Source organism: Monodon monoceros, unplaced genomic scaffold (assembly GCF_005190385.1).
Source record: "Monodon monoceros isolate NGI ecotype Baffin Bay Population unplaced genomic scaffold, NGI_Narwhal_1 Super_Scaffold_7, whole genome shotgun sequence".
Classification (NCBI taxonomy): domain Eukaryota; kingdom Metazoa; phylum Chordata; class Mammalia; order Artiodactyla; family Monodontidae; genus Monodon; species Monodon monoceros.
This window is the reverse complement of record NW_021703784.1, coordinates 329242-445610: the sequence shown is the minus strand read 5'-3', so window position 1 is coordinate 445610 and position 116369 is coordinate 329242. Positions and strand designations below refer to the sequence as shown.

Below are 116369 nucleotides of genomic sequence, written 5' to 3'. Positions count from 1 at the left end.
TAAGTGACTACCAATTAAAGCCCTGCGCTAAAAATACTCAAAGGCTGTACTCATACTTTTATTCATTTGAAAAAGCTTTAAAAGTCTGCAATTTATAAATAAGAATAGAAAAAATATTACAATCAAGATTTTGACATCAGATACGGCAAACTATGTACTTAGTATAAGGAACTGAAACCAGCTACCAGAAGCTTGACTATAGAAGAGAAAGCTCAGGACTGTGTTCTTTAAGGACCAGAACAGCACTTATGAGAAGGGACTGGATATCTTCAAAGTTTTTTTAAATTCACAAATCTCTCGGTTTATTGCACACAATTAGCACATGACACAGGTTGGCAGAAGTCGGGAAAAGAGGGTCACAAACCACGGTGGGGAGAAGCCAGGGAAGGAGGCCTTTCTGCAAGAGCAGGACCTCCAGTCCAGCAAGGGTCCCTGGAGAAGCAGAGTGGGAAGCCGCCCTCTGGCAGCCTCCTTCCATCTGGAGTAAAGTTACAGTATTAAATGCTTAAGGCATTTCTCTAGTATTTTACACTTTTTAACCAGGTATTTCATAAGGAGAAACTGAAAAGGTTGACCAACCACACAGGTGAAAAGCTGGGCGGCGCTGGACTCACAGGCAAGCCCTTTGCTCACAGTGGAAGCGTCTGGGGCCGGGGGCACAGTGTTCAGTTGGCTGTTTTCAGGGGGGCCTTGCGGCGTGACCTCCTGGGGGCTGTGCTGTCCTTTCCTCTGGCGGGAGATGTCACGTTCCACTGTGGGGGCTGCGGGGGCCTGGGGGGAATAGGCGTGTCACCTGGGGTGGGACAGCCCCCCGCCTCCCAACGGGAACACCTCTGGGCAGGGGCCGGGGAACTTACGGCATGTCGGGCAGCGACAGACAAAGAACGTTGTCCCCCTGGCCCGGGGCCTCCGACACCCCCAGACTTCCTGGGGTGCTGGCACGGCTCGTGGACCTGGCCGGGGGGGAGTGGCCTCTGACGGGAAAGGGTGTCCGGGGTGAGCTGATGTAGCTGAGTCCCGCTCCAAACGTGACATTCTGGATGGTCCCTGGGTGGAGGGGAGAGTCAGTGGAGGGTTAGCGAAGGCCTTCAGGGAGAGAAACTGAGCAAGGTCAGATGCGGGTCTTGCTACGGGTCCACCCAGGCCCACACGGTGCCCAAGCCCGGCCTCCATCATCAGGCCACCCTGCAGGACCAGACCGCTGGCCTGACCGCCCTCCAAGCACCGGTGTGCACAGCCTTGGCTTCTCGACGGCCACTTGTCGTGCCTGAGGCCCCACCCGCAGCTCAGACCCCCCTGCAGAGCCCCCTGCTCTGTCACTGCTCCAGAGTCCCCTGAAGATGCTGCCCTGCTCCCTCCCTCCCTCCCTCTGGTCACTGCAGCCCTGCTGCTACCCCGGATGTCCCCTCGCCTGCCACCTCCCCTCCCACCTTGGTCAGACTTGGGCTCTGTGTCCCACCAGTTGTGTGAGCTACTCTGGGAACCTCGAGTTTCTTAATCTCTAAAGGGGAAACACATGCACCCCCCTGAGAAGAACTGCCAGGTTTGAATGAGATCACTTGTGTTAAGTCCTTAACACAGTACTCAGTACAAGGTAAGTGCTGAAAACACTGAACCACGACTGTCGTTTACTACCTGGGTCCCCCCGTCCCCAGAGGCAAATCTGCCCAGATCCGCGTGTGCACCCCGGTGGCTCCGTGCTCAGGGGGCCCGGCCCCCACTGCCCCTGAGACACCCCCACCCCGTACCCGGTAGGCACGCTGTCACCGCACGCACCAGGACGGCCAGGCTCTGGGCATCCCCTGCGCCGTGGCTGGCTAGCGTCAGTGCATCCGTGGTGCCGTGGGCCCAGGAGCCTCTCGCGCCCCCTTAACAGGCAGCAGCAGGGTATGTTTCCACCGCTGCTGTCCAGACCCTGGGCCCCCAGGGGCTCTGAACCCCCTCCCCGCACATCCTGGCGCGTCCAGGCAGCAGCACCTTCGCCACTGACTTACAGCCTAAGAGGGACTTGCTACCCGCCACCTCCCCCCATTTTCAGTTAAAATCTGGCTCTGGAAATCCCTCATTTCCACTCAGCAGAAATGCCATGTCCACACCGAGTGCAGCCGAGACCACTTCCCCATGGTCACCCCACCTGAGAAGTGGTGACAGAACCGGTACATAAACCAGAGAAGGCAGAACGTGGGCTTCTTAAGTTATCTGGTAATTCTCAGAGGAGGGAGTGCTAAGAGGAAACCTTCCAGCATTTCTTTCTGGTTCAGTGTGAGGAGAGAGCCCCAGGAATTTTACATTCAAGAGACTCGAGAAGTAGTCTCACTTCTAGTGCAAATCCGAGTGGCAGCAGCCGGGCCTCCTGTGAGGGGCACGTGCGGCCAGGACAGAGCAGGGACTGGGGGACAAGCAGAGGACGGGAAATGCACTCCCTCCCACAGCATCTGGCACCAAACCGCCAGGACAGGAGCACAGAGCATACACCGCACTCTTCTGCTTGAAAAAGGGTGACTTTTTACATATATAACATTAGACCCCAATTACCCCTGCTCTTCACGACAAAAGCTGTCACGATTCAGGCATCATCTGGGGAGGGGTGGGGTAGGAGTTCTGTTCATCCATTAATCTCCCTTCACAGGACGACAAATGAAAATCATCTCTAACCCATTAAGTATTCTAAGAGCTCACAGGTAACAGAACCACCAGGCAAGGCACAAGAACACAGCAGGTGCCCAGTAAGTGCCCGCTGACGGAGCACGACTGCACGATGGCCCAATGCCCTGAGGCCTCGACACCACGGGGAACGGCGTGTTCCGCTCCTCCTGTAATAACGCCTAGGACCAGTGCCGAGAAAGCAGTGGGGCCGGAGAGAAGCACACAAGTCCTTGCCCAGTTTGGCCACCACCTGACCTCTCGTCCCGCCGGCTCGCAGCCCTCGCCGTCCAGGCCCGGACAGCACCCCCAGACGTGGTGGAGAGCAAACAGTTAAAAACCAAAGCCAGATGGACGGTGAAGGACTTGCAAGTGTGGTGCCAGGGGCACCTCATCCACTCTGAGGGTCAAACGGGGCTTCTTCTGGAAGTGAAGGGGTGATGGCTGGGGGAGGGGCCCCAGGACGCGGACACCAGGAGAGCGGGGCTCCTGCACCCTTGGGAGGACTGCCCACCCTGGGGTGCAGAGCCAGGGGCAGGTGGCGGGAGATGGGCAGAGGCCCATGGGCCACGCCAGGCGGGGCCTTGTGAACATACTACAGACTCTGGACAGGCAGAGTTTCTTCATACTGCAGTAATTTTCTCAATGGTTTTTATGGGTTTTGAGATAATAGGCTATATATAAAACAAGTGATAGGAATAAACACACTTCTAACTCACCTCTATTTTTAAATAGAAGGAAAGCACGGGACGTTAGAAAAACCTCCCAGTGGGAGAGAGAGGACACAGGCTCTCCTCACGGCCGGCAGGGGAGGCCTCAGCCCACTCAGGCAGCCCGCAGTGCCGCAAGCGCTGACGCCTGGCCCCTGAAGCGGGTGGCCTGAGGTGTTGGCCACCTGAGGTGTTGGCCACCTGAGGAGTCACCAGGTGTAAAAGCACCTGGAAGAGCTCGGCGGTCAGCTGTGCCCAGTCTGACCTGATGCCCCGCGACGTGGCTGAAGCAGCTCTGCTGCGACCCCCGCACACGCGGTACCTGCCGCAGAGTCAGGAGAACGGCTCGTCCCCGCGAACCACTTACGGTCAGGGGTGCTGATCGCCCGTTTAGTTATGAGGTCAAGAGCTCCGCTGGACTCCTGCTCCAAGCCCTGCGAGGACACTGGGATGAAATGGGAGAGCGTTACCTCTCCGAAAACCCAAACAGCCCCAGAGACAAAACATTCCAATGAGAAAAAACACTTGCAAACTACACAACACACTTATTGTCCCAAATAAAGTATTCTTTTAAAGAGGTAATTCAGAAAGGTACGAATAAATGACAAACACGAGAAACAATGGCCTTTTCTCACTGGGATTCAAACAAGTGGAAATGAAAATGAAAATTTTGGGTCTATAAAGCTCAGCAGAGGGCTTCCCTGGTGGCGCAGTGGTTGAGAGTCCGCCTGCCGATGCAGGGGACACGGGTTCGTGCCCCAGTCCGGGAAGATCCCACATGCTGCAGAGCAGCTGGGCCCGTGCGCCATGGCCGCTGAGCCTGCGTGTCCGGAGCCTGGGCTCCGCAACGGGAGAGGCCACAACAGTGAGAGGCCCGCGTACCGCGGAAAAAAAAAAAAAAAAAAAAAAAAGCTCAGCAGAGAAAGTGGAAAATTATGAAACAGCGTTTCTCTGTAGGACCTGGGCTCTCATGGGCCACGGCAGGGATGTCACTGAGGGAAACTGGAGACGACAGTTTGACCATCAAAAGGTTAAAGACATTCAGGGGGGTTAATCCTAAAGATCACACACATACAAGACTGTATGTTCCAGGATGTTCTTTGTGATGTGATTTGTTTCAAAACGTTGAGAAAACCTACATTTCCAGGAACGGGCAGGTGAACAACACGTCATGGCTGCCAAGGCACTGCAGAAGGGTGACGGGAAGCCCTCCCCGTGTTGCTGTGGTCGTGGGATTGTGTGCAGGACAGTTACAAAGCCACGCAACCTCCACCACAACTGCATACACAAAACCACACACACACCTCACCGCTACGGCTGGGTCTCCACATCACCCCATTCTCCAGATCCTCCATCATAAACAGGATTGTTTTACTCCCTGTGACCCCAAGTCCCCAAAGTCCCTTGTTTAAAGACAACAAACAGAAATGCTTTGATGGGGAAGGAGAAGGGGGCCCAGGTCTCCGAGAGCCCTGGAGCCGCCCGGTGGACTCACCGCGCTCAGTGGGCTCGCCTGGGCCCTCGGGACACATGGTGAAGGGTGGCAGCCCCACGCTCCGGCCGCTCGACTCCACGGCCTTCTTGACGGAATTCAGGATGGCGATGGTGCTCGGCGACATGGGCCTGTTGTCGCAAAGACACCAGTGAAGCACAGAGGCGAGACGCGCCCTCATCCTCCCTCAGACCCAATCTGCGCCAACATGCGAACAATGCTCAGGGTGACCTGGGAGGTGCCTTTGGGGACGTGGTGACTCGGCCCTGCACACCTGGCTTTGGGCACCAGCCTCTTCAGTGGCCCAGTGTCCAGGGACAGAGGTGCAGGCGTGTGGGCAGCATGGGGCCTGGATGCGGACGCCTGGCTGGCGGTGGTGCCCACGGTGCCATTTTCTCGGCCGGCAGGAGCTGGCATTTCCAAACTTGGAAAAACCTGTTGCAGAAGAGAAATTAAGACTATGTATCTTCCAACACTTAACGTCAAGAAATGTTTACACCCTCTGAGCAGTTCCGTCTCAGACCCACGCCACCGGCAGCTGCCTGGCATGGCACTCACAGGGCTTTCAGGGATTCTGGGAGAGAAGCTCACCCCGAGGGGGCTGCGGGGGAGACCAGGTTCTCTGCCATCAAAGAGCAAGGACCCTCAGCAGGGTCCTCGCTCTCCGGGAACTTGCACACTCCCCACACCGGGACTCAGGACTTTCCAGATGGGCGGGGGCGACCGGAGAGAAGGCCCTTGGCGATGCTGTCCACGGGACACGGGAACACTGAGACACCCTCAGGCCTCCAGCCACCCCAGGGCCTTGCTCAGATGACCGCGCTCACAAGTGCATGCTGGGACATGCTGGGGAGGCGGGTGGCAGGGAGCAGATGGAGAGGGGCCGCCCACTCACCTGCCCGGCCTCCGCCCCCTGGGCGCTCGCGGCCGCCCTGTCTGTATTGGCCTGCCTCGCCAGCTCCTGTTCCTGGGCCAGCTGCTCCTGGTACCGTTTCATGTCGTACTCGAGCTCTGAGGCCAGCTGCTTGTCAACCGCGAAGAAATCCTTGATTTCATCTCGATAATCCTGCATCACCTCCTAAAACAGACCCAAGGCATCCATGAGCATTCTCTTGAATAAGTGAATGAGCTCTCCCACATGACATCATCAATAACAGGAGCATGCCGAGACCAGGCGGTTCCCATTACATCGACCGACGAGTGAACCTAACGGTATCTCCCCAGGAGTGCCGGCTGCACTGTACTGACCACACGAGCAGGGGCCTGAGCCCCTGGACGCTTCCCACATATCTGCCAGGTAACCCGGAATCCCACATTCTTAGCCTAAAGCAGCCCGTCACAGGGCACAGAACTGCCCTGACAGCTGGATGGGGGTGGAGGTGTATCTGGGCAGCCTGGCTCGGCTCTGGGTCACCACCAGTTCAAAGGGTCTTGTGGTGCCACGAGGCAGCCCCTCAGGAATCCCAGCCAGAGGTTGGGGAGCGGGCAACACACAGTGTCCTGGCTGGAGCTGGCCACTGGGGGCTGTCCACACTGGCTTTCTAAGGGGATGTAGCTGCGGCTCGGAGCCATCTGTACATCCTGACAGAGGCTATGAGCACATCAGGGCGAGGATGCTCTCAGGTCTTAAGGACGGATGCCAGGACCCAGCCTCTCTGCCTTAAGGAAGAAACCATTTTCCCTAACATGTTGGAGGGAGAAAAGATCTACTGTGGCCCCACATTAGGGGATGAGACCCGCCCAGTCCTCCAGCCGCCCCAAGGCTCCCAGGTGGAGGAGAGGACTGCGGGAGCTGCTCCGATGGGGTCCACACGAAGCCGTGCCACCCTCCTCGGTTAAAGCCGTGTGGCCGTGCTCAGCGTGTGCTCAGAAATGGGGACTTACTTTCCTCACGTGTTTAAGGAGTCTACCTAGGACCTAAGCTCTTTTTATTCCTCTCTGAGGTTTAGCAGGGCAAAAAAAACATGAGTGACCTGAAGTCCTCATTTTCTCCACAGTCAGCCTGTCTTTCCCACCTTCACTTCTGTAGGATAAAGAGATATTTGAAAAATCATTATTCAATCTAATTTTTTCAGCGCCCTTTTTGGAAAAAAATGCTTAGCATTTTTTGAGGAAGAAAATAGCCTAGTGTAAAGAAAAAGGAAAAAAATGCTGCATTTCTTTCTAATTGAAAGATTCTGCAGAGCGGCCTGAGGCCTCATTTATGTCCGCTCTGCATGTATGCGTGCCCCACTGCGTAGACCAGGGTCAGGACGCCCCGAAGCCACTGCTCTGGGCAGCATCTCCCGACTGGGAACCCAGAGACAGCATTGGAGGTAAGAGTCCTGAATTAAACGATGAGCATTTCCACTTTATCCCACGCAAGTGAACTAAGACGAGGGCTCTGCTTGTAGCCACAGCTGAGAAGCTTCAAAACTGAATGTAATTGTCAGCAAGGACACAAGACTCAACTGCCCGAAAAAGGCAGGACCAGCTTCTGAGGAACCTGCGGAGTCAATCTGTCTTCCCCCCAAGTCAGAGGCCGGCCTGGGGCACAGCTCCGAGCCCGGATGCACCCACGGTAAGGACTGCAAGACACCCTGAGTAACCAACAGGGGCGTGGCACCAACCACAAACCCCAAGGCCGACTTTACCCTGAGATAGTGCATGAGTTCCCGCAGAGCTGGGATCTTATTCTTCTCTAGTACAGACTTCAGGGAGATGATAATTGGAATAATATTTTCTATGAAATTCCTCTTCTGAACCTGTGGTAACACAAACAAAGACTGTTTGAGATGCACAAAGTTCTGAAAGACAAAGACTTTCCCTCAGCCTAGTTCTGCCTGTGTGGCCGATCTCATACACGACCTAAGTTTACTTTTTATTTTTGATATGATTCTGGGGATTGGAGAGGAACGCCACCTCGGCCGGGGAGACTGTAAAACCATTACCTCAAAACGCTCAGAGGGCTTTGTAAAGCAGGATGCAGACAAGTACTATTCTTATTTCTAAACAAGAAAAAGAAACTAGAATTACAGTTAACCCTTGAACAACCCCAGTCTGTAAGTTATAGAGATTTTCAACTACGTGGGAAGAGCGGGGTGTCGGTGCCCCAGCCCCTACACTGCTCAAGGGACAACTGAATGAAGAACTTGACACAAGCTCCAAACCTCCCCACAACCCACCACAGACCCCTGGCTCCTCACCGGGCCCCTCCTTTCAACATCCTCCCTGGGACTGGGGACATCGCGTGCCTGCAGGTGGGAGCAATGCGGGAGGGGCCGGGCCTGGAGACGGTTTGCGTGTCCCCCTCTGTAACTCTGCACACGTTTAGAACGTGCTGGGTATTTTACACAGTGCCTTCGCAGTCTTCACCAAGAACAATCACTAACCACAAAGGTCTGCACTAAATCTCTTAGAATTAAAAATAACTCATTACAGTAGCCCACATATGCAAGACTGTCATTCTGAATCTGAAAATTATTCTTTTCCTCATTTAAAGTCACTAGTATATGTTCCTTACTTGTAATCCACTCATTTCTAAAAAGTCTTATCAGAGTTCTTGAAACAGGAGGGCAAAGACTAAAGGAATAAATAATTTAATAAAGATGAGTCTGAGCAGAGGCTAAGTATAGGGACAGCCTTAAAAAACGGCTTAAATGCATTCACTCCACAAATATCATCCAACACCTTCTCTCTACCAGACACAAGGCTAACCTCCAGGGCTACAGAAATGAGGCCAAGAACTCTTGCCTTCAAGTTACTTCTAGGCCAGGCTGTGCATTACAATGTGTGGCCAGGTGACGAGTGGCAGGTGTTAAGGGACTTTGGAAGAGGGATGCCTAAGAGGGAAGGAGCAGGGCGGGATGTGTATCAGGGAAAACCTTGGGGACGTGTAGAGATTGGGTGGCAGCAGGGGAGGACGGGGTGGGACAGGGCACCTTGGGCAGAAACAGCAGCACACAAAGGCACAGGGCAGGAGAGCACATCTCCACAGAGGCCAAGAGTCAGCAGACTGGAGGGATGGGAGGAGGCGTGGAGGGAAGGGCGTGCTGTGCACACAGGGGTTCTGTGTGCCTTGAAGAAGAATTGGGATTTTATCCAGAAAGTGACAGGAAGCCACCAACCGACTTATTAAAGATATCATTGATGAGGTGTAACTTACATACCACAACATTTGCCCGTGTTATGTGAACAGATGAACGAGTTTTGGCACAAGTATATGCTAAGTAACCAACACTGCATCTAGATAATCACCCACGATCCATGGCCCCAAAAGTGCCCTGCTCCCCCTCTCTGCCTCAGTCTATTTTAAGCAGGAGAATAAAAAGATCAAATCTGCACTTAAGAAAGATTACCCTGGCAGCAAGGCGGTGCACAGCCCAGAGCAAAAAGAAACGAGATGGAAATGGTACAGGTTAAATAAATGCGGAGCTAGTGGGAACATGAGACAGACAGATTTGTGGGATGAATGGACAAGACCTGGGGACACACTGGATGTGACCAAAGTCCACTCCTTTGGGCTCAGAAGGCTTCAGGGCTCAGGTGGCGATGCAGGCTCGGTACCAGAGCCTGGGCCTGGTGAGCACCACAGCTGTTGTTCGAATCCCAATCCTCACACGCACCGGCCAAGCAGCGCTCTGTGCCTAGCCTGCCAGACTCAGGCTCCCTTTAGGGTAACCTGGCAGATAAAGGTGCCCTTCTCCACAACAGAGCCCCCGGGAACCACGATAAGAGAGACACGTAGGAGGGAGAGATGACCAATTCTGCCTGAGATGCCCGCAGCACAGCCAGGCCACAGGCTCGCAGGTCCAGGCTTGCGGGAGCCGCTGGAGCCACAGGCACAGGTGGAGAACAGCACCCCCCAGGTGAGCATTGAGGCCAATGGGAAGAATGAGGCGGGGCCTTGGCAGACACCCGGAACTCGGGACGGGGGTCGCACAGGCCCCTTCAGGAAGTAGCACACTCACCTGGGAGATGAGCTTCTTCTGCGCCTCCTGCATGACCACATTGGCCAGGGCCAGGTCCTCCTCCTCCACGAGCTGGTCCTTGTCCAGTTTAGCCCTCATCGCCAGCAGCTTGATCTCCTTTGAGCTGAGCACCTCAAACGCGTCCGAAAGCAGCTCGCTGGCTTCCATGTCCAGGGGCAGGACGCCGTCGGCAAAGCACGCTGGAGGAAGCAGAGATGGGCTTCTGAGAGATGCTGCCGGGGGCGGGGCAAGGGGGGATGCACAGCCGGTGGTCCGTCGGCCTGCACGGCACACCTGACGGCCAAGGACATAAGGGGCCCTGGTTGCAGGGGAGCTGGGTCCTTCACACATGTCTCATCCCCCACGCCGGCCGGTCCTACCCAGGATGCTCAGGCAGATTTTGGAAGTGATGTTGAACCGCTGCTCGTCTGTGAAGTGCTCCAGAAGGAACTTGTAGATTTTCATCCGCTTCTCCTTGTTTGTCTTCCCCTTCAGTGAGAACAGCCGCTTCTCTCTAGGGCAGAACAGGACCCTCTGAGCACTGCCCGTGGGCGAGGCCGAGAGGAATTCACTTCCAACGGCAGCTGGAGCCACCCGCACGCCCAGGAGGTGATGCTGCCCGTCTCCCCACACTCCGCCCCGGCGGCGCTGACCTCTCCGACTGGGGGAACCGGTTGTACTTCTCGTGCTTCTCGTAGCTGCTGAAGTGGAAGATGCACTCGATGAAGTGCTGGAAAAACATGGCAGGGTTCCTCTTCAGCAGGAGGTGGGCCAGGCAGAACTTCCCAGTGCTGCGGAGAAGGGGACAGGGGACCGTGTGCTACCGGAAGACAGCCTCTAAGTCACACCAAGACCCTGCAACAGAGGGGACCGTGGAGAGGGTGGGCGACAGCTGCACTCCTGTCACTCGGCTCCTTGGCCCATCCTGCCCTGTGAACCCCGGTCTCACCACCAGCTCTCCCTGCAAAGCTCACAGGCCACTGTCACTCAGCTACACCTCACATGTGGGACTCCCCCCCACCCCACCGCCAAAACCGCTCCTTCAGGCGGACCCACTGGCCACAACCACCACGAGTGAACCTCACCCTCCCACCCCAATTGAACTCTGAACCTTCTCGAGCACCGGGATTAAGCACAAGAGGTTAGTTCGGGTCAGCAGGACAAGGACCTGCCACAGGCGGCAGCCGCTCGACCCAGGCTGAAGAGGGACACATAGGGCCCAGCGCCCACGACCCCAAAGCAGGCACACGCGGACAGGCGAGCGAACGCCCAGGCCTGGCCTCCGCTCGGGGGTCAACCCGAGGCAGTGGAGGCTGGCTCTGATCCGGTCACACCGGCCAGACCCATCTGTTCAAGCTCAGTGGAACTTCCACCCGACAGGAGCCCCGCCGCTCCTGGGGGGAGGAGCAGCAACAAGCACAGTCTGAGCACTTTGCTCTTGGCCCTGGGATGCGCAGGACCCCAGGAGAGCCCCTTCCCCCGATGCTCTCCTTCAAGCTAAGGATAAACTCAGTCTGTTCACAGCACACACACCCACTACAAGTCAGAGGAGGCAGGTCAGAGATCTCGACAGTGATGTGACCTGCTGCCAACAGCAACCCTCCGACTGTTCACCCTGATGCCCTGCAACCACAGAACAGCGAAAACTCTACCTACCAAAGGGAGTTCCCTGGGGAGGAGGCCTGAGCGCTGTTAAGCGCCCTCAGTCCACTCCACACAAACCTGCTCAGCCTCTGAAAGCAGGCTGGAGGCGGAGGCCACAGGGTCAGAGGAGGGGCTTTCCTGACAGGGTCACTCTGCTAAACCAGCAGTGACCACGAATGGAGAAAACCACTAAACAAGCAAAAACATCCCCAAGAAACAACCTGACTTCACCCCTGAGGTATCCGATGACAGTTAACCCTTCAAGGGTTTTCGCAGCTGCCAGACTTGGAAGTCATTCCTATGAATACGTACAACCAGACAGAATCCAGCGATGCTTCTGCGAGAAGACGGGCTGCTTTAGGCTTCCATTTGATGTCAAATGCTCATCTACTCACTTTAGTTCAAGAACATGTACAGGTGGTGACTGATGGGCAAGCACCCTGGTGAATAACCAGCTTAAACAACTGTACAAATAAATTCCACAGTTTAGGGACTTCCCTGGTGGCACAGTGGTTAAGAATCCACCTGCCAATGCAGGGGACACGGGTTCAAGCCCTGGTGTGGGCTTGAAGCCCTGGGCAGGCTGCTGGTGAGAAACCACATCCTCCACCAGGCTCACATGAAGCTCAGCCTTTCTTCTGGACGCTCCTGCCACGCGCCTGTTTTGCCCACTCGGTAAGTACTTCCTGGTTTTTTCCATTCCAAACCCCAACATCGCTGCTATGGTCTGAATCCCAGTTTGTATCCCCCCGAATTCCTATGTTGGAAACCGAGCCCCCGAGGGGGTGGTATTAGGAGAAGGGCCTTTGGGAGGTGACTGGGTCATGAGGGCAGAGCTCTCACTGATGGGGTGAGCGTCTTATAGACGCAGCCCGAGTCCCTCCTTCTCTTCTGCCACGTGAAGACGCGGTGCCGTGAGGACAGGGTGAGAGGTCTGCTCTCTGGAAGCGCCTCACCTCACGCTCGCCACCTCCAAATGCAGAGGGGCAGTTCCTGCTGCTGATCCGCTGCCCAGTCTGTGGGACTTGTTCTAACAGCCCAGAAGGCCTGGGACAACCTCTCAGAGCCCTTTCAGTATCCACACAGCCTCCTGGTCCCCCGGCTTCATCGACTCAGGGACCGCCCCCCACCAGGACTGTGTGTCACAACATCGCAGCCCCCACTTCTGAGGTCGGACAACCCACCCTCACCTGCCAACCCATGAAGCTTTCTGACTCCCTCATCCCCTCACGTGTCCTGCAGGGAGCCCTCTGGATCCTCAATTCCTTCTTTTTCTCCCAAACCAAGCCATCTCTGCCTTACTTCCTTCTCTATCTCCATGGCCCGTCACTGTAGTCACCGTCTTGCCCTAAACCCCTCCGGCCCCTGCCTTCTTGCATGCCCAGAGCATCTGCCCAGCTCCCCTGAAACAGCCCACCAGCCACCTGGCCATCACCCAGACTGCTGTGCTACACGGGCACCACCTAGTGGACAGACGAGGAAACAGGTCATACAATTTTGTAGCCCTCATATTGGGGGTTTACAGGACCAATTAAAAATGTTGTGCAAGAAAACCATAATTCGAAAAGATACATGCACCCCAATGTTCACTGCAGCACTAGTCACAATAGCCAAGACATGGAAGCAACCTAAATGTCCATGGACAGAGCAATGGACGAAGATGTGGTATGGATATACAATGGAATATTACTCAGCCATGGAAAAGAATGAAATAACGCTATTTGCAGCAACATGGATGGACCTAGAGATTGTCATACTGACTGAAGTAAGCCAGACAGAGAAAGACAAATATCATGATATCACTTACAGGTGGAACCAAAAAAAAATGGTACAAATGAATTTATTTACAAAACCAAAAGAGTCACAAATGTAGAAAACAAACTTATGGTTACCAATGGGGAAAACGAGGGGAGGGGTAAACTGGGAGATTGGGCTTGACATACACATACTACTATATATAAAATAGATAACTATTAAGGATCTGTATAGCACAGGAACTCTACTCAATACTCTCTAATGACCTATAGGGGAAAAGAATCTAAAAAAGAGTGGATATACGTATATGTATAACTGATTTGCTTTGCTGTACAGCAGAAACTAACACAACATTGTACATCAACTATACTCCAATAAAAATTAATTTTAAAAAACGTCATGCAATTTTGTTCATGCCAGAATTGCCAGGAAATCCACCACCTGGACCAAAAATAAATTCACAGGGCTCTGCCACTATAGTCTCTTGGGAAGAGCTGTCTTAGCAGATACATATGGAAAAATTAAGGTGTTTAAAGTAAGCAGATAGGCCTGACCTTTGGCCTAAAAATAGAGGACAGATTTAGTTTTTCAAACCTTTTCAAATCATGCTCCACATTTTTACCATGGTTCAAACAAATCCAGATCGCAGGGATAAAATGGAAAGATTTAAGGGGGAGGGAGAAAATGTTACCAGAAGTACTGGTTTTCTCACTACAGTGGAGATGTCTGCCTGTCCTAGTTTCCTTCTGACTCATGCTCTCATCACCTGTGGAACAGGCCCTGCATGTGGTCTACGGAGCGAACAAGGCTGTAACATACACGTGGAGGAGCTGACGCAAGGGGAAGACACCGACGTGCAGGTTAAACACCCACCCTCCCCTCCCGGGTGTGTCCTCCCAAAGCCCCCCAGCACTGGTGCTCCTGCCTGCTCCTGGGCCGCACATGGCACACGGGCTGCAGGGCTGGCCTGGGGCAGAGCGGGAAGGTGAGAGGGCACGGCATAGCTGCCCCATCTCTTTCCCAATTATACACAGAAAAAGAAAGCATAGCAGCCTTAGCTTTTTCCTCTCTGACTCTAGACGTGCTAATTAGAATGTTAACCTTCTACCAGTTTACTATGTAAAATGTTTCTCCTTGGAAAAACATACCCAAAGGAAACCGAACAGAAATCCTTCCATGGGACTAGAATAAACCACTGGTGACCATATTTAGAACCAGAGGGACCCATTACTATATGCTATTTATAGTTAATGAATCTGTAAAGACCTCTTCCCAACTGTGATAGCTTCTGCCATGCATTCAACATTCTATTTTCCAACTGCAGACTTGCTTTAAAAAGAATTACTCATGTAATATAATCAAGGTTAGCAAATTCTGTGAGATCATTTCTAAACCCCTTGAAAATAAATCTTTAATTATAGAAGGGGAAGAATTAACAGTGGCAAGGCAGTCCCCCTGCCTTCCAATTCTTGGGAAACACCCATTTCCAAGGAGCCTTGTAAACTATATGATTTCACACTGCAATTCTGTGTTAATCCCTAGAATTTCTTCCTTACAGTTTCTGCACTTAGAAGAAAGTCTGAACTCTTACTGTACTGGCCTAGAAGTCAACAGTTACTGGCTTCTGCTCTGACAGCTGACCACAACAGAGGCTCACACTGCTCTTCACTCCTCCGTTTGGAAGAACAAAGTGTCAGCAAATGTGGTCAGTGCTGGGATTATTCGATGGTCAATCTGGACAAGGGCTTCTTTGTTTTTTGTTTTTAAACTTATGTGAAAACTAAAGCTTTGTTACACAGCTTAGCATTTTAAAAATCGGCTAATTTTCTGGCAACTGCCAAAGGCTCACTAAACCCTAAATAACACAACTCTAAACCAATTTTAAAGAAAAAGAGATCTTTTCCAGAAACTAGGCCAATCACTCGGCTGGCTGGCGTGAGGAAAAAGACTCACCTGGCGATGTCTGGGTGCGGGTCCACCAGCGTGCTGACGAACCGGAAGAACAGGGAGCCCTTCCACTTCACGAAGTCCTCCTGCTCGAGAGAACAAAGGCTCACGCTTACAGGGGCCTCAGCACACAGCCCTCTGTCCCTGGGGCCGTGGGCGCACACATGGGAGAGTGTGGGCAGGAGAGCCCGACCGTGACTCAGCGCCCCTGCAGGCGGGGAGGCGGCTGCACCCCGCACGAGACAGTGAGGGCATGGACGCATCAGAACAGACACACAACTCACTTAAAGGTCAAATAGCATTTTCCCCTCACATCAGGCTACACACGCGCTCTCGAGCTCTGTCCACGCAGACGTGTCTCTGCAGGCTCTGGGAGCATGTCTGCAAGGTCACCCGGACAAGCACAAGGGTCCTCATTGTACAAATGATGAACGTCCGTCTGGGAACACCGACCGTTCACAGAATCGGAACCAGACCTACTCGTCTATACGTGCTTTTCTCTATGTGCTGTTTACTTGTGAAAACAAACTTCACCCTGCACAACGGGATCTCTGAACAAACACTCAGAAGGAATATTAGGAAGTATCAATCTGTTTAAACGTCTGTCCAGAACGTCAGAAGAGTGGTATGTGAAACTGCACGTGAGCAAGTACCTGTGCCTCTACTACGGTGCAGCCCGACTCCTACACTGCTCAGACCCCCGAACAGGAGCAGCCGGCCCGGCGAGCCCTCATGCGCACCTGCAGGAGGTTAGTGAGCAAGAAGAGTGTCTGCTTGCGGATGAAGGGGTCCGAGTCCTTCAGACACACAGAGATGTTGGGGATGTACTTGTCCACCATGACCGTGTACCGGACGCAGAGGTCGCACAGGACGATGACGACGTTGTTGCGGACGGCCACATCCCCACACACCTCCAGCTCCCGCACCAGGGCCGGGATGCTCTTCTTTGCAAGATCCTCGTGCTGCAAGCACAGCTTCCCTGCCACCGAGAAAGAAAGACACCCTGACTCTATTCTCATTCTCTGCCTCACGTTTTCTCCAGCTGTATCCTGCTATGGATTTTATTTAATCAAAGTGAAAACATCACATCAACAATCACAAACAAAAAATCTAAGGCAGACAGACCCATACTAAATATTAAGAAGCGCCATATACCCCCGGGTTTCACAAGGCAGACACTCTGAGATGTTCCTTCACTTCCTTTTAAAGTCAACATCTGAATTTTGGAGTTATCAACTTACCTGGAAAATGACGAATAAAATGTAACTGCTGATACTTTTTACTTTTGATTATACACATAATTGATAGAAGCTGAAAAGTTTAATAATGAACTTGAAATCTGAGCTAGGTGAATAGATAATCGTGTCATTTATTTCACTTCTTGTTCATAGTTAGAAGAAGGAAGGCTGTTGTTGAGTTTTGTGTTTTTTTTTCTGGCCCGGGGAACATTTTGCTCTTATTTACACTTCTGAGATTTCTGAAAAACAACCATTATTACCAAAAATTCGTAACTCGCGTTGAGTATACACAATCACAAAGAAAATTCTAATTTTTTTTGCGAATACTGACAGAAGTCGGTCTTCTTAAGATAAACAACAGTGTGAGGTCATGGAAAGTATCAAATAAACTGTCTCTTTGTGTGTCAGTGTGTTAGTTTCTGCTTTATAACAATGTGAATCAGCTATACGTATACATATATCCCCACATCCCCTCCCTCTTGCGTTTCCCTCCCACCCTCCCTATCCCAACTCTCTAGGTCACCGCAAAGCACCAAGCTGATCTCCCTGTGCTATGTGGCTGCTTCCCACTAGCTAGCTATTTTACATTTGGTAGTGTATATACGTCCATGCCACTCTCTCACTTCATCCCAGCTTCCCCTTCCCCCTCCCCGTGTCCTCAAGTTCATTCTCTATGCCTGTGTCTTCATCCCTGTCCTGCTCCTAGATTCTTCAGAACCATTTTTTTTTTTTTTTTTTAGATTCCATATATATGTGTTAGCATACGCTATTTGTTTTTCTCTTTCTGACTTTGACGGACGCTAGGTCCATCCACCTTACTACAAATAACTCAGTTTCGTTTCTGTTTATGGCTGAGTAATATTCCATTGTATATATGGGCCACATCTTCTTTATCCATTCATCTGTCGATGGACACTTAAGTTGCTTCCATATCCTGGCTATTGTAAATAGAGCTGCAATGAACATTGGGGTGCATGTGTCTTTTTTTTTTTTCTTTTGCAGTACACAGGCCTCTCACTGTTATGGCCTCTCCGGTTGCAGAGCACAGGCTCCGGACATGCAGGCCCAGCGGCCATGGCTCACGGGCCCAGCTGCTCCGCAGCATGTGGGATCTTCCCAGACCGGGGCACGAACCCGTGTCCCCTGCATCGGCAGGCGGACTCTCAACCACTGCACCACCAGGGAAGCCCGTATGTGTCTTTTTGAATTATGGTTTTCTCAGGGCATATGCCCAGTAGTGGGATTGCTGTGTTGTATGGTAGTTCTATTTTTAGATTTTTAAAGAACCTCCATACTGTTCTCCATAGTGGCTGTATCAATTTACATTCCCACCAACAGTGCAAGAGGGTTCCCTTTTCTCCACACCCTCTTCAGCATTTATTGTTTGTAGATTTTTTGATGATGGCCGTTCTGACTGGTGTGAGATGATATCTCATTGTAGTTTTGATTTGCATTTCTCTCATGATTAGTGGTGTTGAGCATCCTTTCATGTGTTTGTTGGCTGTCTGTATGTCTTCTTTGGAGAAATGTCTACTTAGGTCTTCTGCCCATTTTTGGATTTTGTTTGTTTGATATTGAGCTGCATGAGCTGCTTGTAAAGTTTGGAGATTAATCCTTTGTCGGTTGCTTCATTTGCAAATATTTTCTCCCATTCTGAGGGTTGTCTTTTCAGCTTGTTTATGGTTTCCTTTGCTGTGCAAAAGCTCTGAAGTTTCATTAGGTCCCATTTGTTTATTTTTGTTTTTATTTCCATTCCTCTAGAAGGTGGGTCAAAAAGAATCTTACTGATTTATGTCATAGAGTGTTCTGCCTATGCTTTCCTCTAAGATAAACCATCTCTTTATGATGTGAACTGCAAACTTATTTCTTCATTCCCAGAACTCAGTGCAGTGCCTGGCATACAGCTCTTGAAGAACAGACTTCATGGTGCTACATTATGAGTATTAAAAAATCACAGGTTTGATGGTAATAAATTAAACAGGGAGTGTCCTGCACAGCTGGGTGCTCCTACAGTTACCTCCCGAGCTTACAAGCTTATAAATCACAAAGCACACGTGGAGAGGCTGCCCCGTGTCTCCTTACTCACCCAAGGTGATGACGGCATGTGCTCTGATCACAGAGGGCATGACAGAGCCCTGGAACTGGGAGATGGGCTGGGAGGATGCGGCCTCACTGCCGCCTGGGTCCGACATGGTCACTACAGGAGGGAAGAGAAGGGAGGAGAGGTCTTGCTGCACTGCTACAAGGCAAACCCAGCCCCGAGGCAGCAGGCGCGGAAGGCACGCCAAGGGCCTTACAATGCTCCGCGCTGGCAGAAGCAGCCAGGATGGACTGCATCAGCAGGAAGGCTCTCTTGTCCACTCTGGCTGGGCAAAGCTGGGCTACGTCTCCTAAGGTAAAAATGTACTTCACCTGCAAAGAGAATTGGTTTTGCAGTAAGAATAAGTCAAAAGAAAAATGAACTCTAGCTAGGTTAAGGCCACATCAGTGGAGTACTTTTTCTGTCCCCCAAATTAAATGGCTGGGTTTTTTCCCTGCAACAACACACAGCCATTGTAAAAATCCAGTCACTGCTTCAACTAGGGTGACTGTATAGGTTTATCATCTGTATCTAGATACTCCTGCAAGTCAAAGGGGTGCTATGACAACAGAGTGTACCTCGGTGCTTCCGGGTAAGTGGGGACACGGAACAGCTGACTTACAATCCTGCCACCCACAGACACCATCCTTGTTTTTCTGTATGACTTTCTTTTCAAAGTATTTTTATAGTCACAGGGCTTCCTGTTTGCTTTTCTCACACTTGCCAGTCACACTAGGTTGAAGTTTGTGATTCTGAATTTCAGTATCAGGCATCCTTTCATGTCAGTATATACGATCAATATGTTTAATGACTACATAAGTATGTTAAAAACTCTGAATGTCATCAAGGTTGACCGCACTATTACTACACATTTATGTTGACATAATCCCTTCCTGTTTGCATCAGCTCTGATGGACACCTTTGCGTCCTGGGACAGTGTTCTGCCTCCTCAGAGGGGAAGTGCGGGGTGAGAGGGCATATAGCCTGTTGCACGCTTTAAACTCACTTCCAGACTGTCCTCCTGCTTAGCTTACTAGTAAGACTCCTACCAAAACTTGTGAGAATTTGCTTCCTCAAGCCATCACTACTGTGTCTTTATTAAGGACCTTCAGCTGAACAGTTAAGTAATACTTATTCTTTTAATTGTAAAAATACAAGGGTGATGCTAAATAAACAGTACAATGTTGAATAAAGGCTTTTTAAGAGTAAAAAAGCTAATAAGGATGTGTGTGTTTAAAAAGAACTGAACACACTGTATCTCAGTGGATTAGTGGCACATTTGAATTATATTTAAAGAAGAGTGAAATAAACAATATATATAGGGCAAACTTCTCCATATATTTTGACCAAAGGGTTAATTTTGGTGACATATTTAAGAGGAAAAAAAAAAATCTTATAGTGGGGAAAACTCACTGGTCATAATAAGCGTTTTTCTTAGATTGGGTAGGGAATCCCAGACAAATTAGTGGAGCAAGACCCTCCAGAGAAACCCTGGGTCGGGACCACTCTAAACACTGCAACCTCTGACCCAAAACATCTGGGATCTCGGTGATCAGGATATTTTTATTACTGAACTGGGTCCGTATTAATGCCTTGGCACAAAGGGTCTCCTCCTCCAACAAATCTAAACACGGCCATCAATCCCCAGGTCCAAGTGCGAGGGGCCAAAGCAGGAATTGAACACAGAAGGGAAGTGCTCTACTAATTTTCAAACAGACAAGGAAAATGACCAGTTTTGGCGAGATGATGGCCTAGTCTGAAGGGCATCAAAAAGCAGCTCATATTTGTCCTTATGGGACAGTGTCAGATGCTGGAATCAGAATCACCACGTTTTGCTGACAGTCAGCTACTTGAACCAGAAAGCGGGCCCCGCGTTCACTGGCTCAAAGGCACCTCTTCACGGCACCATTTCTAAAGCAGGGTGCATGCCACACACTCTCACTGCTCCCAGGGCAGCAGCTTCTCCAGCTCTCAAATATTCCATTTGTTTTAGACATGACCTGGGAGCTGCTCTATAGTCTGATATTCAAACAGCTTGCCAGACACATTAGACAATTAAAAAAAAAAATCAAACCAACAAGCCAAAAGAACAAAGAGAATGCTCACTTTACTCTTTTCTCACCTTATTACTTCTGAGCTCACAACACACACTGTGTTTTCCCTGTTGGATCAGGAATCTCACACGACCCAACTGGGAGAAGGATTTACCATCGTTTTCCCCCAGATGATAAGTATGGGAGAGAAAAATGAATAGGTCACCGATAAAAAATTCTAAAAAAAAAGAGTAAGCCCCAGGCTAGGAAAATCCTTTTCTTGCTAAGAGTACTGAAAACGCACCTCACACAGCCGTCTACAGGCCCAGGCGACACAAGCAGGAGAGGAGGACGCTAAGAGCAGCAGCTACTCACCGCCAGGTCTTCGTTCATCCTCCCGGTCCCGTCCTCCTTCAGAACTATGTCGGAGAGGCAGCGCACACAGGCAGAGAGCACGTCCCCGCACGCCTGCACCAGGAGTCCCTGCAGCAAGTCAAAGGCCATCTCTGAAGGGCACTGCGCATCCATCAGACTGCCCGCGACACACAACTTGCTCACAAGAAACTCTACGGCCTTCAAATGCATAAACCGCAAGCCATGGAAACCCCAGCCATCATGCTTTTGCATCTTTGCTCTTTTAGCAATCTGGCAATGCAAACTGGCTAAGTAGAATTCACGAAGAACACTTATGTATGTTCTTTGTAATATGCTATATTTACTACAAACATATATATTTATGTATTATCTTTCTTTCTATTGTTACATTTGCCCTATAAGAGGGAAAGACATTTAGGAAGATCTACTGCCCTAATTTATAAGAGATCTGTAATAGCAGTGCTCCTCCAATAGAGAAAAACATTGCAATTCTTCTGGCATATATAGATGGTGAATTAACTACTGTAATAAAGAGTATATTTTAAAAACACATAGAATAAAAAAGAACAGTTTTTACCCTCCTGAAATGTATTTATTAGAGAGAAGTTTTCAGAGTCTCTTATTAGTTAAAGTGACCTCAAGGGGGTCCCACCTCCAGCCCACACATCTCACCACGCTTATGGGCCAAGTGAGGAGCTCGGTCACACCCTATATAACCCGGAAGCCACTTTTCCCAGGAGGCCGTCCCTACACACCCAGGCTGAGCTGAGTGGCTCCGCCCCAGGACCGCCACGTTACCAGACACTCGGTTCTGTTTCAGGAATTATTCTAAGGCGTTGGGATTACAGGTTAATGTGTAGGTCTCCCACACTATGCGGCAGGTGCCTTAGGAAAGGGCAGTGTGAACCACACCCCAGGGAGTGCCCAGCAGCAATACCACAAGACGGTACTCTAAGTTTGCCAAACTGGGGGCAAACCATCATCACGATCCAGACATTTGTAGTCTGACTCGGCCTAAAATGTGTCAAAGCTATTGTCTTTATTAACGTTTTACAAAATGACTGCACTTAAGATGTTAAGAGACTGCACAACCTGGAGCTTCTGAAATGCACGTGCTCTGTCTCAGCCTGGCTGAGTCCTTTGGGCCCAGCACCCGGCTGCTAGTGAGAGGAAGACCTCAGAGTCTGGGCGAGCCACCAGCCAGCCAGCCCTGGGCTCTCTCCATGCAGGGGCTCCTGTCACACTTCCAGTGTGACTCCCACTAACCAGAGAGACGTGTCCAGAGGCAAGTCTGTCCAGTCTAGGCAGACCTCAGTACAGTTTTTCTTCAGTTGGACAAAATCTGTCTCCTTGCAATTTCCACCCACTGGTCGAAATCAGTGCTCTGTGACGCCAAATAATTCCAGTTCTCTGTCCTTTGGGTCCTTCATTCATGTGTATTAAGCCAGGCAGCCGGCCTCCCCACACTTCCTTCTCCAGCTAAACACGCCAGGCCCTCAGTGCTCCCGGCCAGCCTGCTCTGTCACCCTGCTGACTGCTCTCCTTGGATACATCCATCTGGTCTCATCCACGTTCTCTGAATGGCTGTCACTGAGACAGAATGGCAGCACGTGGCCTTAGAATCGAGTGTACAGACAGCACGACGAGCACCTGTTCCAGACACGATCTCTACTCCCACAGTCCACACCTGCACCCACTTCTTCAACGACTGCCTCAGAATGCTATGAGCTCACACCAAGCTTGCAGAGAGCAACGATGCCCAAAGACCAAGCCTCTCACACGTGCTGCCGTTGAGCTACATCTTGATGGTCTATTCTTTGGGTAACTTGTCTTTCTCCGTAAAATACAGGACATTCATTTACAGATAAAAGAAGCACAAGTACGTTTCTGGTCACTTGGATGTAAAGTATCCTGAGATTCTGGGAAGTCTCAGGGCCTTAGTCCACTGCCCACCACAAGGGAGGTGGTCTTGGCAAAGCTAACACCCTGCTGTTCTCCTAACACAGCAGTGAGTTCCTCTCCCTTCTGGGTCTCAGTTTCTATGTTTGATGACAACTCAGCCTTCCCCACAGACTAACAACGACACAACTTACTGTCCTAATGACTGTGGCCGGTGGTGGGCAGACAGTTAGTCTTTACAGCCCTAGCTCCCCCCAGTGCAGACCCTCTCCAGCCAGTGCGGGGGAGCCACAGTGGCCCAGGAAGCGGGGCCCGTGGTGCAGGCCTGGCTCCGCACTAACAAGCGACATGCCGCAGACACTTGGGGGACGGCGCCCTCACATTCTGCCACAGAACCTCCATTCTTTCCTACAGCATTTGTTCCTCATCATCTTTTGTTTTGTTTTTACCTGTTTTCTGCTATTCAAATATGCTCCCTACTTAGGTAATGTTCCTTATTTAAAAGTTTTCCACACACTTTCTTGGATCAGAGATAAACAGAAAATCAAATAAAGCAAGTATCCTCTTCACCAAAAAGTGTCAAAAGGTTTATGCCAGGAAAACACCAGACACAGAAAGAGCTGGGCATTTTTAATTAACTAAATTTCAACCTGCTTTAAGTCCTAAGCAAAAAAGTTACAGTATATTGTCTTACTACAATGGTTAACTTATCAGGAAAGGACTTTTTAAAAAGAACTTATACAAGAAAATGAAGCTTAGGAAGGTGGCAAGTAGCTCAGACGAAGCAATAATGTTTTTATTCTGGGAGATTTAAATATATTTCAGCAACTATTTAATTTTTGACTTCTAAAATCATTATTAATAACCCCCAGTCCTAAAATTTTTCATTATGATTAGCACTGTCTAGGAGTATATTTCATGATAAAAACTGAATACATGGTAGTAAGATAATTTATCATTAGAGATACTTAAATGGATAGCTTTGGGGGAGTCAAAGTAACCCTCTGTGTCACATAGAACGCTGGTTTGGAGTTGTGATGATGAATCCAAAGAGAATGTCAGCAGGAGGCTCTGGGAACTCTGGGGACAAGAGATACTAGGGTGACAGGATGACGGCTAATCAGGAATCTTCTGGTCTGGAGGGAAGCCGTGACTAGGAGGAAACCGCTTACACATCCCTGGAGTGAGGGAGGAGGGTCTAACAGGCTATTGTGAGCACCGAGGTTACGATGATTAAGACAACCTTGTAGATTCGATCCTGGAAACAGGTGTCCGCCAGGTGTGCTTCCTAGAAGACACTGGTACTCAGAACCAAGGAGGTGACCTCCTAAAGGAGCTGTGTGTCTTCAGCAGCCAAGGTCTTCTTGGGGACTGTCAACTGCTTGTCACGTAGGTGCTTCCTTGGAGAACTAACTGCTGGGGACCACCCACCCTTCCAGGTTCTCCGTGGAGAACACGCCCCCAGCTTCAAGGCAGAGCTTTATGTCTACGTACAGACAAATGACAGACACACCCTGGAGAGTCTGTAGCGTACCTGCTCCTCCGCTGGCGTCTCTGCAGATGCTCTACAGAGTCTTTGCAAAGTATCAACAGCTGGGCTGATCAACTTTGGTGACCACCAGAATCCATTCAGCTTACTTTTGATAACATCTAAAAAAGAGAGTTAATTCCCTTGAAGTTTAACTCTTAAAAATATATAAAGTGAGAGGCAAAGCCTTTTCACGATTCTCCGGTTGACACTCACCTGTCACCTTGTTCCGGGTGCTCTGAGGAAGATGCTTTGCAATATGCCCGATAACACAGAGGATGTGCCCTAAGGTGTCTGCATTGGGGTCCTGCTGCCTGTGGAAAGGGCAGAAGAAATATCAGTATAGAACCAAAGTAAAAATTGCTGCCAACAAAATACTTTTCTTCTGGATCATCAGTATTGGAGGAAGTAGAGTAACACGGTTTAGGAGTCGAGTTGGGGAGCATTAAGGCACTTAATGTACTTGGACAATCAAAGCCTAAAAGTGATTCTTTTTTCCATGTTTGTTTTTACGCCAGAATTTAAAGAAAAGATCTGTGTATATTAACAGCTATGAAAGAGCCCACTTCCTTAAGACATGAGCTTTGTTTCCAAGACTCTCTCGTGTCTGGTGGCAGCTAAATCACAAGCATGCGAACCTGCTTATTTTCTCCCAGGACTTTATGATTTGGGTGTAGTCCAGCGTGGGTGACGAGCCAGCAACCTTGGAGAGCAGCATCCAGGCCGGGGCAGAGTGCTCCTTGCCAGTGTGGGAGAGCACATTGTTTACAAAAGTGGAGGAGAACTTATCTTTCTTGGACCAGACATGAAAAGCCTTATCTAAATAGCGGCTGGAAAAAAAGATGAGAAAGCAGAATTGTAACTGTAAATACACAAAACTGTTCAGACCTGCCCCTCGGTGAAGGGTATCAACTTCTGCTCCAGGATTCTGGCACATAAAACATATAAACAGAGGTTCCTGGCTAGTGGCTCATCTGATAGCAAACTAGGTATCTTTCTAATTATTATTACACTGAATAAGGTATATTTACCCCTCCCCTGCCCATAAAGTATTTATTTTTAAAGAAAATAATAAAATTTCATAATTCACTTGAGACCCTCTAAAATTTCTATGCAAACATATGGGGTAAGTTACCAATAACAGGTACATCCAGAGTCTACAGGGTTTTAGTGACAAAAAAATGTAGACATTGTCCTTTTTTCAATGGAAGGATTGGAGAGAAATGACATCCTAGCATTTAAATACGGTGATATTAAATGAGCTCGACTTTGCTATGACCTGCCAATACCACTCAGAAATACATATATCAAACTTTTCTAAAATAAAAAATGCTTCTGATGTATTAAAGTGTTTGTGTGATGTCACTGCTATTTTTAAACCATTTATTTTACTTTTTCCTATAGCACTGAATGACATCATATGACTCATGAGACAAATGCAGTATTACATATTTAAGTGGAGAGAAAAATACATTCCTTCCCCCAATTAATTTCTTCTACTGCTAGGCACACACACACACTCAGATTAGCAAGACTTTCTCATTAAATGAAAAAAAGAATTCTCAAAGCACACAGAAGGCAACTATAAGAAAATAAACACATCTACACACAATAAGCATATGCATATAAATGAATGGTTTTATTAATAAATTAGCTTTTGGTTAAAAATCTATCTAGAGTTTTACTGCAAATGACTAACATAATTTATATGTGACTGCTATCCAAAAGCAAGATACATGAAATCAACAAATATTTAAAAGTTTATGCACAAGCATCACAGAGTATTAACTGAAGTTTACTGCAGGAAGCCAACAGAATGACAAAACATCCTCTGAACTTCCAGGTCTGAGACCTCAAATCTGGCTCCTCTCTGACCACGCACACCCTCCACAAGGGCTGGGCCGTCCCCAAAGCCTCCCAACTGGACCCTCCATTAGCCACACTGCCCATCACAAGCAGGGGATGGCGCACCACTCAGAATGCGGTTCAGCAAACACCACCTGGTTTCCTGAAAAGCACTGCCGACGTCTATCCTAATATCAAACCAAAGCAACCCCCCTCAGTGCCCATCTCAGTGCCCCCTGCTGGACAGAACTGACCACACTCTCCCTTACACTCCAGTCGACTTGTTTGACCTTCTCACTAATTCCTTTTCTTCTAATCACACCAACTGCTGATTTTGAAGAGGTCTGTTCTGAGTCATCTTCTCTAACCTACAACCTAACTCTGGGCGATGTCCTCCATCACCAGGATCGTCGCAAGCACACACTGAAAATGGGACTCCATCCCCAGCCCCCCCCCCCCCCCCCCGCCCTGCCCCACCTCTGCTTTCCGGGCCTTGTTCAACAGCAACCCCACCCAGAAGCCCTTTCAGTTAGGATTCCTGGAGCAGCAGGCCTCTAAGCCTTTGTGTTGCTATTTCCTGCCTGGAGACCCTCACCATTAGGCCTGCCTGGTTACTCTCAACTCTTTCCACCTCTAGGGATGATTGAGGTCATACCACCATCAAAAGGAAGCTACCCTAAGCTTAAAAACAAGAAGAAAAGGTAAAAACCCATACTGCTCCACGTGCTCCCTGCTGGCTGCCATGACTCCCTTTCCACTGGACTGTGGGCAACCAGAGTGGAGGGTGCAGGGCGTCCTCAGCCCTCAGAGCCCGTGCCCCCTCCCCGGCTTCCCACCGCTGGACAGCTCCTCTGCAGCCAGCTGCTTCCCCTGGACCCGGGTTGCCATGCCTTGAGCTCGAGTCATTCACCGGTGGCCTGTGTCCTCAGACTCTGGTCACAGACACAGCCGATCCGTGACACCTCCTGTGCTATGAACTCCTGGGGCCCCTGCAGCACACACCACGCATGCGCCCGTGGCTCTGCACTGGCTGCATCCTCCACAAGAGCACCTCCCGCCCCTTGTTAACCGCCAAGGTCCAAACTTGAAGCTCACCTGTTCTGTGAAGTCTCCTGTCCTGAGCAGATCCTGGAATCCTAGTTACTTTCTGTTTATTAAAGAACTTATCACAAGAGTTTATTTATAGAACTCTATTCCACTAGCCCTACTGTTCTCAATCCTTTTTTAAAGTTGATTCCCTTGTTCAGTGGCTCTCACACTTTTTCTGCTCAGGGCCCTTTTAAACTCTTAAAAATTACTGACTGCCTCGAAGACCTTTTTTGTTCATGCGGGTTATACCTATCAATATTTGCCATACTAGAAGTTAAAACAGAAATTTTAAAATACTTATCTATTAATTTGTCAGAAATAACAATAAGCCAATTACATGTTAACATAAATAATGCAATTCCTTCCCCAAAAAAACCTGGTATCTTTCTCAAAACAAAAAAAAACTTGGTAAGAACAGTGACATTGCTTTATACTTTTGTAAATCTCTTTATGGACTGGCTTAAACAAAAGACGTGCATTCTTACATCTGATTCTCCGTTCAATTTATTTCAATATCATCACATGGCTTCTGGAAACTCTAGTACTGTCAAAGAGTAAAAGTGGCAATGGCACATGACATCTTAATATTACGATAAAGGCTGTCAACTAAAAACTGCCGCTTGCCATCTGCCTCTACAAGGATGAGGTCACTGGCCATTGCAGTCCCTTGACCTTCCACACCTCCTGAGAGGAGTTCTGGGCCAAGACCAGGAATGAGGCCCTCTGTGCTCTGGGAAAACTGGCAGAACAGGCCTTCAGATAGGTAGGTATTTTCAGGAAGATTTTATGAGCCCAATTTCTTGCATCTTCTCATACCTAGAAAAGCCCTAAAATCCATTAACAGAGACATCTGCTCCTCGTGACCAGCAGCAACCTTCTACCAAGATGTGTGCTTGATTGCACGTACGCCCCTCACCAAAATCACATATATACTGACCCGCCCCCCCACACACACCTCTTCAGAGCAGTTCCTCAGTTACAGAGAGGCTGTCTCCTGGACTACAGTCCTCAGTAAGCCCCAAATAAAACTGAACTCACAGCTCTGTGTATGTGTGTTTTTAAGAGGACAAGACAGAGTCTAAGCTCCTGAATCCACCACACTTTGAGAACTGCTGCCCCTAATTCTACCCTCTCCTTCCTAACTTCAGCAAATACGTTGCTTTCTAAATTGTGGTAATGTACATAACAAAACTTATCTTTTTAACCATTTTAAAGTACAGAGATCAGTGGCATTAAACCCATTTGCACTGTTGTGCAACCACCCACCTCCAGAGCTTTCTCACCCCACACTGTGACTCCGTACCCCTTAAGCAGTTCCTCCCCACCGCCCCTTTCTGCCTCCCAGAGTCCAACTATTCTAGGGACCTCACATAAGAGGAACCATCCAACATTTGTCCTTTCGTGTCTGGCTTATTTCACTCAGCATGTTTTCAAGGTTCACCCATGTTATAGCTTCTGTCACAATTTTGTGACTTCTTAAGGCTAATATTTCATTGTGTGTATAGACCACATCTTATTTATCTCTTCACCAGTGCACGGACACCTGGATCGTTTCCACCTTTTAGCTGTTGCGGATCGTGCTGCTGTGAACATGCTGTACTGGGCAAACAATGAGCATCACTTTATGGAGAAGAAAAAGGCTAAAAGCTCTAGTGCTCATATTATGTCATCTTTTGTGTTTCTCTCTCCCTGTTCTCTTTGTTTCCTTTTATTTCTGGAGCTCTCTCCTCCTACTTTATAAAGTGTATCCTTTCACATATTGTTTTTTTTTTTTTTTTTCAGAAACTTTATCCCTTTCAATCATCCTCGATATTTTCTACATACTGGTTTTCTGACTTCAAATATGCACAGGTGTTTCCCCCATCTTAAAATGAAAACAGAGAGCCTATGAAGGAAGCTATGACACATCTTAATTGCAGGTAAGTTGAAGACCTAACTATAAAGGGGAAAGAAAAAAAATCAAACTTCTAGGAGATTATATGGGAAAATATGTATATGATCCTGAGGTAGGAAAAGATTTCTTTAAAAATACATTAACCATAAAGAAAACCACTGACAAACTGAACTCATCAAAACACATCATTAAGAGAGTAAAGAGGCAAATCATGGGATGGGACAGATATCTGTAATACATACAACAATGCTTGTACATAAATATATAATGAACACTTTGAAGTGAACAAGCAAAAGAGTGACAGCCTAATTAAAAAAAAAAAAAAAGGGCCAGAGACCTGGGCAGGTAATTCACAATGTGAATATCTAAATGCTAATCCACCTATGAAAAGAGGCTCAACTGCATTAGTCAACATGGCAGTGCAAATTAAAACCACCAAGAAATACCAGTATTGGTCCAAAATGGACCAAAATGGCTAAAAAGCAAGACTGACAACGCGAAATGCAGGCCAAAATCTTGAGTAACTGGAACTCTCATTAAGTGCTGCAAGGAAATGTAACTTGGTCCCACCACTCTGGAAAGCTGTCTGGCAGTAACCATGAAAGACGAATAAAAGCATACTCAACAGCACTGCTCTTAGGTGTACACCCAAGAGAAATGTGTGCCAAAGATACACATGGGAATATTCACAACAGCATTATACCTCATAATAAAAAACTGGAAACGACCCATAATCTATTAACAGTTGACTGGATAAATTGTAGCTTATTCACAAATATCATACACACAGCAATGAAAGTGAATGAGCTATAGCTGCACACAATAACTTGAATGAATCTTGTATTCCTTTGAGTAAAAGGAGTCGGACACACAAAGAATACATACCACATAATTCCACTTACATGAAGATGAAGAGTAGAGAAAACTCACACATGGTGTTAAAATCACAGTGGTCGTTCCCTTTGAGGAGGGAAGGAGAGCGATTGGAAGGAAGAGTTTTCTGAGGCCGAGCAATGTTCTATTTCTGGACCTGGGTGGTGGTTACATGGCTATATTTTTTTGATATTTATTGATCTTACAGTTTGTACGTTTTTCTATACGTTATATTTTAATATAAAAGTTAAAAAAAAGAAATGAAATAAACCTCCCAACAGTTTCTCATGAGCTAGTATACACTGGGTGTACACAGTAAGATATCCCTAAGAAAAGCAAAAAAGTAGCTGATTCTACTGCTGGCTAAATTCCTCTCCCTTCCAGGAATTTCAGCAAAGCATATAGTTGGTACTGATAAAATATTTAATGAGTGAATGCATTTTCAGTCAGATTTTTAACAACAAAAGGGACCTTAAGAGATCGTGTAGTGTAACCGACTCTTTTTACAAATGAGAAAACTAAGGCCCAGAGAAATGGGGTGATTTGCCAGGGCCACAGACGGTATGCTAAATCTATTATTATCTATCAGTATCTATTTTTTTTTAAGTTTTATTTTATATTGGAGCATGGTTAACAATTATTAGTACCTATTATGATACTAAATCTATTATTCTTTCCATTGGATGATAATTCCTCCATAAGTACATGTAAACAAGCAGAGAGGTGTTTCTTGTATGATAAATTTAGAAAAAAAGGAAAAGACAGTCAAGGGAGCACAGACACAAACCAGCTGCAAGATTACTGCAGCAGAGATTAAAATTGATCAGTGCAGGTGCTAACTCTTCACCGCATTGCTCACTGAACAGTGAACACCCAGCATATGTTACCAAATGGAAAAAATGCTGCAGCGTGATTAAGTCAACCGACCAAATAAAATGTCAGAAAAAGTCTAACTTGTCATACCCAGGAAGTCATCTATCATAATAACTAGTATTGTGGAAAGTTAATGTTAACACAGCAAATCCACTAATGCTTTCTACTACATATTAAGACATCAATTCGAAGCTGGAAAACACTCAGAGAAAAGTAAAGGAAGGCTTCACAAAAACTGTCACCACAAAAACGCTAAGAGATTTAAACTAGGTCAAGGGAAAAAGATCAAAATTGAGCCTTCGTATATTAAGCAATTTGGAGAGCTGATTTTCCGAGATCGACACAGGAATTTATAACGAAAGCCCTCCCATAAGGACAACCAGTTGCACACAAACGTACCCCAGTTCCTGGCTCTCTGTGCTCAGCAGTGTCAGCAGCGTCCAGGCGAGCACCTGGCTGTTGTCCCCGCAGTGGAACTGACCATGATGCCTGATGTTCTGCAGCAAGAGCTGGTCGAGACACTCCAGGGCCTTGTCCTGCACGGTGTTCTCACTGTCCATCACGGCCGGGACAACCCCCCCCAGCCAGGCCTTCTGTACCTGGACACACTGAGGCTGTGCCTGAGTTGAAAGTCAGGAAGTCATAAAGACGCCTACGCTATCACAGGTCTGAACACAAATCGGGGAAGCTGTGATCGATGTTTTAGGATATGTTACAAGTAGCTGCTCACATAATTACAAATAAAACATACAGTGGGAAAAAAAAATCAACATTCCAAATATATGTGAAAAACAAATTCAAGCTCCAGTAACTGTAAATCAGTAAATACTGAAATTTTAAATTTATTTATTTATTTATTTTTGGCTGCATTGGGTCTTCGTTGCTGCACACAGGCTTCTCATTGCTGTGGCTTCTCTTGTTGCGCAGCATGGGCTCTAGAGTACAGGCCCAGTAGTTGTGACACACGGGCCTAGCTGCTCCGTTGCATGTGGGATCTTCCTGGACCTGGGATTGAACCCGTGTACCCTGCACTGGCAGGCAGATTCTTAACCACTGCGCCACCAGGGAAATCCCATACTGGAATTTTAGACTTACACAGTGATTATCTCATTATTGGTAGTGAAGCAGCACTTTTTTGTAATTCAAGATCGAGAGCAAAGAGTAAATTTTTATCCGAAGGAGTAATTAGAATAGATGCTAACAGAGAAAGTCAAAACATGCATTGCTTAATGCCTTCTATCATGAAATAAAGAAAAAAACTCACTTTTAAAATTCTTCAAAAATTAATTATTTGGCAAAAGTAAATTATATATAGGATTAGTGGATCTCCTCTTTTGGCAATATCACCTATATAGGTTTTAATGGACAAAAATTAATCTAGGCCTCTTACCTAACCAAACTAATTTTAAAATTCACATTTCTACACGAGATTTAACCTGAAGTCAACAGAAAGCTAACCATTAGCATTCTCTAGCATTAGTCATATTATATTTAATATGAAATGCAATCTACCAGAGGTAATGGACAGATTCCTTTCTCTTACACTGTAGAATCCTACAGTGGACTTAGGAGAGTTTCTAACAGGTACTTCATCAAGCTCAATTATCTGTAATGTAAAATACCACCCATCAGACACACGATGGCTGCATCTCACCATAAGAAGCTCGGTGAGAGACTGCAAGGCCTGCTTGCGTACAGACACAGCAAGGTCCCGACACCGGTCCTGCAGGATTGACAGCTCTTCTTTCATACCCGAGACGTCACAGTGCTTCAAAATGCTCACTAAGACCTAGAAGGTCATGTGTAACATGAAGGGGTGACTTAGGCATAATGTCAATACAAAAAGCAAAACTGCAGACAAAACACTGCCTTTTAAGTTTGTGATTCTCTCATTTTTTAGATCACAGATCCATCCCTCCTCCCACCTTTTAGAATCTGATGAAATTTCACACCTTTCTGGAGAAAACCCGACATACATTTTATACAAACAAGTACTCTGAAACAATTTCAGGGGTTTCATGAACCCTATCAAAATCCATCCATGGTCCCCAGGTTAAGAATCCTTATTCTAAAAAATGAAATTAAGGATATAAAATTGTGATTCCTAAAAAGCCAGCAACCCAGTAGGAACACCTAAGAACAGATGATCCTTCAGTTCATCTATGTAATTTACATTTAACAGGAACAAGGTGAACTAACATTAAGGGAAAAGTGAGTAATGAATATGGCCGAAGGGTTTTTAAAATAGTCTCTTGTATCTTCAAGTTGGTAGTGCTTAAAAAGAGTACATGAAAAGAATGTCCAGAAAAACTCACACCTGGAGTGCAGATTTCCTGACGTTGGTCTTCTCATCTCCGACCCTGCTCCTCAGCATCATCATGAGACCCCTTCCTGTTGAGGAAACAGCACAGTCATTACAGCCTGAGCACACCACACAATCCTGAGAACATGCTGTAATCCCAGACTGACTCATTAGCTGGTTTTAAATCATAAGAAATCAGAGCATGAAATGACATAGAAAAAGAAGAAAATTCAAATAATTAGCTACTCACAATAATGAAAAAGGTAGAGTAGTAAAATTTTAGAAGGGCATAAATTCTGGAAAATTTAGTTTTAAATCCAGGCTGCTAAGTCTAAAATTCTGAATGAATTATTTAGATCTCTATTCTGTTTACTACAAATGGTAAGAGCTAAACCATCAGGTTTTTTAAAGACTAAGTAAAACAATACATAACAGTAGCTTTAAAACCTTTCCATTAATGGTCCCTTTACACTATTATAAATTACTGAAGACTCCTAAGAGCTTTTTTAATGTGGATTATATCTTTTAATATGAATTAGAAATTTAAACTGAGAACTGTAAAAAGATTTAATAATTCATTTTAAAGTAACAAGGCATTGTTATAAATGGTATATTTATATACCATTTATAAATGGTATATTTAACTAAAAAATAACTATAGTCCAAAACAAAAAAAATTTAGTGAAAAGAATACCACTGATTTACATTTCTGCAAACTCTTTAATGTCTGGCTTAATAAAAGACAACTGGATACTCATCTCTGCTTCTATCTGCTTCTGCCTGTCTGGGACCTCTGCAATACTCCAAATTACACTTGTGAGAAAATCAGAGTGTAGAAGGTAAATGACATCTAAATATTATTACGGAAACTGTATTAACTTCAAGGACCCACTGAAGGAGGCTTAGGGACCCCAAACCACACTTAAGAACTGCTGAGGTACAAGAAAGAACATTAAAAAATGAAACAGAATACGGAAAGCAATAAAGAAAATCAATGAAATCAAAGTAGGTTCCTTGAAAGATATCAACAAAATTAACAACATTTTCCTAGACTAAGAAAATAAGAGAGAAGAGTCAAATTGCTAAAATCAGGAATGAACAAGGGAACATTACTACTGACTTTACAGAAATAAAAAGGTCGAACACTACGAACAATTTTATGCTAACAAATTAAGTAATCTAGATGAAATTTCTACAAAGATAGGAATTAGGGAAACTGACCTAAGAAGAAACGAAGACACACTACCCCCCATACACAAAGGGCCAGGACCAGATGGCTTTACTGGAAAAGCCTGCCAAATGTTAACAAAATCGCCAATTAACAAAAATTAATACCAATGCTTCATAAACTCTTTCAAAAAACAGAATCTCTTCTGTTTCACTTTCCACCTCCCTCTGTGAAGCCAGTATTATCCTGAGAGCAAAACCAGACAAAACAGCTCAAGAGTACAACAGACCCAAATCCCTTCTGAATATAGACATAAAATCCTCAGCAAAATATTAGCAAATTAAAAACCTAGCAAGATACAAAAAGGATTATACGCCATGCTTGGGATTTATCCCAGGACATGGGAAAATCACTCCCTGTGATATACCACCATAGAACAAAGGACAAAGGCCACGTGATCATCTCCATAGACACAGAAAAAGTATTTGCAAAATCCTACACCTATTCATGATAAAAACACTCAACAAACTCAGAACAGAAGGAAACTCCTGCACACCGATAAAGGCCATCTGAAAAAACTCACAGCTAACCACTCAATGGTGAAAGACGAAAAGTTTTCCCTCTAAGAACAGAAGACAAGGACCTCTGCTTTCCCCACTTCTTTTCAACACCACTAGAGGTCCTAGCCAAGGAAAATAGGAAAGAAAAAGAAATAAAGGCATTCAGGCTGGATAAAACAAATAACTCTATTCGCAGATGGCATGATCTGATATGTAGAAAATCCTAAGGAATCTCTCTCTCTCTCTCACACACACACACACACACAACCTTTTAAGGCTAGTAACAAATTTAACAGTGTCACAGGACACAAGATCAATCATCAAAAATCAGTTGTAAAACCTAGCAATAAACAATTCAAAACTGAAATTAAGCAAGCAATTTCATTTACAATAGCATCAAAGAGAATAAAATACTTAGGAATATGTTTAAAGAGCAAGAGTTATACACTGAAAACTATAAAACATCATTGAAACAAATTAAAGGAGACCTAAATATAGAAAGGCACCCCTTGTTCATGGATTGGAAAACTCAGTATTTTTAAGATGGCAATACACCCCACATGGATTAAGAGGTCAATCCCTATCAAAACGCAACCTGGCTTTTTTGCAGACATTGACAGCCGAACCTAAAATTCATATGGAAATACGAGAGACACAGAATAGCCAAACCAATCCTGAAAAGCAAGAACAAGGATGCAGAGCCCACACTTCCTGATTTCAAAATTACTGTAAAGCAATAGTAATAAACACAGAGTGGTACCGGCATACAGGTGGACAATGAAATATCAATGGAATAGAATTGAGAGTACAGAAATAAGCGCATATGCCCATGATCAACTAATTTTTGACAAGAGTGCCAAGAGCATTCAAAGGTGAAAAAACAGTCCTTTAAACAAAGGGTGCTCCATCAATTTGATATTCACATGTAAAAGCTGGACCCCTACCTCACACCATATGCAAAAATTAACTCAAAATTGAACCAAGGGCTTCCCTGGTGGCGCAGTGATTGAGAGTCTGCCTGCTAATGCAGGGGACGTGGGTTCGTGCCCCGGTCCGGGAAGATCCCACATGCCGCGGAGCGGCTGGGCCCGTGAGCCATGGCCGCTGAGCCTGTGCGTCTGGAGCCCGTGCTCTGCAATGGGAGAGACCACAGCAGTGAGAGGCCCGCGTACCGCAAAAAAAAAAAAAAAAAAAATTGAACCAAGACAAAAATGTAAAAGCTAAAACTATAAAACTCTTAGACCACCACCAAGGAAGTGAAAAGATAACCCACAGAATGAGAAAAAGATATGTGCACATTATAGCTGATGAGGAACTTGGATGCAGAATAGATCAAGAACTTTCACCTCAAAAAGATAAGTGGGGGGCTTCCCTGGTGGCACAGTGGTTGAGAGTCCGCCTGCCAATGCAGAGGACACGGGTTCGTGCCCCAGTCCAGGAGGATCCTACATGCCGCGAAGCGGCTGGGCCCGTGAGCCATGGCCGCTGAGCCTGTGCTCCACAACGGGAGAGGCCACAACAGTGAGAGGCCCACGTATCGCAAAAAAAAAAAAAAAAAAGTTAAGTGGACATTTGGGTTGTTTCCACCTTTTTGGCTATTATGAACAATGCTCTTATGAACATTCTTGTACCAGTTTTGGGTATGAATATATTTTCATTCCTTGAGGGTGCACACTCAGGAATCGTATCAGATCATGCCATCTGTGAACTGCTGAGTCATGTGGTAACTCTATGTCTAACGTTCTGAGGAACCGCCAGACTGAATGAACACAAAAAATGTGGTCTATCCATACAATGGACTATATGCAGCCGTAAAAAGGAACAGACTACTAATACATGCTACAACACGCATGAACCTTGAAAACGAGTGGTGGATGAAAGAAGCTATCCACAGAAGGTCACATGTTGCAGGATTCCATTTATGTGGAATGTCCAAAATAGGTGAATCCACAGAGACAGAGGCAGGGGGGAGGGGAGAATGGAGAGGGACTGCTCACAGGTATGGGGTTTCTTTTTCAGCTAATGAAAAGTTTCTGGAAGTTGATTACACAATTTTATGAATATACTAAAAACCACTGAATTCAATACACTTTAAATGGTGAATTTTACGATATGTGAATTCTCTCTCAAAACAAAACCAAAGAACACCAACAAAGGTACTTATTAGCACAGTGACTGGCATGTAGTAACTATACAAATTTTTTAAAGTATAGTTAATACCAATAATATGTCACTTTAGGGACTTCCCTGGTGGCGCAGTAGTTAAGAATCCACCTGCCATTGCAGGGGACACAGGTACAATCCCTGGTCCGGGAAGATCTCACATGCCGCAGAGCAACTAAGCCCATGCGCCACAACTACTGAGGCTGCGCTCTAGAGCCCACACGCCACAACTACTGAAGCCCGCACACTCTAGGGCCTGTGTGCCTAGAGCCTGTACTCTGCAACAAGAGAAGCCACTGAAACGAGAAGCCCGCGCACCGCAACGAAGAGTAGCCCCCGCTTGACACAACTAGAGAAAGCCAGCGTGCAGCAACGAAGACCCAACACAGCCCCACCCCCAAAAAAGTCACTTTAGTTTATCAAAAGTAAGATAGGGGACTCCCCTGGTGGCGCAGTGGTTAAGAATACACCTGCCAACGCAGGGGACACAGGCTCGAGCCCTGGTCTGGGAAGAGCCCACATGCTGTGGAACAACTAAGCCTGTGTGCCACAACTACTGAGCCTGCGCTCTAGAGCCCGCGAGCCACAACTACTGAAGCCCATGCACCTAGAGCCGATGCTCTGCAACAGGAGAAGCCACCGCAAAGAGAAGCCCGCGCACCGCAACGAAGAGTAGCCCCCACCCACTGCCAACTAGAGAAAGCCCGCATGCAGCAACGAAGACCCAATGCAGCCAAAAATAAATAAATAAAATAAATACATTTATTAAAAAAACAACAAACAGTAAGATGGGAACATGGTCGCTATACATCTGGCAAATGTTTATACTTTGGAAGCATCGTTAAATCAGTACAACTCAATAGTGTTCGCCATTGTCTGTGCAACAGTGAATCTGTAACTTGCTCAGACTGGAATTAAACCAGACATTTTTCCAGATTAAATTTCTTTACATATTTTAGGGAATCTATACATAGAGTTATTGCTCTGAATTTGAGTAAAACATGCTAATATCTAGTCATTTAAACGTAATCTTCCAGGCTGCAATGATAAGCAATGATCCTCATGGCACTTTACATGTGCTTCAGCATCCATCTCACAATATTACGATTTTACGTACACACATACCTGCCTCTCCCACTGCTCCTTAAGAGATGGAACTATGTTTTGTCACAGTCTGTACCTGCAATGCCTTGCACAGATTGGAAGGGACCACATACATGTTTATCAAATAAACTAATAAATCTCATTGTATCACTTATCCTCTGCAAATGTTCCCTCTTTTTTCTTTTAAAGTCACTTCTCTAAACATAATTTCTATAAACCTGACAACAGCCCTTTGTGAAAGACAGGGAAGGTGTTAGTATCAGAAGTGACAAGCAGGCAGGGAGTTCTGCTGACTCCCATGTCTTGGGTCATGCAGCTCTTTAGTAGCAGTGTTGGGATAAGAATTCAGATTGCCTCTCATTTCTAATGTAGTTTTTCCCCTACTGCATTATGCTGTGTCGTAGTATAAGTGAAGGAAAAGCCCAGAAAAGTAAAGTGACTTTCTCAAGGCCATACAGTTAGACAGAAACAGAATCTGAGAGTAGCTCCAGGTCTACCTACTACCTAGCCCAGGTGTGTTTCTTCCCTCCCGAATCACACTGACACTTTACCATCCCAGATTATTCTGGCTTCCATAAGTCACTGAAAGAGAACAGGCATCATTTGTGTTCAGAATCCCGTGCTGGGATCCACGGGAGAGAGCACCCTATAACCACTCCACACGATGTGTATGACCCATTAAAGAACAGTTCATACTGCAGGTGAAGAGAAATTACCTAAATTCTGAACTTTTTCAATGGAAGCTTGGGCTCACAGTTCCCTACCACGTATTAAAAATGGATTCTGGGATGGCTTAATCAGAGTCAAGATGCCAGGTGGAAAAATAAGGAATAAAAAATAGACACAAGGGTGAGTACCATAGTACCGTTTATCTTTTCCCCTCTTCCGTGATGACTCTTCTCCAAACACAAATTTAATTTCTACTGCACCTTTCCTAGTAACTGGTCCTTTCTGGCCAGCAAGCCCAAGTGTTCAGAACAATGGACTTCACTAAGGAAATAAAATATTTGCTAACATTCTCTTAAGTGTGACAGAAATACTGGGTTTCAGTACACGACAAGGGAAATGTAGCTTATTCTTTATCTTAAAATGAAATACAGTATAGTGCAAAGACATCGATTAAAGATATAAAATAAAAATTATTCTACTTTTAAGGGAAAAAAAGTTCCAGTTCTTGAGGGTGAATTAGTCAGAAAAAAATTCCAAGGTTTTGAGGTTCTACTTACAGTTGTCTGAAATCCAATAGTTATTACTCATCTGATAGGGATAAAATCTGACATACCCCTATATCCAGCTGTTTCACCACTGTTGTCTATATTGATCACCTCTGAGCCTCCAGAAGGGTTAAATGTCTGCCTCTGATAGGAAAAAGCTTAAAAATAAATTTTAAAAAGGCCCAGTCAGTACAGTAAAAACTTGTTATACCTTTAAGTAACATAAGCATGGCATATTTCACGTTTAAGTTACTACACATCATTACTGAAATGAATTTCAATTTCTTTGATGAAGAAAAAAAGTGCAGTATTAAAACAGGTAATATGGAGATAGGAAAAAACATTCAAATATTCAGCAAGTCCTTTAATTAAAAGGACAATTATTCAATATCTGACAATATATTGACCCATTTCATTACCTGATGAATTTTTCAGTGAAGCGTCATGGTGGCTCTCTATTCCTGAAACTGCAGGAGCTAAAAGCAAGCAAGTAGATAAGAGAGAAAAGTCTTAGTATCAAAAACCATACATATATATTTACAGAGGAATCAAACCCCAGATAATTAGGCCTGAAGACAAGACAGAGTCTAAATGCTGACAGTTCAGTGTTCTCCTTGGGTGTGCATTAAACTGGTCATCAGACCCAATACAGCCAATACCAACGACGCAAAGGAATAGTGACAGCGGCCAACCACCTCAGCCTGAGGTCGAGAATACGTTAACTGCTTAGTAAGGCTCGTCTAAGAAGTCATTCGACAGTAAAACCTACTGAAAGGGTCTCTGAGGGTCCCAGTCTATCACAGCACATCTATTATTTCTGCCACCACAGCTTCTGGACCAGCAGGAGCCAGACCCGGCCTCATGGTGCTCGGCACACTCACTGTTCACCAGAAGTTCCAGGACGCTCTCTGACGCAGCTGTAGCAGAGAACTCCAGGCAGTGCGCAAAACTGGACAGTGCCTTGCTGCGCACAGTCGGAGCCTTGTCTACACAGCGGGCAAACATGATTTCCTGCACCAAGAACTTATGCTTCAGGAACTTCTGATGCTCTGGGGGCAGCGTGCCGTCCACCTCTCGTTCAGGCAGTTCCAGCAGAGCCAAGGCAACATCAAGAGTGAACACCCGGTACGGGATCTGGTAAAGCAAAATCACACGCATCTCCGTCAGAGACAAAGAAAACTAATCTTCAGAAACAGATCTTCAGATCTAGCCGTCACTAGAAGGTTGCAGAGCCAGGAGCCACAATTTCACGCAGATGTAGCTCCTACCTTGGCATTTCGTGAATATCCATAAAGCCAGGCCACGAAAGAAGCATATTCCGCACAAGGAAGCTTGCTGAGCAGCTGGACCAGGGACTGAGCTGCGCTGGTCCGGTACTCGGATTTATCGACCACCTGAAACACAGACCCTGAGAAGCTGCCCAGCCAGTACCCAAAGCAGGACGACGGAGATGCATGTGGTAGTGCGACTGGACGATCGCTGAGTGTGCCTGGCTCGGCGACAGTGCCGAGCGTTTACATGTTACAGAAATGACTAACCAGTTCTAGGTCTCAGACCCCTTGGGAAACTAGCGTATAAGAAACCTGTACGCCCACTACTCAGCGCCTAATTTCAAAGAGTTTACGGACCCCTAGGGTCCATAGAGTTCAGGTAAAGAATCATCTGTCCAAACTGTTATAAAAATTTATGAGACAATAGTAGAAATGTAAACACTGACCGGATACTGGACAATATTAAGGAATTACTGTGAATTTTTTAGGTGTGTTAATATTTTGTGCTTATGTTTTTAACGAGTTCTTATCCTTTACAGAGACATGAAATATTTATGTCTGAAAGGGTATGATGAAATCTGCTTCAAAAGAAAAATCCAGCGTGCGTATGTGCTGGAGGAGTTACAGCTTATACAAAATCACTGAAGACAGTGTTCGTCACACTATTCTATTTCTATTTATATTTGAAATTTTCCAAAATAAAAAGTTGTTTTCCCCCGAAAACCACACTAGAGGGGAACACCTAGTGAATATACTAAATAAAACAACATTTAGTAATGATGTAGACTCATTTCCAAGAACACACACGCATGTTTACCTTCATGTGTATTTATACACTCTCATTAAAGCAAACAGTACCTTGACACAGATGTGCTGGAGTAAGACACGAAGGACTGGAAACATACTTTCTTTTAGTTCATCCACAAGTGAGCTATAAAAGAAACACAGCCACGGTTTGTAATACACCTATAATGACAATAAAGTAGCAATTTTCCTTGAATCTGTTCTCAAAAATAGAGAAATTTCTACCTTTTCAAAATCCTAACTATTAAAAACAATCTCCCCCTATACTGCAAGCATTGCGAGTGCATGGATTGTAAAGACAAAGTGTCACAACAGAACACCAGTCACCACGCCCCAGGTGCTCTCCGAGCTGCTGTGAGCAGCCAGCCAGTCAGGGAGGGGCAGGGGTGCAGTCCTCACAGGGCCCTTGGACTGCCGACGACGTTTCATATTAAGGCTGAAATATATCCTTTTGAGGTAGAGGATAGACTGAGACACAGTACCACCTAGTGGTAGCTCAGTGAAATGCATTTCTAACAGTACCTCTCCAAACTGTAACCCCAAAAGAAACTATTATAAGCCCAGATTGGACCCATTTTCAGTGTTAAGTTTCCTTGCACCATTATAGGAATATTACTGCAATTTGTGACATCATGAATTCATGGAAGAACTAAAATGAGTGTTTCTACTTAAAACATCTTAGTTATTTAATGTTTAAAAGTCCTTAACGAGACACTCGCTCAAGGATCAGACTGCACCTGGATTGAAGCATCCACACCCCACGTCTGCACCCACAGCACGCACCGCGGCTGCTTCCAGGTATGTACACACTCTCACATACACATCTTCCCCTTCTTCCCACCACCTCCATGCTGCTGCCGAGTAGCCAGTTAACAGAAAAGAAAAGCCGAGGACACAGCAAACATGTCTTCCTCAGTAAAGCCCAGACACAGGACTTCGTAAGTGAAGCTAAGTAACTCTTGAGGGGAGAATTAGTCTATCAATTATTGCTAAAGAAGTTAAAAAAAAAAAAAGTGGCAAGGAACAAAAAGATGGAGACTAAGAGGAGAGAGAAAAAGAAAAGGCGGAGGCAGACTTGGAGCGGCTAACACTAAGGCCGCTGTCAGAACTCAGAGCTGACTTCACAGGCTGGCCCACAAACTGCAGACCCCTCATCCCCGCAACAACACCCCAGACCACACAAACCAGATGAGCTACCAAGTGCTTTATTTTGAACCCTGAACCACAAACAGCCCAGACATTTCTTAATTTCTAAAGGTGTCAGAAATCCTGGTTTAGTACAGGGCCCAGAAGACTGAGGGGGAGGGACAGAGAGTAAAGATTCAAGCTGTGTGTGTTTCACCTGACAAACTGGACTGCCTGGTTTTTACCACTGATGGCCGGAGAAGTGATGGCAAGGGGGGCGTGATGGGAGCCTTTGCCCACTTCTAACATTAATATTACATAGAGCATTCGATGGAAAACACATCTGATAACCTGGAAGAGAAAAGAAAATTCAGTTTAAGGCATGACAGAGAATCCCAGGGCCTTGGAGACCGTGATGCAGACCACAGTGAACCACTTCAAGGACCTGAAGTTACATGAGGCTGATGCAGGTTTTGCTTCAACACTAAGGATGCACTTCCTGGACGATGACCAGGTATCAATACATGCACAACGCAGCAGTGTGAAAGTGCTGCCTACAGATAATGATAGGAACTCCAGCTGGCTTCTCTGCTCCCCCTCTCACACTCCAGCCCAGAAATTAGGGACTATAGAGAATTAGTTGTAACTTACGAAGGGCAAAGGATGCTACTGATTACCCCTTACAGAAAAGAGGAAAGTGATGATTCTTTACACCTGTATTACACCTGAAGCTTACAGAGCACCTTCCAATATACCATCACACATCATTTACTCAGCTACTTAATTCATTCATCCAGTAGATAAAACAATTTACTGGAAACCAAATATGTGACAGGTATTGCATTAAGCATGTCCACGTGTTACTAGATTTGACAACACTTTCTCTGAAACCTCTCAACTCCACGAGGTCAGCAAGGCTTTTCCATTTTGTTAATACTTTTACTATAATTTCTACTTTATACATAATAAAAGACTCCCAAGGTGAGTTGTCCGAAGTCAAGTAATTAAAGGTCAGGCCACAGCCAATGTCGCCCAGCATCAGGGCAGCACTTTCACAATGAAGAACACCATGTCCTTAGAGACACTGTTGCCTGAAAGGATAATTTCCCAACCTCCTTATCTTCTAAAATGTTAAAAAGGGCTCAGGAATTATGTTTTACTGTGAATGTTATCACATCCATATTTCAAACAGAGAAGTGACAATGACATAATAACAAAATATGGGACGTTTTCTAAACAGCAGGCATTGTACAGAGGCGTTCTTCCCTGTAATCCTCCTGAGAAATCCACGAGGAAGGGAAGCCTTTCACCCTCTTTGTCCAGATGAGGAAACCGAGGTCTCACAGGAGGACATACAGGCAGTGAGGGGTGAGGCCCAAGTCTGGACAAAATGCAGAGCCCTGAGTGCCCAGGGCCTTCTCATTCACACATCGTTGCCCCTGGAAACTAGGTGTATCGCAGCCACCAAAAGCACAGGACCTTGGTCCGTCACGTTTTTTGCAAACTCCTGTTTCATTAACAACATCCAGGTTTAGTAACACCCTACTGCTTAAAAAGCCGTTAACTCCAGTGTCCAGAGCTGCAGGGCTTCGAAGGTCACTGGGGGCAAATCCATATATGAATGCTAACCAGGAGCGTGTTTGCACAATCATCCACTAAAACACAAACACTAACATAAATACAGGGGCACGCGGGAACTGCTGAGGGAAACTGGGAAGTCTGTGACTGTCTAACTCTTCTTCTCAGAAGAGTTTGGTAAATACTTCTGTAAAAGTAATGCTCAGGGGGCTTCCCTGGCGGTGCAGTGGTTAAGAATCCAGCCAATGCAAGGAACACGGGTTCGAGCCCTGGTCCAGGAAGATCCCACATGCCACGGAGCAACTAAGCCCGTGAGCCACAACTACTGAGACTGCACTTTAGAGCTCGCAAGCCACAACTACCGAAGCCCGCGCACCTAGAGCCCGTGCTCCACAACAAGAGAAGCCACGCCATGAGAAGCCCGTGCACCGCAACGAACAGTAGCCCCCGCTCACCACAACTAGAGAAAGCCCACGTGCAGCAACAGACCCAACACAACCAAAAATAATAAATAAAACAAATAAATTTATTAAAAAAAAAAAAAGTAATGCTCAGTAGCTTATCTTTTCCTCTACACAGGTCACACTGGAACCATTCTTTATGCCTTAACCCAACAAGAACTTCCTGTGGCCACCAGGTACTTGGATATAAGCCTGGAATGAACAGTGGGCACCACGTAGTGATGGGGATGATTTTCATTATACAAACGTCCTCAAGTCATGACAATGACCTAGTGAGTTCACACGGCATCACATCAAAAGCTTCCAGCATCCCACGACCCGCATGCTTTCACTTCAACCAGTAACTCAGTGGGGTCCTGTCTCCTTTACCTTATCTCCTTCTCTGTGAATTGGGGAGCACAGCAAATACAATCCATGATAGGCCAGTTCTGGTATGTATTTTGCTTGGTTAAGGTTTCTAAAAAAAAAAAAAAAAAAAGCTAAAGATTAGTTAATGGATGTGATTTCACTTGGAATAGCTCCTAACCCTATAAGCTATATCTAAATGAATAAATTCTACCTGTGCGCCAATTAGGGTAAAATGGCATTAAGGCTTCTGATGGAGCAAAACTCATTGTACCATAATTAAATGTTAGCACTGGAAGATTTAATGGCTCACCTGGCTTGTGTAACATGAAATTTGTGAACTGGTTCAAACTTAGTCAATGCAACGAAGACCTGGAAAACAGAGACAAAGAAAAGGCCTGGTTTTTCCCACTCTTTAAGTATTAGCCTGTGTCCTCGCTCTCTGAACTTGCCCAAGGTTCCTGGAATTCTCACTTACCTCTACACAATTCTGTATACATTGTGGCTTTTCTTTCAGGGAAAACTTGAGCAGAAGCCTTAAAAAATTCTTCAAGACGTGAAAGATGGCATTTCGAATTTGACAAAGGTCTCGGGAAGAAAAAAAAATATTCTCTTCATCCTCTTGTTCTTCAATCACTTCATCCATCTAGATTATGAAGAAATGTACAGCTGACTGTGTAGTACTGCCTAACAGTTTGTCCCGACTGGTTTCAACGTACCCAGTCAAGGGTAGTGAAACTCCAGGTGGGCGCTGGGTTGCTGACCAGGTGCCTCGACTGCTTGGGGTCTCCACAGCCGCAGCTGCTAGCCACTGGACCAGATGGAAGCTCTAGTTCCATACTTACACGTCAGTGAGATTTCTTGGGTTTCTTAGAAGTTCTGGTGTCAATGAACCTCTACCACCCTACCTAGTCACATAAAAATTAGGAATTAACGTTATTCTATTATGTTCTATGGACGAGAGTCCTCAGGATACTTCGACCACCGTCTCTAATGACAATAAAATAATGTGGCAAACACACCTGTTGGCCTGTGGTGAGCACATCTGGGAACAAGGCGGGAGAGAGATGATGGGGAGGTTGGGAAGATGGTAAGGGGAACATACGCTCAGCGGTACATGAGGCGACTGCAAGTCCTACGGGAGGGATGGCGGACGGCACGCTAGGGCTTTGGTATAATCGTGACCCCTGAAACCCTACCTTAATATAAATTCTTAAGTAAATCAGATATGCTTCACGACTCCACTCCCTCTTACCTCCATCTCCTCTTTCCTGGGGGGCCTTCCTCTCTTCCTACTCTCCCTTGGGTTGGCCTGAGCATTCTTCAGTTGTTCTTTCTTTCTTTTCGGATTCAAGCTGGATTCCTGAGGCCAGCTCTTCTTTAGAATCTGAATACATTTGTCAAACATCACTGGGTGGAAAACTTGGTTGGCTATACTGCCTATTCATAAAGAATAAAGAGTAAGCAGGGTAGGTTTAATTGTCTTGAAATACGTCTGTAACAACAACGAAAAATTAAAAAGCAAAACCAGACTTTTCCTTAACTTTGAATAACAGCGAACCTTTAGCAAAAAAGTTCCATTCAACTTCAGCCCTAGGCAGTGAGCTACAGGCCTCATCATAAATAAACAATGAGATTTCCGTAGCTGGCTGTAACGGAGTAAGTGGTTTTACACTTTTCTTCCTGCCATAAACAACTATACAACTGGACAGAAATTTACAAAGTGACCATCTAAGACCCAGAGCAAGAGGTAGCCTAGCCACACAACCACCGAGAAAAGGGAAACCAGTGAGATAAACCCTAAAATTGACCCGATTCTGTGTCTGGAGGCAATGTCTGGACAACAGCAGAAAAATGATGAACCCAAGCACATTCTGATGGACTTACTAAGTCAGGAATACAAGGATCAGTGTCAGGAAGGCAGCGTGGCTGGAATGTATGGAGCAGAGCACTGGAAACGAGGAAGCCACATGGAGACAGTGCTGAGAAGTCGGCAAAGGGCTGACCTTAGCTAGGACGCATGGGGCGAAATCCATGATGGTGGGCAAAGAAAACCTCCAAGCAGGTGGGAGATGGACAGTTTTCGGAATGCACACAGGGGAGAGATACGTCGGAGCCCCAGCCAGCCATAGTGACCTGGAACATTCACGACACACTCGGAGAGAAACACACCTTAACAGCAGGGCTAAACTAGCTCCAGAGTAAAGGCTACTTTACATCTGCCCCAACAAAGCTTTCAAACAAGCCTCAAAAAGACCAAGTTAATGCACCAATAGCTGCCTATCAAAACATACTTAAACACTACTTAAAGGAAAACAACAAAACCAAGACACTCAAAAACTTCACATTCAAAATGTCCAGCATCCAATAAAAAGGTACCGGGCTGGGCTTCCCTGGTGGCGCAGTGGTTGAGAGTCCACCTGCCGATGCAGGGGACAGGGGTTCGTGCCCCGGTCCGGGAAGTTCCCACATGCCACGGAGCAGCTGGGCCCATGAGCCATGGCCGCTGAGCCTGCGCGTCCGGAGCCTGTGCTCTGCAACAGGAGAGGCCACAACAGTGAGAAGCCCGCGTACCAAAAGAAAAAAAAAACGTACTGGGCATCCAGAGAGGAAAATGTGCCCTGTGGTGAGAAGAGAATCGTCACTAGAAACAGTCCAAGAAATGACAGAGCAAGCAGAGAAGAACCAACCGTAGGGCAGATATTATAAATAAGTTCAAGAATTAAACAGTAGCAAACAAAGCAAGAAATGAAAATATTTTAAAGAATCAAATGGAACTTCTGGATCTGAAAAAGAAAACGTCACTGGGTGATCTCAACAGCTGATGAGATGCTACAGGAACAAAGGCATGTGAACTTTAAGAAACAGAAGCACAGAAACAAAAAGAAATTAATAAAGGCCCTGGGACCCATGGGAGAGTATCAAGCAATCTAACATACGAGTAATTGGAATCCCATAAAAAAGAGAGGGAAGAAAATACCTGAAGGAATAATAACTGGAAAATTTCCAAATATGTTAAAAACTACAAATTCACAGACCCAAGAAGCTCAATGAACCAAACTATGATGAACACAAAGGAAATCCCACCAAAGGGTAGATAATCTAATCAAAACTAATAATCTAATCAAATCAAAACAAACTAATAGAGAAAATCTTCAAGGTAACCACGCCAAAAAAAAAAAAAAAAGACAAAAACACACAGAACAGCAATGATAAGAGTCATGCAGACTTCTCATCAGAAGTGAAGTAAACCAGAAGACAATGAAATAACACCCAAAAAGCACTGAAAGAAAAAAATCTGTCAACCTAGAATTCTATATTCAGCAAAAACATTCTTGAAGGTGAAAGATACTTTCATGGAATCAAAATCCAAGACGATCGATGGCTAACAGATGCACAGCATGAGAAGAGTCAAAGAGTTCTTCAGGCCAAAAGAAAATTACGTTAGATGAAATCTTTTAAAATGAAAAGACATTTATTTTTTCATTTTCTAAAAAGATTATTTAAAAGATAATTCAGAGAAAAATGTTATGAATAAATTGTGTGGTTTACGACACACAGAAATTCAACTTATAACTACAACAGCACAAACAGGAGGGGAGAAAGGAAAGCACACTGTCTTAAGGTTTTACATTATCTATAAATAAGTAGATTATCGGAAGATAGACTATTAAAGTACTTATTGTACACCCAAAGCAAGCACTTAAAACATACACACACAAATAAGTATAGTTAATAGGCCAAAAGGGGAGATAACATGGAATACTAAAAAAATACCCAATCGAAAAAGGGCAGGAAGAGGGGAAAATGGAACAAAAAACAGATGGAACAAACAGAAAATAAATACCAAGAGGGCAGGAACCCAACCATATTGATAACTAATTATCTAAACTGTCTAAATGTCCCATAAAAAGGCAAAGATTGTTGAGAGGATGAAACCCAGTGATGGGCAGTCTACAACACTCTGTTTAAATACAGACGTGCAGACAAATCACATGTAAATCATGAGAAAGGGTGTGCCAACCTAGGACGAGTCACATGATAACGAGAAAGGCCATCTTAAGATCAAAGTAGGTTTCAGCACGATGAATACAACCAGACAAAGAGGGACATAACACCAAAGGGGAGACACGCAATCACAAATATGTTTGTAACCAGCAGACTTTCAAAATACCTGCCGTTAAAATTGGCAGACTTGAAAGGAGAAACAGGTAAGTTAAAACTATACTTGGAGATTTCAATGCTCTTCTCAGTAACTGAGAGAACAAATAAACAGACTATCAGAAAGGATACAAAAGACCTGAACAACCGCAGCAACCTACTCAATTTTGACAGAAAAGAGGTCCCCCAAAGGCAGAATGCACATTCCGTTCAAGGCAAATACAAGATTCACCAAGTCAGACCTTGTGCCGAGCCATTTAGAACAAAAGCAAAAAGTCAGCAATTTAAAAGTACTGTAGTCATATAAAGTATGTGCTCTGATCTCAACATAAATAAAATAGAAAGCAATTACAACATTTCAGGAAATTCCTCAAATATTTGGAAATTAAACACACTACTAAATACCTCAGAGGTGTAAAAAGAAATCACAAGAAAAATCAGAAAACTGCTTTGGCCTGAATGGTAATGAACAGATTATCAAAATCTGTGGGATGCAGATAGAGCAGTATATATAGAAGGAAATTTACAATATTATGTATATAAGAAACAAAGAAAAGTGAGAATAAAGATCTTAAGAAGTTAGAATAAGAACAAATTAAACCCTAAATAAGAAGGCAATAAGAGATAAGACCAAAATCACTGAAATAGAAAATGAACAATAGAGTATAATCAATAACAGCAAAAATGGGTTCTTTGAAATGATCAATCAATAAATCTCTATCTAAACTGATGAAGGAAAAAAAGAAATGCAGATTACCAACATCAGGCCTAAAAGAGGACATATCACTACAGATTCTACAAAAAAAACACTTCTTTCAACGAAAACTCCAGGCCCAGATGGCTTCTCTAGTGAATTCCACCAAAAATGTAAGGAAGAAAAACAACCAATTCTTCACAAACTTCCAAAATACAGAGTAGGCAAGAACACTACCCAACTCATTCCATGAGACTGGTATTACCCTGAAACCCAAACCAGATGAAGGTATCAAAAAAAAAAAAAATCCCTTATCAATACAGATGCAAAAATATTCAATAAAATATTATCTAACTGAATCTGGCAACATATAAAAAGGATTAAACACTATGACCAAGGTCATGCAAAACTGGCTTAACATATGAAAAAATCAATGAATATATCACTAGAATGAAGAACAAAAACCACACAATCACCTTACAGATGCACAAAAGCAAATGACAAAATCTAATACCCATTCAGAGTAAAACACTCAACAAACTAGGAATAATAACCTGATAAAGGCCATCCTCAAAACACCCCCAGGGGGCATCATACTTAAGGGCAAAAGACTGAAAGCTTTCCTCCTGAGATGGGGAAGAAGATGCCCAACTCCCCACTCCTATTCAACAGCGGACTGGAGCTGTTAGCCAGGGCAACGAGGCAAGAAAAAGAAAAAGCACCCAGACAGGAAAGGAATAAGGAAAATTATGTCTATTCACAGATGACATGATCTTATATATAGAAAATCCTATTGGAACCAGTAAATGAGTTTCACAAAGTTTCAGAGTGCAAGATCAACGATCAAAAATCATAGCCAAGGGACTTCCCTGGTGGTCCAGTGAGTAAGATGCCATGCTCCCAATGCAGGGGGCCTGGGTTGGGTGGGGGAGGGATGGACTGGGAGTTTGGGGTTAGGAAATGCAAACTGTTATATACAGGATGGATAAACAACGAGGTCCTAGTGTACAGCACAGGGAACTATATTCAATATCCTGTAATAAACCATAATGGAAAAGAAAATAAAAAAGAACGGGTGTGTGTGTGCGTATGTATATATATAAAACTAAATATTAACATAAAATTGGAAATCAACTATACTTCAATAAAAAAGATAAACTGTACTTCTATACACCACCAGTAAACAATTCAAAAATTAAATTAAGAAAACAAGTTCATCTACCATAGCACAGAAAAGAATAAAATACTTAGGAATAAATTTAACCAAGGACGTGCAAGAGTTTTGTACCCTGAAAACTACAAAACAGGGGCTTCCCTGGTGGCGCAGTGGTTGAGAGTCCGCCTGCCAATGCAGGGGACGCGGGTTCGTGCTCCGGTCTGGGAAGATCCCACATGCCACAGAGCCGCTGGGCCCGTGAGCCATGGCCGCTGAGCCTGCATGTCCGGAGCCTGTGCTCCGCAGCGGGAGAGGCCACAACAGTGAGAGGCCCTCGTACCGCAAAACAAACAAACAAACAAAAAACTACAAAACATCATCAAAACCAATGAAAGCCCTAAATAAATGGAAAGACGTTCATGTTCACGGATTGGAAGACTGAACACTGCTAAGACAGCAACACTCCCCACACTGATCTACAGAGTCAATGCAACCCGTCAAAACCCCAGCTGCCTTTTTGGAAAGAAGTTGCTGCACAAATCCTAAAATTCATATGGAAATGCAAGGGATCTTGAAAAAGAACAAACCGTGATCAAATATTAAGTATCAACAGCACCCCAACCATAATCCAGAAACATTTAAACACAGAAGGTAACTGGCAGAAGTACGACTTGCTGGAAAGCTGCAAGTGGCCCTACGAGTAACAGCCAGACCTCAGCTCTGGGATGAATCTCAACCTTAATCAGAAGGCGCTGCGCCCAGCAAGGAAGAGAAGAGTGAAACTGGGTTTCCAAGGCCACCACTTTGCTAAGAGCCCAGTTACACCTGAGATATCGCTTAGCAAGTGAGTTCTTTGGGAGCTTATTATTTCAAGTCATGATGGGAGCATTAACAGTAAAACAAATCAGTGTTCCAGGCTTTACATATCTCTTCACTAATTCCCAAGTCATATGGAATAGGCCTTTAACATCTATTATGAACGCGCTGACATGAGCAACGTCGAGCTGCAAGGCGGCTGACCCTGATTCTCTTCCACGTGAACTCAAGGTCTCACAGTTGCAGCTCCCTCTGCACCCCACCCTCTCCTGCCCTGGGCTGGGGTGAGTGGGGAGGAGGGACTCCTTCATGGCTCCCACCCGAAGGAAGCGGGGGAGCATCACAGACAGACCCCTCCCCCATGCTTCCTTCCTCAGCCTTACTAACTGTGCTCTGGCCTATTGGATGAGAACGGTCCCAACTACTGTCCACACCCACGCGGGGGAGACAACAGTTCCCCCTCCCCCCGCCCAGCACTTTTCTCAGCCTGGACAGGGTGTCAGAAGGCAGGGCGGTATCGGAATGGTATGCTGGGTGGGGTGGGTCGGAGTGGAGCTCTGAAACACCCCCTCCAGCCTTACCCCTCTCATACTGCTTATATTAGGTTACAAACCCAGCATAACAACATCAGAAAACACATTTACAGTTAAACAGGAGAGCTTTCTGGAACACCTGTAACATGCCATGTGCTTCACAGATTCCCTCTCACCTAGCCTCCCAGTGAGGAAACAAAGTACAAGTACAAAACAATGTAGACAAATTAAAAACTAAAAGCCCTGTCCTATCACACCAAACACACATACTGTACCTGGTACTTCCAGCAGCAGAAAATAAAGCCCAGCGGCATGAAGGCCAAATTCCCGCTGCTGGGCACTGACGTTTTTCTTAAGAACCGTCTGAACGAAGTGATGGAACAAGGCCATCAGCGCGTTGTGGGAAATGCTGTTCTCCATGAAGAAGGTCCAAATGCTCTGGGGGAGGGGCGAACCATAAGAGCCAATAATTAGAGAAATGGGATAATCTCCTATTATCTGATTTTTCTGAGTACTTTTAGTGCCCTATAAAAAAAGGAACAGACCATTCTGGCTCCTAATTGTAAATGTTTGTCATCTTCATAGGGACTAAAACAAAATTTAAAAGTGTATTATTCAAAATTACAAGGAGAATTCCCTGGCGGTCCAGGGGTGAGGACTCCACGCTTTCACTGCTGAGTGTCTGGGTTCGATCCCTGGTTGGGGAACTAAGATCCCACAAGCTGCATGGCGTGACCAAAACAAAACAAAAAAATTACAAAGATAAATAACTATACAAGAAACTTAATTACCTTTCAAAATAACTTTGGGTAAGTTTGAAGCACATATATTTCTGAAATTACTATACCTAAAAGCTACACCAAGACTATGGGGGCACCCTATATCAGTAATTATGCAAACAAGTTACTCTCCATGTAGGTCAAATGTACCCCAATTCATTTATCACTCAAATTACTAACTGAAGAAATCAGGGCAACTTATTTAAATTGAAATGTTCCATGGGCAATGGGAGCAGGAGAGGAAATACCAGAAAGTGTCTCCCTCAAGAGATTTCAGAAATAGCCTAGGTAAGACAGGAAATAAACCCTAGAGCATAAACCACAAGCTTATTAATTTTATCACTGTTCTATGCTTTCTCCTATTAAACATGTGAACAGGAAATAGGTTATTTGTATAAACCAAACATAGCAGGAACTAAATATGGTTTATTCTGGGCTACTTTAAAAAAACATAAGCTCACAAAAGTTCAAGAAATCAGACCTTGTATACACTGCTTCCCTGAAAAGACAGGGAAAACTCTCCTCTTTCCTTCACCACGAAGCTTCTGGAAGAAATGAGTTACATCCTCATTCCTAAGGCCATCTCAGCTCCACTCACCTGTAACTGTGACCCTGGGGGACCCAATCACCTCTGCAGCATTTCATACCTGATAAAAGCTAAGTTCACAAAACTCTATTAACTCCATCTGAAAAAAAGGCCCTAGTTGTTAGCCCTCCTCCCCAATTTCCACAACCGTAACTCCAGACCATGCCGTAACACACATTTAAAAACACAGATGAGCAAAACACAGCTGAACAGTTGGCTGTTGAACAACACAGGGCAAGTCGAAAGTCCTTGTGGAATTCATAGCCGGCCCTCTGCAGACACAGTTCCTCCACATCCATGGTTCTGCATCCGCAGACTCAAACAACTGGAATCGTGGAGTCCTGTAGTTACTACTGAAAAACTCTGCACGTAAGTGGACCTGTGCAGTTCAAACCCGTGTTGTTCAAGGGTCAGCTGTACTGTCCCCAGGGACCTCCCTGCGTATAGCATTTCCCACTTCAGTCCATCTTCGGTTAAGAACATCCATCTGAAACATATCTTCAAGTCCCTTAGTCTACTGCTCACTAGAACCTCTTCCTCCGAGAGCTGGATGTGAGAATGAGTGGGTTAATCTATGTATGATGCTTAGACCTGAACCTTGTATACCACAAACACCTCACCCTCAAACCCCACCGTGGACCCCACTTACAGCTCAGTCCTGTGTGCCCCGCCCTGCCCCCATCCCCTCGGCACCCGCTGCCCGTCCGCACTGTGATGATCCCTCCGTAGGCTACCCTAGGACCCGCATTACTGCAATCAACATTCTATCCATTTGTGAAGACTTGCCTCCAGCTAGCTACTTTCTTTCTGGGACCCACCCAATCTCACCACGCTCCCTTTTCCATGCCCCTATGAGATGGCATCTAACCTGTCCTAGAGCAGTTTTTACAATGCAAACTCTGGTGGCCTGGTGCTTCTCCATGCCTGCGGATGTGGTCGCTGGACATGCCTGGCCAGTGCAACGCGAATGGGCGCCCCAAGAGCCAGTGCTTAATTCTCCCCTCTCCCCCAGGTAGGGGGAGGCTCTTTACCTTAACCATCATGTTACCTGCCGAGGTACTTCATGCAGTTCTCAGCATTACGCTTAATGAATGTTTAACAGGATGATTTAATTTTTGAACAGCTACATGAAACCTCTAACTGAAATATTTTTGGTAATTTAGATCTTTCAGAGATGTTAATATCTAAGTATTCTTTGTTCTGCTTTAGAGTCCGCTCAGTTTTTGAAAAGCAGTTAATGATCTAAACAGTAATAGGTAGAACTCAGTATTTAAAGGAACTCTTTTTTCCATTTTTAATTCAACTCATCCCTTTTCAGTTTTATATCCAGCTTTCCTAAACTTAAGGCATGCCCGAATTGTTATTGCATTGTCCTTGGCCAACTTTTCCTATTTGGTTTATCTGCTTTCCCAGCTTGCCTTGGCCTTTATTGTTTTCCTTTAATTTGCTGTTGTAAACAGTGGTCATGACTTGAAAGAATCACAGATTAATACCTTGAACCTCTGGAAGGAAAGCTATGAGGCTACCCCAATAAATAAACCACATTCTTTATGCCACTCTTTATCATACTCCTTCTGACCTATACACTAAAAAGACTAAGCTTTAGATGATAATAGGGCCTTTTATCTTCCACTTCTGACAACTAAATGGCTAGCTTGATTTTTTTTTTTTTTTACCTCTGTAGCTCCATGCTCTCCAGCAGCAAAAGTTAAAAGACTGTCATAGAGATTTGTGAATGCGCTCAGTCCGGTCTGCACGATCTCTGCTTCTATGGTGGGATCCAGAGGCTCAGTTTCCGTGAATTCCAGTTCCCATACTGTGCCCACCCATTCTAGTGGGAAAATGCAATGAAGTCAACAAATGTTCTATAATAAGAAAGACCAATAAGCTTTAGACGCTGAGTACATTCATGAAGAGAAAAGTTTACTAGGCACAACTCACATTTAACTATACCATACAGGTAAGGCAGATTTAGAAGGAAGCAGAAGAGGTTAGAACATCTTTTTTTAATCATTAACTGACAGCTGGCTATTAGGTTGGTCATCATCTAAAAATATCAAGAAGGAAAACACTTTTCAGATGTAACAGTTTGGGGGATGATCCAGCCTTCCCGTATGTTCAATCTGGAGAAGAGAAGGTTAATAAAAGGTTGCCTCAGCTGTCCCTTTGTGAAAGTCTTACAATCAAGTTAATAAACCCAAATAAAGTGTAGAACACAAAGGGACAGCTGAGGCAAATGACTATTTAACATGCTTTAATTATTCATTCACTCTTCCCTAACTGATCTCCTAACAAATACAATCAGCTTCCTAAAAATGTTCTTGCATCTTTTCCTGCCTTTTTCTCTCATACATTCTCCCACTTATTTTATATGCATATTTTTAAATGCACACCCATATTTCTGACCTCATTTCTGAATCGAAACTGCGAAGTCCCAGTGATAAAAGATCTGGAATCAGAAAATCAATATATTCAACAAATGACAGCTATTATCACGTCTACAATGGATAGGTGTTAAAGCTGTAGTAGACAGTACAACAGTAGAGAGCAGATGGAGACTATTCCTGGGGGAGGCTGCAGATGGAGACTATTCCTGGGGGATCCTTCAGCTGCTCCAACACGTGGGGGTTACCAGGGAAAGAGACACCGAGAAGGGCGTCCCAGGCAGAGAGGACCCCATAACAAAGCACAAAAGGAAACAAAGTATCACCTGTTTAGAAACCAACACCATCGTAACAGCACTGAGCTCAGCTGTGAAGGGTGAGTTGTTATCAGCACTTACTCAGCAGGTAGTAGAATGCGGCCGGTCCCTAGGGGCCTTCCCAGAACAGCCCCTCCCCCCATGCGCTCCGCCTGCCTTTGTCTGCAGAATAACTTGAGTCAAAGGATAAACTTAATGAGAAAATTGAGAAAATGCAGAAATAGAGAAACACAGTCCAGCAAAGCCAAATAATAATTAGCCAATAAACAAAGTCAAGGGCCTTTAGTTCCTCCTCAAGGACTACAGATACTAGTCTGAGCCATGTCCTTTGAGCCGTTTTGCAGACACTGAAACGCCCCCCCCACAGGTGGGAGAACTCAACTGCTGCCCACAAGCGCGGTAGACGGGTTGGAACCAGGCTGATGATGCTGACCCCTGACTACCTCACCACCAACCAACCAATCAGAAGAATATTCACCAGGTGATCACACACCCTTCAACTCTCCTCCCTCACCCTGTCTTTAAACTCTTCTCCTGAAAGCCTTTGGGGAGTTGGGGTCTTTTAAGCACAAGCTGCCTGGACGCCTTGTCGGTTCCTGCAATGAAGGCTGCACTTTGCTTCACCACAACCGGGGGTCAGTAGATTGGCCTTGCCGCGCACGGGCCAAGTGGACCCAAGTTTGTTTTGTTAACAGCAGGTGCAGGTATTAAATCAATCTTCACGAACGCCCACAAAGTAGATCTTAGAACCCCCATTTGACACAAGCGACCGAGGCCCGCGAGGCTCGGGTGCTCAGCGGCGGACCAAGGCACCGGCCCCAGGTCCGACTCCAGAGCTCAGCTCTGGAAAAAGAGCACCCGCAGGGACAGGTGAAGGCTCTCGCCGCAAACAGAGGCTGTGGTAACTCAGGAAGCCGGGGGAACCACTGAAGGGTCAGAGACCCGGCGGGTCACGCTGGCCTTTTCAAGGTGGTCCCGGAAGGGGTGTGGGACCGAGTCGGGATGGAAGTGCTGGCACCAGAAGGGGCAGGAGGTGCCCCAAGCGCCGAGACGGGCCACAGCGAGGGCGCGGGTTGGACCGCAGCCTCGGGAAGCGGCGGGCGAGGCTGGGACGAGAGGCCGCCGCCACCAGAGGCTGGAGGTGGGGGAGGGGGGCACCTCCTGCCCTTCAGGGAGGATGGGCGCCCGGGGACGCCAGCCGCACCCCTGGGCCTCAAGTTCAGGAAGTCGGCCCGGCCCAACAAACAGACGCGCTGCCGAAGCCTCGGCACCTGCGGGGGCTGTCCGCGCAGACCCGGAGGCAAGGCCGAGAAGCAGGAGCACAGAGCGGAAGCAGCCCGCGGAGAAGCGCCAACGCCGCTGCCCGGCGCGACCCCTCCCCAGCACCGCCCGCAGCCCCCAGGCCCCGGCCGCGTCCTCACCTGGACTGAGGTCCAACGGGCACCAGGGCTGCAGAGCGCTCGCCAGGACCCGCCAAGCCGCCATGACCGCCGCTCGCCTCAACTTTCAAAGCTGCTCCGGCGCGCGCGCCGAGAAGACCCAGCGGGCTCAGGGGGACACGGGATTCGCACCAACCAATTACCGCGCCCCGCCGGTCCCCCCGCTGGCCAATCAGCAGGGCCTTCCGCCGCATGCGCAAAGGGTGAGGCGGGCCCAAACCCACCCACGCAGCCGAGGTCGGGTGTCGTTTTCAGCTTTTCCTCGGAACTGGGGGGTCAAGAGCTAAATCGAATGTCCTTCCTACCCCGTCTCTCTAAATGGGGACACTCTGAAGAGAATCTGAGGCAGGATACTTTTTTGTTGTAATTGTCACCTCTGCCCCCTGTCAAGCGGCATTTCGCGTGCGTGTCAAAGGGCCGCGTTTACCCTTCAGACAGCATCGAAGGTGTACACATTCGAGTGTGGGTGGCGGCCTACCGTTTACCGAACTAAATAAAGGAAAAGCAAAACAAGGCATTCAGAAAGGACATCTTTAGTTCTGAATTTTACGGGACATCTGGCCGGAGATCCGGAAAGAAGCCCTGGCCGCCATGTCAACTGCGGGAAAGCCGAGCGGCCCTCTCCCGGCGCGCATGCGCAGCGCGCACTCCGCCGGAGGCTCGGCGGCCGAGCAGGAGAGGCGGGGGCGTGCGCATGCGCGCGGCGAGTCCGGCGCGTCCGGCTGAGCGGCGGAAGCGGCGGGCGCTGCTCCCGGGCCGGGCGGCTGGCTGGCTGGTCGGTGCCGCAAGCACCGGCGGGCGGGTGCCTCGCGCCTGCTCTGCGCTGCCCCCGGAACCGCGCCGGCCCGGCGAGCGCGGGCGTCGGCGCCGCGTCCAGCCCTCCGGCCTTCCCAGGCCCGGCCGGCCCGGCGGGGACATGAGCTTCTTCGGCTTCGGGCAGAGCGTGGATGTGGACATCCTGCTGAACGATGCGGACAGCAGGAAGCGGGCCGAGCACAAGACGGAGGATGGGAAGAAGGACAAGTACTTCCTATTCTACGACGGGGAGACGGTGTCCGGGAAGGTGAGCCTGGCGCTCAAGAACCCCAACAAGCGGCTGGAGCACCAGGGCATCAAGGTCGAGTTCATCGGTCAGATTGGTGAGTGCAGGATCCACCCCACCCGGTCCCGCTCCTTGCCCCCGCCCCCGTGCCCCGGTCCCCGACCCTGTCCTCCACCCCCAACCCTGACCCCGACCCCTGACCTCGCATCTGACACCCCCCCACTCCCGCTCACTAACCCCTGGTCCCTGACACGACCCCCGACCTTTGACCCTGCTCCCTAACCCTTGCTTCCTAACCCCCGCCCCCATTACTTCGACTCCGTATCCCCTTTCCCCCGCCTCAGGCCGCGCAGCCTTGTTGCCCACCCGGGATCCGGGCTCCTTGTTCCTGCCCGGCCTTCGGTGCTGCTGGGCCCGCCCGCAGGTCGTGGCCACCGAGTCCCGCGGCCAGTCCACCCCTTTCTAGTACCTGTGTCCCGCCCGCCTCTCACATCCCACCTTCACCGGGAGCTGTTTGAGAAAGCAGCCCCGCGGGCTCCAGCGTCAGCCCTCTGTCCACCCAGCCGGCATCCCTTAGACTTCTTGATTAGAACCTAGCCTTCAGCAGACTCATCTTCTTAAAGAAATGATGCTCCTAAGACCCAAATTAAGTGGTCACAATTTCTCAAGGCTCTAACACTCTTCCAACATGAGTGTTAGCAGTTACAACTAGACAATAAAAGGCAGTAGCTGTACCAAAGATCTGAGAGCTGCCAGTCAGCACGGGGTTGTTTCCAGTTCTCTTTGGACTCTGTGTTTATTAAAACTCGCAGGTGCTTCTGAAATAAATTGTCATTGTCATTCGTTCAGGGGTAGAGTCACAGTAAATACCCATGTGGCCTGAAAAGACCTCTGGCAGAGAATTCATACCCCATACCAGGCTCTGCACATCTGGCCCTGTTGGGGGGGCGGGATTTCCTGCGAAAGCTCGTTGAATGCTCACTGTCAGTCCCTGAGAGCCCTGCACAGAATCTTGCTCCCCTTTTACAGAGGCAGGAAATACTGGAGCCCTGGGAAAAGGCCGTGCGGCCTGCCTCTGCAGCCCAGTGCTCAGCCTGGAGTATTGGCTTCTGGTGTTTGAGAAAAGGAAATCAGGTTGAAGGCTGGCTGATCCTATAGGAACCTGTTTGTTGTTACTTTAAACCCAGAATACGAGTGGCCTGAAAGGGAGCTGAAGAGTGAGTTTCAGACGCTCTGCTCTCTTGCTTCCGGCTTGGATAGGGTTTCTCAACAGCAGTGCTGTCGACATTGTGGGCCTGATCATTCTTTGTTGTGGGTGAGTGTTTAACAGCCTCCTCGGCCTCTACCCGCCAGATACTAGAACCACAGGAATGTCTTATATCCGTGTAAGGTAAACTCACTCCTAGCAAAGAGCCACTGGGTAGACAGGATGAACCCGCAGCATTCTGTGCTAGGCGTAAGATGTAAGAAGTGGAGAAGTCCTTGCCTACTTAGAATTAGTATTTTTACGTCGTAGCTTTAAGGTTATTGCTGGATTCTTTGGTTCTGCAATGCGAGTGCAGACAGGCATGTCTAGCCAGTGTCTGTACCATCATTCCAGGGGGTGACACCTCGCCAATACATGAAAGGTAACCAGAGCGTCCCCTGCCCCCCTGTGCCCCAGCAGTTGTGAAATGAGCTGTTCAGGGGGGACACTGGCAAGGCCTCCCTGCAGTCTGAATGAAAGGGAGTTGACGAGGTGCCGTCCCTGCCCTGCCTTCTTGTCTGTCTCCTGGCATCCCAGGACAGCAGCCCTGCTCAGATTTCTAAGAACCTTTTGTTGCTTCCATTGATAACTCTCCCTGGGCCCCTGAGCACTCTGGGCTGAGTCCACCCTTGGCTTTGGGGAAGCTGTACCCCTCTCTGAGCCTCAGCTTTCTCACCTGTAAGACAAGGATAATAACAATCACCTTGTTGAGATGTGTAGGGACCAGGCTTTGTGCAGAGTGTGGTGTATTTGTCTCCTGTACCTGAGAGGCTCTGTGAACTGACCTCGGCACTGGAGCGAGGCTGGTGAGTAAGTTCCCCGTGGTTGTGGTCGTGTGGTTTTCTTCTTCGTTGCTTTCTTGATGCTGCATGAAGTGGGTGGAACTTCGGTCGGGCTCTAAGGTCTGGCTGTACGGATGACACACAGGATGGTCCTACAGCTGGACGGCGGTAAGAACGGCGATGTCACTGTGCTCTGGACACCTTCCTTGTCGGTTTCACTCAGAACTTTTCTTCTTACAAACCATAGTCTCTTGGATTTGCTTCTTTTTTCCTTCTTTCTTTCCTTCCTTCCCTGCTTCCTGGGAAGAGTTTCTGGGAAGAGTTCCACAGCTTGAAAATGAAGTGGTTTATGTAATTAACATTCCTATCCTTATGATTAATTTCTTTTTCCTGCTGATGAAAGTGTATGTGTCCATGGGGCTTCCCTGGTGGCGCCGTGGTTGAGAGTCCGCCTGCTGATGCAGGGGACGCGGGTTCGTGCCCCGGTCCGGGAAGATCCCACATGCCGCGGAGCGGCTGGGCCCGTGAGCCATGGCCTCTGAGCCTGCGCGTCCGGAGCCTGTGCTCCGCAATGGGAGAGGCCGCAGCAGTGAGAGGCCAGCGTACCAGGAAAAAAAAAAAAAAAAAAAAAAAAAGAAAGTGTATGTGTCCTGCCTGTGCGTTCTGTAGAAGGACAGCCTGGTGCATGATTGAGGGTCAAGCAGAGGGTTATTTAGGTTAGATAAGGCTCCGTTTATAAGGTACAGACTTCGAAAGGGTCTCATGAGGACTACTAGAGATCATCAACGTACGTGAAATGCAGGGTTTGGCACTCATCACAAACACTCATAATCCCTGTTAAGCTGGATCCATCCAGACGTTTCCAGGGGCCGGACCTTTAAAACGTCAGCCCTGATTCCTCTGCCGACAGCCCACAGGACTGTTCACACCAGGCCAGCCTCCCTGCACTTCCTGCCCGGTGTGTTCTCCCAGCAGGCACGCTCGCCCGAGGGAAAACCTGTGGAAGGGTCTCCCCGGAGTCCAGGCAGAGACAGCTGTCTGGTGAGCGTTGCATCGGTCCTCTTCAGACCCCATTCCTCACAGCGGCCCAGCCCCCGCTCAGAAAGGCTCCTGTCTCGGTCTTGGTTTGGGAGGTGGGCAGGAAGGGGGCCTTCTGCCTGCTGGCCCTTCTCACACTATCAGCTGCTCTGGCAACCTCATCCACACCCACCATCGCAGTGTCCTCTTAGACTCCGATGGCTCCCGATCCTTGGTCCTCACCAGAACTCTCCGCTGAGTTTCGCGCTTGGGTTTCTAACCGTCTGCTAGAGTCCCCTGCTGGATACCCCTCAGGTCCCTCAAAGATGCATCCAAACCAGAAACCTTTTTCTCTTCCTGCTCCAGCCCCAGCCCTGCTGCTTCTCCTGTTTTCTCCACTCTGGCCCGTCACCTGGGTCCATCCAGCCTCAGAAATCCGGGAGTCCTCGAGGCCCCTCCCTCCCCCTCCTACGCGTCCAACTGGCGTCTCAGTTTGGGTCCTCTCCAGCGGCTCTCTAGGGTATCTCGAGTCTGTGCTTCCTCTCTGCTCTCGATGCTGCTAACTTTGATGCTTCTGTGTGTAGCAGCCTGACTGGCCTTCCTGCCTTTGTTTGCCTTTTCTTTCAGTTCATCTTTTGTAAGAGTGAACTTTCTAAACGTCAGTGCTGACATGGTCAGTCACCTCCTTAAAATTCTTCTTGTTGACTCCCTGCCGGTTGAAGGGGAGAAGTCATCCAGCTCTTTCCCAAGCTGCCTCTGCCTTTCTCCGGCCGAGTCTCTGCGACCCTTCACTCCTGCCACGTGTGCTTTCCTCAGAGTATCATGTTCCTTCTAGAGGGGTCTTGGCCTCTTCCCTTTGTATATAAATATCCTTCTGCAAAGAATGGCCTTCCACCCAAGCTCTCACTCATTCTTAAAGCCCAGCAGGCATGACATCCGTCAGAAAGCTTTCCCTGACCTCCCCTGGCTGACTGAAGCCCTTCTTCCACCATTATTCTAGAGGCCTTGTGATTTCTCTCTTAACATAAGGAGTTAAGAGTTGTCAGGCCCCCATTCAGTTCTGCACCGACAGCTCAGGTGTTGCCCCTGATTCATCCACCTGTTGTGTGCATTTTTCTGTCCTCCTCCTGAAGTTTTTGAGCCATGTTGGGATTCTTCCTGTGTCTACTGTGCACTTCCCAGCGGCTTGGTCTGTGTTCCAACAACACCAGCAAATGTGTGGTGGGGGCACCCCCCATGTCACTCGATGGCCCATGTTTTTAGAAGAACACAGTGTGGCATGTAAGGAGTATTGAGGGAAGTTCTGTAATTAGAAGGTGGAGAGACCATTTTTTAGGTGGAATCATTGGGGGAACACTTGTGGAGGGTGTCAGGCCACCTTGGAGATGGATGGGGTTAAATAAACCAAAGGTAATTCGACAGTCACACTTGCAGAGGAGGGAGGACCTGAATACCCCTGCACTCCAAAGCCAGAGAGAGAACTTCTGGATTTTTTTTTTTTAAGGTTTTTAAAATAATGCCACTGGGTGAATCTAAACCCATCAGCCCCAGTCGAGCCTGTGCTGGTAAGACCCTGGAGGCCTTCTGTATTTTAATTCATGAAGCCGTGAGTGCCAAGGGAGAGGCACACTGATTCTCACCTACTCACAGTCTGCTGCAGGGCCTGGAGTAGAGCAGCGGCTGGCTGGGCACGGGCAGCCCAGAGACGTTACTGCTCCCGCAGGCTTACCAGGCCCAGGAGGTCCAAGTGGACGTGGCGAGCGTGAATCTTGACCAGGTGGCCAGTCAGCAGACAGCAGCTGGAAAGAGCAGGCTGTTTGAAAGAGGTCTTTTTGCCCTGGTTGGCTTAGGTTTCTTCCAAGACCAGCGTGAAGCCTAGCCCAGCAGCGAGTCTCAGGGCACCTTTCACGGGATGACCCCGTGGGGCAGAGTTGGCTCACTTTCCTTCCGAAGTGGCAAATTCACTCCTCAGCCATTGGTGGCAAGTTTCGGTGAAAACATCCTGACTACAGAAGTCATTTCCTCCTGTTGGACGGAGACTGGGAAGTTACCTTAAGAAAGAACCGGTCAGTTCCTCCTTCTGGCTTGAAATGGCTGGTTCCTGTGGGCTTTTGAGGCTGGGGAGAACTCAGGGTAACTTGGGAAGAAAGAGGCAGTTGACAGTCTCTTTAGGGCAGACCTCCTGCTAGAACAGTCTTGGGTTTTCTGTTTTAATTTATGCAAGAGGAAACCAGACTTTCTGGCACGTAGTGAAGTACGGCTGCTATTTCTGCCCCTTTGCCCCACAATGTTTCCAGAAGCCTTGCAGATGGCTTATAAAGTGTACATTAAAAAGCCCAGTCAAGCCCCACTCAGACTATGCACTGGCCACTCTTTCATGATGTCTGGGGGGAGGCGGGGAAGCCCTGGGAGGACATGCCTCCAGGCAGGAAGGCCCTGTCCCCCCGGGGGGTCCCAGCCCGGCTTCTCTGCTGGGACCCCTGGTGCCAGCGGTCTGAGTGCTCTGTGAACACTGTGGATCCTTCTCTGGTTTGTTTCTCATGTTGCCTCTGAGGCTGTGTGAGCACATTTGTGTGTTTTTCCATCCTTCTCTTCCCATCTTTCTCTTGACTCGGGGATTTCCCACTTAAAGTTCACAGACACTGGGGCTTTGTTCCGCCTGCTTCTGTCCCCTGAAACTATGGCAGAATCCAGTGCTTGGGAACGGAGGCACCACTTTCCCCAGTTAAGGGGTCAGTGCCCATCAACAGAGACTCCAGTAGCAAAGGACCAGCAAGAGTGAGTGGACGGGCCTTTGTCACAGGCTGGCCACTGGCTCTGTTCCTACCTGGTCACTGCACTTCCTTACCTTGGTTGGGGATACAGTTGTTGGATTTCAAAACGAGGGATGGCTGTTCACCTTTCCCCAGCACCCCCTGCCCGGAAGGTTTGAACTGCCCTCCCCCTTTGGCGGCTTTGTTGGTCATCACTCCCTACCCAGAGCGCTGCCTGCTGCTTGATTCCACTTGGTGTTTGGAAGAGAAGGTGGATTGTTTGTAACGTAAGGTGGATCGAAGCGTAACTAGGTAGGAAATGAGCACAAACGGTGCTCACAGGGTGCACTGGGTGTGCATACAGAAGCAGCAGCGCTGGCTGGGGACTGACTGCACTGCTGCTTCCTCTCAAGCTGGACACACCTTAGGACAGAGCCCACTGCGCTTTCCGATGCCTCGCTGCCTGGGGAGAAGAGGCTCTGGGGGTGGCGCTGTCAGGGTCAGCGGCCAGGGCAGCAAGGCCGAAAGCACCCCTGGAATCACGTTCCCCTCCCGAGTGTCCCCATGGCAGGCCTGGACACTGTGTTGGCTCTGGGAGGCAAGAGCTCTGGTTTCTTGAGCCCAAGAAGGCTTTGATCCTGGGGGGCTCAGACCTTTGTTGTCTGGGGTCCGCCCTAGCCCCGGATGCTCGGAGAGAGCTGGAGCACTGTGCTCCAGTGAGGCAGGCCAGGCCTGGCGGGCGGTTGTCCCAGGCACGCCTCCCTGTGGCCCTGTCTCTCCCCAGGCAGCCAACAGCAGAAGCGACGAGAGTACACTGCCTGCTGCCTGTCCTGCTGCAGGGTGCCCACGGGTGGTCCCTTGACTGTAACGTGGCCACGCAGGGTCACAGTCGGTATTAAGTGTCCCTGCTGCACAGCCAGGAACTGGGGGTGCCAGGAAGCTGGGGACATAGGCCTTATCTCTAACGACCACGCCTGGAGCAAAAGTTAACACATAGCAGAGTACAAACAGGCATATATAACCTAGGACAAATAGGTGGCATGACTCATAATAAACAGCAGAACTGTTTCCAGAGGAGGACGGGTGAAGAGCAGTGCTCCTCAGTCTGTGGTCCCTGGACCAGCAGGAAGCATCTCTGGGAGTCTGTTAACAATGTCCATTCTCAGGCCCCACCCCAGACCCCCGGAATCAAAAACACTAGGGGTGGGGCCCAGCCGTCTGTGTGTTAACACAGCCCCCGGTGATTCTGATGTTCACAGAAGTCTGGGGACCCTGAGCTTAGACGTGGGGCATCATTACAGCCCCTGTGTCCCGTCGGCCACATGGACTCCTCTCTGAACGGCAGAGGCAGCTAATACTTCTGGAGCATTTGCCGTCTCTTAAGTACCACTCCAAGTCCTTTACCTGCATCACCTCGTCCCGTGCTCACAACACCTGGAGTGCGTTACGTCGCTACCCCCATTTTGCCAGGTCCTAGAAGTAGACGCAGTCCAGCGGGAGACCTGGGACCCTAGGCCAGTCACCGACCCCACTGTGCCTCAGTTTCCCTGTCGGTTAAATGGGTGATAGGGCCGTCCTAGCTATCTCACAAGGTGGTTATGAGGATGATGTGACTGAATAACTATGAATATGCTTTCCAAAGTTAGAAGTAGTTTTAAATGTGTTTTAGGAGATGTGGCGTTTTGATCGCAGTCCCCCTGGTGTGTCCCTCACGGGTGCTGCCCGGTGCCCTGGAGCAGGAGTATGTCGGGTTCTGGCTGTGCTCCAGGGACAGGGTCTCTACGCAGGGTGTTTGGAAGGGGTGGGAGAGGGCACCCAGGGTTCTGGGCTGCAGTGCAGGGGCAGGGCAGGAAGCGAGGGAGCCATAAACCAGACTGGAGGCTCTGTGTGTTGGCGGGAGGCTCCTGTAGCTGGGAGCCCCCTCGCCGGGCCACATAGCTCAGGGTCTGGTAGAGGTAGTCGATGCTCTCCCTGCAGAACTCTACTACGACCGCGGGAACCACCACGAGTTCGTGTCCCTGGTGAAGGACCTGGCCCGGCCCGGAGAGGTCACCCAGTCGCAGGCCTTCGACTTTGAGTTCACCCACGTGGAGAAGCCCTATGAGTCCTACACTGGGCAGAACGTGAAGCTGCGGTAAGTGGCGCCCCCAGGGTGCCCCGTGTGGACGGACCCTGACTATCCCGTTTCTGAGGCTCTGTGTGGCTGTAGGGAAGGTGTGCTGCGGGGCGGGGGTTGTGCAGTGGGCCTCCCTCCAGGAGGAGTGCTCCTGGCTTGTCTGTCCATTTCTGGAGTGTCGGTATCCCCACCGTGGCCACTTTCGAGCCACTGACCCAGCGCCCCTGAGTGCAGAGTTGAGAGGTATGCACCCGCCCCTCGACAGCACGCTGCTGCACAGACACCAGACGTCACCACCACCACCCCCGGCCCAGGAGCAGAGAGGACTGTGACACGCCAGAATAGCTAGGATGTTACCTTTGTTCTTAATATAATTCACTTGATTGCACGTGTCTATAATTTAATTTTAAATGTTGTGATTAACAGCTGATTCTGAAAGTTCCCGGAAGTTGGACACTCGGCTTTCACACACCCCTGGCTGGGCCTCAGGGCCACTGATGCTCATCCAGCTCTGCACGAGATGGTGGCGGAGTCCTGAGCTCTGTCACTTGAGAAGTGGGTCATAGATTTGGATTCTAATCCTAGGCCCATCCTCTCCATATTTTGGGACAATGAGGGAGTAAAACGTAACACAGTAGGACAAGTTTTAAAACATTAATACACACCTTTTAAGTACATGGGATTGTTTTCCTTGTTCCAGTCTTGGAAACTCTGCAGGGGGGGACTGATTACATGGCCTCCGGGGTATGTGATGTCACTCTGCGCGCCTGGCTCCAGGTCTTGGGTGTCACCTGAGGCCTGCATGTGGCATGGTGTGGGCTACTGCAAGCTCTCGCCTCTCCTGTCAGAAGAGGGGCTGCAGGCTCTCCTTTCCAGCCTGTGCAGAGAGGTCTAAGCACTGGTGCTGCCCCACTTCAGCAGCGTTGCGTGACTGCACTCAGAAGGGCAGCAACAGTGAGGAGTATCTAGTCATCACTTAAGCTGGGCTTGGGGCTTATTGCTATTGAATTTGATGTTTTGCAGTGGACTTCTCATAAATGTTCTTATGTCAGAAAGAAAGGTGTTGAAAACAGTATGGTGCTTCTTCAAAATAGAATTACCGTATGATTCATCAATTCCACTTCTGTGTATAATCCCAAAGAAGTGAAAGCAAGGACTCAAACAGATTTATGTATACTCACATTTGTAGCAGCATTATTCACAATAGCCAAAAAATGGATACAACCCAAGTGTCTATGAGTAGATGAGTGGATGAACAACATGTGTATCCACACAGTGGAATAGTATTCAGCCTTGAAAAGGGGGAGATCCCGACACCTGCTACGGCATGGATGAGCCTTGAGAACATTGTTCTCAGTGACATAAGCCAGATACAAAGAGACAAATACTGATTCCACTTTTTTAAGCAGTTAGATAGTCAAAATCATAGAGGTAGAAAGTAGAATGGTGGTTGCCAGGGGCTGGGGAAAGGGGCTGGGGAGTTAGTGGTTGATGGGGCAGAGTTTCAGTTGGGGAAGGTGAACACGTGGAGATGGACAGTGGTGACCACTGCCCAGCACCTTGAGTGTACTTAATGCCACTGAACTGTGCACGTAAAAATGGTTACATTGTGTTATATATATTGGAGGGGAAGAAAAAACTTTTCCCTCCACCATGTCAGGTTCATTGGCGGGGGCTCTGCAAATCGGACGGATGGAAGACGGATTGGCCAGAGGCAAGCAAGCAGCTGTATTCCCGTGTGCATTGTGCTCCCACCTGAGCTCTGCCCGGTGACTGAGGGGCAGTTGAACTTGGGCTTATGCAGCATCTTAACAGAGAAGTGAAGAGGCAGAGAAAGGGCCCTGCGGCTCGAGTTGTGGGAAGCACGGGGAGAGGCTTGCTTTGGTGAGGAACGCTCTATGGGCGGCACCCCCAGCAGCTCCCAGGCTGCGCAGCCTCTCCTGGTGGAGAGGGCCCCGGAGTCTGTCTTGTGTGCACTGTTTCCCTGTTGCTTTCAGCTCAATAGAACCCTCGTGCCAGAGTGGCATGTTTTGGGGTGCATGCTCTGCACCCTGTATTTTGTATTTTATCACAATGAAAGAAAAGTGTTACTGTCTAAATTAGACAAAGACTTTCGGATTCATGCTGAGAAAGGAGGTAAAATCGGGAACATTAGTTAATGGAAGATGTAAGTTCCAGATTAAGGGCTTGTGTCTTATTACAGGCAGAGGGGAAACATGAAAAGATTATTTTGGACTCCTTTTCCTTTGTTTTTAGGCAGGGCGGTGGTTCTGTTAGAAGATTGAAGTCACTATGTCATATTTGATGGGTGGGTGGAGTGTTGGGTCAAGGCTGTGGGAAGGCTTGTGTGAGGTCCTGAGTTTTCCTTTAGTGGACACCATGGGAACAGGCAGAAAACAAGGAATTTAATAGACGCCAGCAGAATTGACCATTGAGTGGAGATGCAGACATAGGGCCATCAGGAGGAGGAGATGACCTGTGAGGCGATTCATCCAGTTCCAGGGAGGAGTTTGAAGCACTGGCAGAACAGACGATTGGAAATGCAAGCCTGTCACTCAGGACAGAGGAATGCACTGTCAGAAATCACCTGCTCAGAGGTGGTAACTGATAGGTTTTTCCAGGAGGGGAGCTGTGGGAGAGGAGAGCCCGGGACCTACTGGGACTCTTGGGGACGGAGGAGGAGTGGGGTGATGCTTGAATGAGAAGGGAGTGTTTTACGCTCTAATGCAGAGCTGATGCCAAAAAAAAAAGCCCCTGGACTTGGCAGCTGTGAGCCCTGTGCTCCCTTTGGGAGGGCAGCTCCTGTTGGGTGGTAGAGATGGAAGCTGGGGCGAGGCGTAGGGGCTGGGGGCGAAGCTGCAGGGTTAGAACAGGACCCCCGGGGCAGCTGTCTCTGAGGAAAGGTAGAGTGTGGGCCCTGGGGAGTGTCCTGGGGATTGATGGCTTTGGGACTTTTTATAAACTCAGGAAGAAGCTTTAGCTGGAGAGAGATTGGATGTGTTGAGAAAGTTGGGAAGTTGAAGCATCAGGATGCCAGACAGTAGTTCTCTACCAAGGGTCCTGTGTTAGAATCATTGGCGGGGGGGGGGGGCTTTAAAAAGTATAGATCCCCATGTCCCTCTTCAGAGCAATTATGTGGCAGACACGCCCCGGGGTGAGTCCCCTGCGCCTCCAGACTGCTGGCGCAGGAGAGGCGCTCGAGCAGCTGGAAGCTTTGTGGAGCCTTCCCTTCTACACTGCTGCCAGGCCCCGCTCCACAGGGCGTGGGGGCTTGAGGGCCTGAGCCGTAGGGCAGGCTGGAGCCACGTCTGGGGCTGTGTGGAGGGAGCAGGAAGGAGAGGGTGGCTGGGGGGTGGTGAGGCCGCAGAGGAGGGCCACCAAGGTCCCCACCAAGGCCTACCATCCCAGCTTTGTTAGAGGGCCGCACAGAGTTAAGGGGACGAGGGGTGCGGGGGGCGCCACACTGAAGGGCTGACTGGCGGTCAGGCATGGCTCACTGCCTTTCAGCGCTGTGTCTCTCCCTCTTTCTAACGTGTCCCAGGACCCTAGGCTTAGCCGGATACCATCCTTGTTCAGACCTGGGGCTCTCCCACCTCTGTTGCTTTAGTTCTAAGGCCTGCTCCTCCTGAAGGCACCCCTCTCTCCCCACAGCACTTGATTCCTGCCTCTGAATGGACACTTTCCATGTGTTCTAATTTTTCTGTTGATTTGCCCATCTCCCCCAGGGGACGATGAGTCCCCGTGAGACTCCATCTTATCCGTTCTAGGCCCGGCAATAAACGTGCGCGATGCATCGCTGACCTGATTTCTCCATTATCTTATTCCTGTTGTTTAACTGTGAGGGACTTGAAAAATGCTCTTTGATCGAATATTGTTAAATAAACAGCATGCAAACATAAGAGTATGTGATCCCTGTGCCCAAAGAGCCGGGAGTTAGTTGAAGAAATGGAAGCTGTACACGGTGCCTGGCAGGTGGCAGCGAGGCTGCTCTTGAGGTACAGAGAGAGGTGTCACCTCTTACCTCGGAGCTCAGGCTCAGAGGAGGGTTGGGGAAGGGCCTTTGATCTCCCTGGAATTGTAATTGCAGGATTTTGTGTCTCAGTGCATTTTCCTGGGAAGGGGGTGCCCAGCGGTGAATGCTTAGAGCAGTCAGAGCCCCAGGGGGTGACCTCTACCAGGGGTCCTCTGCGGGGTGAGCTCCGGAGGCTGGGAGTGGCCCTTCACCGCACGTCTGCGTCCCTCAGGTATTTCCTTCGCGCCACCATCAGCCGCCGCCTCAACGACGTTGTCAAGGAGATGGACATCGTGGTCCACACGCTGAGCACGTACCCCGAGCTGAACTCCTCCATCAAGATGGAGGTTGGGATCGAGGACTGTCTGCACATCGAGTTTGAGTACAACAAATCCAAGTGAGTGTCGGGCCCGGCTGGTTGGTGGTGACCTGTGGGGGCGGCCACAGAAATAACGCGGTGGATGTGTGTGCAGGCCTGCCGAGGTCGCGGGTCAGGAAAGAGCTGCATCTCACTGCAGCTGAACTGTACTAACTTAAGAGGGCAAACTTCAGTTAAACATCCTATGAGGTCTTTCAAAGTCAAGCGAAACTAACTTTAAAGTATTTGTTTTGGATTCTAGGTACATCTGTTTCCTTCTACTGATACTAACCTCAGAATACCATTCTATTATCAGTTGTATCCTGTATAGAGTGAGTCTTTAGGAACCAAAGTGAGGAGAGCCAAGTTGACTGCTTCCTCCTTGAATTAAAATGAATTGTAACAAAGAATATCTGATGCCTTTTTATAAAGGTCTTTAAGTAATTTTATTTTAACTGGCCATATATGTTTTAAACTGTGCCTGCTATTACAGCATCCAAATACATAAGTGCTTGTAAATCACAAAACTTGCTGACAGTTCAAAAATGTACTGCAAGCACCTTTCTTTTTAATATGATACGTTCCTGAAAATGTTCGAGAATCAAATATGCAAAAGTAAACGTGTCTTCTATTCACAGAGAACTAACCCTCCCCCCCCGCGAGTCTCTAATGAGGCTTCTCCCCGTGGAGAGGCCTCACCTCAGACCCCCTGGCCTCCAGAGGCTTAGAGGGTGGAGGCCTGAGCAGCGGCTCTCCCGTGAAGGGCTGGGAACACACGTGCTTCCCAGGACAGGGGGAGGGAAGGCCGTTTCCCGCCTGGCCTGGCCTGGTGCTGAGCGTGGCCCCGATGGGCCCCTACAGGACAGGCAGGGCGAGTCTGGAGCAGGCCCCTGCACTTCCTCCTCATGGTCTTGGGTCTCACGGGCCCTCCTGAGACAGAGCCCCCCCAAAGTGCCTGCCCACCAGCACCCCAGCCTCCTAGTGAAGGGGGTGCCACCTCGAAGGCGCTCAAGCAGCTGCAGCCAGCAGTGCAGTCAAGACCAAGGTGAGCGTGAGACAGGCGTGTCACAGGCTGGACGGGCTGGACCGGGTCCTGCCCTTGCAGAGCAGGCTGCCCTGTGAGTGCCAGGCCGTCTGAACAGACAGGAAGAGCCCGGACCTTAGGACAGCGTCCCGTTCTGCCGCTAAGGACTTGGGCTCAGGTTAGCAGGTACTAAGACTTCTGTACCTGGGGTTTCTCATCTGAAAAATGAGGGGTTTGGTCAGGTCAGTGGAAAGGTGCCTTGAAGGAGGAGCGGGGCCCGGGTACCACACGCGGCTCCTTTGTGTTTCTTGTGTGTAAGATTTCATTTAGAACAAAGGAACGTTCAATCTTTAAACGTTTGAATGCCCAGAGAATCTGTGCTCTGAGCATTCCTTCTAACGCGCTGCAAGCAGCAGAGTTCTGCTCTCCTCAGTCCTTGTGCGTCCACCATCTCCCCAGGCAGGCTGAAGGCAGAAAGGTGGCGTGAAGTGGTGGGGAGACCCCAGGCCTGCAGGTTGGGAACCTGGGTCCACACCCGCGTCTGCCCCTCCTCGGATCCCACCACTTCATCTGTCTTCTTTGCACTCCCTAGGGCTCCTCCCCTGTGATCCGGGAGCTCGAATCCTCAGGTCCCCCGTCCTGAGCTTTAGGTTGAAGGTTTGCTTTCTGCGGCCACACCTGGTACAGAGCAGCCCTGCTGCCGGCTGGCCCCGGGGGGGAAAGCCCAGTTCCTGGAAGCGGGAGGAAGAGCCGGGACCTGGTCCCCACACTTGCGGGTCAGCCTCTCACACCAGAGCCTCTAAAACACATGCACTCGTTAAAGCGCTGAGCAGAGGGTGACGGAACCGTGCTCTGAGGTGCAGGCGGGACAGCAGAGGGGAAGTGACGCAGGTTCAAGTGTAGAAGGTCGTTGGGACTCGCCTTGGGGCGCAGCGCCCTCTCCTGGAACCAGGAGGCCTGTCACGTGCGGGGGCCGCACCTCTCACCTTCCTCTCCGCAGGTACCACTTGAAAGATGTCATTGTGGGGAAGATCTACTTCCTGCTGGTGAGGATCAAGATCAAGCACATGGAGATAGACATCATCAAGCGGGAAACGACAGGCACGGGCCCCAATGTGTACCACGAGAATGACACCATTGCCAAGTACGAGATCATGGACGGCGCGCCCGTGAGAGGTGAGCTCCGGTCCCGTGGCCTCGGCCCGGCCCCAGTGTTGGAGGGGCTTCAGGGATCATCCTGTCAAAGTTAGGGGGCCTGGTAGCCCGTAATTTCTTAATCTCTAACTGTGCACTGTGGGTCCCGAGAAGGAAGAAAAGGAGGCCGGGGGTGTGGAGCTCAGGACCCGCTCACCTTCACCCAGCAGACGTCCGAGTGGACCTCGTTTATAGACTGAGCTTGTACTGCAGTTTAAATCTCAAGAGTTATGTCTTTAAAAAATCAAAAGACGTTTGAAAAGCACCAGTTTAGCAGATACAGTTTGAACACTCTGTTTACACTTTCCTATTGACATTCTGAATGTCTTTGCCGCGGGGGGGAGGGGCAAGAGATTAAAGCAGAGTCCTCACTTGCTCAGGTAAAACGAGGCATGCTCGGAATTCATTCGCCGGGTCCACACACCCTGACCGACCCTTCCGTGCTGCACACAGCGCCGGCGCGGCCTCTGGGATGAGTGGAGCTGAGCGGGGGGAGGTTGCACGGTTGCTGGGAGGAGCAGTCGTGTGCGTTCTTTGTTGGCCCCGCAGCAGCTGACGGTGAAGAGTCCGCACGCAGCGGTGCTTGGTGCTGCTGAGGTTTCATTCAGTTTTTTCCCAGTCTGCTCCGCGTGGAAGGAGGGGTGTCATAGCTTTCTCAGGCCCTCGGGCGTCACGAGCGGGGTCCTCGGGGCAGGGCTGAGCCATCCTGCCTGCTTGTTCCGTGTTTCCCCATCCGAGCAGCTGGGCTGAGCTCACCCTCCCAGTGGCGCTGACAGGACACCGAGACGAGCACAGAACAGTGCGAAGTGAAACAGGGTTCGTGTTTGGCTTTAGGCTGCACTGTAGGTTTGGACTTTCTCAGCAGAATTCTGTCCTGATTTTGTTCCACGTATCTTAGGAGAGGCACAGTGTTAGAGCTGGAAGTGATCTAAAATATTATGTAGGCTGATAGCATAATTTTCCCCATGAGAAAATGAAAGTCCACGGAAAGCACCAGACTTACTCAGAGTCATACCTCGGGTCAGTGGAGAGAACTGGGTCCAGAGAGCAGCTTTTCTGTTTTCCAGACCACCACACCCTGCCAACTCGACTTAGAGGGGAGGCGTACAGGGTGGGGGCTATGCTAATTGGGATGGAGGGAGGTGGCATCAGAATTGCTGGGTGACATGGTGGGTTAGCTGGGGTTTGACAATGGCTCTTAAACCCAACAACTATACACTCTAAATGAGTCAGAAGATGCTTACCTAGCATTCTTGTGCTGTTCACACTCACCAGGCAGCAGCAGGCGCCTCCCCGAAGGCAGAAGCGTTGCCTTGGGTGTCCAACCCCCCCCCTCAGGCGGCCCCTCCACCGCGGTGTAAGGTGGGGCCCCCCTGCCCCCGCCCTGACTCCCGCCCGGCCCTTGCAGGAGAGTCCATCCCCATCCGCCTCTTCCTGGCGGGCTACGAGCTCACGCCCACCATGCGGGACATCAACAAGAAGTTCTCTGTGCGCTACTACCTCAACCTGGTGCTGATTGACGAGGAGGAGCGGCGCTACTTCAAGCAACAGGTGAGCTGGCTGCCCCCAGAGCCCCGGCCGCCCAGACAGAATCACAGGGCATCGTCCCTGCCCAGGGCAAGCAGACGGGATGGGGATGGGGGGTGAGCTGGTTAGTCTCTGTGCCACTTAGTTTACCCCGAGCCCCACAGCAAGGACGGGGGTTCCCAGTTGACGCCCAGAGTCTGCTTTCTCGGGCCCAGCCCCTGCGGCTGCTCTGCCCTCCCAGCCACACCGTCAGCGGGCAGCTGGGGCCCAGAGGTGTGGACGGCTGCTGTCATTGGTGAGATATGAGCGAAGGCTTTTGCCTAAGATTCCCGGGAGAAGGCAGAGCCTCTGGGACCCTCCCCAGGCCTCCCTCTCACGTGTCACCTGCCCCCCCCCCTCGCCCACCCATCCTGCAGGAAGTGGTGCTGTGGCGGAAGGGCGACATCGTTCGGAAGAGCATGTCCCACCAGGCAGCCATCGCCTCGCAGCGCTTCGAGGGCACGGCTCCCCTGGGGGAGGCGCGGACCCCCGGCCAGCTGTCCGACGGCAGCAGCAGACAGTAGGCCTGGGGCCAGGAAGCTGCTGGGCTCCCACCCTGGCTCCAGGCCCACAGGCACCAGCAGCCGGGGCAGCAAGATGCTCAGCTGACCCGCTACTCGCAACCTGAAAACAAATAATGTTCTTGGTGTAAATTCTTTTTCCTGAAGAACCTAAGGGGTTGGGGTTGGGAGGGAGTGTCTCTGGGACACTGTGGCTGATGGGAACGTAGGGAGAGGGGGCGTCCCGGGGAGAGCCGGCTGCGGGGCTGCCTGGGCCGCAGGAGCACAGCGCGGCCGGGCTCTGAGCCTCCCGGGACAGGAGCTGGGGGCTGGGGGTGCGTCCCACGGGTGGTCCTGTCTCACACTCCCCTCCCCCGTCCCTTAGCGAGTGGCAGAGGGTGTGGCGCCTGCCCCGCTCTAACTGGCGGTGAGGGTTCAAGACCAGGAAGCTGCCTCCTTGGGAGTCTCGGATGTGGTGCTTTGGAGCCTCCACAAGCCACCCTCCTTCTGGCCCTTCTCTCACCGCTGGGACTGGGCACCTCCCAGGGACTCTGGTCAGTCATGTCCTGGATGGAACGGGAGCTTGTGGTAGGGCCTTTGGCTGATGTCCCTGGGCACAAAGACATCTGTGTCACCCGTGGATGGCAACCGGGTGAACCTTGGTGGCTGTGCCTGGTGCGGGCAACCCTGAGGGCCGGAGGTCCTCAGCCCCGGCCCCTGAACGAGGACATCTTTCCCCCAAGGAGAGGTCCGGGAAGGGCCCGTTCTCTCCGCCTCCCCGGGAGTGGACCCTCTTGCCTCCCTGCTGCCCATCTCACTCCTGGGAACCGGCACTTGTTCTCACACGTAGAAGCTTTGTGCTCACCCTGCGAGCTGGGGGGAAGGGGAGGGCCTCCTGAGCCGCCATCCTCCCCACCAGCCGGCTGACCAGAGCTTAGGACCGTTGGTGTTCTGTGTATGTGGACGCTCTCATCATGCTAGAGAGGGTCTCCCGCTGTTGCACTGCACCGCGCCTGTCCTGTTAAGGGTGTGGATGTCCTTCCTGTCTCCTGTTGGCCTCGCTTCCCTTCTAGAAAGACCAAGCAGACCCCCATGGCCAGCAGGTACAATAGTTGGTGGTCTGAGTTCTCTGTCGTTTGGGAAGCAGAGGGGTTGGTTCTTGTGTCATCTTTCAGTTAGTGTGGAAAACGGGGACCCGTCTCTTCCTCGGAAATTGGTACAGCGGTAGGCTTCGGACTGGGCAGGGCTCACGGATCAGAGCTGAGATGGGAGGGAAGGGCGTTTGGGGTGACGCTCGAGGTGGACTGGGGGCAGAAGAACCAAGCAAGGGAAGCTGGTTCCCCCAGGCTGGACCCCGGGTTCAGGTGTGAAGGACAGTCCCCGTGGGGACAGGACCACCTGTGCAACTGCCCCTGGATTATCAGGGTTGGGGGCCTAAGCGTGGGAGAGGCAGCTCCTGTGTCCCTCGCCTTCTCCGGAGCGTGAGCTGGGGCTCTGGCGCATCCCACGACAGCTGGCCCCTTAACTACTAGGTACCCGCCGATCCCTCTGCCTTCCAGCCGACCACAGATTCACTTCCCAACCTTCCCGACACCTGAAGCCTGTCTCCTGCGAGAACTAGAGGTAGAATTTGCTTCTGTCCTCTCGGGAGCTTCTGTTCTTTCCCCTGCCCCATTCTCTGCCTCTTTGTGCATCGGGGAAGGGGAGGCCCATCCCTGGCACCCTGGCAGAGCATAGGGACTGAACCAAGCAGTGCGGCCTGGGGTTGAGCAGCTGCGGTGTTTACAAGTTTCTCAATGTGTGTCTTTTCAATGACTGTTTTAAACAAAGCAGTCTGTTTCAGCTGTCTCCCTGATTAAAGCAAGCCCCTGGGCTTGGAGGCATCATGCCCACGGTCCACCAGACTCTGTGGTCTCTTCTTACTGCCCTGCCGCACACAAGGGGAGACGCCCCGCCCTGACCCACGACACCTGCCCTCCTGGTGTCTGTGGCCCCTGGTGAACAATGACACCCACTTTATTAATGCCTGTTTTAGACAAGCACATGGCTGAGAAAGGAATTCTGGTTTTACTCCAGTCTGGCAACTTGTCCTGAAACTGCTGGTTTTACCCACTCTGGGACCAGATACTTCAGGGGTCGGTTAAGGAAGGCTGGTGTAGAGACGATCCATGTTAGTGGGTGTCAGCAGACTGGGCCCTGCATCTGGCCGAGGGGATGTAAAAACGTGCAGTGGAGTATTCTACCCCCGATGCTGATTTTAAAGAAACGCCTCCAACTCAGACATTCATGTTTTATTAAAAAGGACCCAAACCCGACATCTACACACAACGCCAGGTGAACACAACCAGCATGTTCCCCACGCCTTCTTTTGTCTTGGTGGAAGCTTGACTTTGGGGCAACATCTTGCCCACTTCAGCAGAGCTGTGTCTCCATTAACTCGGCTCCTTTTCCTCCAGGCTCAAAATAAAATCAAACTCCTCTGCCGAAAAGGGCAAGAAGAAGAGGAAGAATTAGGTCTGTGTCTCCTCCTGAACAGGCAGTCATGGCAGGCATTTCTCAAGTCACGAGGCAGGTAGTCGTTCACCCAGAACCCTCAGGGGCGTTTCGACAGGTGCGGAGCACAGCTGCCCTGGGCAGCTCGAGGGGGCTCCTCCCTCGTGGGAGTTACAGGTGGGAAGACAGACTCAGACCTTAACCACCGTGCCTAGGGTTCACCAGCTAGTACATGTGAATTCATGGTCACTCTGGCATGTGATCAAAAGGCGAGAGCCGTTCTTACCTCGGGTCAGGGGCTGGACTGAGAGTCTCTGGCGGGTGAAGAGAGCCATGTTTTTTAAGGGACCGCCAGTGGCTCTGTGCGCTTGGTGGTGGGTTTTGAGCTCAGCCAGTGGGATGAAACGCTTCATCATCCGAACAAACTGTACGTCCACCTACATGGCAACAGTGTATGGGACAGAAAGGCACGTCCAGCTGGACTCTGCCTGCTGTGTTTTAGCTGCTTGCAGGAGGTCCTGTGGGCCTGGCTGCCGGTGTTTGTCCTTCTCTCCAAAGGCAGGGTAACCTCATCGGACTGAGCGGGGCTCTGTGCCCTGGTCTAAAGATACCCCCGACCTTCTTCCTCCCTCTCTGTCCATCCTTTCTCTTTTGTGAAATAGGAAGAATAGTAGTATCTTTACCATGGACCATTTGGGGTTGTCTTCTTTGCTGGATGGATCATAATGGGGATTGTTTTTCTCAAACTGTGTGTGGTCTGGGTATGCCTCCTTCACAATCTGAAATTAAAGCCGAGTCTCCAGTCATTTGTCCAGTCGGCTCCATGGCCAGGCTTTAGTCCAAGTCCAACTGTCATTTCCTACCCTACGTATTCTTACCCCATCTGTCTCGCTGTGGAGCCACTGAGGGCTCAAATATCTGGAAGTAATACACAGTCTAAGGTAAGCAGAGGAAATCAACCCTATTTTGACAAAAATCTTAAAAGTCTAAAACCAAACATTAAAGGTTATTATTGGTGCCACTGTTTCTCCACCTACAGTTAATTCTATCCTGGTAACTCCTGGCCTGGAAGAGCTACCATCAGGCCTGTTTTTGAGTGAAAGACCAAGGTGCAGAAATGGAGAGGTCTGTGCCAGTGGGGCCTGAAATGAAGGCCTGCCTTGCTGCAGTCCTGTCACATGTCCCTGAGACAGCAGGGATGGGGAGGAGGGTTACCTGCCTACGCTGTCTCCCTAACCTGCATGAAGGGAGATGGACTCAGACCTAAGCCTATACAACCGACCTTCATAAGCCCCGCAATGCCTGGCTCTCTGCAGTTGCTGTGGTAGAAGAAGGCTTCTTCCTCCAGCTTCATGGCTCTCAGGAAGTTCCGGGCCTGTTCCAGCAGAGAAGAAACAAGAACTATCCTCCCACCAGCTAGAAGACACTAGCCCTGGAAATCAAGTCTGCTTTTATTAGATGAGATTTTGGTTTTCACAGCTTCCCCCCACACCCCGCAGTTCAATTCTTGCCTTTTACCCAGAGCTGTATCAGGACACTGGCTGGAACACAGGCCATTTGAAAACTGCGTGCAGTCAAAGAAATCAAGGCATTTGTTAATATATTTTCAGGTTTGGGTTCTGGGAAAAAACAACCTTGGCCAAGAGATTTTGCTACTGAATAAGTCAGAAGGAAGCAGGCTTTTATCCCCCCCCCGGGTCTCGAGGTCCTGTCTAACCCGCTTACCTGGTAGTTGCGAACACCATCCCAGCATGCTGTCTGCTTGGGCTGTGCTCTGAGATCCTCAATGCTGAACTGGGCAAGAAATAAGGTCATTCAGTAAACAATCCTGGGCCAATCAGTAAGAATATATGGAAGCAGACAAGTTCCTTCCCCTATAGGGTGTTGCCAGCTGGAATGGCATGTGAGCTTACTGGGAAGCTCTTCACAGAGCCACTCATACTGCGCAAGTAGAAGTTAGCTTTGTGTTACCTTGTTAGCCTTGCTCATTGAGAGGATTAGATGAGTGGATAATCTGGTAATTGCTGACTATCTGTATTTCATTTATTAAAATACTATATATGCCTTCTATAGTATCTCTAATTTTATTTTCTCCAGGCTACTATGAAATTTGATTTACATTCGCCTCCTTTGTACCAGCTGTTGGCAGGGAGATACCTAGGAGCGTGGCAGGTGGCAAGAGAAAGGCAACCTAAGACTGAATGTTGCCTAGATCAGGGGTTGGAAAACTATAGCCTTCAGGCCAAATCTAGCCCATGCCTGATTTTGCTGACAGTTTTATCGGAACTCAGCCACACTGTCTGTCTATGGCAGCCAGCAGAGTTGCAACAGCACCACCTGGCCCTTTAGAGAAAATGTTTGCCAACCCCTGCCCTAAGTAGAAGATTCACAAAACAGATAGTGCATGGCAATAAATCCTGCTGATTATATCCTTTATCACCTTTTCCTACCCTTCGAAGGTAAGAAGTGGGTGATGGGACCCTGTGGTGTCCCCTGTGCACTCTGGAGACAGGTGTGGGACCTCACCTTCACATCTACCCCTTTCTCCAGTCGGCTTTCTGGCTCTGACTTCATCAGCCAGTAGCTGCTTAGGTTCTTCCCCCAGTCTCTAGAGGCTGAAGTCTCCTGGAGGCTGGAGTTCTCCACCTTAGCTGATGCCTCCCCTGGGTCCTCAGTTTTGGTACGTTTTCCTCCTGGCCCCTTCTTGTCTGCAATAGGAGAAGAAAAAAGAAGAGAACTTTGCTTGTTGAGAGAGAAAGTTCTGTTGCAGGAAAAGCACATGCTTTGGAGTCAGAGCTGGACTCAAATTCTGGAGCTGTCAGTTACTAACAGTGGCAGCTTCATTGCTGAACTTGTTCCTCATCTATAAAAATGGGACCAGAACGCCTACCTTACAGGACATCTTCTGGGTTACCCATTCAGTGGGATAAGGATAACTCCCGTGGCATCTATTAAGCAGTCAGTGAATGTTTTCTTTTCCTCACCCTCTCCTCTGCCTTTGCTGGGGCTGTTCTCTCCAACGAGGCACCTACTCCACGGACTTGCTTTGATGATTAAATAATACAAACAATGGGCTGAAGCAGTGTCTGGCGTTACCATAAATGCTCAATAATATTAGCTATTAGGTCACCTCGACTTCTTCCTTCTTGCTCAGTATGCTCTGTGGCCTGCCTCCTTTCTACTCCTTGAAGGTGCCAAGAAAAGCTGGATAAAACAGCCACTTTGGACTCTGCAGACATGGTCAAGACTGGACTTTATCCTACAGAGTGAGGGAAATGTGCCTGGAGCAGAGTGGGTGTCTTGTAACTAATAGCTGTTAAAATTCTTATCCTACGTCCTATGTGTTACCACCCTCACTGTAACTCAGTCTACACAATCTATGAGGTGTTCTGTCCATCTGTAAGATGTGTCCCAGATCACACATCAGGGCCTGCCACGCTGGTCTATCTGAATCCACTAAACGACCATCCTACGCAGCCTCTGAACCAAGTCCAAGCTCCTACGTATGCCATCATGATGGACGTCTAACACGTGGAACCTTCCTAGGGTCCTGGTGGTCCCCCTGGACTTGATCGGCACACTGTAAACACCGTGTGTGCTGTTAACAATGTGTTGTGGGCAACTCAGAACCCTCCCCAGTCTCGAAAAAGCACTTTCTCTGTCGTTCATTGCTTTGCTGCTGCTCCTAGAATGCCACTCATCCTTGTGAACACAACGGGTTCCTACCCATTCTTTACGGCTAGACTCAAATCCCCTCCCTCTCAAGGCGTCCCCCCAACCCCTCCCTGCTCTCACAGCTCCAGTGACCCTTTCCTTTCCTCGTCTGGCTCCCCGGGGAGCGGGAACTGTAAACGACCGGCCTCAGCGCCTGCCAGCCCGTATCCCAGCTACTTTTCGTGCTTTCCAAACAGCTACCGCTCGGACGAGCAAGCAGCAGAGGGGCCCTGAGCATAAGCCTGGTGGGCGGCTCGGGACATCGGACCTCAAAACGACCCACTCGGGCCTTTCCCCACGCGCAAGGGCGGAAGGTGAGCGGCACTGAGCAGCCGGGCGCGGCTCACCTGGCCTCGCGGCCCCCGCCGGCCTCTTCCGGGCTCGCGGCATGGCGTCCCCGCGCGCCGAGGATAGAAGGTCCCGCCGTCGCCCAGGGGCCCGCGGAATCCTTCCGCGTTACCCACACCCGGGATGTCCGCCTAGCACAGACCGCCGCTGAGCGCCCCCGGTGGTCTTCTCTCTCAATCACAGCTACCCCCACGAGTCCGCAGGCCTTCGAAGCGCTACCCCAACCCACCTCCCCGCGCGCCGCAGGGCGCTGCACAGCGTCCCCGCGGCGCTTTCTAGTCTTGGCGCGCGCCCCGGGGAGCCCCTGGGAGTTGTAGTCCCGGCTCCTCGCGCAGGCGCCCCGAGTCCGCACGCGGGGCCACGGCGCGCACTACAGCTCCCAGCGTGCGTGCGGCGCGGCCCTTGTGGCCGGCCGGTCGGGGTCACCGGCGCTCAGACCTTGGCCCGAGCAGAAAGGAGTGGAGCAGGCGGCGGCTATGTTGTGGGTCCCGTGGTGGCGTGTCGGGGCGCGGCTGCGCGGCTTGCGCGGCGGGCTTCAGGCCCCCGCCGAAAGCGGTCGGCGGGGCGTGGTCTCCTGTATCGATCGTAAGGCTCGCCCGGGGATAGGGGTCCGTCCACCTGGCCGGCCCGGCCGCCCTCCTGGCCGGCCTGGCCGCCCTCATTCACCGCGTCGGCCTGTCCGGGCGCCCCGGGCCTAGTGATTTCCCCGGCTTAGACGTGGCGCGGCCCCGGGGGCGGGCGACCCTCGGCGGCTCAGCCCGGTGGCCGATGCTGGTCCGTCCTTGTACAGACCGCCCTTACCGTGCTTTGCGTTATGAACCTGGCGGTACGTTTCGCGAGACCGCCCCTGCGACCTTTCCTCTCACAATTCGGAGCTACGTCGTTACCCATCTGCTTTCGGATAACGACGGGCTCCGCCGCGGAAGCTCGTGACTTTGTTTTTTTAAATCACAACCATCGGTTCTAAAGGCAGTAAGGATGTGAAAAGCCCGGGGCTGGTTGTGATTGGTGAACAAAATCTCCGGTGATACAAGGTTTGCTCCCATATATAAATGATAGAACAACACCTGTAACTACAAAACACTTCAACTGTTGAAATTTATGCAGAAAAATAACCTGTTGCAAATGGGAAACTACCAGAGCTTACAGATCTGAATGTCTCCTGGCACCAGGCAAATAATTTCGATGCCAGTAACGGAGTGGGGGGGGGACCTAGGCCGCCTAGGGGGTAACCAGACACTTTGTGACGTTGTCGGGCGCCTAACCACTTTTTTCTTTTGAAGTCTTTCTTTTTTAAAATTTTTAATAAATGACAGTTTTGAAAACAGCAGAGTAGCTTCTGAGGGCCTTAGCTTGACATCCAGAGCTGTAAAGGACGCCAAGGTATAGGACAGTTTTCTTCTCAATGTTCTAAAACACCTTCACAGGGTGCCACCCTATCCTAGCCCTCAGAATTCGGTAAGCAAGGTCACCTTTGTTGATTGGCAACAAATTGGTTAAATATAAGTATATCCGGTGGCTAGTGGTGTAACTTCAACCAGTTGAAGGTGCTTTTTAATGCTCTTTTAATTAGTAAAATGAAAGAAAACTGTCCTTTAGGTGTATCATTCTACATATTAGAATATCAAGTTAATGGAAGCGATCAACAAAGGTTTCTCATTGATTCATGGCATATTTTAATGTGAAAAGTAATTTTTAAGAGCATTATGATTTTCATTATATCTGATATATCATTTTACAGATGAGGAAACTTGCTCAGTGTCTAGTGCAGCCCCCTGGTTTTACAGCAGGGCACCTGAGGCTGAGGGAGGAGTCTGGAGGCCTGACTTCCTGAAAATTGTATAATTAATAGTTGCAGACCCAGATCTTGAACGCCTGGTTCCTTGTCCAGTGCTCCCTCATTGTGATTTGCTGCAGCTTCCCAAGCGTTCCTTGAGCACCAGGATTCTCAGAACTGTTGAGTCTCTGGCTAGGTTTGGCCTTTGGATGCATTCAAAGATTCTTTTTTTAATAAATTTATTTATTTATTTATTTTTGGCTGCATTGGGTCTTCGTTGTTGCACGCGGGCTTTCTTTAGTTGCAGCGAGCAGGGCTACTCTTCGTTGTGGTGCGCAGGGTTCTCATTGCGGTGGCTTCTCGTTGTGGAGCACGGGGCTCTAGGCACGCGGGCTTCAGTAGTTGTGGCACAGCGGTCTCAGTAGTTGTGGCTCACGGGCTCAGTAGTTGTGGCTCACGGGCTCTAGAGCCCAGGCTCAGTAGTTGTAGCGCACAGGCTTAGTTGCTCCGTGGCATGTGGGATCTTCCTGGACCAAGGCTTGAACCCGTGTCCCCTGCATTGGCAGGTGGGTTCTTAACCACTGCACCACCAGGGAAGTTCCTGGTTTTCGTCTTGTTTTGTTTTCCAGTGCATGTTTTCTGAGAACTTAGGTATTTTTACTCAGTAACTATGCTTTGTTGTGTATAATTTACTTTTTAGCTTGCCTTTTCCACTTTTTTTCTCCAAGCAGTGTTCTCCTTTTCTTAGCATTCCATTATCTAGAATTGATTATTATCTATCTTAAATAAATATGTAATTATGTTGTATTTATACAGGTGCACCTCAGAGATACTGCAGGTTTGGTTCCATACCACTGTAATGAAGCAGATACTGCAATAACGACTTTGTTGTTTTCCGGGTACTTGTAAAAGTTATGTTTACACTGCACTGTAGTCTATTAAGTGTGCAGTAGCATTGTGTCTAAGAAAACAATGTCCATACCTTAATTTAAAAATACTTCATTGCTAAAAAAGCCTAACCATCATTTGACAACACAGGGTTGCTACAGACCTTCAGTTAGTAAAAAACACAGATTCTGCAGAGAGAAATGAAGGGCAATGAAACAAGGTGTGCCTGTACATCTGATTTGTGTACACGCATTCCCTCTTACTCACTTTGTGTGCAATTCAGATCTACTTCTTAGACCTTTTATACCCTGAACTACTTGTTTTACTCTGTCAAATACTAATAATAATATCTGTAGACACGTATTGAGCTCTTGCTGGGACGGAAGTTTTGTAGCCCATGTACAGTCAGATGTTTGCTTTCTCACCACTTATGTCATCCTTTGGGTGAATGGACCATTTTCATCTTTGACACCCCAGCACTGCTCCATGGTAGACACTCAGTCAGTATTCTTTTGTGAATGGAAAATGACCCGACTCCCAGGCAAGGAACCATGAATTGTTTATCCCTAACCACATTTCCGAGAGCAACACCCAACGTAGTTTTCTGCTTTGGACTTCTCAAGGTAGCGTCATCTTTAATCCTCACAACTCTTCACTTCTGAGTTTCCCATTTTGGTGAGGGTCCTGCTACAGACAGACAGCTTTGTCCTGCTTCACACAGCATCCACTCCTGAGGCCCAGGTCTACCCAGAGACACATGCTGCCACCTGCCCTTGTTCTCAGTGGGAAGGGCCGCGCAGGACAGCCGGGCACTGAAGGAAGTCGTGGTCGGGTGTGCTCTTTAGCATCACCCCAGGACCAAAAGGCTGAAACCTTAGAAAGCAGTGCAGAGCCCAGCACTTCCTCTTCCCCTGATGTTTTCTCAGCCACCACTGTGCCTCCAGCTGCAGCAGACACTCTGTTATCTCTTCCTGGCACATGTGAGGCAGGCAGTCCTTTCAAAACGGCAGTCCTAAGAAAACAAAAGAAAGATAACGTGAGCAGCGTAAGTCTGTCCCCCTGTGCAGGTTGCTGACCCTTCTGCATGGTGGCTCCCAGGATTCATGGTCCTTTCATTTCTAGATTCTCTGCACGGTTCCCAAAAGGTTGTGGTTTTTCACAGGAGCTTTGCTTAGGTTCTTCCCTTTTAGCTTCTGGCCTGTCTCTAGCTGAAAGTCTTATCACCTTGCAAAACGGGAAAGATATTTCAGGCCCACATGACCAGCTAGATGGCCTGTCGCTCTGCTTTCCAATTGAGTCCTACCTCATTCTGCACAGTGTTTGAAAAAAAACATAGAAAATAAATAGTGTTCGTGTCATTCGGGGAACTGGCTCTTTAAAGAAAAGTTGTAAAGTAACGACACTGTGAATTGAGTGGCCACTATTTCACGTAGGCTCATGCAGATATCTTTCTCCTAAAGAGTATCACCCTTGATGAAATACTGGAATAGTATAGTCTTTTACAAAATGTGTAAGGTTCTAGAGAAACTTGTCCTCATGAAGCTCCACTACCTGTCCCTTGATATTGCTCAGTCAGTTCATTTCCTTAGCTTTTAAGTAGCTTAGACCTGGAAGTGAAGGAGTTACCCAAAGTCACAGCATTAACAGTTAGGAAAGAAAATATTCTAAAAATTGTGAATCCATTAGGTGAAGACGGATTTAGGAAGGCCTTAGCCATGTTTTCAACACTGGAAGACTCGTTATCATTGTTATCAGTGACTGTCAAATGCACAGCTTTGTTACAGGATCTTTTCCTTAATTTGGAAGGTAAGCCAAAGTACACGTATCTTCCTTTCCTGACTGATGTTTTAAAATGAAACTGTTGTAGCTGGTAGACAAATACGCACCGATTCCAATACAGAAAATGCAGGACATCCTGAAGGAAAAATATGTTCATCATAATTTGAGGGTCAGTGTGTTTATTGTTCCTTTAATGTGGATTCTTGAGGAGGAAGAGATGAAGATGAGTATTGAAAGAATAAGTAACAAGGTAAATGAAGTCAGCCAGTCTGTTTGGGAGTAAACAAGGAAGGAGGCAGGTGATGCTACCTCAAGACGCTGATTAGCGGTGGGTGCTGGAGGTGGTGTGCCATGTGGGAATGCTCTCATAGGTCCACCGCCGGCCCGGGCTTCGTGGTGCTTCTTGCTTGCAGTACACTTCCCTGACTCCTGTCCTGGTTCTGAGTAAATGCCGCCTTGCCCACAGCTTCTACGGGACTAAACGAAGAGCAGAAAGAGTTCCAGAAAGTGGCGTTCAACTTTGCTGCCCGGGAGATGGCGCCAAACATGGCAGAGTGGGACCAGAAGGTGCGGGTTTTCCTGTGCTGGATGTCCCCACAGACGCCTCGTGCAGTGACCCTTATCTCCTCCTTATGATCCAGATTGTTTGGTATTTATTCTCCACTTAAAACTCTCACAGCGAATGCAAGTTCCAGGAGTGGTGTGATTCCTTTCCTGGAAAGCATCTTCCGCATCCTGTAGATATCATTTTTTTTAATTGCACAGAGATTTGGGCACTCTTAAACCAAGGCAATTCTATTGATGATAAAAAGAAACTTTGATGCCAGAAACCAGTCCTTATAGAATGCATTTTAACTGGTTTCACTATATAGATGACAAAAGGCATGTTAAGAGACTCCCTGCTCTCTCCCGAGTGCAAACGTCTTGATCCTTCCTTGTGCCCTCTAAAGAAAAGGCCATCTGTGAATAACTTACTGATGACCCTGCTCTCTTTGTACGCAGGAGCTGTTCCCAGTGGATGTGATGCGGAAGGCAGCCCAGCTGGGCTTTGGGGGGATTTACGTACGAACAGATGTAGGAGGGTCTGGACTGTCACGGCTCGACACCTCTGTCATCTTTGAAGCCTTGGCCACAGGCTGCACCAGCACCACAGCCTACATAAGCATCCACAAGTGAGTGGCCAAGATCGGGAAGCACAGTGACGTGCTCGTGCGGGCTGGCTGGGAAAGTTTATATAAACAGGGAAAAGGTTGCTCTTTTCAGGTTGGCTGTCCTTGAAGGACTAGACAGTTAAAAGTTCGCACTTAGGTCTGCTGCTCCCTGTTGGACTTGAATCTGTCATCTTGTATGTTGCTTAGAGAATGCTGGCCTTCTCCCAAATTCCAGATTGACCTGGTACCAAACAGACTTCTCCAGTAGAGTGGTTGGGGCCTGTTCCCTTTTCCTCAGCCCAAAGATGAAGCCTCCACTAATTTGGGAAAGGACATGTGACTCCTTGATTTTTAGGGAGCTCAGTTAACCTAACTAGAAATAGCAGGAACAGCATCCAGGTGGGAAATACCTTGGCCCTGGGTACGTCTGGGTAGTATGTGTCCCAGGAATATGTTAATGCAGGCCTTTGCTTTAAAGATGAATCTTCTCAATTGTGACTTTTCCCTTCCCGCTCTGTTCTGTTTCACTCTACTTTGCTGCCTTTGTTCTCCTGCCCCGTTCCCCTCCCCCCTCAAATTTCCTTTTCTTTTCCGTCTCTATCTCTGTCAATGTCTCTTCTTGGTGTACCTGTCAGCATGTGTGCCTGGATTATTGATACCTTTGGAAGTGAGGAACAGAGGCACAGGTTTTGCCCTCCACTCTGTACCATGGAGAAGTTTGCTTCCTACTGCCTCACTGAACCAGGTGGGTTTGCCGTGCAGCAGGAGGTGTGGCTTATGGGAAATCACGGGGCGTGCCTTCTCAGCCCCGCACGTGTAGCCGTTGTTGACCAGGAGTGCCTGATGGCCGTGACCTGATGTCACAGGCTAAGAGCTCTCTAGGGCAGAGTCTTTCCAGGCTGCAGACCAGAACCTCCTTGTAGGAGGCTCCTTGCAAGCTAGTGTGATGGGAGATGGAAAAGGGTCTGATTGCCGTATGCAGTTTTCACAAGTATAGAGAGCTTCTCAGCCATATGGATTTTAAAGTATCAAACTCTGAGGTGTTTTTTGTAAGGGAAGATTTCTCAGGTAGAGCCTTGCCGGGGCTTCCTTACCTTCCCAGGCTCTCTCCCACCTCTACGCTTCCCTCCTGTCCCTGCCGTAGGCAGTGGGAGTGATGCCGCCTCCCTCTTGACCTCCGCCAAGCGACGAGGAGATCATTACGTGCTCAGTGGCTCCAAGGTACAAGCATGCCGTCCTCGGTCCTCCCCGGGCAGATCGGAGGCTGTCCCCCTCCTGCCTCCACAGCCTGGACCCCAGGTCCGCGAGGGAACGTTCCCGGGGGTGGTACGTGTGGGAGGGAACCTCAGGCCGACTTCCCGTGTTCACTGTCACTGTTTCTCTTCTGGTCTCAGTCCACTTAGTTCCGTTCACTAGTGTCTGTCCTTTTTACAGCCTCAGTGCCGGCTCTTTGTAACCCTCCTTAGTTTCTCTGTGCCACCATATCTCTCACTGTCCCATCGTCGGGGGACCGCAGTGTTTTCCCCTCTCCAAACCCGCAGGCCTTCATCAGTGGTGGAGGCGAAGCAGACATCTATGTGGTCATGTGCCGAACAGGAGGACCAGGCCCCAAAGGCATCTCATGCATAGTTGTTGAGAAGGGGACCCCTGGCCTCAGCTTCGGCAAGAAGGAGAGAAAGGTGAGTGCGGTTGGACGGGGAGAGTCAGGTTGTGAGCCTCTTGCTTCTGCCAGATCAGCCTCTGCTCTGTTTCGGGAAATGGGTTCCACACTGGCTCACTGGCCTTGGAGGCTGTTGCTTCAATCAGGGTTTCGACAGTGTATCAGGTGGGATAGGGCATTGTCAGAGTGCGCTGGACCGCTGGTGAAGTGGCAACATTTGCCAGGAAGTTCATCAATGGGAGGGATTTCTCTGTCATCTCTCCTGCAGCCACTGTTGGCCTGTATCTCTTATCTACCTTCTTATCTTGATGCCCTCTTGTTCCCCCAGGAGGAAATGCTTACAGAAGACTAGAGGTCTCAAGAATGAAAAGCATATGGGCCACTTTTCTTCTCCAAATAAAAATACAGTAAAACTCACTGGAAGTGATTGTGGGTCTTTCAGTAATGTAAGAGGAAGAGTGTTTCCATAGGCTTCGAGAAGACGTTTTTAGGATTAAGAAGTAGCCAGGCCATGAACAGTAGACCTGTGGTTATGTAACTGTCACTGGTGATGAGGGTGGGATCTAGTCAGGTGGGCCAGGCCAGGTGACTGGCCTCCACCTCCAGCAGGTACTGTTAGAGTTGGAGCTTTTGGAGAGAAGTCAGTAATGAAATGGCCCCTAATCTACCTCTCCTCTCCTGGCTCCCCGGTTCCCCATTCGTCCCTTCATGACCTTCCTGATCCTTTGTAGCTGCTAGGAGTTCAGAGGTTCAGTGCCCTTCTCTTGTACAGGAAAGCAGGACCTGCTAGACACAGACTCTGCAAAGGCTTACACTCGCTCCTGGGGGTACAAGAATCACCACAGCTTGTCTGGGATTATAAGACATCGTCTTACCTTTATAAGCTATGTAAGCTGTGTACACGTGGTATATGAGATAGGTAGCTCTAAGACTTCTTAATCCTAGGGATGTCTGTTTGGGATTATAAGACAGACTGACACGGAGCCTGACATAATTTTACAGGACCAAGTTATACTGATTCTGGTGTTTGTGCCTATAGAGATAGTGATGATTATTTCAGCACATCGGTGTTTCTGGTATCGGTTGATAGCATACCAAAGCTGACAAGGTTAGGGCCTGGAGAAAAACTGTAAGTAAATTCCATAAACAAAAAGCGTCTCTTTACCTTTACTTTCTGTCTCCTCTCGCTTTTAAGCATATATATCGTATCTCTTTTTGCTTGTTTTCTTCTTAATTATTCGTCTTGCTTTACGTGTCCTATAATGTGTGGGGAATTTGGAAGGGCGTCTCATTCATTGAGCAGCTAGCAGGGGTCCACTGTACCGAGTGGTGGGACAGAGCAGGGGCTGCACAGACGCGCCCCGCCCTGTAGAATTGGCCTGTTAGCAGCAGGGTGGAGGGCGGGCGCAGGAACCAACACGGTGCCTTCCATCAGCGCTCAGGGCAAGGGAGGAAGGCAGGCTGGAGGCTGCGACGTGGACGGAGGAGAGCTTCTCAGGGTAGGGACAGACGACTCTCTGAAGATGAGGTGTCCTTTGAGATGAGGTCTGCAGCGTCACGGGAGCCGGCCGTGAGGAGGGTTCTGGGCAGAGACGGCAGTGGGACAGAGGGCCCGAGGTGGGGGCAGGATGAGCCTGTTTGAAGAAGCCAGAGCCTCTCCGTGTGGCCGGGGGGTCGTGAGCAAAGGGAACGGTGTGAGATGAAGTTGGAGAGGCAGGCAGGGCTGCGCAGGCGGGGTGCAGGGTCACCCACTGATCGCCATGGCTGATTTGGCTGCCGTGATGGCCTGAGCAGCGGGTCTTTCTCTCCAGCCGCATGGCCGTCTTTCCTGCAGGCACATGCTTTGACTTGGCGTACTGAGCACATTTTGTAGCTGAGAGCTTTAAACAACCAGTTCTGCATTGGCTTTATGGGAAAGTGGTGTGAGGAACTGTTTTATCTTGGATTTAATTGTTAAAAGGTTTCGTACAGAAGAATGCGTTTTCCCGTAGGAGGGGTGGCGGTGGGAAGGCAGTCTGTGGAAGGAAAGACAGATGGACGGGACAGGGCTCCCCTGGTCCTGGGCGGCCGGGGCTGCCGGAGGGCCGGGGAGGAGGGTCTTCTTTCTGGCTGCAGCTTCCCAGGGGCTCTGGGGGTTGAGGAGCGGCGTTCTCTGCCCAGGGGAGAAGGGAGCTGCTTTCACAGGAAGGGGCTAGGAGGTAGCAGCTGTTTGTATGTGGTTCTCTTATGATTGGCTGTCGTTAAGATCTGCCGTTCCAGGTGTGTATGTTCTGGATGGGAGGTAAGTTCCAGGGAGACCACACAGGCCAGTGTGGGAAGGTTTCAGACTTGGGGGCCTGAAAGACAGCGAGGTCAGTGCTGGCTCAGGCGACCGGAAGGGCCTCAGGAGGTTCCAGCGAAGCTCGACTTTGACGGAGGTTGGAGATGGGAGTGCTTCCGGGGAGGGAGAGGAGAAGCAGAAGTATGGTCAACAGGCCAGCCGCACAGGTCGCAGAACAGTTTGAGTGGAATCGAGGGTACAGGGTGACGGACAGAAGAGAAGGACTGAGCCGTTCTCTTCGAAGAAAAACCTTAAATAAAAGGCTGTGGGTGGAGCGCCTCTTCCCACGGCAGGGAGCCCTGAACGAGGGCAGTGGGGCTCTCAGCTGTCGGGGAGCCGGGGGCTTTGTCTGGTCTTGTGCTCTTCAGGATCTGCCTCACTGAGCCTCAGCTCCCTGGGAAAAGCAGACACCAAGAAGCCCCTCATGTGCAGTGTTTGCCAGTTTCTGTGGTGGAAATACTCTCCCCGGACCGATTTCTGGCTTCCGGGGTGATGTCACCGGGATGATGTCACCAGGGTGACGTCACCGGCAGCCAAGCTGAGAGAAGGTGTTTGTGATTGGCTCCCACGCGCCAGTGCCTGCATCTCGCCAGGTCTGTGCAGCCGATGGCCAGCGTGGTAGACGTTACGGCACCACGTGCAAAAACGCTGAGCTCTTCAAAGGACGAGGGTGGCTCTTGGTCATTATGATCCTTGCGCTGTCCTTATAAGAGGACACATACTCCGAGTAATCCTTATACCGTCAACGTTTTTTATAGAAGAATATACTCATGGAGGTGCCACAAAGGAGGAGGGTTCTGCCCGATCCTGAAGGAAGCGGTGGGAAATGTTTGGGGACAGGTTGGTCTGGTGGAGTGGGCACTAGGAAGTAGATGCTCTTAATGTGTTGAAAATGTTGAGCTGAAAGAGAAAAACCTGAGTCGACAGATATTTGTGTGACCTTTCTATTTTTGCTCATTGAAGTTCCCGAGGGACTAAGTCCAGGGATAGGAGAGCCTGGTGGACAGGATGCTGCCCTGAGCGGTCAACTTCTGGGCAGCCACACAGCCCCTGATTTTTGCCAGGTGGGGTGGAACTCACAGCCGACCCGAGCGGTGATCTTTGAAGACTGTGCTGTCCCTGTGGCCAACAGGATCGGGGACGAGGGCCAGGGCTTCCTCATTGCCATGAGAGGACTGAACGGGGGGAGGATCAATGTCGGTGAGGACCCCAGGGGGCAGGAGCGGCGGGCGGGCAGCACGGTCCCCTGGCTCACTTGACGTGTTGGTACCGTCCTTCCTAGCGTCCTGCTCTCTGGGCGCTGCTTATGCTTCGGTCATCCTCACCCGAGACCACCTCAAGGTCCGGAAGCAGTTTGGAGAGCCCCTGGCCAGTAACCAGGTAACTTCCCCGGTGTCCTAGCTTTTGCTCTTGTCTCTAGAACATTCTCTACAACTGTGGGGCCCTGATGTCTCTTGTGGGTTCTGCCCCCATTTCAGCCAGAACTTGTGCTCTATTTCTGTCAATAATTGTTTAATAATTTTTGCTTATAGTCGTGAAAAGATTCGTGATACATTGACTGGCAAGAAAAAGCACGACATTTTAGAGGAGTATGCTTCTGCTTTGTTTACAGAATACATGAATATGTATAAATTTTTTTAATTAATTTACTTGTCTGTCTTTGGCTGCTTTTGTTCTTCACTGCTGTGCACAGCTTTCTCTAGTTGCGGCGAGCGGGGGCTTCTCATCGCGGGCGCTTCTCTTGTTGTGGAGCACGGGCTCTAGGTGAGCAGGCTTCGGTAGTTGTGGCTCGAAGGCTCTAGAGCACAGGCTCAGTAGTTGTGGTGCATGGGGTTAGTTGCTCCGCAGCATGCGGGATCTTCCCAGACCAGGGCTCGAACCCGTGTCCCCTGCGTTGGTAGGCGGATTCTTAACCACTGCGCCACCAGGGAAGCCCTAAATTTCTTTTAAAAGATTTTTTTTTTTGATGTGGACCATTTTTTTTCTTAAGTCTTTATTGAATTGTTACAATATTGCTCTGTTTTATGTTTTGATTTTTTGGCAGCAAGGCAGGTGGGATGTTAGCTCCCTGACTGGGGATTGAACCCACACCCCGTGAATTGAAAGGTGAAGTCTTAACCACTGGACCACCAGGGAAGTCCCTGTATAAATATTAATGAAACATTTTCAGGGATACATCTGAAAAATGCAAGAAGTAATTATTTCAGGGGTATGGGATTAGATGATTTATCTCTTTTTTCTTTTGCTTGTGTTCCAGTTTTTCTTTCTTTTTTCTTTATTGAGGTAATGCTGGTTTATAACATTATATGTTTCATGTATACTTTTTTTTTTTTTTTTTTGCCTGCACCGTGTGGCATGCGGCATGTGGGGTCTTAGTTCCCTGACCAGGAATCAAACCCGTGTCCCCTGCATTGGGAGCGTGGAGTCTTATCCGCTGGACCACCAGGGAAGTCCCTCATGTATACATTATAATTGGATTTCTGTATACACTACAGTGAGCTCACCACTGAAAGTCTGATTTCCATCAATCAGCATAACAGTTGATCTCCTTTACCCATTTCACCCTCCCCCCACCCCCTTCTTCTCTGGTAACCACCAGTCTGTTCTCTGTATCTATGTGGTGTTGTTTTGTTTTGTGCATTCATTTATCGTGTGTGTTTTAGACTCTTCGTATGAGTGAAATCATATGGTATTTGTCTTTCTCTGTCTGACTTATTTCTCTTAACATAATATCCTCTAGGTCCATCCATGTTGTCACAAAAGGCAAGATTCCATTCTTTTTTATGGCTGAGTAATATTCCATTGTATACGTACACCCCGTCTTCTTTATCTATTGATAGGCACTTAGGTTGCTTCCATATCTTGGCTGTTGTAAATAGTGCTGCAGTGAACATAGAGGTGCATGTATCTTTTTGAATTAGTGTTTTCATATTCTTTGGAAAAAAACCATAAGTGGAACGGCTGGATTGTAAGATAGTTCTGTTCCACCCTTAACCTAATGGGGTTCCTTTGTAGGTTATTGCCCTTTTTTTCTGACTGCCTTTAAAATTCTTTCTTTGTCATTGACTGTGGACAGTTTTAATATTATGTGTCTTGGAGAAGATCTTTTTGCGTTGAGATAATTAGGTGTTCTCTTAGTTTCATGGACTTGTGTATCCAGTTCCTTCCCCAGGTTTGGGACACTCTCAGCTTTTACTTCTTTTTTTTTATTTTATTTTTGGCCGTGTTGGGTCTTTGTTGCTGCCCACGGGCTTTTCTCTAGTTGCAGTGAGTGGGGGCTACTCTTCCTTGTGGTGTGCGGGCTTCTCATTGCGGTGGCTTCTCTTGTTGCAGAGCACGGGCTCTAGGTGCGCAGGCTTCAGTACTTGTGGCTCACAGGCTCTAGAGCGCAGGCTCAGTAGTTGTGGTGCATGGGCTTAGTTGCTCTGCAGCATGTGGGATCTTCCCAGACCAGAGCTCGAACCCGTGTCCCCTGCATTCTCAGGCGGATTCTTAACCGCTATGCCACCAGGGAAGCCCTCAGCTCTTAACTTCTGTAAACAAGCTCTGTGCTCCTTTCCCCTGTCTTTTCCTTCTGGGATGCCCACTGTCCTTCTGTTGCTCTTCCTGATGGAGTGGGATAGCTCTCGTAGGATTCTGTGTTTTTAATCTTAGTTCTCTCTCCCCTCCTACCTGAATCATTTCTAGATTTCCGTCTTGGAGCTCACTAATTCCCTCTTCCTTGTGGTCGGCTCGACCCCCATAGCCCTCTAATGCATTTTCCATCTCATTTATTGAGTTCTTCAGCTCCAGAATTTTGGTTTGATTCTTTCTTAGAGTTTCAGTCTCTTGGTAGAGTAGTCCTTCTGTTCATTAGTTTTATTCCTGAGCTCACTGAACTGCCCATCTGACTTTTCTCGTAACTCGTCGAGTTTCCTGATGCAGCTATTTTGAATTCTCCATCAGTTAGGTCCCAGTATTCCATGACTTCAAGTCTGGTTTCTGGAGAATTGTCGTCTTTCTGTGGTCCCACGTGTTGCCGTGCTTCTGCATGGTGCTTGGTGAGTTGTTCCTCTGCTGGCCCATTTGAAGTAGCCAGTACCTTCTTGGGTAGAGCTTTTTTACTTGGTTCTAACTTTCCTTTGGTTTTCAGCAGGTGGCTCTGTAGTGTGGGCTTTGGTTTCTCTTGCCTCTGCCGCTGCTGCCAGAGGTGCTGCGCTGGGCGTGCTGGTGCTTGCTGTGCCCGGGGCTGTGCCTGTGGCTGATGTCGCCTCAAGGGGCACCGGACGGCGGGCACCTCTGCCACATTCGGGGTTGCCTGGGTCACGAGCACTGCCACCACAGCAGGCGGGGGGGCGGGGCCGGAGCTGGGGTCGCAGGCACCCTGCTGTGTCTAGCTTGTTGGGTTCGGGGCGCTGCTATGGCCTGTGCTGCTGCTGCCGGGGCAGGGGTCTCAGGCACCACGTCCACTGCTTCCTGGCCCTGCCCGTGCTGGGTCCCAGCCCACACCCCGTGAGGTGTGCAGGGGCTCGGGGCCCCAGGGCGTGCCGGGCAGAGCTGTGGGCGTTTTACTGGTTGTAGGTGGAAGGGACAGACAGAGGGAGCGTCTTCCTAAGGAGGCGAGATGCTGAAGTGCAGGGAGTGCAGTGGACTTAGAACTTAACGAGGCACATTCTTTGTGGAGCCTGGGGCCCCTTAGAAGCGGCCCGGTTAGAGGTGGCTCTCTGAGCCTGTCTGTGTGTCTGGTTCTCTTCTCTCCTCTCACTGCAGTACCTGCAGTTCAAACTGGCAGATATGGTGGCCAGGCTGGTGGCCTCACGGCTGATGATCCGCAACGCAGCCGTGGCTCTGCAGGAGGAACGTGAGGATGCGGTGGCCCTGTGCTCCATGGCCAAGCTCTTCGCTACAGACGAATGCTTTGCGGTGAGTGGTGCTGCTGTCTGCCTCTCTTGGGTGACCGGCCTGTGGCGGGCCGCCCAGCTGCTCCTGGAACGCTGCGTAAGGCGTCAGTTACTCAGGAGAGGCCCACGTGGGCGCTCGGCCGGCACTTCACCTGCTCCACGCCGCCGCACATCAGGTTTTGTCTCTGCCCTTTGACTGTGCGCTGGGTGAGATGCTGCCTTTGGAAGAAGGGTCAGACCACAGCACTGTTTAAATGTCAGGAACAGAGCCATTTCCACAGCGAGGCTGCATCTGCCGCTCACCAGAACTCCAGCTGGTGTGGGGCGGGCAGCCTCTCCCTGCAGACAGCAGGCGAGAAGGGCAGAGGCCTCTGAGTCCCTCGTGGGTGGGGACTAGCTCGCTCAGGAGGCAGACTTCCCTCGTTGTCCCCGTGCACACAGAACCGGAGCCCCTCTGGCCTGGCTGGCACCTTCACCTCCCTCACGTTGGCTCAGGGCAGGCAGCCAGATCAGGGCTGGGGCGGAGAGAGGAACCCCTGTTCCGGAGCCTTCTCAGAATCCGAGGTATCTAATCCCTGTGTCCCTGCAGATCTGCAACCAGGCCCTGCAGATGCACGGGGGCTACGGCTACCTGAAGGACTGCGCGGTCCAGCAGTACATGCGGGACTCCAGGGTCCATCAGATCCTCGAAGGTAAAAGTGGCCAAGGTGGTTCTCTCCCTTTCGGAGCCGTCACCCCTGCTGTCTGTCGCCGTGCTTCCTGTCTTCCTCCTCCCTCCTTGCTCCTGGCCCCCTCTGGAGGGGCCTGCTGTGCCGTCCTGACCTGGCCTGGGGGCCGGGAAGTCACCGAGTCACCCCCCTCCTGCTCTTTGCCTTTGTCATTTATAGAGACAGCGCAAACGAAGATAACATCCGAGAAAGCATTTTGAAAACTGCAGCAGCGGCTGTTCTTCACTGTTGTAAAATACTTGGTCCTCAGAGATCCCAGGACTTCTCCACAGTAACTTCCAGGGTAGATGTGAGCTAGTTTGATCTCCAGCCTCTACACACTGATCATGACCATCAGTGTTGCTAATGGAGCTTTCAGTAAATTAATTGTCACACACGGGCATCTTCTTGCCGATCACAGGCCCACGGGCAGGAGATGGGTAAGCTGCTGGCGTCGGGCTCTGCAGGGCCTTCTCCACTCCACGCTGGTTTGGAAATCTTCAAATTACATGACTGTTGTTTAGCCAGTAGGCAGCTGAGGTGGTTACACTGTAGCAAAGGCAGCGGATGAGGCAAAGGCTTGTGGAAGTGACTTTGAGTAAAGGAACCTGAAGGAAGCACCAGCCTCCCTGTGGCTTCTGAAGCATCCTTCTCAGACCCGACCAGCGTCAGGACCACTGGGAGGATTTGTGAGCACAGAGCTTCTGACTCCATGGGTCTTGGGTGGGCCTGGGGATCTGCATCTCTAACGAGGGTTCAGGGAGGTTGCTCCTGCCTGTCTGGGAGCCACATTGAGAGCCACCACGGGGCGTCATGTCCAAGTCACAGGCTTCAGTATCTGCTTTCTGCTGCAAACCTTGTCCCTAAAGCGTGTTTATGAGCAGGGTTGCTAGTGTGCAGGCCAAACCCGTCGCCTCATTCCTTCTGTGACTCCAGTCGTACGTGGCTGTTGCTTTCCAGCCTTGGTGAGTGTGGGAGACTTCCCTTCATTCTGACTCTTTCAACCCTGTTAGAATAACTGAGAAAAGCCCGATATGCTTATTTCAGGCCACACCATCATCCACTTGTAGGAAAATGTGCGCACTGGTCTTCGTCACTTGTTTCACCCCAGACTTTGTTATTGGAAAGATAGGAAATTTCAGCTTTGATTTTATTCGAGATGTGTGATTAGTCATTCCTCATGGTGGTCAATATTTCTTTTTGCATTAAAAAGAGTGGAAATAATAAAATAAAATAAAAAAAGAGTGGAAAAATGAAGCAAGCAACTGACCCCCCCTTCTTTCAGGGAAAATGTTTTTGTTATTTTAAAATTCAGTTTTCTGATTACCAGTGATGTTGGTATATTTATTGTTGAAGACTTACAAAATATAGGAAAAGTTAAAAAAGAAAAAAGATCATTCATGTTTTGACATCAGAACTAATACTTTGGGCTCCTTTTATGTTTAAGACCAAAAATATCTTCTTTTGGACCTTTTTCTGCGCTTGTATAGATACATTTTTTAAAGTTAATTTTATTGGAGTATAGTTGCTTTACAATGTTGTGTTAGTTTCTGCTGTACAGTAAAGTGAATCAGCTATATGTATGCATGCATCCTCTCTTTTTTGGATTTCCTTCCCATTTAGGTCACCACAGAGCAATGAGTAGAGTTCCCTGTGCTATACAGTAGGTTCTCATTAGTTATCTGTTTTATACATAGTGTGTATATGTCAATCCCAATCTCCCAATTCATCTCAGCCCCCATAGATACATTTTTTTAAAATAGAGTTATACTACGTATACTATTGGATGTTCTGCTGTTTTATTTTGTTTGCTTTTACTATCAGGAGAGGTTACTTTTTTTTTTTAACATCTTTATTGGAGTATAATTGCTTTACAATGGTGTGTTAGTTTCTGCTTTATAACAAAGTGAATCAGCTACACGTATACATGTATCCCCATATCGCCTCCCTCTTGTGTCTCCCTCCCACCCTCCCTATCCCACCCCTCTAGGTGGTCACAGAGCACTGAGCTGATCTCCCTGTGCTGTGCGGCTGCTTCCCACTAGCTATTTTACGTTTGGTAGTGTATATATGTCCATATATAGAGGGTTTTTTAAAGGTAAATTTTTTCCTCACTCCCTGACATCTTTCAAGATAAAAAGCGACGTTGCCGGGCTTCCCTGGTGGCACAGTGGTTGAGAGTCCACCTGCCGATGCAGGGGACGTGGGTTCACGCCCCAGTCCGGGAAGATCCCACGTGCCGCGGAGCGGCTGGGCTGGTGAGCCATGGCCGCTGAGCCTGCGCGTCCGGAGCCTGTGCTCCGCAACGGGAGAGCCCACAACAGTGAGAGGCCCGTGTACCGCAAAAAAAAAAAAAGCGACGTTGCCCTTTACATCCCTAGTCAGAGCTTTGCTGACTCTCAGGCCCGGCAGCTCCTAAGCCCCTCCGTCCTCTCTCGCTCTTGCAGGCAGCAACGAAGTGATGCGGATACTGATCTCAAGAAGCCTGCTGCAGGAGTAGCCCCTGGACTGAGGCTCCGATGCGAGGATCAGTGTCGAGTGGTTCCATGTGGACGGCGCTGTCACAGTGAGTCCAGGACGCGCTGGAGGGGCTGTGCTTGTCCAGGGCACCATCACAGCGTCAGCTGGAGGGTGGCACCTGGAGGGCGGCACCTGGAGGACGGCCGGAGCTGCCCTGGCTGGAACGTTATAAGAAGACGTGCCGCCTTGTTTTCCTGACGCGGAGGGTGACCAGAACACTGACCACGAAACCACTGTCCTTTCCTGGATCCACAGTCTTGATTTGTCTGCATTTTGCTGGTTCACCAGATCCCTCTTCTGGGAATCTGGGTACTTCTGTTGAGGGTTTTTCCTGACTGTAAAGCAAAGGTGTGGGAAAGGAGAAATGGAGAGAAAGCGTCTTCCTGTCTTTTTCTGTTCTTTGTGCCTCGGCTGAAGACGCAGAAGGTTTCCGTGGGCTGCTCTTCCTTTGCAGCAACTCCTCCTCTGAATGTAAATCATGATGAAATGAGTGTTTGGAAATCCTTCTCCTAAGCTGAGATTTAGGGCGTATCTGCACTTCTGGACTATCTGAATGTCAAGGGCTGAGATTGTTTGGAACTGTGAAGACTTGTTGTTTTAGAAGCATGTGGTCTGGGAATGGTATTTGAAGTTCCTGTGACATTTCCTTATAAGTGCTTTGAGTATACTTTTTTTCTGAGTTTTTGCTTTTTTGCTCCTCTTTTTAAATGTTTTTAATCACTACATTAATAAATCTACCCCTCTCTGTACCATTTTCAGGTCTACTGGTTTTTATTTTCTTTCTAAATAAGCCTTCACGACTATTTTTTAAATTTTTATTACATTTAATTAAACATTTAACTAGACTTTGGGATAATAAACAAAAATCTCTCCTTGACCAAGTTGACTTTTTAAAAATAGGTTCCTTAAATTATTAATAGCCTTGTAAAGCAAGTAGTGTTTAGGATTTATGAAAGTAGATTTAAAGTAATACCCAAAGATGTAGACTTTTTAGAGAACCCTGTTATAAACGATCATTGCATTATTTCATCTCATCTCTATAAAAGAAATATCCAAGGTATGTTTTTTAACTATAAGTCAGTGTTTAGAGAGACCGACATAGGTGCCCTTAGCTACGACAGGTGTTTTCTGTTTTGACCTCGAAGTCTAAGGCACTGTACTGGGTAGTGCAGGGGGACAGGCTGTGGGTCTGCCGCGAAGCTGAAGTTAAATTTCCGCCTTCAGAAGCCTAACTCCACAGCTGCAGTGCAAGATAACGATGAGTCTACAGAAGAGACAATGATGTGGCACAAGTGTTGTAGGAAGGAATTCATGGAGAAAGTAGGAATTCAAATTCAGCCTTTATGATAATGTGTGGTGTTTAAAGATAACCAAGAAAGTCAGCTTCAGACAGGAAAGAACCAGGAGCAGGAAAAGTGCAGGCTGTGAGTGGGAGCTGTTGACACTTTGCTTCTGCAGGGCAGTCCCGGGATGGAAAGATTTAAGTTCAATCTGGATGCAGCCTTACGAAGGCCGAGCAGTGGAGAGCCACGGAAGGCTTTTAATGAGGAAGATGTGATGAGATTAATCCACTGAGAGGAACATTCTGGGATGCCTGTGGGGGAGGAATTTGAGTGGGGAAAGACAGAGCGTGAGGCCGGCCAGTCAGTAGGTTCTTGAAGCCGGCAAGATGAGGCTGTTTGAGCCTGAACTTGCCAGGTAGCAGGAGAGCGGGTGTGGTGCCGCCTTGGGGCCTGGACGGCCTTCACGTCCTCGGGATGCTTCCAGCACCCAGTTCTGACCCAAGGCCAGAGCAGGTATGCTGTTTGTACCCTTGAGAGCTCTGTGAGCCGCTGGGATTACGCACACACATGCTTTCGCCTTTGGTTACTTATAAGAGCTCAGCTTCCCAGCAGCCTGAATTCGGGCCCTGTGGCAAGAACACAGTGAACTTGGAGCTCATCTCTGTCATCGACCATTCAGCTGGTCCATAAGCGAAACCAGCAGAAGCAGAGCAGACAGGTCCTGAGGAAATCCACTGCCAGGGGCCCTGGTGGGCGCAGGACGCGCACAGGTGACCAGATGCAGCCCGACATGGCTGGATTTGACGGGCTGGAAGGCTGCTCGTGGTGTGGCATCGAGGACCAGGCCTGCACAGAGTGCCCGGCCGGGGGTTGGGGCTCGGGGGTGGGGGGGGGCTTGAGCCAGGGACGCGGTGCCTCAGTTACAACTGCACCTCCAAGGGGTCTGAACTCTTACAGGTCTCCTCAGGCTGCCTCTACTCTGACCCTGTCATGGGGGAGGGGAAATTAACCACTCCAGTATATGGATGTTTGAACAGAGGAGGATTTCGGTCACCTGTTAAAAACATCTCTATCCCTTATAGATTTGAGAAATTAGAAGTCCTGTCTCTGCCCAGTTATTTTAAAAACAGTAGGACTTCTCCAAAACACTTCCCTGTAAACTATCTCCTAGTTTTCACAGGGGGGTCCTTGCACGAACAGACACCCAGGAGGTTACACCCAAGAGATGTTTGTTGTGTTAATTTATTGGAATTGAATTGCAGGACAGCCCTGCTGAAAACGTGCTGCTGAAAACGTGCTGCCGTTCCCTTGAGCCTGGGCTCTGGAGTCAGACTCCCCTGACCTTTGATTGCCAGCTTTGCCTCCAACTGCGGCTTAAAGCAAAATCGCTTAAATTCTGCCTGTTTCCTCCTGTAAATTGGAGAGAATAAAAGTTCCTCTCTCATAGGATAACTGGTGAATCAAGTGAGAGAATCCACAGAAAGGGCTTGGAATAGACTGCAGTAAGCGCTCTCATCCCACAGACGAGCACAGTGAACTGCAGGGAGGTTAAGTGTCTCGCTCAACTTGCACATCTCCTGACAGACTTTAAAATATTTAAATCATGACTCGTGGTAGTCAGTTAGTGCTGATTACCAGCTGTTCCCTGTCTGCCTCTTCCAGGTAAACGGCAGGATTGCATCTCCCTTTGGCAACATTACAGAAACACATAAGCACAAGAACAAGTCACTGAGGTTTCTCCCAGGATCCCAGAAGTCCCAGCTTCATCAGCTCCACAGTAAATGTCCTGTGGTCCATCCTCTGCTTTATCTGAACATTTCCATATATATTCTTCTCACCCAAAGTTTGTCGTCTCTTTGGCACTGGAAAGGCCTGTCGTTCCTGGGAATTAAGATCAGCCAGACGCCGTGTGAGTGAATGCTGTCTATGTCAGGGGGATAGGGTCGGCTGCCGCAGGGCCATGACAAAGTGTGCATCCCCAGGTCACTCCCCAATACTACCTCCCCCTGGGAGGAGAGAGGAGGGGGCCACTGAGGCCAGGGTAGAGTGGGAGACCCAGTGGACAAGTCTTTGCAGCTGGAAACCTAATCCCAGATGCTTAGTGACCTGTGGCAAGTAGTGGGTGAGCAGGGGAAGAGAGGACCAGGGCAGGGTCCCCGGGAGCCAAGGTCATCTCCGCCTCAGGTGTGTCCAACCTCATTATCTGTGAGCAAGGTGATGCTCCGTGTCCTCTGGTCCTTCCACCGTCTCCTGGCTGGTGTCTCGTCACCCAGCTCCGTGGTCCAATGCCCAGGGGGGGATTTCTAGGTGATGCCCTCCTGTCCTCACAAACAGGGAAATTCATCCCCACAGGACAGGAGGAGCAGCTGCCCGTTCTCTCCAGGCCAGCAGAGGGCAGGGGAACCTCCAGCCGCCAGGCCTCGGCCGCGTGGGGCCTGCGGATCATTTCCGGTGCAGTTCTGCTCAGCTCGGATGCAGATTTCACTCCTCAACTTCACACCATTACAGCATCGTCACATTATCAACATCACCATTTTCTCAGGCATTGGTAAAGAGCCGTATACACAATACAAACGTCAACAACACGCCTGGACAGTCCACTGGTTACCTTCCTCATCCCTGACCCGGATCACGGCCCTGAGCCCCTCACACTATTCTGGTCTTTCCACAGAAAATCCGGAATATCACTGTTTTCCATTTTGTCTATAAATCATCCTGTGGGTCTAATGGGTTGTAAATTCTTCCACAGGCTTTAAGGTTGTCAGAGTCAGAAATACACCTGATTCATCTCTCTCTCCTTGGTGCGTTCCTGGCATCAAGCAGGAACTCGATGTTTATTGAACAAATAGAGAACAACTGGAGAAAAGCTATCGTCACCCATGTGATACTGTAGCTGGCGGCCAGTCCCATGCAGGAACGGGCAAGACACATCACCCAAAGTCAGCTAGACACTAAGAACTCAGATGGACCCCCAGGGAAGCGAGGTGAATGCAAAGGCAAGCTCACAGGGCTGTGCACGTGCGACCCCTTCATAGAGCATTCCAGAAATGATGCTGCTACTGAGATGGAAGCTGCGATTAGACGGGGGAGGAGAGGAGCCGCCATCAGGGGTGCAGGAGGCTGTGGGGAGGGAACAGCTCTGCACCGGGATCATGCGGGCGGCCACAAGGGCCACAGATGTGAGACAGTCGCGTGGAACTCTGCACACACTGGTGGCACCTGGACGAGCCCGGGTTGCGCCCGCGCGTCTCATGCTGCTGATGCCGTGTGCGCCAGGAGCCAGTGTGGGGCACTGGGGACCCCACGAACGTCCACGTTACAGCTTCCTGTGAAGCTATACTTACCGCAGAATAAACACTGTTTCCCATTCCGCTGGCCAGCGAAACCGCACTTCCCGGACCCAGCCTCCCGGTCCCCGCTGTCAGGGCAGCTGCGGTTTGGGGCCACGCAGGTGCCAGCAGGACGCGGGAGGCCTGAGAACAGGGCATGGTGGGCGGGGGTCCTTGCGAGCGGGCTCAGGAACCCCCCACGGCCCCGGAGCTTTCTGGGGCAGGGGGAAGAGCAAGGCCCCTGGGGCCGAAGCCTCGGAGACGGTCACTGTTCGCCCTCCCCGCCCCATCCCCCAGCAGTGTTCCCCTGTACAGGTCTCGTGGGCCAAGGACTTGGCTTCTATTCTGTGACAATGGAGAGCGCGGATGGGTGCTGAGCGGGGAGGACCTCAAAAGATCTGCTTTTCAGAAGCCATGTCTGGTAGAGGGGCGGGGCCGTCCTGAAGCTGGACACCCCGTTCAACTGCTGCCTCTCCAGCCAGGAGGGGGACCACGGGGCCTGCCTGCAAGGGGCGTGGGGAGCTGCCAGCGACCCTAAGACGGGGACCCCGAGAGACACAAAGTGGGTGTGGGTGACGGTGAGGGCGGAGCTGAGGAGGACTCCGCGGAGACAGGGGAGATGAGAGAGCAGCAGAAGAACAGCAGGTTGGTGGGGGAGGTGCCGAACTGCATCGTCAACCGGCCGAGACGGTGCCCGCTGGAAACAGCCGTGTATCAGGGCCCTCGGGGAAAGGCCGGCTCCAGCACAAGGTCAGTCTGTCCAGTCCGGGGCTCCCTGCTGTCACCTCCCGTGGAGCTTCCCATCAGCTCTCACGGCTCCTGGAGGGGTTGACAGTCCCCTGGGATCCAAGGATCTGTTCTCTCTGCCCTCTTTTCACAGACTCTCCACTCTTTCCCCCGTTCATTGATGCTTTGCTGGTCTACATGTGAATGAAAGAGTTTTCTGTGTGTATAAGCCCTCAGATACTTTTTTTTTTTTAAGCAGAGGTCTTCTTAGAAGCCCGTATGATTTAAATTTATTTATTTATGGCTGTGTTGCGTCTTCGTTTCTGTGCGAGGGCTTTCTCTAGTTGTGGCAAACGGGGGCCACACTTCATCGCGGTGCGCGGGCCTCTCACTATCGCGGCCTCTCTTGCTGCGGAGCGCAGGCTCAGTAATTGTGGCTCACGGGCCCAATTGCTCCGCGACATGTGGGATCTTCCCAGACCAGGGCACAAACCCGTGTCCCCTGCATTGGCAGGCAGATTCTCAACCACTGCGCCACCAGGGAAGCCCCCTCAGATACTTTTTGAACAGTGTGTTTAATAAGATGCTATGAGCAGAGCTCACAACCAGGAAAGTGCTGAAGACTCACAGTATTCAAGACCCGCCTTGTCTCACAGGTGGCCAGAGAGCAGCTCGTGTTGGCTGTCAGAGGACCTGCAACCTCTTCCATCAGAACCGTGGCCGCAGCACCGGGGGAGGTTTCGGGCACAGCTAGTGTGTTAGTGCCTCTCTGATCTTCTAAATATTTCATACTTTCATAATAGAAAAATTGTTTTCACTCCTCTTTTCTGACTTGACCTGGGTTTCTGGTCTTTCTTGAAACTCAAGCCACCTGTTCTGAGCTGAAACAATCCCAGCATCACCATATACGCTCTACTGCCGACCAGACCGGGACGAGGACCTCAGGCTCCCCTTTTTATGCAACAATATTGAAGAGATATCTCTGGGCAAAAATAAATTAGTCCTGCCTATCTCACCATCACTTTTTTCTTAGAGCTCTGTATACTTTGATGGGTTTCCCCGGACAATTCTCTTACCATAAACGAAAACTTAGCCTCATCTGAGTTACAGATGTTATTATGGTCATGATTTACATGCACAGAGGATTCGACCATGTCAACTTCAGTCTCCAGGTCCTTCATTTCCTTACACCACAGGTCAGAAATATGTACATAGACCTGTCTTCTGAAGCATCTAAGCCCTCAGTGCTTCGTGGTCTGATAACTGCTTTTATTACTCTCACCTTCCCGCAGTGAAATTAGCATGGACGACATCCTCAAGGGCAAAGTACCGGTACAAGAAGTTCCGGCGAAGCTGAATGCCGTTGCCATCACAATCCCACTAAAGCAGGCCTGCTTCTTTAGCCGAAGGGAAGATGAGTCATTTCACAAAGATCCAAGTTTATTTTTCTAAATGACCGCTTGTTTTGAGCCATTAAAGGTGGCCGCTGGCTGCTCACAGGTCCCCAAACTGCACCCCTGCTCCAGACCCTCCGGATTTTCTTCATCTTCGTCACTGAGGCTGATGTTTCCCTTGATTCCGGAGGACTTCATCATGTGGTTCCCTAAATTATGTAGTCACTCAACAACAACTACTGAGAGCCTGGCATAAAATAAAGTAAAATAAAATGTGTCTTTGTAAGAAAAAAAAACACAAGGATTTTTAAATATAGAATCCTCCTGACCTAACAATTACTTCATTAACAGCACTTATTTTCCTGGGATGGGGAAGTTGATTGAGAATAGAGTATTTTCCGTCACGTACAAACTGGTGTTTGGAGAGACTAACACTTGCGTTTTCAACTAAAACTAGTACTTGCTGATTGTTGAAGAAGTGCTGTGTACACTTGTCAGGCGCGGGGCAAGAGGCTGCGTCAGGGACACAGACTTGCTTAAAATACGGTTCCCGCCAGGAAAGCACTTAGCAACACTTGTCCCCACTGAGGAGTAGCTCCTGGGGCTGGGGTCAGAGCCTTGGGACCTGGGTGCCATGTGCTGCCCCTGCAGCCCGCCTGACCCAGTCCCCATAGCACCTCGTAGGCAGGAGAGCCCTGCGGTGACCTGGCAGAGTAGAAGGCCATGGGCTCCCGTGGACAATCTTCCCGGGGCTGAGATGTGCCCCCTCTCATCTGCCTGCACCCCACCCCCCACACCTGTCTGAGCTTCCAGCCCTTTCTGAATGGCAGCTGACATCCCACCTAGCGCAAGCCCCCCGCTCCTGCCCCCATCCCGCAGGCTCTCAGAACCCATGTCAACCTCAGAGATCCTTGAGTCTGTTCCCTGGATGTAAGTTGTTTTAAGGTTTTGTGGCTCCTCTGTGGACAAATCAGATCCACCCCCGTCTTTTCCAATGTCACCCATTCTTTGGTGGCCCCTTGGTCCTACATCTAAGCCTGACGTCCGTGCCATCAGTGTGGAGAGTCCCAGGTATCAGACTCCACACTCCTGGGCCTGAGATCTCACTGTCCGTCCGGAGGGAGCAGCTGTTACCTCACACACGTGCCTGCCGGCGGGGTCGCCAGGCGCAGGAGCTGAGCCTTCCTCAGTCTGATAGCCACTTTTATGTCCCAGTCCATTTCCCTGAGAAGCAGCTCGAGTAGCCACTGTTCTTCACGACAACGTTCCGAGGACAGGCTACGCCACGTGGTTTACGACTGCCTGTGGTAACTTGTTGCCTTTCTTAAAAAATAATTTTTTTTCTTATCAAAGTTACATATGTAGGTCAGAACAGTGCTTTGGAATATAGTAAGTTCCCATTAAATATTTTTTAACTTAGTGAATAAATAAAAGTTAAAGTGTGGCATCGTCCAGAAAGGGAAACTCTCTAATTTTTTCAGGCCCCAGAAGAGAGATATTGAACAGTATTGAAATACCTTGTGTTTAAGTGGGATCTAATTATAACTTGAACTTGATGAAATGATTTTAAAATTTATCTGGAATAATACATGAACAAACAGGAAGCCTCCTTAAATAGAATAACAAAGTCATGGACTTGAGCTATGTAGTGTGCTGTGTTGTGTAAGAATATTCGAATCTATAGGAAACAAATAGAAAGGATAAAACTCGTGAGATGTGTGAAGCATAGATAAATTAGTCACCTGTGGAGCTTGTTAGATGATGTAGGTAGATCACATGTGTGTAAACACAGAAAGGGATAGAAGGACCAGGCGTGGACTAAATATTTATGACACTGAGAGTGAGGGCCTCCTTAACTTTCGCACCCTGTTTACCCATTCTAGTCCCAGCGCTGTAGCGTGGACATGGGCCTGCCTGTCCACGGTACGCTAAGTGTGTATGAATCATACGAGGCCCGCAGTACTCATGAGGCCTAATTCCCTCACCCACTGGGGATACTCATTCTGTCCATAGGGTCCTTGACTGCAGAAACACAGAGAAAACCCGTGGCTGTTCTGCAGACTAAATGGAGGACCATTTAGCTATTGGCCATCTCTCCTGTGGGATAAGTGGGTGACCTTGGCCCAGGCACCTTCCTTCTCATGGGGCCTCCTGGGTCCTCATAACCACACCATTAGCAGGACTCAGGCAGTGTCCTTCTGTCCACTGGCACTCTATCCTCAGAGTGCTAATCTACTCTGTCTCTTTCGCTTTTCACTGTGTGTTTTTAATTTATTTATTAAACCATGTGATCTGAGTTAATTTGGTCTGTAAGCCTCTTTGTTCCTAGACCTTAGGGATAATTTGCTGGTAGTGTACCTAGAGGCCTACATTGCACTAAAGTAATTTCCCAAACAAAAGGCATTGAAATATTAAAGTATATACTACATGGCCCAGAGGTTAATAGCACAGGCTTTGGAACTCTGTCGGATTGAATCCTGGGTTTGCCACTAACTGCTGTGCCACCTTGGGCAGGTGACCTAAACTCACTCTGCCTCAGTTCCTTTTTTTTTGGCTGCACTGCACGACTTGTGGGATCTTAGTTCCCCAACCAGGGATTGAACCAGCGCCCTCAGCAGTCAAAGCACGGAGTCTTAACCACTGGACTGCCAGGGAATTCCCTGCCTCAGTTCCTAAATCTGCGAAATAGGGATAAAAAGAGCACCAGCTCATAAGGTTTTAGGGATGATAAATGAGTTCACAGGTAGTGAGTTTAGAGCTGTGTCTGGCATAGTGCAAGTTCTCTTTGCAAATTGGATCTGGTCAGACAGATCCAGTGGAATAAATGGAATAAAATACAGAATCCAAAGCAGACACAAGTATATGATAATTTAGTGTATGATAAAGGTCTTTGCAAATTAATGAGGAAAGACTTACATTTGGGAGTAATCTGCTAGCCATTTGGAAAAAAACGAAAGGTTCATCCACATTTCAAACTTATATTAAAATAAATTTTTGATGAACCAAAGATTTAAATGAAGAAACAAATTGCAGAAACACTAGAATAAAATATAGGCACGGGCTTCCCTGGTGGCGCAGTGGTTGAGAGTCCGCCTGCCAATGCAGGGGACGCGGGTTCGTGCCCCGGTCCGGGAGGGTCCCACGTGCTGCGGAGCGGCTGGGCCCGTGAGCCATGGCCGCTGGGCCTGCTCGTCCGGAGCCTGTGCTCCGCGACCGGAGAGGCCACAACGGTGGGAGGCCCACGTACCGCAAACAAACAAACAAACAAAAACAAACATAGGCACCATGGCGTAATCCACAGAATTACTGCCATAATAAGATGTGTAGATCTTAAATGACAGGACTGTAACGAGATCTACAATCAATGTCAAGTGAGTGAATAATTAATATATCCATACAAGCAGCAATACATGTTTTGCAGGAACACATACAACAAAGGATATACAGCCACCTTTCAGTATCTGGGGGGATTGATTCCAGAAACTCCTAAGATACCAAAATCCACTGATGCTCATGTCCCATCAGCCCTCCACATCCCCAGATATGGAACTTGTGGTACAGAGGGCCAATTGTACAAAAAAACACACTAGAGTGACTAACCATGGAAAGTAGAGGAAAATTAAAGTGGGGAATAGGGATGCTGAAAATTATCTAACAAAATTAAAAGGAAATACAAATTACAAATAATAATTATAAAAGTGTTTAAATACAGCTGATATTTTAGGTTAATTTTTAACGATTTTTAAAAACTTTTTAAACTTTTAAAACTTTTTCAGCACTTTTATATTTTTATTTTTTGCGGTACGCGGGCCTCTCACTGCTGTGGCCTCTCCCGTTGCGGAGCACAGGCTCCGGACGCGCAGGCTCAGCGGCCATGGCTCACGGGCCCAGTCGCTCCGCGGCATGTGGGATCCTCCCGCACCGGGGCACGAACCCATGTCCCCTGCATCGGCAGGGGGACTCTCAACCACTGCGCCACCAGGGAAGCCCAATTTGTTTGTATTTTGTTGAGAATTTTTGCTTCCATGTTCATGAGAGATATTGATTGTTGGTTTTCATTTCTTGAAACATCTTTGTTTGATTTTGGAATTAGGGTCATGCTGGCTTCATAAAATGAATTTGGAAAAACTCCCTCCTTTTCTATGTTCTGGAAGGGATTGTGTAGAATTGTTAGTGTTTCTTACTTACTGTTTGGTAAAATCCACCACTGAAACCATCTGGACTGGGTTCTGACACCCTTCTTGGCTTGTTGGAGTTCACCCACAGGCAGTTTTTCAGGAGGAAGGTTTACATCAAGAATATCAAATACAGTGTTGCCTACAATAGCAAAAATGTGAAAAGACCCTAAAAAGTCAACAGAGAAATTGTTATGTATATTATAGTAAATCCGTATGATGCGATTTTAGGCTTTAAAAAGTCTCCAAAATCTTCAGTGACTGATTTGCCAGTTAGATGCTTAACATTTAGCAAGCTTTATTTTCTACACAAATGTGCTTTTAGGCAGACATGAATAAAATAAACACATTTTATTTCTGCCTCCCCATACTCAGTTGGAAAGGAGGCATCTTTGGCCAAAGAGAGGGTAAGGAGAGAGGGTGTTGTATATGCTGTCTGCAGATTCCTGGTGTGTGTGTGTGTGTCTGTGTGTGTGTGTGTGTAGTGGAGGAGATGCAGGGGCAGTGAGCAATGTCTTCACTCTTTTCCCTGCAGTCTGTGTGTCTCTGAGGTGATCTGCTGGGTCACATCCAATCAGAGAAGGAACAGCAGTTTGGTTGTTGGTTCTGGTGTGTGTGTGACAGCAGAACCTGGCATGGAGTGTCTGTGTCTTATCACTCCTGAGCCCTCTGGGTGTAGTCAAAGCTCTTACTGGTAGTGGACGGATATTGGTGAGAGAAACCACATAGGCACGAATACTGCAACCAACTTTCTCAAATGACATCACTGGAAAACAATCACATACAGTCATCCCTCCGTGTCCAAGGGGGGCTGATTCCAGAACCCCCTGTGGATGCCCAAATCCACAGATACTCAAGTCCCTTACGTAAAATGGCATACATACTATTTGCATGTAACTTACACAATCCTCCTATATACTGCACTTTAAATCCTCTCTAGATTACTTATACTACCTAATACAATGTAAATGCTATGTAAATAGTTGCTGGCCTGGGACAAATTTAAGTTTTGCTTTTGGGAACTTTCTGGAATTTTTTTCCTGAGTATTTTTTCTTTTTTTTTAAGTTTTGGCTGCTGTGTGCGGCCTTTCTCTAGTTGCAGCTGAACAACGACTGAGAATAGCAAGGTAAGAACTGTTTTGAGAAACTTCTCATTTAGACTCCGTAAACTCAGCTATAAGAAATTGTCTTAAAGGACCATGAGAAGCCGTCCTTTTGCAGTTTGTTCAGTGAGAAGAAAATGTGCCTGCTTTTTGTTTAACACTTGCATCTATTTTTCATATATTTATTCTGTCTGGATCGAAGACGGTTCCTCACAGATGCAGCTGCATGTCACCTTGGAACTCTTTCTCCTCATGAAATTTCAAGGTAGTAAGAATTCCCAGAGAAGATCTTTTCTCCCAAGACTCACAGCTAGAATGAAATTAATTAAATCCAGTTTATAAAAAGCATGTTGTTTAATGATAGGAACGGTATACATCAAACAGTTCAACAATGATAAAAACTGGTAAAACAATCTTTAAAAATATACCTTAATTATTATCAATATCTTAAAATTTATATATTATATAAATATATGTCTATGTATTTTATATTAAAAATTATCTATTTCATATACATTTAGCTATATCTATTTCATATATCTATTCTTTGTTCAAAGAGGATATTATAGTCTTCCTACCCTTATAAAGCTAGTGTACTCTCTTAATATTCTTATTAGCTGACAGTGTATTTCCCCATGTGCTTAATTTAAGTATTTGAAAGTTCTTAATAATTGTTTTAGTAGCTTATATTGATAGTTTTCATAATAATCGTTAATCATTGCTTTATTTTACTTCAACTTAATACAATTTTACTTTATTTTAAATTAATTAATTATTTTTGGCTGCATTGGGTCTTCGTTGCTGCACGTGGGCTTTCTCTAGTTGTGGAGAGCAGGAGCTACTCTTTGTTGTGGTGTGCGGGCTTCTCATTGCAGTGGCTTCTCTTACTGTGGAGCACGGGCTCTAGGCGTGTGGGCTTCAGTAGTTGTGGCACACGGGCTCAGTAGTTGTGGTACACGGGTTAGTTGCTCCACGGCATGTGGGATCTTCCCAGACCAGGGCTCGAACCCGTGTCCCCTGCATCGGCAGGCGGATTCTTAACCACTGCGCCGCCAGGGAAACCCCAAAACAATTTTAATGTTTCACTTTACGTCACATCTCAGATGCATACATTCAGATATTAACAACAAATTCAAATGACAAGGCTAGTTCTCATTTCTGATTAGTGTCACACTGTTTATATTTGAAATCTGTCTGTCGTGGAGAAAGCATGATGTCTTGAGTGACCCTGTCTGCTCACCCCAGAGCCTGCCCTTCACAGGCCACTAACTTGTCCATGGCACCTACTCAGATGTAGCTCCAGAAATTCCCCCACTGTCTCTCCTGCTTCAGTGATTTTTCACTCTCTTTGATCATGATCATGTCAGTGTACCATGCTGTGGTTTCTCCCACCTAGAAATGAAAACAGGGCATTACCCTTGACTCAGGGTCATGAGCCACCAGCTACATTCCCATTTATTTATTCCTTCTTCCAGTAAATATCCATGAACGAGACTCATCTGTATCCACCGAGATTCCTCCACCTCCTCTAACCCGTTCCAGTCTCCCCAAACCCCCCCCCCCACCTGCCTGCATCACAGTCACCAAAGTCTTATGTGGTGTCTCCACCTGCACGTCTCCTTGATGGCTCAACACCCCCCAGACTGAGCTGGGCTTCTGGGACTCCAACACGGAAGAGCAAAATAGGATTCCATGTTGGATCTGTTTCTTTGACGTTAAACTTTGCTTTTCGGTGCTTTTGTTATTATAATCATACATAATGGCCTGCCTCAGGGAACCCTGCCCCGCTGCCTGAATGTTAAACTGAAGTGCCTTTGTTCAGCTCACAGGGAGACAATCTGACCCTGCCCACCTGTGAATGGCTGCAGAAAAGAAGAAATTAACACATCCCCTCCTGGAGGCTGGCCAAGCCAGGCAAAACCAGTGGCCTTTTTACTTTACTTCCTCACCTCCTCCCCCTCTCTGTTCTATAAAAGAAACTGGCATCCCAACGTGATGGAGTCCTTCTTGAATCCTCTTGATTTCTCTCGCCCCACAAACGATCCAGGAATCCAGACTCGTCTCCACGCCAGCTGCCACTTGTCTGAACAGCAGCACCTGGCACGCGACCCCTGCGGTAGCCCCCGGCCTGGTCTCCTGTTTTCCATTGCTGCCAGCTCCTGGCACCTGAGTGACCTTTTAAAGCGTAACGGATGCCACGCCCAGAGCCTGCCCCGGTTCCGTTTCTTTGAGTCAAAGCTCTGCCCCCGAAGGCCTGCCTGATCTGGCCCTGGTTCCTCTGCCTCCCCCCACCCCCTGCAGTCCTGGAATGCCGGGCGTCACCCCTGCCCGAGGCCTTCGCACTCGAGGTCCTCTCTGCTTGGCTGGCTGCCCCTTCCTCGGCACCTGCGTGCAGGTAATGCTCCTCGTTCAGGTCTTTGCTCAGCGATGCCTTCTCTGTGAGACCTGCTCTGCGCACCCCTCCCCCCAGTCTTCCTTTGTCCGCTTCATTTATGCTCTGGATCTACTACCTTTGAGACAGGCTGGGCCCTGGGCCCTTTGCTGCAGGACCTGCACCTGGACAAACATCTCTAACAACAGATACAAAGAAACTATAAGGGACTAAAAATAAGTGCAGGGCTGTGCAGGGGGGCACATTATCAACCACAAGATACAAAAAGGCCACAAACCCAACTGCCACTTCTGAGGTGTTGGGGGCAAGAGCAGGGTCCTGTGCACCATCCCTGCACACACAGCACCAAGGGGGCGGGCAGACCACCTAAGCCCCGCCTCCGGCCAGACCCCTGGACCTGCCCCACCCTCACCCCATTCAAGGGAGCAGCCTGCCCGCCTCTGGGAGCAGCAAGGGCACCTGTTACTTGTTCTCGCTACCTGGGCTGCAGAGCGAGTCCCAGTCAAGCCTTGCCTGAATTCCTCGCGTGGCCTCTCATCAACTTCTGTTGATTAAAGAGCCTGGGGTCAGTATCACCTTTGAACACACTTTATGGTTTACTAATTCATTTGTTGATTTTTGTTATCCTTCTTCCTCAGCTGGAACAGAAATTTCAGAGGGAGGGGATCTTTGTCTGTTTTGTGCACTGATACCTCCCAAACACCTAAAACAGTGTTCAGCACACAGTGGACATTAAAAGTTGTGGATTCCTTCTTAATGAACGAAATGCTGTTGAATCAGACCTTGGCTTTTCAGCCTGAAAAGTGGCATCTTGGCGGCTCCAAGGCCAGCACTGAAGGCAGTGCATCCCTCGCAAACACACAGGCCCCTCCCAGCCCCAGCGACGTGCCTTTGGGGTGAGAGGCCTTGACTACCCATCTGAACTTGGATCTGTTTTCCTTTTTCTTTTTCCAAGGACAAGGACTTTCTACTTTCTTTTCGTCCAGGGTTGAAATTGCACTCATTTAGTCCCAGGAATTCCCCCTGTTCTTAGTGTTTTGGCTCAAGACTCTTCGGCAACTTGAGTAAAGGAGCTGGAGGGGGTGAGGGCCCAGGGCCCACAGGACTGTTCTGACACAGAAGGCCCATCCTGCATCTTGTCCTAGTGACTTGAAGGGAGATTTTGTCACGTGTTTTCCTACAATTCAGATACACTATATTTAAGGCATTAACACAGTGCGCTCAGAAATAAGATATGCCAATGAATGAATATCTGATCTATAAACCTGTTTGTCACCTTTAAAAATCAAAAGTTAAACAGCCGATGCCGTTAATTTGACGTGACTATTTTGACTTTTTCTGGAGAGTCGCCCCGCGCTGACTCCAAGCGAGCAGCTCTTCCTCTCCCGGCTCCTCGTTCACACCTGCTTCCCACCGGCAATGCGGGCTGCGGGAATTCAGGGCAGGTCTGCGAGCTCTGGGTCTGTTGGAGTTCTGACTCAGAGTGGTGGCCTGAGGATATCAACGGGACTTCATTTTTTTAAGAAAACATTTTTTTTTCTATTTTCTGAACCCCTGGCATCAGAAAGGCAGCCTGTGCGGGTTATGATCGCCCTGTATCAGGTATGATCTTCCCACACACCCAGCCAGACCACTTTGTTTACAGCCCCATTAGACAGTTCACTGAACTGTAGCCTCCATGCCCAGTGATTTGAGTATTTCTCGGTCGGCTTAGGGTCAAGATCAATGAAGCATTTTGCAAAGGACTGTCTTGAAGGTGTATCTTGCTACAATTTAAAAAACCCAGTCTTGTCTCCTCAGCAAACACATCTGGATTAGAGCTACCTCTGCACACCGTCCTGCTATCACGAAGTCCAGATAAAGTAAAACTGTTCTTAAACCGTGAGTAGGGTGTGTCTACAGGTCTGCACTTCCCAGCAGGTTAAGGCGTAATGATTTTTTCTTTAGCACTGAGTTATTTACATTTATCTCTCATAAGTAAAAACAAAGGACACAGGGCTGGGCTAAGGATTTCAGGGTTTTTATAGCCCATGTTAACAAGTTTAAGCTAATATCTGAAAAAAAGAGGAGATGCTGGTACTGCTTAAATAACTTAAGGATGCCATGGTGTTTAATGGACTGTGCTGTTCACTGCTCAGCAATATCACCAGGAACCAGGGCCGACTGGGCGGGGGGGGGGGGGGGGGGGGGAGGGGGGGGCCCCCCCCGGGGGGGGAGGGGGGGACAACTCTTAACCCCCCCCCCATTTTCTTCCCGGGCCCCTTTTTTACCCCTACCACCAAAAAACCCTCCT

The 116369-nt window shown here is 48.8% G+C and overlaps 4 protein-coding genes across 12 annotated transcripts; 2 read left to right on the top strand and 2 right to left on the bottom strand.

The window, feature by feature from the left end:
* Window positions 1–268: 268 nt before the first annotated feature.
* On the bottom strand, window positions 269–57932 carry NCAPD3 (non-SMC condensin II complex subunit D3). 3 transcript variants are annotated; one of them, XM_029208620.1, is made up of 35 exons: window positions 57810–57932; window positions 55364–55518; window positions 52598–52760; window positions 46218–46402; window positions 45441–45608; window positions 45276–45334; window positions 44987–45074; window positions 42796–42929; window positions 41508–41580; window positions 40647–40772; window positions 40260–40512; window positions 39798–39854; window positions 39447–39536; window positions 33185–33258; window positions 32522–32656; window positions 31267–31487; window positions 24932–25123; window positions 24510–24607; window positions 24300–24415; window positions 20867–20974; window positions 18676–18790; window positions 18465–18575; window positions 16052–16119; window positions 15881–15937; window positions 15147–15226; window positions 10448–10585; window positions 10175–10308; window positions 9795–9994; window positions 7479–7589; window positions 5741–5923; window positions 5120–5280; window positions 4849–4976; window positions 3721–3798; window positions 858–1047; window positions 269–771 (listed from the first exon to the last, which is right to left on the bottom strand). In XM_029208620.1, the coding sequence occupies exons 1-35, from the start codon at window positions 57871–57873 to the stop codon at window positions 666–668; spliced, it is 4419 nt and encodes a 1472-aa protein (XP_029064453.1). In that variant the 5' UTR covers window positions 57874–57932; the 3' UTR covers window positions 269–665. The 3 variants fall into 3 exon arrangements, with proteins under 3 accessions (XP_029064453.1, XP_029064452.1, XP_029064454.1); XM_029208619.1 differs by having other exon boundaries at window positions 15881–16119; XM_029208621.1 differs by having other exon boundaries at window positions 15881–16119; window positions 55364–55552; window positions 57810–57904.
* Window positions 57933–58538: 606 nt separating this feature from the next.
* VPS26B (VPS26, retromer complex component B) lies at window positions 58539–77571 on the top strand. The gene is made up of 6 exons (XM_029208363.1): window positions 58539–58966; window positions 66645–66801; window positions 71028–71192; window positions 73178–73353; window positions 74780–74922; window positions 75315–77571. The coding sequence occupies exons 1-6, from the start codon at window positions 58744–58746 to the stop codon at window positions 75459–75461; spliced, it is 1011 nt and encodes a 336-aa protein (XP_029064196.1). The 5' UTR covers window positions 58539–58743; the 3' UTR covers window positions 75462–77571.
* Window positions 77572–77713: 142 nt separating this feature from the next.
* Window positions 77714–82273, bottom strand: THYN1 (thymocyte nuclear protein 1). Of its 2 annotated transcripts, XM_029208365.1 has the most exons (7): window positions 81992–82260; window positions 80457–80638; window positions 79656–79724; window positions 79213–79305; window positions 78614–78709; window positions 78217–78367; window positions 77714–77916 (listed from the first exon to the last, which is right to left on the bottom strand). In XM_029208365.1, the coding sequence occupies exons 1-7, from the start codon at window positions 82032–82034 to the stop codon at window positions 77870–77872; spliced, it is 681 nt and encodes a 226-aa protein (XP_029064198.1). In that variant the 5' UTR covers window positions 82035–82260; the 3' UTR covers window positions 77714–77869. The 2 variants fall into 2 exon arrangements, with proteins under 2 accessions (XP_029064198.1, XP_029064197.1); XM_029208364.1 differs by lacking the exon at window positions 77714–77916 and having other exon boundaries at window positions 77924–78367; window positions 81992–82273.
* Window positions 82274–82431: 158 nt separating this feature from the next.
* On the top strand, window positions 82432–100418 carry ACAD8 (acyl-CoA dehydrogenase family member 8). Of its 6 annotated transcripts, none has more exons than XM_029208699.1 (12): window positions 82442–82577; window positions 86344–86463; window positions 86903–87003; window positions 87439–87608; window positions 88223–88332; window positions 88732–88808; window positions 89129–89266; window positions 92632–92767; window positions 92850–92947; window positions 96317–96469; window positions 97037–97139; window positions 99602–100418. In XM_029208699.1, exons 1-12 carry the CDS (start codon window positions 82469–82471, stop codon window positions 99652–99654), a joined length of 1368 nt encoding a protein of 455 aa, XP_029064532.1. In that variant the 5' UTR covers window positions 82442–82468; the 3' UTR covers window positions 99655–100418. The 6 variants fall into 6 exon arrangements, 5 of the variants coding, with proteins under 5 accessions (XP_029064536.1, XP_029064532.1, XP_029064533.1 ...); XM_029208700.1 differs by lacking the exon at window positions 99602–100418 and adding an exon at window positions 97335–98975; XM_029208702.1 differs by lacking the exon at window positions 82442–82577 and adding an exon at window positions 82606–82818.
* The last annotated feature ends 15951 nt before the right edge of the window (window positions 100419–116369 follow it).

Coding starts and splice junctions, on each gene's coding strand:
- NCAPD3 (XM_029208619.1), bottom strand. CDS start 57,873: ATGGCGGCTTGGCGGGTCCTGGCGAGCGCTCTGCAGCCCTGGTGCCCG. Junction 46,403..52,597: donor TCTGCTGCTGGAAGTACCAG/GTACAGTATGTG, acceptor CTTTATGAATAG/GCAGTATAGCCAACCAAGTT. Junction 772..857: donor CTGTCGCTGCCCGACATGCC/GTAAGTTCCCCG, acceptor TATTCCCCCCAG/GCCCCCGCAGCCCCCACAGT.
- VPS26B (XM_029208363.1), top strand. CDS start 58,744: ATGAGCTTCTTCGGCTTCGGGCAGAGCGTGGATGTGGACATCCTGCTG. Junction 58,967..66,644: donor CGAGTTCATCGGTCAGATTG/GTGAGTGCAGGA, acceptor CTCTCCCTGCAG/AACTCTACTACGACCGCGGG. Junction 74,923..75,314: donor GGCGCTACTTCAAGCAACAG/GTGAGCTGGCTG, acceptor CCCATCCTGCAG/GAAGTGGTGCTGTGGCGGAA.
- THYN1 (XM_029208364.1), bottom strand. CDS start 82,034: ATGCCGCGAGCCCGGAAGAGGCCGGCGGGGGCCGCGAGGCCAG. Junction 79,725..80,456: donor AGAAAGGGGTAGATGTGAAG/GTGAGGTCCCAC, acceptor TTTCTTGCCCAG/TTCAGCATTGAGGATCTCAG. Junction 78,710..79,212: donor GCATTGCGGGGCTTATGAAG/GTCGGTTGTATA, acceptor CTTTAATTTCAG/ATTGTGAAGGAGGCATACCC.
- ACAD8 (XM_029208699.1), top strand. CDS start 82,469: ATGTTGTGGGTCCCGTGGTGGCGTGTCGGGGCGCGGCTGCGCGGCTTG. Junction 88,333..88,731: donor CTACTGCCTCACTGAACCAG/GTGGGTTTGCCG, acceptor TCCCTGCCGTAG/GCAGTGGGAGTGATGCCGCC. Junction 89,267..92,631: donor TCGGCAAGAAGGAGAGAAAG/GTGAGTGCGGTT, acceptor GATTTTTGCCAG/GTGGGGTGGAACTCACAGCC.